Source organism: Poecile atricapillus, chromosome 26, assembly GCF_030490865.1.
Source record: "Poecile atricapillus isolate bPoeAtr1 chromosome 26, bPoeAtr1.hap1, whole genome shotgun sequence".
In the NCBI taxonomy this organism is placed as follows: Eukaryota; Metazoa; Chordata; class Aves; order Passeriformes; family Paridae; genus Poecile; species Poecile atricapillus.
In genome coordinates this window covers 6,346,159-6,490,337 of record NC_081274.1, presented here as the reverse complement: position 1 = coordinate 6,490,337, position 144,179 = coordinate 6,346,159, and the positions used below count along the sequence as shown (strand labels likewise).

Sequence of the window (144,179 nt, the reverse complement as noted above, 5' to 3'; positions counted from 1 at the left end):
AAGCAACAGCGGCCGCAGTGGCGCCTCAGCAGAACAGGGGAGCGGGGCCGGGCTGCCTGAGGTGCTGGGCCGCGACTGAGCGGGCAGAGCTTGGCAGGACCGCGCCCGGATTCAAAGGGCGGCTGTGATTGGCCAGAGCGGAGCAAGGTGGGCCGGGATTGGCGGAAGCTTTGAGGCTGCGGCCCATGGGAGCTCAGCACCCTCGGGACTCATCCTGCACCTTCGGGATGGTGCTGAGCACCCTCGGCACTCACCCTGCACCCTCGGCACTCACCCTGCACCCTCGGGATGATGCTCAGCACCCTCGCCACTCATCCTGAACCCTCAGTACTCATCCTGCACCCTCGGGATGGTGCTGAGCACCCTCGGGATAACGCTCACCACCCTCGGCACCCATCCTGCACCATCGGGATGGTGCTCAGCACCCGCAAAACTCATCCTGCACTTTCGGGACTCATCCTGCTCCCTCGAGATGATGCTGAACACCCTCAAGACTCATCGTGCACCCTCGGCACTCATCCTGCACCCTCGGGATGGTGCTCAGCACGCTCGGGACTCATCCTGCACCTTCGGGAAGGCGCTCAGCACCCTCGGGACGGATCCAGCAACCTCTAGAAGGCGCTCAGGACCCTCGGGACGGATCCAGCAACCTCTGGAAGGCGCTCAGGACCCTCGGGACGGATCCAGCACCTTCTGGAAGGCGCTCAGCACCCTCAAAATGAATCCAGCACCTTCTATAAGGCGCTCAGCACACTCGGGACAAATCCAGCACCTTCTATAAGGCGCTCAGCACACTCGGGACGGATCCAGCACCTTCTGGAAGGCGCTCAGCACCCTCGGGACGGATCCAGCACCTTCTAAAAGGCGCTCAGCACCCTCGGGATGGATCCAGCACCTCCTAAAAGGCGCTCAGCACCCTCGGGACGGATCCAGCAACCTCTGGAAGGTGCTCAGCACCCTCGGGATGGATCCAGCACCTTCTGGAAGGCGCTCAGCACCCCCGGACGTACCCGGCACTTTCTGGAGGGCGCTCAGCACCCTCGGAACGGACCCAGCACCTTCTAAAAGGCGCTCAGCACCCTCGGGACGGATCCAGCATTTTCGGGAAGGCGCTCAGCACCCTCGGGACGAATCCAGCACCTTCTGGAAGAGCCTCAGCACCCTCGGGACGAATCCAGCACCTTCTTAAAGGCGCTCAGCACCCTCGGGACGGATCCAGCAGCTTCTAAAAGGCACTCAGCACCCTCGGGACGGATCCAGCAACCTCTGGAAGGCGCTCAGCAGCCTCGGGACGGATCCAGCAGCTTCTAAAAGGCGCTCAGCACCCTCGGGACTCATCCTGCACCCTCGGGACGGTGCTCAGCGCCCTCGGCACTCATCCTGCACCCTCGGGATGGTGTTCAGCACCCTCGGGACCTGCACCGGGACCCGCAGCGCTCCCGCAGCCGGCACCGCCCTCCCGCGGCGATCCCGGTACCGATCCCGATCCCGGGCCCGATCCGGACACCGGCAGGACCGCTGCAGACCCTGTCCCGAGCCGCGGCCCCGCCGCAGCGCGCAGGGCTCGGAGCGGAGCCCGCCGGGAGCAGCCCCCCGGCCGGGGCTCGACCAGCGCCGAGCGAGAGTCGCGGGCCGGCGGCACGGGGGCGGGGCCGCATGAGGAGCGGGGCAACGGGGCACAGCCCAACCGCACCTGGGAACTGCCGGGGGTCCCGGGCGGCGCCGCCTCTCCCTCATCGGGCGGATCGAGGCGGTATCGGGCCCGGGATGGGTCTCGGGTCCGGGATGGGTCTCGGGTCCGGGATCGGTCTCGGGATCGGTACCGGGCCCGGGATGGTGGTGGCGGTTCCCGCCGCGGACTCGGCACCCCCGCGCAGCCCCGGGACAGCGGCACGAAGGGGGCGAGGCCAGGGAGGACCGGGGGCAGCGCGGGTATGAGGGGTGGGGGCACGGAGCGCGTGCAGAGCTCGGGACAAGAGAGCGCATGCGCGGCTCGGGGCGGCCCCAGGTGAGCGAGGCGGGGCCGGCACAGGAGCGAGGGGACTCATCCTGCACCCTCGTGATGGTGCTCAGCACCCTTGGGCCTCATCCTGCACCCTCGGCACTCATACTGCACCCTCGGGATGGTGCTGAGCACCGTCCCGAGGGTGCTGAGCACCGTCCCGAGGGTGCTGAGCACCGTCCCGAGGGTGCAGGATGAGTGCCGAGGGTGCAGGATGAGACCCAAGAGTGCTGAGCACCATCCTGAGGGTGCTGAGCGCCGTCCCGAGGGTGCTGAGCACCATCCCGAAGGTGCTCAGCACCATCCCGAGGGTGCAGGATGAGTGCCGAGGGTGCAGGATGAGGCCCAAGGGTGCTGAGCACCATCACGAGGGTGCTGAGCGCCGTCCCGAGGGTGCTCAGCACCATCCCCAGGGTGCTCAGCACCATCACGAGGGTGCAGGATGAGTCCCCTCTCTCCTGTGCCGGCCCCGCCTCGCTCACCTGGAACCGCCCCGAGCCGCGCATGCGCTCTCTTGTCCCGAGCTCTGCACGCGCTCTGTGCCCCCACCCCTCATACCCGCGCTGCCCCCGGTCCTCCCTGGCCTCGCCCCCTTTGTGCCGCTGTCCCGGGGCCGCGCGGGGGTGCTGAGTCCGCGGCGGGAGCCGCCACCACCATCCCGGGCCCGGTACCGATCCCGAGACCGATCCCGGACCCGAGACCCATCCCAGACCCGAGACCCATCCCGGACTCGAGACCGATCCCGGGCCCGGTGCCGCCTCGATCCGCCCGATGTGGGAGAGGCGGCGCCGCCCGGGACCCCCGGCAGTTCCCAGGTGCGGTCGGGCTGTGCCCCGTGGCCCCGCTCCTCATGCGGCCCCGCCCCCCGTGCCGCTGGCCCGCGACTCTCGCTCGGCGCTGGTCGAGCCCCGGCCCGGGGGCTGCTCCCGGCGGGCTCCGATCCGAGCCCTGCGCGCTGCGGCGGGGCCGCGGCTCGGGACGGGGTCTGCAGCGGGGCAGAGTCCTGCCGGTGTCCGCCAGCGGAGCGGTGCCGCCTCTCCCCCGGCCGGCCCTGGGTGGCGGGTCTCGGGGGTGGCGGAGCATGGCCGGATTGGGGTTGAGACAAGGCTGGGGACGGGGCACTCCCTCGCCGGGACTCGACTCCCGCTCCTGCCGCGATGCCGGGACGGGGCTGACCGAAAGCGGGTGACGGAGCCCGCAACCGGAGCTGGGATGGGGGGTTCGGGTCCTGCCGGTGTCCGCCCTGGGGTCCCGGGCGGTGCCGCCTCTCCCGCTTGGGGTGGATCGGGCCCGGGATCGGGATCGGTACCGGGATCGGTACCGGCATCGCCGCGGGAGGGCGGTTCCGGCTGCGGGAGCGCTGCGGGTCCCGATGCGGACGCGGCGCCCCGGCCTGGGCAGGGCCGCTCCCGCAGCCCCGGAGCGCTCCCGGCCCGGCCCCCCCCGCTCCGTCAGCCACGAGGCCGCGGCGGGGCCCGAGCCGCGCTGGGCGCCCTCGTCTCCGTCCTTCCCTGCCCCGGCCCAACAGCTCCGTGGGGCTCCGGCCCGCCGCGCCCCAGGGGAATGAGGGGGACCGGCGGGGCGGCGCAAGAAGGGACACCCCGATCACAGCGGGTGATTTTAGCTTTACTCTCTTCCGGAGGACAGGAAGAGGAACCCGGCTGCTCCTCGGCTGGCTCAGAGCTCCCACATGCCAGCAGTGGGAGCTGGCTTCCCCACCCAGCCCACTTAAGCCCGGGAGAGCTGGAGCAGCACGGAGGGAGGGCAGCGGTGCAGCCGCTAAGACGGGAGCAGGGGGAATTGACAGCTGCCCCTCCTCACCAGACTAAAAAAATACCCACGTGGCTTTTCAGTTTTGGATTATCTTTATTTTACAGTTTATAAAAAGCTTTACCCAATGCGTGTGCTCCATGAAACTTCCGTGCCGTCATGCAAATTGCCATGGACTTTGACTTCCATGTGCACCTGCTTCACTTTCCTGCCCTGGCCCTGGCAGAGGCCACCGCTGTCCCTCGGTGGATGAAGGTTCCTGACGGTGCAGCAGCGGCCGCCCGCCGCCTTCGGGGCGCCCTGGGGCAGCTCCACCTCGGGTGTTCAAGGGGAGCTCCACGGGAGCACGGACCACCCCGTGAGGTGTCCTGCCTTTGCAATGGCATTAATTCGTTCAGGAACACGAATAATGTGTTTTTAAAGAGCTTTCTCATGAGTGCCTCAGGGAAAAAAAAAAAATGAAATTACGGGACTAACATCCTAATCTTCGTTTCTTGTCTCAGAGGTGAATTCTGAAGGCCCAGAGTCTACAATTCACCAAGTGTTTGGGGAGGTCCTGGACAGAGAAGTCCATTTTGGGCTACCAAAAGCACTGGGTACTACATACCTTGGAGAGAGCGTCTACCTTGAGAGTAAATCCATCAACTCCGGGCATGCTGCTCACCGAGTGGAACTCGGACAGCTCGGAAGCAAAGTGGGCGTCAAAAAGGCACATCGTGGAAATACTTATCCCTCACTTCTGGCTGGTTTTGTTAGCATTCAGGAACACACATAATCACAAATGGTTATATGAAAGTGCTTTATTTAGAGAGCTCTGGGTGTCAGGGGTACACATACCCAAATCTGACCCCATTTGGTTTTCGAGTTGAACATATTTTATACTCTATCGTTATGCAACTTACATATTAATTATTAAACTTACATTGTTCTATTGTATGCATTGTTTTTACCCAAGCATGCATTTCTCGTGATCCCCCCTTAGCCCCCTAACATGGTTCCCCATGTTCTCTAAACAATAATTATATCTAATCACATCTAACAATTGTATCATTTATCATATACTGACTACACAGGTGCAGCTTGACCTGGTCTTTAGCAAGCAGAAGGCCTAACATTTCCCAGGGCCTGCTTTTCCCAGGGCTTTCCAAACCTAACTTTCTTCCTAAGTCCCCAAATTTTCTAAGACTTTAAGACCTTTTACTATCAGTTTCAGTCCTGGAAAGTCAGAGAAGTGTCGTGAGGGATGCTGTCTGCTTTCCCAAGGGAGGCTGGAAGCCAGAGCCCCACCAAACACCTGTGTCAGGGATCTAGTCCAAATGCCCCATCTCCACACCTGCACGTGGGCACCGATTCAGGAACACACTCAAAGGGTGGGGAAAAACTGATCTGGTGTTCACAGCTTGCAGCAGCAGCAGCACAAAACATCCCCCACGGGCTCCCTTCCTCATCCCTTTGCAGCCACCACCTGCAGGTTGGCAGAGCAAATCCCAAACGGGATCAGCTGGAAGGCGATCGGGATCAAAAACCTGCAATTGGGACAAATGAGTGCCGAGGGTGCAGGATGAGTGCCGAGGGTGCTGAACACCATCCCAAGGATGCTCAGCACCGTTCCGAGGGTGCTGAGCACCATCCCGAGGGTGCAGGATGAGTGCCGAGGGTGCTGAACACCATCCCAAGGGTGCTGAGCACCGTCCCGAGGGTGCTCAGCACCATCCCGAGGGTGCAGGATGAGTGCTGAGAATGCAGGATGAGTCCCGAGGGTGCTGAGCACCATCCCGAGGGTGCAGGATGAGTCCCGAGGGTGCTGAAGGCTGCTAAAATTGTCCCGGGGTTTTGGACTGTCCTGGGTGATCTGGAACCTCAGCGCCGGGCGGGGTCCAGCAGAATAGTCTAGAACCCCCGGACTGGTTCCAGAACCTTGGGACTCTCAGGATGGATTTTGGGGTGAAATTTGGGGGTTTTGGGTGGAAATCCCGGCAGGAATTTGGGCTGAGGTGCTGGATCCGTCCTGTGGGTGCTGAGCGCCTCCCACAAGGTGCTGGATACGTCCCGAAGGTGCTGAGCACCTCCCAGAAGGTGTTGACCACCTTCCCAAAGGTGCTGGATCTGTCCTGTGGATGCTGAGAGCCTCCCAAATGGTGCTGAGCTCCTTCCCGAAGGTGCTGGATCTGTCCCGAGGGAGCTGGATCCATCCCGAGGGTGCTGAGCGCCTTCCCGAAGGTGCTGGATCCGTCCCGAGGGTGTAGATGGGGATTATCTGCTCAGCAACCTCGGGACTCATCCTACACCCTCGGGATGGTGCTGAGCACCCTCGGGACGGATCCAGCACCTTCTGGAAGAGCCTCAGCTCCCTCGGGACGAATCCAGCACCTTCTGGAAGGCGCTCAGGATCCTCGGCATGGATTCAGCACCGTTGGAAAGAGCCTCAGCACCCTCGGGATGGATCCAGCACCTTCTGGAAGGCGCTCAGCACCCTCGGGACGGATCCAGCATTTTCGGGAAGGCGCTCAGCACCCTCGGGACGAATCCAGCACCTTCTGGAAGAGCCTCAGCACCCTCGGGACGAATACAGCACCTTCTTAAAGGCACTCAGCACCCTCGGGACGGATCCAGCAGCTTCTAAAAGGCGCTCAGCACCCTCGGGATGGATCCAGCACCTTCTGGAAGGCGCTCAGCACCCTCGGGACGGATCCAGCACCTTCTAAAAGGCGCTCAGCACCCTCGGGATGGACCCAGCACCTTCTAAAAGGGGCTCAGCACCCTCGGGACGGATTCAGCACCTTCTAAAAGGCGCTCACCAGCCTCGGGACGGATCCAGCACCTTCTGGAAGGCGCTCAACAGCCTCGGGACGGATCCAGCACCTTCTAAAAGGCGCTCAGCACCCTCGGGACGGACTCACCACCTTTTTGAAGAGCCTCAGCACTCTCGGGATGGATCCAGCACCTTCTGGAAAACCCTCAGAACCCTCAAAACGAATCTAGCACCTTCGGGATGGCACTCAGCACCCTCAGAACCGATCCAGCACCTTCTGGAAGGCGCTCAGCACCCTCGGAAGAGATCCAGCACTATCTAAAAGGCACTCAGCACCCTCGGGACGGATCCAGCACCTTCTAAAAGGCGCTCAGCACCCTCGGGACGGATCCAGCACCTTCGGGAAGGCGCTCAGCACCCTCGGGATGGTTCCAGCACCTTCTAAAAGGCGCTCAGCACACTTGGGACGGATCCAGCACCTTCTAAAAGGTGATCAGCAGCCTCAAAACGAATCCAGCACCCTCTGGAATGCGCTCAGCACCTTCGGGAAGGCGCTCAGCACCCTCGGGACGGATCCAGCAGCTTCTAAAAGGTGCTCAGCACACTTGGGACGGATCCAGCACCTTCGGGAAGGCGCTCAGCACCCTCCAGACAAATCCAGCACCTTCTGGAAGAGCCTCAGTACCCTCGGGATGGATCCAGCACCTTCTGGAAGAGCCTCAGCACCCTCGGGATGGATCCAGCACCTTCTGGAAAGCGCTCAGCACTCTCGGGACGGATCCAGCACTTTCTGGAAGGCGCTCAGCACCTTCTGGAAGAGCCTCAGCATCCTCGGGACGAATCCAGCACCCTCTGGAAGGCGCTCAGGACCCTCGGGATGGATCCAGCACCTTCGGGATGGCGCTCAGCACTCTCGGGACGGATCCAGCACCTTCGGGAAGGCGCTCAGCACTCTCGGGACGGATCCAGCACCTTCGGGATGGCGCTCAGCACCCTCGGGACAGATCCAGCACCTTCTAAAAGGCGCTCAGCACCCTCGGGACAGATCCAGCACCTTCGGGAAGGCGCTCAGCACCCTCGGGATGGATCCAGCACCTTCTAAAAGGCGCTCAGCACGCTTGGGATGGATCCAGCACCTTCTAAAAGGTGATCAGCAGCCTCAAAATGAATCCATCACCCTCTGGAATGCGCTCAGCACCTTCTAAAAGGCGCTCAGCACCCTCGGGACGGATCCAGCACCTTCTAAAAGGCGCTCAGCACCCTCGGGACGGATCCAGCACCTTCGGGAAGGCGCTCAGCACCCTCGGGACGGATCCAGCAGCTTCTAAAAGGCGCTCAGCACCCTCCGGACAAATCCAGCACCTTCTGGAAGAGCCTCAGTACCCTCGGGATGGATCCAGCACCTTCTGGAAGAGCCTCAGCACCCTCGGGACGGATCCAGCACCTTCGGGAAGGCGCCCAGCACCCTCGGGATGGATCCAGCACCTTCTGGAGGGCGCTCAGCACCCCCGGACGTACCTGGCACTTTCTGGAGGGCGCTCAGCACCCTCGGAACGGACCCAGCACCAACTAAAAGGCGCTCAGCACGCTTGGGATGGATCCAGCACCTTCTAAAAGGCGATCAGCAGCCTCAAAATGAATCCATCACCCTCTGGAATGCGCTCAGCACCTTCGGGAAGGCGCTCAGCACCCTCAGGACGAATCCAGCACCTTCTAAAAGGCGCTCAGCACCCTCGGGACGGATCCAGCACCTTCGGGAAGGCGCTCAGCACCCTCAGGACGGATCCAGCAGCTTCTAAAAGGCGCTCAGCACCCTCGGGACAAATCCAGCACCTTCTGGAAGAGCCTCAGTACCCTCGGGATGGATCCAGCACCTTCTGGAAGAGCCTCAGCACCCTCGGGACGGATCCAGCACCTTCGGGAAGGCGCCCAGCACCCTCGGGATGGATCCAGCACCTTCTGGAGGGCGCTCAGCACCCCCGGACGTACCTGGCACTTTCTGGAGGGCGCTCAGCACCCTCGGGATGGATCCAGCACCTTCTAAAAGGCGATCAGCAGCCTCAAAACGAATCCAGCACCCTCTGGAATGTGCTCAGCACCTTCGGGAAGGCGCTCAGCACCCTCAGGACGAATCCAGCACCTTCGGGAAGGCGCTCAGCACCCTCGGGACGGATCCAGCACCTTCTGGAAGAGCCTCAGCTCCCTCGGGACGAATCCAGCACCTTCTGGAAGGCGCTCAGGATCCTCGGCATGGATTCAGCACCGTTGGAAAGAGCCTCAGCACCCTCGGGATGGATCCAGCACCTTCTGGAAGGCGCTCAGCACCCTCGGGACGGATCCAGCATTTTCGGGAAGGCGCTCAGCACCCTCGGGACGAATCCAGCACCTTCTGGAAGAGCCTCAGCACCCTCGGGACGAATACAGCACCTTCTTAAAGGCACTCAGCACCCTCGGGACGGATCCAGCAGCTTCTAAAAGGCGCTCAGCACCCTCGGGATGGATCCAGCACCTTCTGGAAGGCGCTCAGCACCCTCGGGACGGATCCAGCACCTTCTAAAAGGCGCTCAGCACCCTCGGGATGGACCCAGCACCTTCTAAAAGGGGCTCAGCACCCTCGGGACGGATTCAGCACCTTCTAAAAGGCGCTCACCAGCCTCGGGACGGATCCAGCACCTTCTGGAAGGCGCTCAACAGCCTCGGGACGGATCCAGCACCTTCTAAAAGGCGCTCAGCACCCTCGGGACGGACTCACCACCTTTTTGAAGAGCCTCAGCACTCTCGGGATGGATCCAGCACCTTCTGGAAAACCCTCAGAACCCTCAAAACGAATCTAGCACCTTCGGGATGGCACTCAGCACCCTCAGAACCGATCCAGCACCTTCTGGAAGGCGCTCAGCACCCTCGGAAGAGATCCAGCACTATCTAAAAGGCACTCAGCACCCTCGGGACGGATCCAGCACCTTCTGGATGGCGCTCAGCACCCTCGGGACAGATCCAGCACCTCCTAAAAGGTGCTCAGCACCCTCGGGATGGATCCAGCACCTTCTAAAAGGCGCTCAGCACACTTGGGACGGATCCAGCACCTTCTAAAAGGTGATCAGCAGCCTCAAAACGAATCCAGCACCCTCTGGAATGCGCTCAGCACCTTCGGGAAGGCGCTCAGCACCCTCGGGACGGATCCAGCAGCTTCTAAAAGGTGCTCAGCACACTTGGGACGGATCCAGCACCTTCGGGAAGGCGCTCAGCACCCTCGGGACAAATCCAGCACCTTCTGGAAGAGCCTCAGTACCCTCGGGATGGATCCAGCACCTTCTGGAAGAGCCTCAGCACCCTCGGGATGGATCCAGCACCTTCTGGAAAGCGCTCAGCACTCTCGGGACGGATCCAGCACTTTCTGGAAGGCGCTCAGCACCTTCTGGAAGAGCCTCAGCATCCTCGGGACGAATCCAGCACCCTCTGGAAGGCGCTCAGGACCCTCGGGATGGATCCAGCACCTTCGGGATGGCGCTCAGCACTCTCGGGACGGATCCAGCACCTTCGGGAAGGCGCTCAGCACTCTCGGGACGGATCCAGCACCTTCGGGATGGCGCTCAGCACCCTCGGGACAGATCCAGCACCTTCTAAAAGGCGCTCAGCACCCTCGGGACAGATCCAGCACCTTCGGGAAGGCGCTCAGCACCCTCGGGATGGATCCAGCACCTTCTAAAAGGCGCTCAGCACGCTTGGGATGGATCCAGCACCTTCTAAAAGGCGATCAGCAGCCTCAAAATGAATCCATCACCCTCTGGAATGCGCTCAGCACCTTCTAAAAGGCGCTCAGCACCCTCGGGACGGATCCAGCACCTTCGGGAAGGCGCTCAGCACCCTCGGGACGGATCCAGCACCTTCTAAAAGGCGCTCAGCACCCTCGGGACGGATCCAGCACCTTCGGGAAGGCGCTCAGCACCCTCGGGACGGATCCAGCAGCTTCTAAAAGGCGCTCAGCACCCTCCGGACAAATCCAGCACCTTCTGGAAGAGCCTCAGTACCCTCGGGATGGATCCAGCACCTTCTGGAAGGCGCTCAGCACCCTCGGAAGAGATCCAGCACTATCTAAAAGGCACTCAGCACCCTCGGGACGGATCCAGCACCTTCTAAAAGGCGCTCAGCACCCTCGGGACGGATCCAGCACCTTCGGGAAGGCGCTCAGCACCCTCGGGATGGTTCCAGCACCTTCTAAAAGGCGCTCAGCACACTTGGGACGGATCCAGCACCTTCTAAAAGGTGATCAGCAGCCTCAAAACGAATCCAGCACCCTCTGGAATGCGCTCAGCACCTTCGGGAAGGCGCTCAGCACCCTCGGGACGGATCCAGCAGCTTCTAAAAGGTGCTCAGCACACTTGGGACGGATCCAGCACCTTCGGGAAGGCGCTCAGCACCCTCCAGACAAATCCAGCACCTTCTGGAAGAGCCTCAGTACCCTCGGGATGGATCCAGCACCTTCTGGAAGAGCCTCAGCACCCTCGGGATGGATCCAGCACCTTCTGGAAAGCGCTCAGCACTCTCGGGACGGATCCAGCACTTTCTGGAAGGCGCTCAGCACCTTCTGGAAGAGCCTCAGCATCCTCGGGACGAATCCAGCACCCTCTGGAAGGCGCTCAGGACCCTCGGGATGGATCCAGCACCTTCGGGATGGCGCTCAGCACTCTCGGGACGGATCCAGCACCTTCGGGAAGGCGCTCAGCACTCTCGGGACGGATCCAGCACCTTCGGGATGGCGCTCAGCACCCTCGGGACAGATCCAGCACCTTCTAAAAGGCGCTCAGCACCCTCGGGACAGATCCAGCACCTTCGGGAAGGCGCTCAGCACCCTCGGGATGGATCCAGCACCTTCTAAAAGGCGCTCAGCACGCTTGGGATGGATCCAGCACCTTCTAAAAGGTGATCAGCAGCCTCAAAATGAATCCATCACCCTCTGGAATGCGCTCAGCACCTTCTAAAAGGCGCTCAGCACCCTCGGGACGGATCCAGCACCTTCTAAAAGGCGCTCAGCACCCTCGGGACGGATCCAGCACCTTCGGGAAGGCGCTCAGCACCCTCGGGACGGATCCAGCAGCTTCTAAAAGGCGCTCAGCACCCTCCGGACAAATCCAGCACCTTCTGGAAGAGCCTCAGTACCCTCGGGATGGATCCAGCACCTTCTGGAAGAGCCTCAGCACCCTCGGGACGGATCCAGCACCTTCGGGAAGGCGCCCAGCACCCTCGGGATGGATCCAGCACCTTCTGGAGGGCGCTCAGCACCCCCGGACGTACCTGGCACTTTCTGGAGGGCGCTCAGCACCCTCGGAACGGACCCAGCACCAACTAAAAGGCGCTCAGCACGCTTGGGATGGATCCAGCACCTTCTAAAAGGCGATCAGCAGCCTCAAAATGAATCCATCACCCTCTGGAATGCGCTCAGCACCTTCGGGAAGGCGCTCAGCACCCTCAGGACGAATCCAGCACCTTCTAAAAGGCGCTCAGCACCCTCGGGACGGATCCAGCACCTTCGGGAAGGCGCTCAGCACCCTCAGGACGGATCCAGCAGCTTCTAAAAGGCGCTCAGCACCCTCGGGACAAATCCAGCACCTTCTGGAAGAGCCTCAGTACCCTCGGGATGGATCCAGCACCTTCTGGAAGAGCCTCAGCACCCTCGGGACGGATCCAGCACCTTCGGGAAGGCGCCCAGCACCCTCGGGATGGATCCAGCACCTTCTGGAGGGCGCTCAGCACCCCCGGACGTACCTGGCACTTTCTGGAGGGCGCTCAGCACCCTCGGGATGGATCCAGCACCTTCTAAAAGGCGATCAGCAGCCTCAAAACGAATCCAGCACCCTCTGGAATGTGCTCAGCACCTTCGGGAAGGCGCTCAGCACCCTCAGGACGAATCCAGCACCTTCGGGAAGGCGCTCAGCACCCTCGGGACGGATCCAGCACCTTCTGGAAGAGCCTCAGCTCCCTCGGGACGAATCCAGCACCTTCTGGAAGGCGCTCAGGATCCTCGGCATGGATTCAGCACCGTTGGAAAGAGCCTCAGCACCCTCGGGATGGATCCAGCACCTTCTGGAAGGCGCTCAGCACCCTCGGGACGGATCCAGCATTTTCGGGAAGGCGCTCAGCACCCTCGGGACGAATCCAGCACCTTCTGGAAGAGCCTCAGCACCCTCGGGACGAATACAGCACCTTCTTAAAGGCACTCAGCACCCTCGGGACGGATCCAGCAGCTTCTAAAAGGCGCTCAGCACCCTCGGGATGGATCCAGCACCTTCTGGAAGGCGCTCAGCACCCTCGGGACGGATCCAGCACCTTCTAAAAGGCGCTCAGCACCCTCGGGATGGACCCAGCACCTTCTAAAAGGGGCTCAGCACCCTCGGGACGGATTCAGCACCTTCTAAAAGGCGCTCACCAGCCTCGGGACGGATCCAGCACCTTCTGGAAGGCGCTCAACAGCCTCGGGACGGATCCAGCACCTTCTAAAAGGCGCTCAGCACCCTCGGGACGGACTCACCACCTTTTTGAAGAGCCTCAGCACTCTCGGGATGGATCCAGCACCTTCTGGAAAACCCTCAGAACCCTCAAAACGAATCTAGCACCTTCGGGATGGCACTCAGCACCCTCAGAACCGATCCAGCACCTTCTGGAAGGCGCTCAGCACCCTCGGAAGAGATCCAGCACTATCTAAAAGGCACTCAGCACCCTCGGGACGGATCCAGCACCTTCTGGATGGCGCTCAGCACCCTCGGGACAGATCCAGCACCTCCTAAAAGGTGCTCAGCACCCTCGGGATGGATCCAGCACCTTCTAAAAGGCGCTCAGCACACTTGGGACGGATCCAGCACCTTCTAAAAGGTGATCAGCAGCCTCAAAACGAATCCAGCACCCTCTGGAATGCGCTCAGCACCTTCGGGAAGGCGCTCAGCACCCTCGGGACGGATCCAGCAGCTTCTAAAAGGTGCTCAGCACACTTGGGACGGATCCAGCACCTTCGGGAAGGCGCTCAGCACCCTCGGGACAAATCCAGCACCTTCTGGAAGAGCCTCAGTACCCTCGGGATGGATCCAGCACCTTCTGGAAGAGCCTCAGCACCCTCGGGATGGATCCAGCACCTTCTGGAAAGCGCTCAGCACTCTCGGGACGGATCCAGCACTTTCTGGAAGGCGCTCAGCACCTTCTGGAAGAGCCTCAGCATCCTCGGGACGAATCCAGCACCCTCTGGAAGGCGCTCAGGACCCTCGGGATGGATCCAGCACCTTCGGGATGGCGCTCAGCACTCTCGGGACGGATCCAGCACCTTCGGGAAGGCGCTCAGCACTCTCGGGACGGATCCAGCACCTTCGGGATGGCGCTCAGCACCCTCGGGACAGATCCAGCACCTTCTAAAAGGCGCTCAGCACCCTCGGGACAGATCCAGCACCTTCGGGAAGGCGCTCAGCACCCTCGGGATGGATCCAGCACCTTCTAAAAGGCGCTCAGCACGCTTGGGATGGATCCAGCACCTTCTAAAAGGCGATCAGCAGCCTCAAAATGAATCCATCACCCTCTGGAATGCGCTCAGCACCTTCTAAAAGGCGCTCAGCACCCTCGGGACGGATCCAGCACCTTCGGGAAGGCGCTCAGCACCCTCGGGACGGATCCAGCACCTTCTAAAAGGCGCTCAGCACCCTCGGGACGGATCCAGCACCTTCGGGAAGGCGCTCAGCACCCTCGGGACGGATCCAGCAGCTTCTAAAAGGCGCTCAGCACCCTCCGGACAAATCCAGCACCTTCTGGAAGAGCCTCAGTACCCTCGGGATGGATCCAGCACCTTCTGGAAGAGCCTCAGCACCCTCGGGACGGATCCAGCACCTTCGGGAAGGCGCCCAGCACCCTCGGGATGGATCCAGCACCTTCTGGAGGGCGCTCAGCACCCCCGGACGTACCTGGCACTTTCTGGAGGGCGCTCAGCACCCTCGGAACGGACCCAGCACCTTCTAAAAGGCGCTCAGCACGCTTGGGACGGATCCAGCACCTTCTAAAAGGCGATCAGCAGCCTCAAAATGAATCCATCACCCTCTGGAATGCGCTCAGCACCTTCTAAAAGGCGCTCAGCACCCTCGGGACGGATCCAGCACCTTCTAAAAGGCGCTCAGCACCCTCGGGACGGATCCAGCACCTTCGGGAAGGCGCTCAGCACCCTCAGGACGGATCCAGCAGCTTCTAAAAGGCGCTCAGCACCCTCGGGACAAATCCAGCACCTTCTGGAAGAGCCTCAGTACCCTCGGGATGGATCCAGCACCTTCTGGAAGAGCCTCAGCACCCTCGGGACGGATCCAGCACCTTCGGGAAGGCGCCCAGCACCCTCGGGATGGATCCAGCACCTTCTGGAGGGCGCTCAGCACCCCCGGACGTACCTGGCACTTTCTGGAGGGCGCTCAGCACCCTCGGGATGGATCCAGCACCTTCTAAAAGGCGATCAGCAGCCTCAAAACGAATCCAGCACCCTCTGGAATGTGCTCAGCACCTTCGGGAAGGCGCTCAGCACCCTCAGGACGAATCCAGCACCTTCTAAAAGGCGCTCAGCACCCTCGGGACGGATCCAGCACCTTCTGGAAGAGCCTCAGCTCCCTCGGGACGAATCCAGCACCTTCTGGAAGGCGCTCAGGATCCTCGGCATGGATTCAGCACCGTTGGAAAGAGCCTCAGCACCCTCGGGATGGATCCAGCACCTTCTGGAAGGCGCTCAGCACCCTCGGGACGGATCCAGCATTTTCGGGAAGGCGCTCAGCACCCTCGGGACGAATCCAGCACCTTCTGGAAGAGCCTCAGCACCCTCGGGACGAATACAGCACCTTCTTAAAGGCACTCAGCACCCTCGGGACGGATCCAGCAGCTTCTAAAAGGCGCTCAGCACCCTCGGGATGGATCCAGCACCTTCTGGAAGGCGCTCAGCACCCTCGGGACGGATCCAGCACCTTCTAAAAGGCGCTCAGCACCCTCGGGATGGACCCAGCACCTTCTAAAAGGGGCTCAGCACCCTCGGGACGGATTCAGCACCTTCTAAAAGGCGCTCACCAGCCTCGGGACGGATCCAGCACCTTCTGGAAGGCGCTCAACAGCCTCGGGACGGATCCAGCACCTTCTAAAAGGCGCTCAGCACCCTCGGGACGGACTCACCACCTTTTTGAAGAGCCTCAGCACTCTCGGGATGGATCCAGCACCTTCTGGAAAACCCTCAGAACCCTCAAAACGAATCTAGCACCTTCGGGATGGCACTCAGCACCCTCAGAACCGATCCAGCACCTTCTGGAAGGCGCTCAGCACCCTCGGAAGAGATCCAGCACTATCTAAAAGGCACTCAGCACCCTCGGGATGGATCCAGCACCTTCTGGAAAGCGCTCAGCACTCTCGGGACGGATCCAGCACTTTCTGGAAGGCGCTCAGCACCTTCTGGAAGAGCCTCAGCATCCTCGGGACGAATCCAGCACCCTCTGGAAGGCGCTCAGGACCCTCGGGATGGATCCAGCACCTTCGGGATGGCGCTCAGCACTCTCGGGACGGATCCAGCACCTTCGGGATGGCGCTCAGCACTCTCGGGACGGATCCAGCACCTTCGGGAAGGCGCTCAGCACTCTCGGGACGGATCCAGCACCTTCGGGATGGCGCTCAGCACCCTCGGGACAGATCCAGCACCTTCTAAAAGGCGCTCAGCACCCTCGGGACAGATCCAGCACCTTCGGGAAGGCGCTCAGCACCCTCGGGATGGATCCAGCACCTTCTAAAAGGCGCTCAGCACGCTTGGGATGGATCCAGCACCTTCTAAAAGGCGATCAGCAGCCTCAAAATGAATCCATCACCCTCTGGAATGCGCTCAGCACCTTCTAAAAGGCGCTCAGCACCCTCGGGACGGATCCAGCACCTTCGGGAAGGCGCTCAGCACCCTCGGGACGGATCCAGCAGCTTCTAAAAGGCGCTCAGCACCCTCCGGACAAATCCAGCACCTTCTGGAAGAGCCTCAGTACCCTCGGGATGGATGCAGCACCTTCTGGAAGAGCCTCAGCACCCTCGGGACGGATCCAGCACCTTCGGGAAGGCGCCCAGCACCCTCGGGATGGATCCAGCACCTTCTGGAGGGCGCTCAGCACCCCCGGACGTACCTGGCACTTTCTGGAGGGCGCTCAGCACCCTCGGAACGGACCCAGCACCTTCTAAAAGGCGCTCAGCACGCTTGGGACGGATCCAGCACCTTCTAAAAGGTGATCAGCAGCCTCAAAACGAATCCAGCACCCTCTGGAATGCGCTCAGCACCTTCGGGAAGGCGCTCAGCACCCTCGGGACGAATCCAGCACCTTCTAAAAGGCGCTCAGCACCCTCGGGACGGATCCAGCACCTTCGGGAAGGCGCTCAGCACCCTCAGGACGGATCCAGCAGCTTCTAAAAGGCGCTCAGCACCCTCGGGACAAATCCAGCACCTTCTGGAAGAGCCTCAGTACCCTCGGGATGGATCCAGCACCTTCTGGAAGAGCCTCAGCACCCTCGGGACGGATCCAGCACCTTCGGGAAGGCGCCCAGCACCCTCGGGATGGATCCAGCACCTTCTGGAGGGCGCTCAGCACCCCCGGACGTACCTGGCACTTTCTGGAGGGCGCTCAGCACCCTCGGGATGGATCCAGCACCTTCTAAAAGGCGATCAGCAGCCTCAAAACGAATCCAGCACCCTCTGGAATGTGCTCAGCACCTTCGGGAAGGCGCTCAGCACCCTCAGGACGAATCCAGCACCTTCTAAAAGGCGCTCAGCACCCTCGGGACGGATCCAGCACCTTCTAAAAGGCGCTCAGCACCCTCGGGACGGATCCAGCACCTTCGGGAAGGCGCTCAGCACCCTCGGGACGGATCCAGCACCTTCGGGAAGGCGCTCAGCACCCTCGGGACGGATCCAGCAGCTTCTAAAAGGCGCTCAGCACACTCGGGACGGATCCAGCACCTTCGGGAAGGCGCTCAGCACCCTCGGGACAAATCCAGCACCTTCTGGAAGAGCCTCAGTACCTTCGGGATGGATCCAGCACCTTCTGGAAGAGCCTCAGCACCCTCGGGACGGATCCAGCACCTTCGGAAATGCGCTCAGCACCCTCGGGATGGATCCAGCAGCTTCTAAAAGGCGCTCAGCACTCTCAGGACGGATACAGCACTTTCTGGAAGGCGCTCAGCACCTTCGGGACGGAAACAGCACCTTCTGGAAGGCGCTCAGCACCCTCGGGACAGATCCAACACCTTCGGGAAGGCGCTCAGCACCCTCAGGGCAGATTCAGCACTTTCTAAAAGGTGATCACCAGCCTCAAAACGAATCCAGCACCTTTTGAATGCGCTGAGCACCTTCGGGAAGGCGCTCAGCACCCTCGGGACGGATCCAGCACCTACTGGAAAAGCTTCAGAACCCTCAAAACGAATCCAGCACCTTCTAAATGGCGCTCAGCGCCCTCGGGACGGATCCAGCACCTTCGGGAAGGCGCTCAGCACCCTCGGGACGGATCCAGCAGCTTCTGGAGGATGCTTAGCTGCCTCGGGATGGATCCAGCACCTTCTAAAAGGCGCTCAGCACACTTGGGACGGATCCAGCACCTTCTAAAAGGTGATCAGCAGCCTCAAAACGAATCCAGCACCCTCTGGAATGCGCTCAGCACCTTCGGGAAGGCGCTCAGCACCCTCGGGACGGATCCAGCAGCTTCTAAAAGGTGCTCAGCACACTTGGGACGGATCCAGCACCTTCGGGAAGGCGCTCAGCACCCTCGGGACAAATCCAGCACCTTCTGGAAGAGCCTCAGTACCCTCGGGATGGATCCAGCACCTTCTGGAAGAGCCTCAGCACCCTCGGGATGGATCCAGCACCTTCTGGAAAGCGCTCAGCACTCTCGGGACGGATCCAGCACTTTCTGGAAGGCGCTCAGCACCTTCTGGAAGAGCCTCAGCATCCTCGGGACGAATCCAGCACCCTCTGGAAGGCGCTCAGGACCCTCGGGATGGATCCAGCACCTTCGGGATGGCGCTCAGCACTCTCGGGACGGATCCAGCACCTTCGGGATGGCGCTCAGCACTCTCGGGACGGATCCAGCACCTTCGGGAAGGCGCTCAGCACTCTCGGGACGGATCCAGCACCTTCGGGATGGCGCTCAGCACCCTCGGGACAGATCCAGCACCTTCTAAAAGGCGCTCAGCACCCTCGGGACAGATCCAGCACCTTCGGGAAGGCGCTCAGCACCCTCGGGATGGATCCAGCACCTTCTAAAAGGCGCTCAGCACCCTCGGGACAGATCCAGCACCTTCGGGAAGGCGCTCAGCACCCTCGGGATGGATCCAGCACCTTCTAAAAGGCGCTCAGCACGCTTGGGATGGATCCAGCACCTTCTAAAAGGCGATCAGCAGCCTCAAAATGAATCCATCACCCTCTGGAATGCGCTCAGCACCTTCTAAAAGGCGCTCAGCACCCTCGGGACGGATTCAGCACCTTCTAAAAGGCGCTCAGCACCCTCGGGACGGATCCAGCACCTTCGGGAAGGCGCTCAGCACCCTCGGGACGGATCCAGCAGCTTCTAAAAGGCGCTCAGCACCCTCCGGACAAATCCAGCACCTTCTGGAAGAGCCTCAGTACCCTCGGGATGGATCCAGCACCTTCTGGAAGAGCCTCAGCACCCTCGGGACGGATCCAGCACCTTCGGGAAGGCGCCCAGCACCCTCGGGATGGATCCAGCACCTTCTGGAGGGCGCTCAGCACCCCCGGACGTACCTGGCACTTTCTGGAGGGCGCTCAGCACCCTCGGAACGGACCCAGCACCTTCTAAAAGGCGCTCAGCACGCTTGGGACGGATCCAGCACCTTCTAAAAGGCGATCAGCAGCCTCAAAATGAATCCATCACCCTCTGGAATGCACTCAGCACCTTCGGGAAGGCGCTCAGCACCCTCAGGACGAATCCAGCACCTTCTAAAAGGCGCTCAGCACCCTCGGGACGGATCCAGCACCTTCGGGAAGGCGCTCAGCACCCTCAGGACGGATCCAGCAGCTTCTAAAAGGCGCTCAGCACCCTCGGGACAAATCCAGCACCTTCTGGAAGAGCCTCAGTACCCTCGGGATGGATCCAGCACCTTCTGGAAGAGCCTCAGCACCCTCGGGACGGATCCAGCACCTTCGGGAAGGCGCCCAGCACCCTCGGGATGGATCCAGCACCTTCTGGAGGGCGCTCAGCACCCCCGGACGTACCTGGCACTTTCTGGAGGGCGCTCAGCACCCTCGGGATGGATCCAGCACCTTCTAAAAGGCGATCAGCAGCCTCAAAACGAATCCAGCACCCTCTGGAATGTGCTCAGCACCTTCGGGAAGGCGCTCAGCACCCTCAGGACGAATCCAGCACCTTCTAAAAGGCGCTCAGCACCCTCGGGACGGATCCAGCACCTTCTGGAAGGCGCTCAGCACCCTCGGGACGGATCCAGCACCTTCGGGAAGGCGCTCAGCACCCTCGGGACGGATCCAGCACCTTCGGGAAGGCGCTCAGCACCCTCGGGACGGATCCAGCAGCTTCTAAAAGGCGCTCAGCACACTCGGGACGGATCCAGCACCTTCGGGAAGGCGCTCAGCACCCTCGGGACAAATCCAGCACCTTCTGGAAGAGCCTCAGTACCCTCGGGATGGATCCAGCACCTTCTGGAAGAGCCTCAGCACCCTCGGGACGGATCCAGCACCTTCGGAAATGCGCTCAGCACCCTCGGGATGGATCCAGCAGCTTCTAAAAGGCGCTCAGCACTCTCAGGACGGATACAGCACTTTCTGGAAGGCGCTCAGCACCTTCGGGACGGAAACAGCACCTTCTGGAAGGCGCTCAGCACCCTTGGGACAGATCCAACACCTTCGGGAAGGCGCTCAGCACCCTCAGGGCAGATTCAGCACTTTCTAAAAGGTGATCACCAGCCTCAAAACGAATCCAGCACCTTTTGAATGCGCTGAGCACCTTCGGGAAGGCGCTCAGCACCCTCGGGACGGATCCAGCACCTACTGGAAAAGCTTCAGAACCCTCAAAACGAATCCAGCACCTTCTAAATGGCGCTCAGCGCCCTCGGGACGGATCCAGCACCTTCGGGAAGGCGCTCAGCACCCTCGGGACGGATCCAGCAGCTTCTGGAGGATGCTTAGCTGCCTCGGGATGGATCCAGCACCTTCTAAAAGGCGCTCAGCACACTTGGGACGGATCCAGCACCTTCTAAAAGGTGATCAGCAGCCTCAAAACGAATCCAGCACCCTCTGGAATGCGCTCAGCACCTTCGGGAAGGCGCTCAGCACCCTCGGGACGGATCCAGCAGCTTCTAAAAGGTGCTCAGCACACTTGGGACGGATCCAGCACCTTCGGGAAGGCGCTCAGCACCCTCGGGACAAATCCAGCACCTTCTGGAAGAGCCTCAGTACCCTCGGGATGGATCCAGCACCTTCTGGAAGAGCCTCAGCACCCTCGGGATGGATCCAGCACCTTCTGGAAAGCGCTCAGCACTCTCGGGACGGATCCAGCACTTTCTGGAAGGCGCTCAGCACCTTCTGGAAGAGCCTCAGCATCCTCGGGACGAATCCAGCACCCTCTGGAAGGCGCTCAGGACCCTCGGGATGGATCCAGCACCTTCGGGATGGCGCTCAGCACTCTCGGGACGGATCCAGCACCTTCGGGATGGCGCTCAGCACTCTCGGGACGGATCCAGCACCTTCGGGAAGGCGCTCAGCACTCTCGGGACGGATCCAGCACCTTCGGGATGGCGCTCAGCACCCTCGGGACAGATCCAGCACCTTCTAAAAGGCGCTCAGCACCCTCGGGACAGATCCAGCACCTTCGGGAAGGCGCTCAGCACCCTCGGGATGGATCCAGCACCTTCTAAAAGGCGCTCAGCACCCTCGGGACAGATCCAGCACCTTCGGGAAGGCGCTCAGCACCCTCGGGATGGATCCAGCACCTTCTAAAAGGCGCTCAGCACGCTTGGGATGGATCCAGCACCTTCTAAAAGGCGATCAGCAGCCTCAAAATGAATCCATCACCCTCTGGAATGCGCTCAGCACCTTCTAAAAGGCGCTCAGCACCCTCGGGACGGATCCAGCACCTTCTAAAAGGCGCTCAGCACCCTCGGGACGGATCCAGCACCTTCGGGAAGGCGCTCAGCACCCTCGGGACGGATCCAGCAGCTTCTAAAAGGCGCTCAGCACCCTCCGGACAAATCCAGCACCTTCTGGAAGAGCCTCAGTACCCTCGGGATGGATCCAGCACCTTCTGGAAGAGCCTCAGCACCCTCGGGACGGATCCAGCACCTTCGGGAAGGCGCCCAGCACCCTCGGGATGGATCCAGCACCTTCTGGAGGGCGCTCAGCACCCCCGGACGTACCTGGCACTTTCTGGAGGGCGCTCAGCACCCTCGGAACGGACCCAGCACCTTCTAAAAGGCGCTCAGCACGCTTGGGACGGATCCAGCACCTTCTAAAAGGCGATCAGCAGCCTCAAAATGAATCCATCACCCTCTGGAATGCACTCAGCACCTTCGGGAAGGCGCTCAGCACCCTCAGGACGAATCCAGCACCTTCTAAAAGGCACTCAGCACCCTCGGGACGGATCCAGCACCTTCGGGAAGGCGCTCAGCACCCTCAGGACGGATCCAGCAGCTTCTAAAAGGCGCTCAGCACCCTCGGGACAAATCCAGCACCTTCTGGAAGAGCCTCAGTACCCTCGGGATGGATCCAGCACCTTCTGGAAGAGCCTCAGCACCCTCGGGACGGATCCAGCACCTTCGGGAAGGCGCCCAGCACCCTCGGGATGGATCCAGCACCTTCTGGAGGGCGCTCAGCACCCCCGGACGTACCTGGCACTTTCTGGAGGGCGCTCAGCACCCTCGGGATGGATCCAGCACCTTCTAAAAGGCGATCAGCAGCCTCAAAACGAATCCAGCACCCTCTGGAATGTGCTCAGCACCTTCGGGAAGGCGCTCAGCACCCTCAGGACGAATCCAGCACCTTCTAAAAGGCGCTCAGCACCCTCGGGACGGATCCAGCACCTTCTGGAAGGCGCTCAGCACCCTCGGGACGGATCCAGCACCTTCGGGAAGGCGCTCAGCACCCTCGGGACGGATCCAGCACCTTCGGGAAGGCGCTCAGCACCCTCGGGACGGATCCAGCAGCTTCTAAAAGGCGCTCAGCACACTCGGGACGGATCCAGCACCTTCGGGAAGGCGCTCAGCACCCTCGGGACAAATCCAGCACCTTCTGGAAGAGCCTCAGTACCCTCGGGATGGATCCAGCACCTTCGGAAATGCGCTCAGCACCCTCGGGATGGATCCAGCAGCTTCTAAAAGGCGCTCAGCACTCTCAGGACGGATACAGCACTTTCTGGAAGGCGCTCAGCACCTTCGGGACGGAAACAGCACCTTCTGGAAGGCGCTCAGCACCCTTGGGACAGATCCAACACCTTCGGGAAGGCGCTCAGCACCCTCAGGGCAGATTCAGCACTTTCTAAAAGGTGATCACCAGCCTCAAAACGAATCCAGCACCTTCTGAATGCGCTGAGCACCTTCGGGAAGGCGCTCAGCACCCTCGGGACGGATCCAGCACCTACTGGAAAAGCTTCAGAACCCTCAAAACGAATCCAGCACCTTCTAAATGGCGCTCAGCGCCCTCGGGACGGATCCAGCACCTTCGGGAAGGCGCTCAGCACCCTCGGGACGGATCCAGCAGCTTCTGGAGGATGCTTAGCTGCCTCGGGATGGATCCAGCACATTCTGGAAGGCTCTCAGCAGCCTTGGAACTGATCCAGCACCTTCTGGAAGAGCCTCAGTACCCTCGGGATGGATCCAGCATTTTCGGGAAGGCGCTCAGCACCCTCGGAAGAGATCCAGCACTATCTAAAAGGCACTCAGCACCCTCGGGACGGATCCAGCATTTTCGAGAAGGCGCTCAGCACCCTCGGGACGGATTCGCCACGTTTTTGAAGAGCCTCAGCACCCTCGGGACGGTTCCAGCACCTTCTAAAAGGGGTTCAGCACCCTCGGAACGGATCCAGCAGCTTCTGGAAGGTGCTCAGCACCCTCGGGACGGATCCAGCACCTTCTAAAAGGCGCTCAGCACCCTCGGGATGGATTCATCATTTTCTGGAAGGCGCTCAGCACCCTCGGGACAGATCCAGCACCTTCGGGAAGGCGCTCACCAGCCTCAAAAGGAATCCAGCATCTTCAGGAAGGCGCTCAGCACCCTTGGGACAGATTCAGCACCTTCTAAAAGGCGCTCAGCACCCTCGGGACGGACTCACCACCTTTTTGAAGAGCCTCAGCACTCTCGGGACGAATCCAGCACCTTCTGGAAAACCCTCAGAACGCTCGAAACGAATCTAGCACCTTCGGGATGGCACTCAGCACCCTCAGAACCGATCCAGCACCTTCTGGAAGGCGCTCAGCACCCTCGGGACAGATCCAGCACCTCCTAAAAGGTGCTCAGCACCCTCGGGATGGATCCAGCACCTTCTAAAAGGCGCTCAGCACGCTTGGGACGGATCCAGCACCTTCTAAAAGGTGATCAGCAGCCTCAAAATGAATCCAGCACCCTCTGGAATGCGCTCAGCACCTTCGGGAAGGCGCTCAGCACCCTCGGGACGGATCCAGCACCTTCTAAAAGGCGCTCAGCACCTTCTGGAAGGCGCTCAGCACCTTCTAAAAGGCGCTCAGCACCCTCGGGACAGATCCAACACCCTCTGGAAGGCGCTCAGCACCCTCCGGACGGATCCAGCATCTTCTGGAAGAGCCTCAGGACCCACTGGGCGATCACGAACCTCAGCACTGCTCAGCACCTGGGGGGCGGGGCCACATGAGGAGGGGGGCTACGGGGCACAGCCCCAGAGCGCCTGGGAACTGCCGGGGGTCACGGGCGGTGCCGCCTGTCCCCCATCGGGTGGATCGAGGCGGCACCGGGCCCGGGATCGGTCTCGAGTCTGGGATGGGTCTCGGGTCCGGGATCGGTACCAGGCCCGGGATCGGTCTCGGGTCCGGCATCGGTCTCGGGCCCGGGATCGGTACCGGGCCCGGGATGGCGGCGGCGGTTCCCGTTGCGGACTCGGCACCCCCGCCTGGCCCCGGGACAGCGGCACGAGGGGGGCGAGGCCAGGGAGGGGGGGGCCCGGCACAGGTGTGAGGGGCGGGGGCACGGGGCGCGTGCGCAGCTCGGGACAGCAGAGCGCGTGCGCGGCGCGGGGCCGCCTCAGGTGTGCGGGACGGGGCCAGCACAGGTGTGAGGGGCTCCAGAGCGGCTGCGCGGGGCGGGACTGAGGGCATTTATACCCCGGACGGGCGGCGGCTGCCATTTTCTCCCCAAAGCCGGGTGGAGGCGGCTGCGGCCGCTCCGGTGAGGCGCTTCTCTCTCCTCTGCTTTTATCTGTCCTTTCTGCTTTTATCTCTCCTTTCTCTGCTTCTGTCCCATCTCTGCTTCTGTCCCCTCTCTGCTTTTATCTCCCCTCTGCTTTTCGCTCCTTTCTGCTTCTCTCTGCTTCTCTCTCCTCTCCGTTTCTCTCTCCCGTCTCCTTCTCTCCCGTCTCTGCTCTTGTCCCCCGTCTCCCCTTCACAGCGCCCGCTCCCTCTCTCCCCTCACCTCCCCGCCCGCCCCCTTCTCCCCAGCCTGACCCCCGCCTCTGTTCCTCCTCTGTCTCTTCCTCCCGCTCCCTCCTCACCCGGCGCAACCTGGCTCTGCCCTCCGTTCTCCTTCTGTCCCCGCTCCCTTCCCCTGCTCCTTCTTTCTCCCCTCCGCCATCCCTGCCCCAGCCGCCCCGGCTTCTCCCTGTGTGCCGTACGCCCCTGTTTGTCCGTGTCCCCCTTCTCCCCTCCTTGGCGGCGCTATCGCCCCTCTGTCTCTGCCGCCCCTTCCTTCTCTGTCCCTTGTCCCTTTCTGTCTTCCCCCGCAGCCGCGGGGCTCGGGGCGCCGGATAATAAAGCCCAGAGGGCCGGAGCCGGCACCCCCGGCGGGAATCCCCTCACGGGGCCGGAGCCCGCGGTGCGGGTCCCCCCACGCACAACACCGCCCCACACTGCCGGGTGTCCCCACATCACACTGGGGGCTGAGGGGGGGCCGGGGCTGGGAGGGGGGCTTAGGGTGGGCCCCCTCCTCCGGAGGGGTCCTGGGGTGGGTTAGCGAGGGTTGGGGGGCCGGGGGGGGGGTTTGGGATGGGGGGTTTGGGAAGGGCCCCCTCGTTAGGAGGGGGTCCCGGGTGGGGGGGTGGGTTAGGGGGTTTTAGGGTGGGCCCCCTCCTCTGGAGGGGGTCCTGGGGGGGAAAGGTTTGGGAAGGGCCCCCTCGTTAGGAGGGGGTCCCGGGTGGGGGGAGGGTTTGGGAAGGGCCCCCTCCGGAGGGGGGGTCCTGGGGAGGGAGGGGCTGGGGGGTCTGCCCCCCTAAGCCCCTCCCACTCTGGGCCTTCCCCTCCAGGCGGGGCCCGGCCCGGCCCCTCCCCAGGACCCCTCCTCCGGACAGGGGCCCCTGGGGGGGGCGGGGTGGGTGGGTTGGGGTTAGCAGGTGGGGTGATGTCACTCTGCACTGTAATCACACTTTTGTGTCAAACAACAGCACTCCCCCTCCTATTCCCCCCCACCCACCCTACCCCGCCCCCCACCCACATCACAAAAATGAGTGACTCAGTTTCACCTTCCAAAATCCTTCCAAACCCAAAAGCATTCCATGATTCTCTGGTTCTGTAAGCTACTGTGAAACCTTTCGCATCAGTGCGGAGAAGTCATGTCTGTCCTGCTTAGATAATATTTGATGTCTGTGTATGTCAGAATTTTGTCACGCATCTATTTGGCCATAGGACAGAAGGAGATTCCTTTAAAATGAAATATTGGGATCTTAAAATCTTTAAATGTAAGGATTTAATGCGTGGCGTCTACAAATGATGACTGTGTATGAGACTGTGTGTCACACTCTCCAGTATTAATTGCCCCTCCTGGGGTCCATGTTCCCCACCTGCTCCTCATTATCTTCTGATTGATAAGTCATCTCTGGCTCTTTTCCCATGTCCACACAGCTGGTCCCTTGTGTAAGTCTCCTTTTGTCACATACTTGCTTACGTGCTTTTGAAAGAATGTGTTCTGCAATTAAGTTATTGATGTTTTTGATTCCCCCTAACTGTACCTCCAGTTTAATCAGAAGCTGTTTCTCCTCTCTTGTCCACACACTTTTGTGGGCTCCTTGGGCAGAGATCTCTGAGGGGTGGGATGAAACAGTCATTTCCTGGCTCCTGATAACAGGATGAGCCAGAGAGAAGGGTTGAGAGAAGCTCCCTGTCCTGTCCCAGTGTACACAGCAGTGTCATGTTCTTGTCTCTGCCTTTTTCAATTGGAAGTGTTGGTGACACCCATGTCTTGTCCCTCTCCAGTGGCATGAAGATAAGACCATCCTTGGAGGACCCCCCAATGCCCTGGGAGCTCAGGGCCACTTCCCTTGAATGATCAATAAACCCCTTCAGCAAAGCTCCCTTCTGTGTATCTGTGTTTTCCTGTGTGTATTTGTCTGTCTGAATTTCCATTCTCCTGGAAAACGAGGCGCTTTGGGCCAGGTGCTGGTCACTTTATGGCTGGGCTCTGCTGCCTCCCAAGAAGTCCCCCACTATCCAGCTTGTTTGCTGCAGGTTATGTGGGGTCCGGTGGGGGCAGTTTGAGTGAGTGAGTGTACGCACAGGCAGAGCAAAGAGCAGATGCTGGCTGTGATCACGATGGAGGTTGGTGTGGGTCCAAAATGAAAAAAAAGGTTTCCAAAAATATTTGTTTTTCAAAAACATTTTTTCTTCAACTAAAAAATACTTTTTTTTTTCAAAAAAAATGTTTATTTTTGTCAGAAATATTTACTGATCCTGAAATTTGTTTCCCTGCTTGACAGGTCTATGTAGCTATGGGGAGTCATGTGGCTGTGGGGTTTCTCCATGTCTGGAGAGGAAGTAGGATGCTAGGTGAACCCGGCTCTGGGGGGTTCCTCAGCAGACAGGTCAGCCCTGCTCTGAGGCAGTGCTCAGTCGCCAGCAGTACCCTTCTCTATGGTGTCACGGGGCAGCCAGGTCTACCTGGGTCCAAGGTCGGGCTCAGCCACCAGCCCTGCCCAGAGCTGGTGGAGTGGCAACACCACAGCATCCGGGCACAGGGTGAATTGGTCTACTTGGCTCCAGCAGGACTTTGCTGAATTTTGGCATGGCCTGGGTAGACCATTTTTTCCTGGCTATCCTGGAAGTTCACCAAGGACTTGCTGGTTTTCTCTGCCACCAGTTACTCCATTGAGGGAGTCACTGCCACTGGCACTGCCCCGGGGAAGCCTCACAGCAGAACTGGCACAAGGCATTGCCCTGGCAGAGTGGCACAGAAAATGTCTTGGCTGTGAGCAGCAGAGCAGAGAGAAACTGGCCCAGGCAGCTGCTGCTGTGCAGGCACAACTCCGCTGTCCAGGAAAGTCCCAGAGTGACCACAGGGGTTTGCAGATGGACATGGAGTGGACATAGGACATGATGGAGAGAACAGAATATTCTGCTCCAAGGAAGAGGAAGAGGTAAATGACCTGTGTGGCACATTCCCCATAGGAGATGTCCCTGGTGCTCCAGAGGGATTTGGCCATGGCTTTAGGCACAGTGCTGCAGATGGAGTCGAGGTCAAGGAGGAAGAGGTTGAGGAGGAAGAAGTCCCTGGGGGTGTGCAAGTGGTGGTTGCAGACTGTAGCAGGGATGATGAGGCTGTTGCTCAGGAGAGCAGACAGGGAGATGCCCAGGAAGAGCCACAAGTACAGGAGCTGCAGGTCCCGAGGGTCTGTGAAGGCCAGGAAGAGGAACTGGGTACTGGATCTGCTGTTGAACATCTGGAGCCTCCTGTCACAAGGACATTTGCAAAAACAGTGAGACATGAGGCTGGACTTTTCAGAGGAAAACCTGCTTCATTCTTTCCAGAAATGCCCAACCTCTGTGCCCTCAGTCCTGCCTGTGTGCAGCTCCCTTTGCCTGGAGCTGTGCTTGGCACTGGCTGAGGCTGCCAGGACAGCTGGGTGTTTGCTGTGGGCTTTTCAGAAATCACTTCTGTCCTGTAACAACTGGGAAACAGCAGGACAGGGGGAATTTGAGTGAAATCTGCTCCTGACAGAACAAAGCTTTTCATCATTGTTGCTCCCAACTCCCCCGACACGCGCAGAGCTCCAGAGGGTTTGTGTTTTTCCTTTTGGTCAAGTTCCCCACCACAGCAGAGGGGTGGTTTGAAGGCAGATTTGTGTTGCATTCCTGCTATCCTGGCAGTGAAATACTGGGCAGAAGGCACAGAGGTGTCTTCTCCATGGGGCTCAAAGGAAACATCAAGATGCTTTGCAGGCGCTGTTCCCTGCCTGAGGGCAGACTCAGCCCAGCAGCACCCCCGGGCAAAGGAAGGAATGTCCCAAAGATGGGATGTTGTGTTCAATGCCAGCCCCACACCTCAGCAGTGCCCAGAGCCCACTGGCTGGGTGGGGACAAAGGAGCAGAGCATGATGGGGAAACATCTCCAAATGCCTCCATGTTTTTGCAGAGGGAAACACAGCACACACAGCACGGTCACTCAGCAGCTTCTCCTCTGCAGGATTCAGGGTGTGAATGAGGAGACTCTGGCAGAAAACTTCCAGTATGGAGGGCAACAGCTCTGCTGGGTGAGAAGAGACAAGGGAATTTGCTGAAATTTTCCACTTTAACTCCATTCCTGAATCAATTCCTGATGTCTTGAAGACAATTCTGGTAGAGGAGCGGCTCCTTCAGGCTTTCTGCACTTCCATGAGCCCCATGGGAGATTTGGTGCTGAGTCCATGAGTCTCAGATCCACAGAGGCAACTTCACAAATGTCCAAGGTGTGAAAGTCAGAATCAAAGGCCCAAGACACTTTTCAAGGCCTGAGATAATTTTCCACTCTCCATTGGATTTTTGCTGTGGTCAGATGGCACTGAGTGTGGTCAGAAGGCTGTGAATTTTCCTGAGCAATCCTTTGCTCTCCAGGTGCTGATGAGCTCTTGGAAGGGAAACAGAGACTGTGATGTTGTCATTGCTGCCCTGTCAGGCACCAATGGGCACCTGTTGTTCTTGGACCCAACAACAACCCTAACAGAGGAGGATTCTCTGAGGTCCTAGCAAAGCCAAACAGCTCTTGAATCTTCTCCACTCTCAAGGCATTGCTACCAAAAGCCCATGGGCTCCTGGATAGGTCTGTCCAGGACCCAGTCTGGAGGTGGTCCCTGCCAAGGATGAACAGAGCCCCTGGGCCAGTTCCACGAGGGGGCTTTATCCACTCCTTCCCAGTGAGACCTTCCTGGGCCTCCAGCACAGACAGTCTGTGGGATCCTGTCTTCCTTCCAGAAATATGGATGAGTTCTGCCCCTTTGGAATGGGGGTTTCTGAGCACATGCTGCACCAGTGTCAACCAGAGACACATCCTTGATGCTGCCATGGGGCTGCTGTGCCAGGCTACCAATCCCACCCGTGCCAGAAGCCCTGACTGTCCCTTTCAGATACCAGGAGGGACACAGGGCCCCTCCGTTCCTGCTCAGGGAAGGGATTTGTGGGGTTTGTTCTAGCCAAGCAGAAGTTCTTAGAGCAGGGTGGAAAGTCAGAGCAGCCCTTCTGCTCTGCCCCATAGATACTGGAGCAGGAGTTCACCTGCAGAAATGCTTGGGGGCCTGTCTCATTATGGACTTCGTGGTTAGGTTCTTTTTCCCTTTGAACTGAAGATTGACGAGAGGGGGGCAGTTTTCTCTCATTCGGTCTTGGTTGTTTATTCTTTTCTTATCAGCATTACAAGGTACAAGGAGGTACAAGGAAGTCTCCAGCTGCAGCACAATCTCTAGAGAAGACTTTCCGCAAGGAAGACAAAAGAAAAGAATTGTTTCTTCCCTTTCCCTCATCCCTCCCCTTATGCCGATATTCTCGTCAACTTGTAGCAAAACCAACCAAAACGCATCTGCAGTGAGGTAACCCTGAGGATCTGTTCCCAAACAGGGCCCTCAAAAAAGTTAGAAAATTGTGATTTGGTTGAATAGTTTAAAAAACAGACATTCAAATTTCAGATGCTACAACAACAAAGTTGGCAGTTTTAATGGTCCTTTATCCTCCCTCTTCCCACTGCTCATTTGACACATCCCAACTCCAGAGAAGCAGATTATGGAAAGCAGAACTGCAGGAAGAGCTGGAGGTTCATTCCAGAGAGAGGAAGAAAGATTGAAATAGGGAAATTATTTCAACTGTTTTCTGGATCATAATGGCCACAAACAGCTTTTCATTCAGTGTTCAGTATCCCAGTGCTGACATATGTTTCTCATTTTTTAAGCCAAATTGCAGTAATTTAGAAATTGTCCCTGGTTTATAACAGAACCACGGGCAAATAATTGACTCACTTTGGTTCCTAAATCAGAAATCATTAAGCCTCTCCCACAATGTGTTTCCTTGCAGTAGAGAAGCCAGTTTGAATCCTTTTGTCCTGAGTTTGTCCTGACTTAATGACTTCAGATGAACTGGAATGGTCCCGGCACTATCAAATGTGGCTGCAGTGACAAGGATCAGACCCCTGAGTCCCCATAAATTGTGGTGGATCCTTGCTTTCCACAGCCCCACCACGCTGAGCACAGGCACCTTCATCTTGCTCTTGCACTAGTCAGCACTGGCCAAGGCTGCACCAGGGGAAGAGCACCTTTATCCCTGCACCCTCCCCAACAGCCCCAGGCCAAAGTCCGGCCTGATGGGCATTGCTCTGGTGTGCAGGGCTGGCTCCTTCAGAACACAGCACCCAGAGCTGCTTTGTGTCCTGCAGCTTTGGCATCTCAGGCACTGCCCCACAGCTGCGATGCCTGTGCCACCAATGTGTCACCAGTATGCCACCATGTGTCACCAGTGTGCCACCATGTGTCACCAGTGTGCCATCAATGTTTCACCAGTCTGCCACAGCTACAGTGCCTGTTCCACCATTGTTCCACCGCTTTTCCACTGCTTTTCTCTGGCTGCTCCATCATTGCTCCTCCGTTGCTTCACTCCTGCTCCACAGCTGCTGCTCCTGTTCCAGCCCTGCTGCCAAACCTCCCCTGCTGCCACACTCACTCCAGTGCTTCTCATCTGTGACCATGCAGGGCCTTCAGGACGAGTGGGGCCATTGTGATACTGTGGGGACACATGGAACCAAAGGAAGTCTTTGTTGCTATGGAGTCTTGTACAGTCCAAAGGTTCCTTTGGCACAAAGGAGCCTCATGGAACCAAGGGGACAACTGTGATACTGTGCATCCTCATGGAACCCAGGATCCCTTGTGATCCCTCAGGGCCTCATGGCTAACAGGGGTCATTGTGACACTCTGTGGCATCATGAAACTGAGGAGGATTTATGGCACTGCTGAGCCTCATGGAACCATGGATCCATTGGGACACTGGCATCACAGAAAAAAGGTAGCCTGAGAATCTGTGCGGCCTCATGGAATCCAGAGGCACCTGTGACACAGCAGGACCTTCTGGAATGGAGGGACCATTGTGATACCTCAGGGCCTCATGGTGTCTAGGGATGATTGAGACATTGTGGGGTCTCATGGAACCAAGGATCCATTGTGACACTGTGAGACCTCATGGAACGAAAGTGTCCATGGAATACTGTGGGACCATGTGACACAAAGAGCACCCTGGGACATTGTAGGGCTTCATGGAACTGAAAGGAATCTGAGACACTGCAGGCCCTCCTGTCTCTCAGTCTCTTCAGATACTTGTGTTCATCTACAAAGGGACAAAACTGGGCAGCCTGAGCCTGTTGATCCAGAATATTCCCATGTCCATTGGAGGACATTCCTGCCAACTGTAGGTGCTGTGTGTTCTCTCTGCTCTCAGGGTATAAGAACTGACAGAGAGACAAGGACTTCGGATGGCTTTTCTTTATAATGCTGTTTATTCCATAGATTAGGTTACAGCAGGGGGTTGTGGATTGGCTTACAGCTGCTGGCTATAGGCAAGCCCATGTGTCCTTGGGAAGGGAAAGCCAAAGGGAAGGGGAAGACAAAGGGAAGCCCCTTTGGTTCTGGTTACAATGCATTATATCTTTATTTTTCTGCGCATATATAACATAACAACCAAGCAGCATCATACACAATATGTTCACAATTTCATATATCCTATCAAAACTGCTAGAATTACCATAGAATGTTAGTGGCTAACCAATCATCTGAGTTAGTAATTGCATGTTAAACTTTGAAACTTGTTTTGCAGTGGAAAATCCTTGTTGCTTTGGAAAAAAACATCTTTCTGTCTGTCTATGGTTTTTTACTTGGTAGCAAACATGCTTTGTTTGAAGACCACTTAACCTGTTGGACTTTAGCCATAAAACTTCCTTCTAACTGACTAAACCTTTGCTCTAAACCTTCCAACTTGACTAAACCTTTGTTCTTTCAGCTGTTTCAGCAACAACTATCCCTAAAAGCATCTTTTTATATATCAAAGCTTACTTTCATTTCTAGAGGATCTTCTGTTAAGCATTCATATCCATAAAACTTTTCTGTTAAATTCTCATCCCTCCCAACATCAGGGGGAATTGCATCCTACAGGAGACACCAACCACTCCAGTAGCTGACACCACAGAACCTCCTGTGAAGTGGGAGAAGAAATATCTTTCACTCCATCATGTTGCTCAGAGCCTGTCTAATTAGGCCAGGAATGTTTCCAGGGATGGGGCATCCACCGGATCTTTGGGAAACCTATGCCAGTGTTTCATCACCCTCAGCATCAGAAATTTCTTCTTTATCTCTAATATGAACTTCACCCTGTTTTAGTTGAAAACCATCTCCACTTCTCTAATTGTGACAGGCCCTACTAAAACGCCCACATTTCTCCCCACATTTCCTGTGACATGCCTTGAAATCCTGCAAGGTCACACTGGGGTCTCCCCACGGTCTTTTCTGTTCTAGGCTGAACCTCCTCAACTTTCCCAGCCTGTTGTTGTCACAGTGCTCTAACACTTGGAGCATCTTGGTCTCCACTGGAACGGCTACATGAAGTCTGAGTCTTTCCGGTGCTGAGGACTGTGTTGTAAATTCTTTTGCAGAAGTACCAGTCAATCAAAGAAGGGAGATCCCTCATTCCTGAAATGCTGGCACAAATGTAGGGACAGTTTCTGCATAGCTCACACACAACCCTGAGGGAACGGGGACTTAGCCATGGGATCCCTGAACCTGCAGGGTCACACTGGGAGCCTCAGTACATGTCCAGCTCATTAGCCCCAGGCTGTTGGCATGTGGTCAGTCCCCCAACAGTTCCCCTGACTGACACTGCTCTTCAAGAAAGCCTGGAGCTCTCCTCAGCCAATGTTCCCCAATTAGGACCCTGTGGACACTTCCTCAATTTCATTCCAAGACCACGTTAGCACACCAATGACATCACAGTACTTGTCCATCTGGTCAAGAATCGCTGATGGGGACACTCCAGTCTCTCATCCCTGGGACACTCCACAGGAAAATCTTCCTTTCCAAGGCCCTGCAGCTCATTGGACAAGTTCCAGAGTGAACAGTCCAGGCAGTTGCCTGAAATGTTTCCCAGCTGACCCACAACACATCTCTGATTAATCTGCAGCGTCCCTGTGTAAAGAGAGGTGCGGAAACCTTCAAAAATGCCCTGGAATGTCAAACAAAAATTGAAGCCATGGACATTTCTTGGGAACCACTTCTCAGTGGATTTTCATTTCTTGGATGCCCCTGAATGTTGAATGTCTTCCTGGTGCCTTGGGCCCTTGGTAAACAGGGCTTATCAGAGATGCTGGCAGGGGACCAACATGCCTCTACCTGACTGGGCACCTCTGTTAGCCCAATTAGCTCTGAGTGGCTGCCCGGGGACAAATGCCCACTTGCCCATATCCCTCAAGATAGGTACATCCTGCTCTGGATGACCACTGGCCTGGGCCCAGGGCCAGAGCATTGCAGACACAATGTGTGGAGACAAAGGCCTTTGGGAAGCTGTAGCCAAGTCCCATCGAGGGACAGCGCTGGAGTAAGAACTTTGTTGGAGATGAGGACCCTAGCAAGTCCAATGTAGAACAGCTGTGCAGAATGGGACCCTGGTGCTCTGGGAGGGTATAGCTGCTGTGACACAGGGTGATGTTGCAGTCAGCAACCTCAGGATCTCGTCCAGGGAAGCAGCAGGGTTCTGGGGACCAGCATGAAACACCAACGAGACGGGCTCCCGTTCACGAAACCATTTATTCAGCATGAGAACAAACTCAGGTCCAGAACAGAGAGCCCCGAACAAAGGCTGAGCACGGGTTTTTGAGGGACAGAACCGAGGGTTTACACCTTTGAGGGTGGAGTTCAGGGTCAGGGACCATTAGAAACACACCAAGGGAGAACCCCCCAGGGACTCAAACCCAATCAGAACTCCTGGGCCGCCCTTCACAAGGGGTTTGGGGTGGAACAATGTTAACTCTTTGTCTCCCTGAGGCCGCTGCCACATCTGCTCCTTTTTTATTTTTTTTTTTTTTTTTTTTTTCAATTTTTAATTAGGAGCTTAAAATGTTTCCAAACATACACCTTAAAATCTCACCTCTTCCACAGATCACCCACTTTGCTTTGTGGGACACCAAAAACTCAATCACAAAACACATTAGGCAAACAGAAAAAAAACAAAATTGAAAACAAACACTTAAATCTCGGACTACGCCGGGCAAATTAAACGGTGATGGTACTTAATGCAAACATAATTTTTTTTTTTTTTTTTGTTCAGTCTCTTCCACTTTAGGATTCTCTGTTAGGAAGGGTGCAGCTCTTAGATCTCCTCTTACGAGGGGCAGAATTCTTCGATCTCCAGCTTCGGCTCCGGCTCCCATGTGGGCACCGCCTCTTCAGATGATCTGGGTGTAACACCGGCTTTGGGACATCAGGTTACAGTTTCGATTTCCCCAGAGGAGGTGTTGCCCACCATGGAACAGGCACAGCCCCCAGGGGTGGAGCACCGAACAAAGGGGTGGGAGTGAAGCAGGAGTTACTGGGAGGTTCGGGAAGGGAAGGTTTGGGGCCGGAAAAGAAGGAGCAAGGCGGGAAACAAGGGATCCCAGACCGCATGGCCGGCGCCATCTTGGGATGGGGGGGGTCCGGGATGGACTTTCCCGGACAGGGAACAATATGGAAAGACAGGGGGTGAAGGAGGACACGGAACGGCGGGCAGACGGCAGCAGACCCGCATCACTCTGGATGTTCTCCGTCCCTTGCCTGCCTTCAGGAAAACGGGGGATGGGATGGCAGAAAAGAAACTGGGGTGACGGGGAGTCGGCAGCAACCCCGAGCCATCTTGGCTTTTTTCACCCTTTGTCCTGCCCTTAGGAACAGAGGAAAGGGGAAGGTACAGGGAGGTATACACCAAAAAGGAACTCCACAGAAGACAAAAACAGTCCACTGGAACAGCCATACCGTCCATAATCGTCCATAATGTTGATATCGTCCATAATCGTCCATAATGTTAATAGAATCGTCCATAATTTTGATGTCGTCCATAATACGTCTCGTTGGGTGATGTTAGGTGCTTGTCCCAGCGTCTGATCTCGGCTCCCACACCTCCGTAAGCCCTTTTCTTCCCCCATGCCCGAGGCACTCTCAACCCAGTCTCCCTGCCAGGTACTCTCGAGTCCTCCGTTCCAAGGCGGGGGTCTCGCCGGCTCTCAAGCCATCAGCCGGGGACTTACGAGGTGTCCATGGAGCCGGGTCCTGCTGTTCTCCTGGTGCTTCGCTGGATGCCACGCATTCTCTCACCATTTGTTGCAGTCAGCAACCTCAGGATCTCGTCCAGGGAAGCAGCAGGGTTCTGGGGACCAGCATGAAACACCAACGAGACGGGCTCCCGTTCACGAAACCATTTATTCAGCATGAGAACAAACTCAGGTCCAGAACAGAGAGCCCCGAACAAAGGCTGAGCACGGGTTTTTGAGGGACAGAACCGAGGGTTTACACCTTTGAGGGTGGAGTTCAGGGTCAGGGACCATTAGAAACACACCAAGGGAGAACCCCCCAGGGACTCAAACCCAATCAGAACTCCTGGGCCGCCCTTCACAAGGGGTTTGGGGTGGAACAATGTTAACTCTTTGTCTCCCTGAGGCCGCTGCCACAGGGTGAGGGTCAAGGAGGGCATATTCCTCTCTGGAATCTGCTGTGGTTCTGGTGATGCCTTGGATTGGCTACCTAGAACAGAGGTTAGAGTTAAGAGAATAAAGCAAGTGTAGTAAAACATTTTAACAGAGTAAAAGCGTGACATTTTAGTAAAGGCCTGTCTGCACAAGCCAACCTTTGGTATAAGCGACAATATTAAAGGTAGTGTCCTTGAAACTCTCCTGAAGCAGTGAGAATAAAGAAAAACAATAGCCTTGTGTACTGGGGAAAGAATGTAAACAATACGTATTAACCAATAGTAGCTTGCTAAGCCTACAGACCCTGTCGGACCCTATAAAAGTGTACTAAAGATAGAAATAAATTATATTCACCATACTTCTGTGAAGACTTGGTGAATAGTCTGAGTGGTTTTTCATTATCTGGCCCTCCGACCAGGAACCCCTTGTGGGCAGAGGGAATTCAGAAGTCCCAAAGACGTGGAAGCAGGCCAGGGCCGACGGAGTGGATCTGCGTGCGGATAGACACGGGAAAAGCCCGTGGGAAAGCCGAGGGCAGAGGAGCTGGGGCGCAGACCGAGGGCGTACCAGGAGGAAGGGTCACTCCCCTCCCCCCACCTGTGGCCGCAAAAAATGAAAGTGGGGTTTGCGGCAGCACGAAAACTGCTTCTAAACATTATCGTTAAACGAAGCGAATCAGTCAAGGATATGGACCTTTGAAAGCTTGTTTTTTGGGCTAGAGATAATAGGTGCGGGCACCTCCAGGTCCCGCTGCTGCCTTTTGCAGCAGAAGAATGGAAAGACATAGGAGATTTGTTGTGGAAGAAAACGATTACAGGGAAAAGCAAGGACACTGTCTCTCGGTCCAACTTGGCAGATTGTAATTAATACCTTATGTTGTGGTTTTAAAGCATTAGCTAAAAAAATCACTAGAAAACTTACTTATTTTTTGTTGTGAGATATGGGTTAGAATAAGAGTAAAACAGGTTTAGAATTTAAAAGGAACAAAGAAAGTTTATTAATAAAACTATAAGAATAAGAAACCAGAATAAAACTTAGAATTTTTTTTTTTTTTTACTACTTATTTTCTCGTTTACATGATAACATAGAGACAAAAAACTTTCATGGTTAAAACAGTCTTTGCTAAAGTTTCTTTTTTATTTTTTGTAGAGAAAAATAAGGTTTTTTTCTGTTAATTTATGGAGTTTTTTACAAGAAAACAATTTTTTTATGGTTTTCTATTTTTCTCATGTCAGCTGCCTGGAAAACTTCGTCATTAGTTCTCTCCTCTTATTTTACATCACTTTGAAGTGTGTTATAGGTCATGATGTCTAGGGGTGTCATTTTAAGGATGAGTTATTTAAAGGCAAAAGTTTTTTTCATCTGTTTTTGTGAGCTTTTTTGGAAACAGAAGTTTTCTTTTTGCATTCTAAAGGTTACAGATTTTTAACTATTACTTTTTTTTTTGTTCTAGCATCTCATAGGATTACAACTACTTTATTATTTGCTTAAATCTATACTTTGAAATATTCTATTCTCCTTAAAATACTTTTTTATGAATTAAAGGAGTTTTTTAGAACATTATTGTTTATTTCCATAGCTTTAACAAACTAGTATTTCAGCTTATTAAAACATCTTTTTATTTCTCTCCTCATTTAAAGTTTATTCTTTTTTCACTGTTTTTTAATAGTTTATGTTGTCTTTTTACTTGTTGATCACTTTTTCTTTTTTTCTTTCTTCTTAGAAAAAAGATTAAATCTGCAAGTTTTACCTAGGTAGTAAAAGATTAAAGTTTTATTTAAGCTGCAAGTGTTTATAGGATCAAGCTTCAGCTCAGTGGCGCTTAGAACTTGGGAGCTTTTCTCAGAAAGCTTCAGCCACCCCAGAAGCTTCTTAGAAAGCTGCAACAGAGCTCGGCCCGATCTGAGCTCAAAAGAAGCCCTGCAGACCCCTTCTCCTAACTCAAAAACTGCAGCTGGCCCAGCCCAGCCCCCCCACCCCGGGCTACATAGCCTGGGCAAGAACCAAAGGAAGCCGACTGAAGTTTTGCTGTTTTTTAGAGCTAGAAACAAAGAGACAAAGTCTCAAGTTTCAGTCTTAAAGTAGCGTTCACAAGTTAATCTTACTTTTTAATAGTCAGAACTACTATCAATTCTCAGAAATACCCAGTTATTGGCTAAGAGAAAAACTTTTATCAGCTTTCAACTGTTTTAACTTCTTTAGCTCTCAAAACCAGTCTTGAAAGTGCAGAACTTATATATATGGCATAAACAAGACAATTAAGAATACTAGTATCATAAAGTCACTCCAGAATAATAACATAAACCAAGCAATTGAAGATACCAGTATCATAAAATCACCCCAAGACACCTTAAAAAACAGGAAAGTGTGGTATGCTCAGGCTGCTAGCGCCATAATTCTACCTACATCACAGCAGCAGCCGTCTCTACCTCCCACTGCTGGGCAAGCATTCCTGTCTATATTGCCCTTGGAGAGAGGGAGGGAGAGTCAGAGAGAAGAAAATAAGGAGAAAGCAGCTCCACAGCAAATGCTGAAACAACAAACAGAATCTGTTCAGCACCAGCAGGATATGATACATCCTGAACTATCTACTCCACCTTTGGAGACACTTTTAACACCATAATCTTATTTAAGTCCCAACTTTACTACCCTGGAAGAAGAGAGGCCAGATTTAGATCAGTTTCCACCCAAACCAGGGGGACATGGGGAAGGACTGAAGTGTGTGCAGAGAGCAAAGGCACCCCCAGGGCAGAGGTACTGCAGAAAAAGCTCCAAGGCCATGCAGGACAAATATCAGCAATTACGGAAACAATTGAGCAGAAACAAGTGGCTCAGATAGCTTCAAGGAGAGACAAAAAATCGCTAACTACATGATATCTAGTTCAAAATTCATCACTGTAATTAAAAGTTAATAAGTTGCAATGATCACCATTATTACCACCTGGCCCTAAGAGGCTTTTCATGTAACACAGCCTGTTTTTGTAAAATCATGCCCTTTTCCCTCTATCTGTGAATAACGAGAGAAATACTGAGAGAAATAACTGCATTTGTTAAAGCTAACTTTGTGATTTTTTTTTCTTTCTCTCTGTTTTTCCCCTCTGTGAGAATATGTGGGGAATGACAAAGACTTCACTCAAACCTTTTAGAGGTAACAGCAGCAGAGCAGCAGCATCAAAGTGGGCAGTTCACCCCCCTGCTCCCTCTTCAAGAAAAAGCACTGGGATAGTACCCAGTTTGTTAAAAAGTCACGATTCATTGGGTTTTAAAAATGATTTTATATACCCTTTTAGAGTTAATTTTGTGTTTTAAGTAATTATGAGTTTATACAGTTGCAGTTTTTTAGAGTTTTACTAGAGAAATTGTGATTTTTTGAAAGTTCAAAAAGCCCCTTTTTTAAAAAGTGTTTAAGGTGAATATTAACAGAAGTAAATGTTACCTTGCTATAATTAGTTTTGAAACCTAATGTTAAAATATTGAATGATTTACAGCTACTAATAAAACAACCTTCCAATTAATGTTATCTACAGAAGATATTCATGGTTTTAAAAATAATTAGCTAGGAGAACTTTGCTGTACAAGACAAAAGTTAAGTATAGATTGCCCATTTGTTTGTTTTTTCCACAATTTTAATAAGGTAATTTTAATGTGAGTCCTTTTGTTATAAAAAACATATATAACAGCATATATGCCAATTTGGACTTTGGATTTTAATTAAAAGTTAGACTTGATGTTTTTGAAAAGTGTTATAAAAGCTGAATGGCAACTTGCCAAATCCTGTGTTGTTGTGGCTTTTCTCTAGTAAAACTGCACTTTAAAAATCCTAACCAACTTAAGGATGTACTAGGCAAATTCCTGTTATGAATAAGTATTTTTAGTAACATTTGCAGTTATTGTGAGTTATTCTCAAAGCCAGATGACATAGAATTGTGATGTATTTGTTACATTTTTATGATTTTTATAGTGAATCCATGTTACTGTTCTATCGTGTTTAAAAAGTATATATCAAACTTTCAGTCGTCTTTTTGTAATAATTGAATAAGATTAAGTTATGCTTTTATTTGATATAGATTAAGTGCTAATAGAATTAAGCAAAGTGAAGTTTTATTATGTTTAAGTTTGAATGTTTTTAAGTTTTATAACTTTGATATTCTTTTAAAGTTGTTTTGTTATTTCCTTTTGTCATAATTAATTTTTACCAGGTTTAAATATTTTTTAATTTAAATTGTTTTATGTTTTATTGGAGATACTTGTTTGAACTGCAAAGTATAGTTATTTTCCTAGAGACATGAAGATGACTACAACTGAAACAGCTGTGATAGAACACTGATGAACACCTGCTTGTGGATAAAAGTGAATGCAGTCTGTGACACCCTTGATTTCATTGGGAGTTCTATTGGTTGTTGCAATCTGTGCAGTTTTTGGGTTTTTTTATAGCTTTATTATTTTTCAGTGTTTTCAGAATTCCAAGAAAATGTATTATTGCTGAGGGTCAGCTGCCATGGGAGAGGCTTCAGATTAAAACAACTGCTGAATGGTTTAATTGGTCTGGTACCTAAGGCTTCTGATCATTTGCTTTGTACGAGTGCATTTTAACAGTTTGCTGTGCTGTAAGCATCTCATAGCTGCTACTATTGATAACCTTGTTTTAGAAATGAGTTAAGAGGCATCTTTCCAGTTTAAAGCCTAAGGCCCTGGCCAAGCCTTGACTTTACCTGGATGGAATGTTTGCCAACAGATCCAGATGTTTTTTGCACCAAATCAGTATTTGAGTCACTTTTTGACTTAGCAATTTGACCCAATTAATATGACAGCTGGATCAATTTTGAAGTGGGCTTGGAGAATCATTTCCAGAGGTGGTTATCCAATCCTTCACTGATTTTGTTGTGTGTTTGCAGACTATGGGATGCTGGTGCAGTGTTTTAGTAATTAATAGTAATTCTATATGACATATGTTATTAATAAATGTTTATTATTTGACTGATTTTTAACTACTATAGGTTTTTATTCATTGTGTATATGGTTTTGTGTTGATATTGATGTGCATGACAGAAGTACATCTCATTTTATTTAAAAAAAACAAACAGGGGAATTGATTCCCTAAAAGCATTTGATTAGTGTAATATGTGCATTTGTAATTTGGACCACAATAATGAAATATTTATATAGAAAATTTAGAAAGATCTTATAATCTAAATTTACAATTGGGTGTACCACAGCTAAGTCAAAATGATTCATTAACTTCAAGGGGAGAAATGCCTGTGTTTTGTTAACATGTTCAGAAAAGTCACCTGTTCATCTGACCGGACTGTCTATCTCTGAAAACATGAGATCCAGTGAACCACACAACCTTGGTACTCCGAACAAGATCAGAAGTGGAGCTGTGAGGACACAGCTGTGTCTGAAAACTACACAGACACAGTTTGCCAACAGATATTTTATATTCTTATCATGATGTTATGTCTCTACCAATTTTCTTCAGTTATTCTCTGTTTTAAGATTTAGAAGGATGTGAAGAACAAGCCAAACATCAATGCCTTCAGTCAGTCACTAATCAGCTGCCAGCAGATGTCACAAGAGCAGCAGACGTTCCAAAACTGGAACGCATTAAATCATAGTCTGTTTGTGAGAAGAATTTTGTAGAAGATCTAAAAGAGTAGAGATTCCATCTAACTGTATATAAAAGCAAATTGTAACTGTATTTTACCCTTTGAGCAAATTGCTTTCACTCTTAGATTGCATAAATACCAGAGGACGTATGTTAAAAGTAGTTAGGTAATAGTTTAAGATAAAGAGTTTTAGTTCGCGTGATAATTGTTATTTGTAAGTTATTGATAAGTTTAGAAAAGATATTTGTATAAAGTAGAAGTATTTCCCCCTTCAAGAGTTAAAGTGAGCATATTTGAAAGTTCATTTAACCTTAAAACCTAGCCATGATTCTGAAAGTATGGTGTCATTTGCATGGAACAAACTGCTCATAGTAATCGCAATGTGTATAGTCCCAACCACCTGCTAAGAAACATCCAAAAGTGACAGAACATATGGGTCACTCTGGCACACTTAACAGGCCAAAAATCAATGTGTCTAAGCCTAGCCACACCTGGAGATCCTTTTCGCACCTGTCTCATAGGAGTCCCTGAATGGGATCCTCAAGCCTTTAAAAGTTTAGTTAGCAATGAAACTCGATTGAATCAACTGGCAATGTTACGAGAGTGTAATCGCACTGTTGGCTTCACATCAAGACAACTTGAAGCCTGCTGGCAAGCAAAAATTATTGAAGTTCTCAACATTACCATAGGACCCCCAGAAGAATTGGACTTGTTAGGTTCCACCCATACCGCAGGTGGATGGATAATGTTTGAGCCCCCAACAAAAAGCCACTCCAACAAAGTGCTGCAACACTGAGCTACAATTAACCCTATAGTTGATCTTATCATTAAAACCAAAAGTAAAGCCTCTTATTCACGATGCAATCTCACAAGACGATTACTATAACAATTACCTAGTGTCATATTCTTCATCTGTAGAGACAGAGCATGGAATGAGATTCCTGCTAGCCCACACAGAGGACCCTATTACCTTGAGAAACTTACTTTGTTCCATCCAAATTTATGCCAATTGTGTTGCCTCAGAACGAGGTGTAGCGACCCAGTTCATGAGTGACTCGACGGCTAAACTTACAGGCCTGTCGGGCTAATCACGTGTGAGCACCAATGTGGTGGACGGTGAAGAGCGTTTATTTCCGGTGTGCAAGGTTTTATATCACCGAGATATGATGATGTAATCACCATAATATTATGGGTAATAGAACATTGGAGAAAGAGGGGCCCTATCTTCACGTACAACGCGAGATCTTCCGACCGGCTTTCCCTATCTATCCACATCATCTCCCCCCCTCTCCATGAACAGAACTTTACAACTGAATGACTTTAACAACAAACCATGAACTTGTTAGTAACGAACATTAAACGAAACCACGGTGTGTTAGTACAAACTGTCATGCAAACTCAGGTTAACTGTCTTTGTTCTAAATATAAAATGTCTATCTTATCTAAATGGGTTTTTATGAACTGGGCTAACTTATTAAGAAGGCAAGGACCAAAAATAAGTGCAAACACAACAACTATAACTGGTCCTGCTAACGTGGAAATAAGGGTAATAATCCATGGGGATTGATTGAACATTGAATCAAACCTGTTCTGTTGGGAACATTGTCGACTACACTGTTCGAGTCTCTGCTGTAGCTCTGTTGAAACTCGGGATCTAACCAGGGACCTTCAGATTCCCAATCCAACGCTCTCCCAACTGAGCTATTTTGGCTGCCTTCCGTTGGACCAGTCTGTCCTGCAGCCCAGCTACGACATCCTGCACAACTCTAGCGCGATTTGCACAGAAGCAGCACTCTTCCTTCAGGGCGGCACAGAGGTGTTTCCGTCGCGTGAGCCGAAGGCTGAGATTTCGCTCGCCCTGCAAAACAACCTCGGAGAAAGAGGAGACAGACCCCTCTAGAAGGGACATGGATCTCTTAATAAAGTCAGCGGAGGAATTAAAGCCTTGGGTGTAAATACAAGGGCTTAGTCTACTGCGGTTGCAAACCCGCGCTGTGGGCTCGTCATTTGACCGCCTGCTCTGACCGGTGTCTGGGTCAGTGCCAGAAGTCGACTGACTCGAGGTTTCCGGGCTGCGGTGCATTTTTGTTGGGCTTCGCCCTCTCCCTTTTCCAGGGACGGGTTTCTCCCCTCCCTTTCTCTGCCTTCCTTCCAGCGGGTTCTTTCCCTTACGAGGAGACACTCTAGAGCACGCTCTCTGATTGGACTGTGAGCTCTCCTCCCCTTCACCATCGTCGCTGTCCGCCCGCCTCCCCTTAGACTCCCGATCGCATATGTCCGCGCGTGTTAGGCACCGTTCACTCCGCCCCTTGCTCCTGTCCCCGGCGCCATTTCGCGGCACGTATGGTGGAGGCCTTTCCACGACATCTCCAGGGCCTGCGGTGTCGGGTGCGCCCCGCGGCTCAGTGGCATCGGTACCCCACAGCGGCAAATTATGTTCCGCGGCCAAATCCGCATTAGGATCAGGCAGGCGGGACGGCGACTCGGGTTGCCCGTCATCATTAGATGACCAGTTAGAATCGGTGGGGCAATCAGCAAAAGTGGTCTGCGTGGCAGCTCCAACCCCCACCCGCGGTGTAACCTTTAAACAGCTTTGAGCTGCCTTCCAAGCTTTCTGCTCGTGAAGCACTTTTCGCAGCGCTTGCGTAACTTTCGCCCAGCTTTTAAGGCACTTGCTGGACTTAAAGCACAACACGTCATTCGTGAGCGCCTCAGTACACCTAACCCAGCAATCTGGGTGTAATATATCCACCGGATCACCAATGATACATAATTCTAGCAATCTGACAACCACGCATTCAAAATCCCTTGATTTTTTACAGTCTATACCCCTCTGCTTATGCAGCTGCGAATCTACCGTGCCAAGCGACTGCATGGTACGGGAGCGTCCTCCCCGCTGAAGTCAGTCCCGCCGCTCCAGCCATCCCTCAGCGTCCGGCGAGACTCCCGAACTCCGGCCACTTGAACCCGTGTATCGGGGAGCGGTCCCGGGTTTCGGCACCACCAATTGTTAAATACAGCTGGTAAAATAAAAAACATCAAATGGTCAAAGAGAAACCTAAATGAAGGTGATGATGTTAGAGACCCAGATTTTTGGGGTCATGGTATAACATAGCTAGCCTCCTTTTTACTCCAGGAGCAGCTGCTGCTAAAGGCTTATCAACTCTAAAAAAGCTAGCTTATTAGACCAGGAAAGAACTGAATTTAACATCAACCATTTTAAGTGAACTTTCAACTGATGTGAGTAGTGCACGTCAAGCCGTGTTGAAAATTCAAACTGCAATTGATTTCTTGCTTTTAGCACAAGAACATAGTTGTGAAGTGTTTAAAGGTATGTGCTGTTTAAACCTTACTAATCATTCTGTTTCAATCCACAAACAACTAAGACAGCTACAGAATGGGTTACATGCCCTGAAATAAGATAGTGACCCCATTGGAAGTTGGTTAGCCAACTGAGGCATTACTGGATGGATGAAGTCTCTTGTGCTAAAAGGGGGATGAATTTCACTTATGGTATTAATAGAGATAGTGGTTTTAAGTTGTATGTTATCTTGTATCTATAGAAGTGTAAAATTAATCACGTCTAAAGCCTGGCTTGTGCAAAAAGAGAAAGCGGGAATTGTAGTAAAACATTTTAACAGAGTAAAAGCGTGACATTTTAGTAAAGGCCTGTTTGCACAAGCCAACCTTTGGTATAAGCGACAATATTAAAGGTAGTGTCCTTGAAACTCTCCTGAAGCAGTGAGAATAAAGAAAAACAATAGCCTTGTGTACTGGGGAAAGAATGTAAACAATATGTATTAACCAGTAGTAGCTTGCTAAGCCTGCAGAGCCTGTCGGACCCTATAAAAGTGTGTTAAAGATAGAAATAAACGACGTTCACCATACTTCTGTGAAGACTTGGTGAATAGTCTGAGCAGTTTTTCAATAAGTAAGTACTTATTAAAGGCCTTCAATAGACACACCTTGTGCCATCAAAATCCTTCCAGAGGCTACCCTCAAGATGGATGGTGATCATGAGTTTTTCAGACAGATATAAGTTTGCTCTGGTTGCATATCAGGGGTGAATTGTGCAATGACAGCTTCAGGTAATAAAGTCATATTCCCCAGGTTTGCCTCCCCTCCTCCAACCCACTTTTGCTTATACATTTCGGGGCCTGAGGCAGAGGGTGTCTTTGGTTCTCAGGCCCAGAAGGATTGTTTTGTCTGACCAAAATGTGAAGACAGCTTACTAACAGTCTATATGTGTGGATATGATTTTCTGAGCCTGAGACAGTTTTCAGCCTGTCAGTGGCTGATCTGTTTCCCAAGGGGAAGTCTTTTGGGAAACTTTTCTCTCTCAAGGACTGTTTTTTGTAAATAGGTTTTGGTTCTCAGAAGAATGTTGTACAGATGTCTGAGTGTGTTTTTCTCCTGTTTCACCAGTGGGACAAGAGAGGTGTTGTCATGGTTTTAAATTAGTAACTAAAAAATTATGTATTTCTTGCTGTGAGATATGGATTAGAACAAGAGCAAAACAGGTTTAAAACTTAAAAAAGAATAAAGAAAGTTTATTAACAAACTACAAGAACAAGAACACCAGAATAAACTTCCAGAAAACCCTTTTATCTCCCACTACTTGACCATTCCCTTGTACACGTGACGACATAGAGACCAAAAAACCCCAGAACCTTGGTGGTCAAAAACAGTCCCAATTCCTGCTACAGTCTTCTCATCAGTCTTTGCAGAGAAACAGAACTCTCCTTCTGCCAATCTATGGAGTTTCTCACAAGAAAACTATTTCTGTTATAGTTTTCTATTTCTCCAATGCCAGCTGCCTGGAAATCTGTCATCAGAGTTCACTCCTCCCATTTCACATCACTCTGAGGTGTGTATGGGCCATGAGTTTAGGGATGCCATTTTAAGGATGAGTTATTCAAAGGCAAAAGTTTTCTTCACCTGTCTCTGTGAGCTTCCCTGGAAACAGTTTTCTCATTGCCCCAAGCGGCCTCAAATCTTCGCTCAAGTGAGGTGTTCCAAGCACCTCACTGTATCACAATTACTCTCTCCCTCTTTTGCTTAAAATCCACACTTTGAACACTCTATTCTTCCCAATACTCTATTGTGAATTAAAGGAGTTTTTTAAACTACTATTGTCCATCTCCATAGCTTTAACAGAAAGATATTTCAACTGTAAAGCATCTCCTTATTCTCTCTTCCCTATTTAAAACTTAACTATTTTCTTCACTGTTTTTGGTGGTTTTATGATGTCTTCTTCATGTTGATTGTCTCTCTCATTCTCTGTCTTTCTGAGAAAAAAGAGTAATCTGTACGTTTTATCCAGGTAGTAAAAGAATTAAAAGCTTTAGAAAAGCTGCAAGAATTCATGGTGTCAGGTTTCAGTCCAACAGCAGAAACTGAAAACTAAACCAGGCTGGACGTCTTTTCCACCCCCTACCCCCCCCCCCCCCCCCCCCCCACTTCGTCCTCTGCAGCCTCGTCCAGCCTGGGTCGGGGGGGGAAGGAAGAGGCCAGGACAGAGCCTTGTTACCCTCTCAAAAGCCGGAAACAAAAGAGACCAAGAGAGCTCTGACTGTACATCTTAAGGGGGTGTTTACAAGTTGACTTAACTTTTTAATGGACAAAACTGCTGTCAATTCTTAGAAATGACCGAAAATTGGTCAGGAGAAAGACTCCCATCAGCCACCAGCAGTTTCAACTTCCTTAGCTCTCAAAGCTATCTTAAAGGTAAAGCTACCCCATGACAGGTGTTCTTCCTTGTACCAATCAGGTTAACCTGTATTGGAACACCTTATAGAAGGGGCTGAAAACCCTGAAATAAACGCTTCTACCTCCTCGGGATTGAAAACCTCTGCTGTTGTGACTGAATCTGTGCTTGTATTTCGTGTCCGCTAGCAACATATATGGAGTTCAGTTTTACACTAATGCAGTACAGGATCTGAAAAATATAAAAGCTAAAAACAAGGCATCACTGGAGACTGGACCAGCATGGGGCCTGCAGTGCTGAGAAATGGGATGGTGTGGATGTGGGAAGTGCCACACCTGAGTAATTCCCCAATCGTCAGCCTTGTCTTCAGGTGATCACAATCCCCCAGCACTCCGGGGGGCTGGTGGAAGATGGATTGTGTTGGACAAGGGACCCAGCTGCCTTCAGCTCCCTGCCCAACACCTTAGCCACCGCACATACCCGGAGGCTCCATTTTTGCAGGACCAAATGCCCCATGAAGGAAGCTGGATGGATGCCAGGCGAAAGGGGCTGGTTCTGTGCCACAAGTGGTAGGGACTCTGTGCCAAGGCTGGGCTTGTAGCCAGGGCTGGGTGCTGTGCTAAGCTGGCCTTTGGCCTGGGGGCTGTTGGGGAGGGTGCAGGGATAAAGGTGCTCTTCCCCTGGTGCAGCCTTGGCCAGTGCTGACTAGTGCAAGAGCAAGATGAAGGTGCCTGTGCTCAGCGTGGTGGGGCTGTGGAAAGCAAGGATCCACCACAATTTATGGGGACTCAGGGGTCTGATCCTTGTCACTGCAGCCACATTTGATAGTGCCGGGACCATTCCAGTTCATCTGAAGTCATTAAGTCAGGACAAACTCAGGACAAAAGGATTCAAACTGGCTTCTCTACTGCAAGGAAACACATTGTGGGAGAGGCTTAATGATTTCTGATTTAGGAACCAAAGTGAGTCAATTATTTGCCCGTGGTTCTGTTATAAACCAGGGACAATTTCTAAATTACTGCAATTTGGCTTAAAAAATGAGAAACATATGTCAGCACTGGGATACTGAACACTGAATGAAAAGCTGTTTGTGGCCATTATGATCCAGAAAACAGTTGAAATAATTTCCCTATTTCAATCTTTCTTCCTCTCTCTGGAATGAACCTCCAGCTCTTCCTGCAGCTCTGCTTTCCATAATCTGCTTCTCTGGAGTTGGGATGTGTCAAATGAGCAGTGGGAAGAGGGAGGATAAAGGACCATTAAAACTGCCAACTTTGTTGTTGTAGCATCTGAAATTTGAATGTCTGTTTTTTAAACTATTCAACCAAATCACGATTTTCTAACTTTTTTGAGGGCCCTGTTTGGGAACAGATCCTCAGAGTTACCTCACTGCAGATGCTTTTTGGTTGGTTTTGCTACAAGTTGACGAGAATATTGGCATAAGGGGAGGGATGAGGGAAAGGGAAGAAACAATTCTTTTCTTTTGTCTTCCTTGCGGAAAGTCTTCTCTAGAGATTGTGCTGCAGCTGGAGACTTCCCAAGCCCAGGGCTGAGAGAAGCAATGCAGCTGAGGCAGTTGAGGCATCTTCTCTGTGTTTTGTTGTCCTGGGGCTGGGAGGGGACACAGCTGCCCCCCTGCACCCCAAAACCCCATGGAATGGGGGATCCTTCCTGCCTCTGCCAGATGCTCGTTATCTGGCATCAGCCTGGGAGTACCTGGTCTGAGCTGCCACGGCGCTTCTGGTGGTGGGGAGCAGGAGGGAGGAGTTCAGGTGCAAACCTGGGAGGTGTCAGTGGGGTCAGACATGTGTGGAGGTGACAGTCACAGAGTGATGGGATGTTCAGATGGATGGACACAGGGACAAGACAACACCTCCAGGGGAAACTTCCTGGAGGTTTGGGGAAATTTCCTTTGGAATACACACACAGACACACAGACACAGAGCGTGGCTTTGCTGAATGCATTTATTTCTCGTTTGAGGAAAAAGGCCCAGGGCTCACAGGGGATCAGGCAATTCCTCCAGGAATGATCATCTCCTCATGCCACTGGAGGGGGACAGGACATGGTTTTCACCAACAGTTCCAATCCTAAAACACAGAGCTCAAAATGTGATCCCCTGTGTCCACTGGGACAGGAGAGGGGCTTTGTGCCCACCCCTGTTTCTGGAGAGAGAAAAGAATTGAGGTCCTGGGTAGACCTAGAACAGGATTTGGGTCCTCAGATCCACAGGGCCCCCAGACCCCCTAATCCCTGGGATGCCCCAAAACCTGCAAGAGAACCTGCCCCTTGGGGACTGTGGGGTTCCCCCGAGCTCCCCAAGTGCAAGAAAAGACTTGGGGGAAGCTCTGTCCAGCACCCTCAGGAAACAGATCAGTGAAATTCAAGTTTTGCATCCCTCTACTGGCCCCAAACTCTGCCCACCCAGAAAATACCACGGTTCCCCATGAATTTCACAGAATCATGTGGGGGTCTGGGGACCACCAAGTGCTGCTCACCTATCCATGGAGAGAGGCAGCCAGGCGCTTCTGCCGCAGAAGACCCTCCAGCTTTTCAGCCACAGGGGGCTGGGGACAAAGGCAGCATTAAAGACACACTGGAGGCACGGGGCTGGATTGGGAGGAAAGGGGAAAGCAGGGGGGACATTGGGGAGATGGCCTATGGGAGAAATGGGGTGTAGCAGCTGCTGTGCTCCTGCCCTGAAGTACTGGGGTCCTGGCCAAGAGGCACTGCGGGGACAGGGGCTGTGTCATGGACCATGCGGCGGTGCTGGGGAACAGAGATGGGAATGCAATGGGAGCACTGGGCAAAGGGTTCCCTGGAGAGGATCTATGCGGCAGGGGAGTTGTCTGGGGTGTCAGCAGAGGTGCACTGGGCTGTGCTGGGACAAACTGGGATGGCTTGGAGTGTGGTGGCCATGCAAGGGGAGGGTCTGACACCGGCAGAACTCTTGGTACCCACCAGAGGTGTCTTCAGGATCTCAACATTGTCTAAATCCAACTGCAGAGAGACCAGGAGACCTTGCTGGTCACTGGGATGTCCCTGGTGCCAGCAAGGAATTGGGGGACCAAACTGTCCCCAGGTTCCCCGAAGGGATGCCCTCCAATCCCAGGAGCCCACTCACCTCCTGGAGATCATCTTGGGTTCCTTCCAGGAGTGCCTGGGAAAGGAGAACAAAGGCTTGGTCTGGATTGGGCCTTGTGCGCCTGTGGGGGGACACAGGTGCAGGGAGCAGGGCGGAGGCAAAGGGATGGGAACTCAGGGTGTCCTGGGGGATCTGTTTGAGGTGGGGGGAGACCCAAAGACACTGAACTGGGGAAAACTGAGAGCCCAAGGCAGTGGGCCAGGGGTGTGGAAGGGGCATGGCGTAAGCTACAGGGCGGGAGGAAAGGAATTGCGGTGTAGGGACATGGGCGTGCAAGGGAGAGGCTTGGTGGGAACAGAAGAATGAGGACAGGTGGGGACAAAAACCAGCAAGACTGAGAGAGGATTTGTGAGAGGGGCTGAGTCAGGGAATTGTACAGGCGGACCGCGCTGCAGTGGCCAGGAAGAAAGGCGGAGGATTGAGGGGGCACGTGGAAGGAAAGACCTCACTTGGGAATGGTCAGTGGGAGGGTGTTTGGGCACCCTGCACAGGACACAGAGGACGGAGCAGGGAGGAAATGTGTGACGGGCCCAAAAGGGTGGGATGGGAAGTCAGAAAGGCCAGGATATGGGGACAGCGTTTGGCTCACCTTGGCCTGTGCTGGGGAACACAGCAGGATGGAGAAGAGCAGGGCCACGCTGAGCACAGCCACCTTCATCTTCCTCTTGCACTGAGCAGCACTGCCTGAGGCTGCTCCATGCCAGGAGAGCCTTTATCCCTGCTGGGACTCCTCCCTGTGCCCTCCCCAAGAGCCCCCAGGCCAAAGCCCAGCTTGGCACAGCCCCCAGCCCTGGCCACAAGCCCAGCCCTGGCACAGAGTCCATACCACCTGTGGCACGGATCCAGCCCCACTCCCCACATCCCTCTGGCTTCCTGCACGGGGCAGCTGCCCCTGGAAGGGCCCAGGCACCCGGGGGTGCCAAGGGAGGCAGGCAGGGAGCGAAAGGCAGCTGGGGACCCTGTGGGGACAACCCCCACTCCAGCACAATCTGTTCTCCAACAGCCCCCAGTGCCAGATGCCCCATCTCCTGCTGCCCCTTCCCTTCCAGAGCTTTTCCTGTGGGACGCCCCAGAGCTGAGCCCGGCCCCAAACCCAACATGTGGGAGAACAGGGGGAACAAGGGGCATGTGATCAGGCCACGGATTGGGATCTGCAGTCACTGGAGACACTGGGGAGCACTGGGCAATGTTGATCACTTGCAGACAAGGCTGAGGTTTGGGGAATGGCTCAGGTGTGGCAATTCCCACATCCAGACAACCCTGTATCCCTTCCCCTGCAGATCCCAAGCTGGTTCAATTTTCCTCCCCAGAGCAGAGTTCAGAGGGAAATGTTTCCTCCTCTGGGACTCACCCTGTCACACCTGCAGTCTCAGTGCCCACCCAGAGCACATGGGTTCTACTCTGCACAGCTGCCCCACATGCAGTGGGCCAGCAACCCCCTCCCTAACAAGGCCCAAACTCCAGCACTGTCCCTGCTTGGGACATGCCCAGAACTCCTCAGGGTCCTTGTCCCCACAGAGGGTCTCTGCAATACTCTGGCCCTGGGCCCGGGCCAGCGCTGGCCCTGAGCAGAATGTGCCCATCCTGAGGGACGTGGGCAAGGGAACATTTGTCCCCAGGCAGCCATTCAGAGCTAATTGGGCAAACAGAGGTGACCTCTGAGAAGGAGGAATGATTTTGGTCCCCTGCCAGCATCTCTGATAAGCCCTGTTTACCCAGGGCCTGAGGCACCAGGAAGACACTCAGGAATTCTGTTCCTCCCTGGAGTGCCTGATGTGGGGCAGTGTGGGCATGGGACAGGTTCAGGCAGCCTGGAGGCCCTTGCTCCCTGCAGGCCTGGCAGTGGGGAGAGCCTGCAGAGCAGGGCAGAGCTGGGGCCACTAGTGGGAGCAGGGGATCTCTGACCAAATCTCCAAGGGGTCGGAGGAAAGTCTTTTTTCCACCATTCCTTGTCACTGCTCTCCTGGGTCAGACATTCCTGAGGGCTGCTCTTGTGTTACAGAAAGGGCAACTCCACCACTCCCTTTTCTGTCCTGTTTTTCTAAAACCCCTGAAGCCATTCCCGGCAACTCTCCAAGCATGGAGCCATCCCTTCATCTCTCTGGACCATCCAAGTCTCACGACTGTACAATATCTCTCAGTCTCTGAGTGTCTGTATCCCTTCCCCTGCAGATTCCAAGCTGGTTCAATTTCCCTCCCCAGAGCAGAGTTCAGAGGGAAATGTCTCCTCCTCTGGGATTCACCCTGTCCCGCCCAGAGCCACTGAGCCCTCCCAGAGCACCTCGATCTTTTTCTGCATATCTGCCCCAGTCAGGGGGAAGCAGGGATCCCATTTCCAATAAGGCTCAAACTCCAGCACTGTCTGTGGCTGCATGTCCCCAAGGTCCTTGTCCCCACAGAGGGTCTCCACAATGCCCTGGCCTTAGGCCCAGGCCAGCATCAGCCCTGAGCAGGATGTGCCCATCCTGAGTGATGTGGGGAAGCAGGGCTTGGCCTCAGGCAGCTATTGGGAGCTAATTGGGGTAACAGAGTTGTCTTGTGAGGAGCGATGTTTGTCCCCTGACAGCATCTCTGATAAGCCCTGTTTAGCCAGGGTCTGTGGCACCATGAAAGCATTCAGCAATCTGGGGCTTCCCCAGTTCTGCAGTTCCTTGGGCAAGTTCCAGAGCAAGCAGTCAAGACAGTGACCTGAAATGTTTTCCCAGCTGGGCCACAACAAATTTGTGCTGGATTCACAGTGTCCCTGGGGAAAGAGAGAAGCAGAACCCTTCACTAACGCCCTGGAATGTCAAACAAGAGCGACAGCCAAAGACAGATCTCAGGAACCACTTCTCTGTACATTTTTCCTTTTTGGGAGCCGGGACAGGCATCTGGATCCACCTGGGAACAAAATCGGGGGCACCTGTGATACTCTGAGGCTTAGGAAAACCTCCCATAGGCTTCCGAACCCAAACAGAGTTTTCACCCTCAGCCTTTGGTCTCCAACTTGGATCTCCTCAAAAGACTTTTCTTCACATCCCTGTAGGCAGAGCACTAAACCAGAGCAGGATTTTCCTGTCCTCGAGGCTGCTGCATGGAGGGATGGCTCCATGCTTGGAGAGTTGTCAGGAATGGCTTCAGGGGTTTTAGGAAAACAGGACAGAAAAGGGAGTGGTGGAGTTGCCCTTTCTGTAACACAAGAGCAGCCCTCAGGAATGTCTGACCCAGGAGAGCAGTGACAAGGAATGGTGGAAAAAAGACTTTCCTCCGACCCCTTGGAGATTTGGTCAGAGATCCCCTGGACAAACTTGGCATCCCAAAGTCCAAGGGCCCTGACAGAGGCATTTGGGAGTGCTGAAGGAGCTGGAGGACACCCTAGCCAGGCCTCCCATGACAATCTTTGCCAGGCTGTGGCAGTCAGGAGCGGGGCCTGAGGGCTGGAAGGAAGCCAGTGTCATCCCACTCTTCCCAGAGGGCAGCAAGGAGCCAGGGAAGTGCAGGTGATGCTTTTTTGGGCTTACTTAAAAACAGAGGCCAGACAAAATTAAGAGAAAAGTATGGAGGCTAGCTTTGGAGCAAGCTGCAGGCCCCATGGCCTGCCAGCCCTGCCTGAGAAGCTAGCCTGGGAAATTCATGGGAGGATTCAAGACAATCCTCAAAGACACAAAACAGCCTGCAGGTGCTGTTTGTCTGTTCCCATGTTTTCCTTGCAGGAGAGGGTCAGGGGGGTGGTGAACCCCACGGACCAATGATGGTAATGTAGCACTTTACTAACCAATAAGAGTTTCCTTTCTGTACTTTCCACGAACTAGTCTATATAACATGACTGAAGCAATAAACTAGAGATTCTCTCCTGTTCTGACTCCCTTGAGAGTCCGTGTCGTTCTTCCTGCCGTTCCCAATTAGAACGACAGAAAAGGGGTAATATTTATTGAAGGACCTTCAGATACGTTTAGAGGAGATGAAACCTCTGCAGTGGCTACACCCAAAAATGGCCAACAGGTTATAAGTTTGGTCCATTTGCATATTGGGGGTTAATCTTCCAATTACAACTTCAGGTAATGAAGCAATTTACTCCAAGTCTTCTCCCCCCAACTCACTTTTTGTTTAGGTCTCTCGAGGCCTGAGACAGTGAGGTGTCCTTGATTCCCAGACCTAGAGAGGAATTGTTTTGTCTCACCAAAATGTGAAGACAGTAGCTAGCACTGTATACAGAGTTTAGAGTTATACACTAAAGAACTACAGGCTTACAAATACATGAAAAAAACCCCAAACTAAAATCCTAAGGCATGACAGGCCAGGCAGTGTCCCCTCCACCTCTGCACAGGGCATGGAACATCTCATCCTGAAGGCCATCTGACCATAGGGATGCCAGGGAGGTGACCAGGAGTGGTCAGCATGGATTGACCAAAGGGAATCATGCTTAGGTAACAGGAATTTCTTCTCCCATCAGACAGCACCCAGGATGGATGAAGAGAATGGATTTTCTGAGCCCAGAGTTCAGTAGGCTTTGGCCACTGTCCCCAGATTGGGGCTCCAGCCTTTGCTGACAGCAGCAAGGGAGCTACAAGGGTGTGTGGTACCCCAGGAGCTGCTCCCACTAGTGGCCCCAGCTCTGCCCTGCTCTGCAGGCTCTCCCCACTGCCAGGCCTGCAGGGAGCAAGGGCCTCCAGGCTGCCTGAACCTGTCCCATGCCCACACTGCCCCACATCAGGCACTCCAGGGAGGAACAGAATTCCTGAGTGTCTTCCTGGTGCCTCAGGCCCTGGGTAAACAGGGCTTATCAGAGATGCTGGCAGGGGACCAAAATCATTCCTCCTTCTCAGAGGTCACCTCTGTTTGCCCAATTAGCTCTGAATGGCTGCCTGGGGACAAATGTTCCCTTGCCCACGTCCCTCAGGATGGGCACATTCTGCTCAGGGCCAGCGCTGGCCCGGGCCCAGGGCCAGAGTATTGCAGAGACCCTCTGTGGGGACAAGGACCCTGAGGAGTTCTGGGCATGTCCCAAGCAGGGACAGTGCTGGAGTTTGGGCCTTGTTAGGGAGGGGGTTGCTGGCCCACTGCATGTGGGGCAGCTGTGCAGAGTAGAACCCATGTGCTCTGGGTGGGCACTGAGACTGCAGGTGTGACAGGGTGAGTCCCAGAGGAGGAAACATTTCCCTCTGAACTCTGCTCTGGGGAGGAAAATTGAACCAGCTTGGGATCTGCAGGGGAAGGGATACAGGGTTGTCTGGATGTGGGAATTGCCACACCTGAGCCATTCCCCAAACCTCAGCCTTGTCTGCAAGTGATCAACATTGCCCAGTGCTCCCCAGTGTCTCCAGTGACTGCAGATCCCAATCCGTGGCCTGATCACATGCCCCTTGTTCCCCCTGTTCTCCCACATGTTGGGTTTGGGGCCGGGCTCAGCTCTGGGGCGTCCCACAGGAAAAGCTCTGGAAGGGAAGGGGCAGCAGGAGATGGGGCATCTGGCACTGGGGGCTGTTGGAGAACAGATTGTGCTGGAGTGGGGGTTGTCCCCACAGGGTCCCCAGCTGCCTTTCGCTCCCTGCCTGCCTCCCTTGGCACCCCCGGGTGCCTGGGCCCTTCCAGGGGCAGCTGCCCCGTGCAGGAAGCCAGAGGGATGTGGGGAGTGGGGCTGGATCCGTGCCACAGGTGGTATGGACTCTGTGCCAGGGCTGGGCTTGTGGCCAGGGCTGGGGGCTGTGCCAAGCTGGGCTTTGGCCTGGGGGCTCTTGGGGAGGGCACAGGGAGGAGTCCCAGCAGGGATAAAGGCTCTCCTGGCATGGAGCAGCCTCAGGCAGTGCTGCTCAGTGCAAGAGGAAGATGAAGGTGGCTGTGCTCAGCGTGGCCCTGCTCTTCTCCATCCTGCTGTGTCCCCCAGCACAGGCCAAGGTGAGCCAAACGCTGTCCCCATATCCTGGCCTTTCTGACTTCCCATCCCACCCTTTTGGGCCCGTCACACATTTCCTCCCTGCTCCGTCCTCTGTGTCCTGTGCAGGGTGCCCAAACACCCTCCCACTGACCATTCCCAAGTGAGGTCTTTCCTTCCACGTGCCCCCTCAATCCTCCGCCTTTCTTCCTGGCCACTGCAGCGCGGTCCGCCTGTACAATTCCCTGACTCAGCCCCTCTCACAAATCCTCTCTCAGTCTTGCTGGTTTTTGTCCCCACCTGTCCTCATTCTTCTGTTCCCACCAAGCCTCTCCCTTGCACGCCCATGTCCCTACACCGCAATTCCTTTCCTCCCGCCCTGTAGCTTACGCCATGCCCCTTCCACACCCCTGGCCCACTGCCTTGGGCTCTCAGTTTTCCCCAGTTCAGTGTCTTTGGGTCTCCCCCCACCTCAAACAGATCCCCCAGGACACCCTGAGTTCCCATCCCTTTGCCTCCGCCCTGCTCCCTGCACCTGTGTCCCCCCACAGGCGCACAAGGCCCAATCCAGACCAAGCCTTTGTTCTCCTTTCCCAGGCACTCCTGGAAGGAACCCAAGATGATCTCCAGGAGGTGAGTGGGCTCCTGGGATTGGAGGGCATCCCTTCGGGGAACCTGGGGACAGTTTGGTCCCCCAATTCCTTGCTGGCACCAGGGACATCCCAGTGACCAGCAAGGTCTCCTGGTCTCTCTGCAGTTGGATTTAGACAATGTTGAGATCCTGAAGACACCTCTGGTGGGTACCAAGAGTTCTGCCGGTGTCAGACCCTCCCCTTGCATGGCCACCACACTCCAAGCCATCCCAGTTTGTCCCAGCACAGCCCAGTGCACCTCTGCTGACACCCCAGACAACTCCCCTGCCGCACAGATCCTCTCCAGGGAACCCTTTGCCCAGTGCTCCCATTGCATTCCCATCTCTGTTCCCCAGCACCCAGGTTTCTAGGGGGTGGGGGCCCCTATAGGGGATGGGGGTCCCTCTATGAGGTGGAAGGGTCTCTGTGGGGTGGGAGGTCCCTCTAAAGGTGGGGAAGGGTTCCTGTGGGTGTGGGGCCTCCTTGTGGGACAGTGGGGTCTGTATCCCTATTCAGATGGGAGGGTTTCTATGGGGTTGGGGTCCCTATTGGGGGTTCCTCTAGGGTGGAGTCTCTATGGGGTGGAGGGTCCTTAGAAGAGGTAGGGGGGTCCCTACAAAAGGTGAGGGTGCCTATGGGGTTGGGGGTCCCTATATGGCAGTTGGTCCCTGTAAGGAGTTCCTCTATGGGATAGAGGCATTCCTATAGGGGTGGGGAGTCCTTTCAAGGGGTGTGCAGGTCCTTATGGGAATTCCTATAAAGGGTGGGGGTCCCTATAGGGGTGGGAGCACCCCTATGGGGTTAAAGGTGGACTTTATGGGATGGGGGTGTCCCTATAGGGTCAGGGGATCCTTTGAAAGAGTGGGTGTCCCTATAGGGGGTGGGGGCTCCTAATAGGGGGTGGAGGCACCGCTGTAGGGTTGAGAGGGGTCCTTGTGAGGTGGGGAATTCTTATAGGGCAGGGGGCCCCTGGGGGGGGTCCTTATAAAGGATGGGGGTATCCCATTAGGGGTGGGGGTTCTTTATAAGGGGTTGGGGACTCCCTATAAGGGGTTGAGGGGGGCCTTTATGGGGTGTGGGTCTCCACAGGGCATCTCTACAACGGGTAGGGGATCCCTATAGGGCAGGGGGCCTCTGTGGGGGATCCTTATAAGGGGTGTGAGTCCCTACAATGGGACCTATGGATGGGGGGGTTCTTATGGGGTGGTCGTTCCTACAGTGGTGGGGGCCTCTATGGAGGGGTCCCAATGGGGTGGGAGGGCTGTCTATAAGGGGTAGAGGCTCCCTGTGGAGTTGAGAGGGTTCCTATAGGTGGGGATTCCTATATGGTTGAGTGGGCTCTCTATAAAAGTTGGGGGTCCCTATAGGGTGGGGGATCTCAGTGGGGGGGGTCCGATAGGGTGGAGGGATCCCTATAAAGGGTGAGGGGTTCTTATTAAGGGTGGGGGCTCCCTATGGTGCTGAGGGAGGTCCCTATGGGGTGGGTGTCCCTTTTGGGGTTTCCTATAAGGGCTAGGGGGTCCTATAGGGTGGGGGTCCCTTTTGGGGTTTCCTATAAGGGCTAGGGGGTCCTATAGGGTGGGGGTCTCTGTGGGGAGTCCTTATAAAGGGTCGGGGTCCCAATGGGGTTCTTATGGGATGGGGGATCACTGGTCCTGAGACCCCCCAAAATCCCCTCCAGAATCCCATGAATTCCCCCAAATTCCCCACCCCTCCCCCATGCCCGAGATTCCTCCCAAATCCCCGGAAATTCTCTCCAAATCCCCCCTACTTTTCCCCAAATTTCACCCAAAATCCCCAAAAATCCCCCACCCCTCCCCCACTTCCAAATCCCCCGAAATTTCCTCCAAATCCCCCAATTTTCCCCCCCAAATTCTTCCCCGGCTCCCACCCTTCCCCCTTACCCAAATGTCCCTGCTCCCACCCTTCCCCCACACCTAAATCCCCACCAGTCTCGCTATTAATTAATATTAATAAAGAAAATATAAATTAAAATAACCCCAAGGCATTATTAGTATTATTATTTCATTATTACTTTTATAATTTTAATTATTATTTTTAGTTTTAAGTTTTATTTTTAATTTTATATTCATTTTTATTACTATAATTATTTTAATTTTTTAAAATTTTTATTGATTGTTTTTATCATTTTGGGGTTTGTGAGAATTTCCCCTTTCCCACCAGATTTTTGGGATCGAATTACACCTGAATTCCTGCAGATTTAGGAAAACTGGATTTCGCAGGTTTTTTTCCTCATTTTTGATGTCCTGGTTTCATTCCCAATGCTCTGGTGTGTCTGGGAAAAAACCTGGATAAATCTGTGAGAAATTGGTGACAATTGGGATAAATCCTGAAAAATGGCAGAAAATTGGGAGAAATTCACAAGGAAATCAAGAAAAATCGAGATAAATCTGCCAGAAATCACAAAAAATTGTTATAAATGCAAGAAAAGTTAGAGAAAACTGGGATAAATCCGTGGAGAATTGCAAAAAAAAATGGGAAAAATGAGTGAGGGATCACAGAAAATTGGGATAAATCCACAAAAAAATTACAGAAAGGATAACTCCAGAAGGAATCACCAAAAAATCAGAATAAATGAGAAAAATTGAAGAAAATCAGAATAAAACGATGAAAAATCACAGAAAATTTGGATAAATCAGTGGAAAATGGCATAAAAATGGGATAAACCTACAAGAAACCACAAAAAATTCAGATAAATCCGTGAGAAATGGTAGAAAATCGAGAAAAATCCATGAGAAATAAAAAAAGAAAATTGGGATAAATCAATAAGAAATAGCGGAAAATCCAGATAAATCCAGGATAAGTTGCAGAAAATCAGGATGAATGTGTGAAAATTAGAGAGAATTGGAATAAATCCATGAGAAATCAGAGAAAATCAGGATATATCCAGGATAAGTTACAGAAATCTGGGAAAAACTGGGTAAAATAGCAGAAAAACAGGATAAATCCATGTGAAATCACAGAAAATTGGGGTAAATCCACAAGAAATCATAAAAAATGCTATAAACGTGAAAAAATGCAGAAAATCTGGATAAATCCTTAAAAATCTCAGAAAATTAGGATAAATCTGGGATAGGTTGCAGAAATTGGAATAAATCTGTGAGAAAGCATAGAAAATGGGATAAATCCCTGAAAAGTCAGAGAAAATGGGAAAATTCCACAAGAAATTACAGGAAATTGGGTAAATGCATGAGAAATCCCAAAAAAACCAGGATAAATCCATGGAAAATCAAAGAAAATGGGATAAACATGTGAAAAATCACTGAAAACTGGGATATGTCCATGAGCAATCAGAGAAAATCTGGATAAATCCATGAAAAATCAAATAAAAGTGGGATTAGTCCAGGATAAATGACAGAAAGTCAAAATAAATCTGTGAGAAATCACAGAAAATCACAATAAATCCATGAAATCACTGAAGTGGGATGAATCTGTGAAAAGTTGTAGAAACTTGTGAAGAATCCAGGAGAAATCAGAGAAAATTGGGGTGAATCCATGAGAAATCCCAGAAAATCTGCATAAATCCAGGATAAATTGTAGAAAATCAGGATAAATCCATGAGAAATCACAGAAAGTCGGGATAAAGCCATGGGAACTGACAGAATACCAGAAAACACCAGGAATTCCCCATTTCCTAGGATTCTCATGGGTTAGCAAAACATAAATCCATAAAAGGCCATAAATCCATAATGAAAGTTGGAATTTCTCTGCTCCGGGCAGTTCCCGGGGCAGGCCCCGCCCCCTGAATAAAAAGGGGAGAATTCTGGACTGTTCTGGGATTTCGGCCCAAACGGGGAGGGAAAGATCTGGCTCCAGGTGAGAAGGAATGGACTAGTACTACCAGTACTAGTACTACTACTATCCATTAAATCAATAATCAATTATTGCTGGGTTTCATTTTCTTTTCCTGTTTCACTTTATTTTTATTTAATTAATTTCACTTTTCCTTCTTAAATTTTCTCTTACATTTTCTGTTTTATTTATATTTTGTATTTTCTATTTCCTATTTTATTTTTCATTTCAGTTTTATTTTTATTTTGTATTCTAGTTTTATTCAATCTAACTTTGTTATTTCTATTTTGGTTAATTATATTTATATTTATATTTATATTTATTTTAATTTTTTACTCTTAATTTCAATTTTATTTTTTATTCTATTTAGTCTTGTTTTATTTCTCTAATTTCTCTTTCATTTCTTTCATTTGATTTTTATTTTCTAATTAAATTTTACTTTTACTTTGGTTTTACATTTTGGTTTATTTTATTTTATTTCATTTCATTTCATTTTATTTTACTTCAGTTTAACATTAATTTTTTAGCAATTTTATTTTGATTTTTTGCCTTCTATTGAGTTTTATTTTCATATTCTAATTTAATTTTATTTGTATTTTCTTATTTTGGTTTGTTTTCTTTCAGTTTTATTTAATTTAATTGTTGTATTTCTTTATTTTATTTTACTTTATTTTCAAAATTATTTTATTTTGGCTTCATTAGGTTTATTTTCTTTTGTGGTATTTCATTTGTTTTCTTTTGATTTACGTTGGTTGTTTCATGTTTATTTTTTTCTTTACTTGTATTTCTATTTTAAATTTATTTTATTTTCTATTTTTATTTTAATTTTCTTTAAATTTCATTTCATGTTCTTTATATATAAACATTTAGAAATAAACATATATAAGGAAATAAACTTATATATAGAAATATAGAAATAAATAGAATAAATAGAAATAAACATATATATAGAAATAAACATATATAAAGAACATTTCATGTTCTTTATATATTTTTACTTCATATATTTTTGCTTTGTTTTAATTTTTTGCTATATTTTATTTTACTATATATTTTTACTTTATGTTATTTTAATATTTTATTTTCCTTTAGTTTCTTTACCTTAATTTTGAACAATTTTAATTATTTGAGTTTCCTTTTATAATAATTTCCAATTTTCTCTTAATTTAATTTGAATTTCTTTTCTTTTTTCTTTTACTCATTATTTTAAACAATCTTGTTATTTAATTTTACAATTTTATTTCGTTTTTTAACTTTCATTTATTTTATTTTATTTTCATATTTTTATTTCTTTTTAATTTACCTGATTATTATCATGAATTATGGTTTATTTCTTTTCCCTTCCCTTCCCTTCCTTTCCCTTCTCTTCCCTTCCTGCACCTTCCTGCACCTTCCCGCACCTTCCCTTCCTGCACCTTCCCGCACCTTCCCTTTTTTTCTTTTCCTTTCCTTTTCCTTATTATAATCTTAGTTTACTTTAGTTTCCATCCCTGGGGATTTCTGTGTTTGGGGCTTCTAAAAAATTGACTTTTTCTGGTTTTGCACTTCAAATTTCCCCATTTTGGTTCCAGAATTTTCCCAAAATCTCACAAATCATAGGAAGGCGGGAATTCTGGGTTTGGGGTGGGAAAATTCCTTGGATTACCTGCAAAAATGGGAATTATCACCTGAGAATCCAAATTACCCCAGAAATTGGAATTATTGATTGAGGATCTGAAATATTCAAAAATGGGAATTATTGACCAAGACCCCAAAAATGGGAACTATTGACCAAGAATCTGAATTACCCAAAATTAGGGAAATTTTGATTAATAATCAAAAATATCCCAAAAATTGGCAATTATTGAGACCACAAAACTGAGAATTATTTATTGAGGATCTGAATTAGCCCAAAAATGGGCATTACTGATTAAGGAAATGAAATACTAAAAAAAATTGGGAATTACTGAGCCCAAAATGGGAATTTTGGAATGTAAATCTGAATTATCAGAAAAATATGAGAATTATTTAGAGCCAAGAATTGCAAATGTTTGATAAAGGCTCGGATTTATCCCAAAACTTGGGAATTGTTGAGACCCCCAAAATGGGAATTATTCCCCTAAAAATGCCAATAATTGATCAAGGCTCTGAATGATCCCAAAAAATGAGAATTGTTGATTGAAAATCTGAATTTTCCCCCAAACGGGAAATATTAATTGAGGATCTGACATATTCAAAAATTGGGAATTATTGACCAAAATCCCCAAAATGGGAATTAATCCCCCAAAATGCCAATTTTTGGTTAGGGCTCCGACATACCCCCAAATGGGAATTATTGACCGAGATCTCAAAAATAGAAAATATTGATGGAAAATCTGAATTACCCTAATAATGGGAAAGATTGATTAAGAATCTGAATTTCACAAAAATGAGAATTACTGATTGAGGAAATTGGGAATTATTGACCAAGACCCTAAAAATGGGAATTATTGATGAAAAATCTGAATTACCCTAAAACTTGAGAATTATCAAGACCCCCCAAAACCAGGAATTATTCGCCTAAAAACTCCAATTACTGATTGCAGCTCCAAATTCTGCCAACAAGAAAAATTCTCCCCATCACCAGGAGCGGGTGTGGAATTTTGGGGAATTGCCGGAATTCCCAAAATCCCGTTTTCCCTCCAATTCCTGGCAGATGGGGCAGTGGAGCCGCCTGGAGCTGGCGCTGGGGGCGCTGTTCCTGGTGGCCGTGGCCGTGGCCGGAGTCCTGCTGGGCATCCTGGGGACGTGGGACCCCAAATCCCGGGAAACCCGTGAGCGATTTTGGGGGAAAAATGGGGATTTGGGAAAAAAGGGGACTTTTTGGGAGGAAAGCCACGGATTTTTTTGGGGAGAAGTGGGGATTTGAGGGGAAAAATGGGAATTTTGGGGTGAAACAGGAATCCGGGGGGAAGACCTGGGGATTTTTGGAAAGATTTGGAGGTGCAGGAGGAAAGGGAGTGAATAAAAGTTAGTGGGGAAAAATTAACGTTCGTTTGCTTTCTGAAACATTTTTTAGGTTAAAATTTCAATGTAATGTGAAAGAAATATTAAATATTACAATAAATAGTTATTTTATAAGAATGTTTTATATATTGATATAATTTATATCTTTATATAAGTGTATTTTATTTTTATTACTATATTATTTCAAAATTGGTTGTAATTTTTGCACCTGTAGTTTAATTCCTTTAAATTAAAATTTAAAATTAAATTAATAATTTATTTTCTATTATTTTTATTTTTACAATTTTAGTTTAATTTTATTTTAATGTATTTTTTATTTCTATATTTTATTGTTATTTAAATTATTTTGACTTTTATTTCTCTTTTTTTTAACTTCAATTTTTTTGTTTCCGTTTCTCCTTAGTTTTAGGCAGTTTAATTTCTATTTCAAATTTATTTGAATTTTAATTGTTTTGATTTTCATTATTTTGATTTAATTATAATTTTTATTATTTTAATATTTATTTCTCATTTATTTGAATTTCAATTATTCTGATTTTTGTTTCGTGTTACTCAATTTTAGTTGAGTTTCACTTCATGTTAATTTTAATTTCAGTTATTCTTTCTTCTCATTAATTTTTTATTTTCATTATTTTAATTCCATTATTTTAATTTTCATTTTCTAGCCCCACTTTCAATTTAAATTTAATTTTTAATTAATTCTTTATTCCCACTCTAGGTTTTTCTCCTCGGTGCCCAAATGTATCCCTGGCCGAGCGCCTCGACTGCATCCCTGACCATGCAGCCACCAAGGTCTGGACAAAAATTCCCCATATTCCAGCCCAAAACCCTTTTTCCACCCCAAAATCTACATTTTCAACTCCAGAATCCCCCTTTCCCACCCCAAATTCTGATTTTCCACCAAAATCCTCATTTTTCTCTTCCAAATCCCACATTTTCAATCCCAAAATTCCTGATTTTCCACTCAAAATTCCATTTACAATCCCAAAATCCCCCATTCCCACCCAAAATTCCTCCTTTCCAACCCAAATCCCCAAATTATAACCTAAACCCCCCCTTTTCCTCCCCAAAACTGCCAATTTTCCACTCAAAATTCTCCTTTTAATCCCCAAAATTCCTGATTTTCCACCCCAATTTCCCCATTTGAGCCTAAATTAAAACAGGGAGTGATGAAAATTTCATAATTTCCCATCAAAAATTGTGTGAAAAATCCAAATTTTGTGCATTTTTTTCTGGATGAAGAACAGAAGACAAAAATTTTTAATTTTTAATTAATATAATTTCAATATTTCATTATATTATTTATTGACATTTGTTATTCAAATAAAGTATTTTAAATATTTGATTAATTTAAATGTATTTAATCAAGACATTTTAATATTTAATAAATACTTGTTAAATTATTAATTACTGTTATTCTATCATTTAATTGATACCATTCTAATATTTAAACAAGAAAAGAGTGATGTTTGATTAGAATAATTTGAATAATTAATCAACAGCATAAAAATCCTTAATTGCCCTTCCAGTATTTCAATTATGTCATTCTAATATTTAATTATAATTGTAATAACTTTAAAATGTTATTAAGCACAATTTTAATATTTAATTGTTCTCATTTTAATATTTGATTATTGGGGAATTGCGAGAAATTTTAGGGCTGGGATTTAGGGGATTTCAGGGAATTTTGGGGCTGGGAATTGGGGGATTTTAGGGCTGGGAATTGTAGGGATTTGGGGAAATATTAGAATGGGCATTTGTGGGATTTTGTGGAATTTTAGGGCTGGGAATTGGGGGAGTTTTAGGGCTGGGACCGGGCGGATTTCAGGGGGTTTTGGGGCTGGGAATTTGGAGGAATTTAGGGCTGGGAATTGGGGGATTTTGAAGAATTTCAGGAAATGGAGGGTGGGAATTGGGAGATTTGAGGAACTTTGGGGCCTGGAATTGGGGGATTTGGGGGATTTAGGGCTGGGAATTGCAGGGTTTGGGGGGAATTCTGGGGCCAGGAAATGGAGGATTTGGGGGAATTTTGGGGCTGGGAATTGGGGGGTTTAGGGGGATGGGAACTGGAGGAATTTGTGGGATTTGGGGGAAATTCAAGCAGTTTTGGGGCTGGGAATTGTGAGAATTTTCGAAGTGAGAATTTGGGGATTTAGAGCTGGAAATTTGGGGGATTTTGGGCAATTTTAGGGGTGGGACTTGAGGGGGTTGGAGGAATTTTAGGGCTTGAAATTTGTGTTCGAGATTTGGGGGATTTGGGGTTGAGGAATGGGGGATTTTGTAGAATCTTGGAATTTTGTAGAATTTGGGGCTGGGAATTGGGGAAATTTTAGGGAGCTCCAGGGCTGGGAATTGGGTTTTTGGGGGCTGGGAATTGGGGGAATTCCAGGGAATTCCAGGGGAATTTCAGGGCAGTTTAAGTCACGGCCAAGGTGGGTGGGGCTCGTTGATAAAAACATTAAATTTTATGGGAGAGGGTACAAATTCCTGGACTTTGCCTGGGAGGGGCCAGGAGCAGAAGAAGGAGCAGAGATAAAATTTATAAATCAATGTTTAAAGATAAAATTCACAAATTATGATTTACAAATCAAAGATCAAAGTATATGGATAAACGTATGTAAATACATAATTATGTTTGTATTTAAAGAATTTGTGTATATCGAGTATTTGGAGAGATTTGATTTTTAGTTTTATTTTTATTTATAAAATATTCTCTTTTATTTATTTTGAACAAATATAAAAATCAAATAAATAGAATTGATTTTGATTTATGGAGTAGTCAATTTTATATATTTGAATTGAATATAAAAATAAATAGAATTTATTTTTATTTTTATTTTTATTTTTATTTATAGAATATCCTACTTTATTTTTTTCAGTAAATATTAAAATAAATAGAATTTATTATTATTTTTATCTTTAATATTTATATTTTTATTTCTATTTCTATTTTTGGAATATTGGAGATTTCTTTTAAATAGATCTAAAAATAATTTCTTTTTATAGTGCAAATTGATTCATTTATTGAGATATTATGGGTAAATGTGGATGGATTTGAATTAATTTATTAACAATGCAATTATTAATGTAATTAATAAAGTATAATTTGTCATTAAATTAATTATAGATTTTTTAACACACAATTATGCCTTCCAAAATTTTTCTAATTCTTTCCAAGCTCTTTCCATCTATTTATAATTTTTTTCTAAATTGTTCCAGTTTTTTTTTTTTCTATATTTTAAAAAATTCTTCCCGAACTTTTTCTGGTTTTCTTTTTCCGATTCCGCCCAAAATCGGGGTTTTTGTCCCCAGAGTCTGTGCGAACGCCGCGGCTGCTGCTGGAGCCCGCTCAGCGAGCCCGGGGTGCCCTGGTGTTTCTTCTCCTCTGAGCACGGCTACCGGCTGGAGAGCGGGCCCCACACCACGACCCAGGGTAGGGCCAGCTTCGGCATCCCCCGTTCAACTCCTGCCATTCAATCCCTTCCAGCCGCCTTAATTTCATGTAATTTAATGTATTATTAAAAAATTAATTTAATTTAATTTAATTTTTAGTTTGTGTCGAAGTTAATTCATTTTTCTATTAATTTAATTTTTAACTTCATTTTAAATTTCATTATTAATTTCATTTCAAATTCCATTTCATTTGTTATTAATTGTCAGTTTAATTTAATTTATTGTAAATTTATTTTGATTTAAATTACTTTGCTTTTAATTTCTTATTTAATTTGTGTTATATTTGAACTGAATTGGATTGAATTTAATTTTAAATTTAATTTTAAATATAATTAGTACTAAATTTAGGTTTAAGCTAATTTTAATGTAATTTAATTTAATTTTAATTTAATTTTAATTTATTTTCAAATTAATTTTTCCTCATATAATTTTTCATTTTATTTTTAATTCTCTTTAATTTTTAATTAATTTAATTCAATTTAAATTTAATTGAATGTAAATTTATTTTAGTTTAATGTAGTTTAGTTGAATTTTAATTTAATTTCTTATTTAATTTTTGTTAAATTGTAATTCAAATAATTTTAACTCATTTAATTTAAAATTTAAATATTACTAAATTTTTGTTTAATCTAATTTTAATGTAATTTAATTTAAATTTATTTTGGTTTAATTAATTTTAGTTTAATTTTAATTTAATTTCTTATTTAATTTTAATTAAATTGTAATTTAACTTAATTTGACTCAATTTAACTTTTTATGTTACTATATTTTTCTATTTCATTTCGAATTCCATTTCATTTTTAATTAATTTAATGTATGTTTATTTTAAATTAATGTAAATTTATGTTACTTTAATTTATTCTAGTTTAATTTTAATTTCTTCTTTAATTTTATTAAATTGAAATTTAATCCAATTTAATTTGAAATGTAATTATTTTTAAAATTCAGTTTAGTTAAATTTTAACATAACATAATTTAATTTAAGTAATTTTGATTTAGTTAAGTTTAATTCTAATTTAAGTTAAATTTAACTTTAAGCCTTAATATAATTTTCAATTTAATTTTACTTTATCTTTAATTTATATTATTTTTTTTTAGTTTGGTTTAATTTTCTAGTTCATATTTATTAAATTGTAAGGAAATTAATTTAAATTAAATTGATTTTATTTTAGAATTTAGTTATTATTAAATTAAATAATTTAATTTAAATTATTTTAATTTGCTTTATTTTATGCTTTTATTTAATTTTAATTTTATATTTTTTGTTTTATTGAATTCAATTTTACTTCTTATTATATCGTCCTTTATTTAGCTGTTTTCTTTATTATTTTATTTTGCTGCATTTTACTGTTTTGACTTTATTTTGTTTAATTCAATTCAGTTTTTATTATATTTTATTTCACCTTATTTTATTTTTTTTTATTTTTTTCTGTTATATTTTGTTCTATTTTGTTTTATTGTACTGTGTTGTATTCTACTTTTTTCTACTTTATTTTTTCTTTCATTTTTCAGTATTTAAATTAACAACTTTGCTGTATGTTATTTTATTTCATTGTATTTCATTTTGATTCAATAAAATAAAATTAACATCATAATAAAATACAATAAAAATGAAATACAATAGTTTAAATAAAATAATTAAAATAAAATAAAATTTAAAAATAAAATAAAAATAAAATAGAATAGAATCAAATCAAACCAAATCTAAAGAAAATTCAAAAATTAAATTAAATAGAATAAACCATGAAATGAAATTTTAAAAAATTTAATTTAAAAAATGAGTTGAATATAATAAAATTAAAATAGAATAAGATATGAAATTAAATTGAGTTTAAAAATTGAAATAAAATAAAATTTAAAAATTAAAATAAAAATTAAATAAAAATAAAATAAAATTTTAAAAATAAAATAAGGTTTAAAAATAAAAATGGTAAATAATATAAAAAATACAATAAATAAGAAATAGAAAAAATAGAATAAAATAAAGACGAGATAGAGTAAAGAATGGAATGGAATGGAATGGAATGGAATGGAATGGAATGGAATGGAATGGAGTGGAATGGAATGGAATGGAATGGAATGGAATGGAATGGATTCCAATTCTCTGAAATTGCCGATTCCCGCAGGCCTCGAGGTCTTCCTGCGCCGGCTCCCCTCCCCGTCGCTCTTCGGGGCAGCCGCGGACCTCGTGCGGCTCCGGGCACAGTTCCAGAGCTCCGCGCGGCTCCGCCTGCAGGTGCAGCCCGGGGGAAAACTGCCTGGGAAAAGGGAAAATTCCGTGGAAATTCCCCAGTCTGGGCGTGTTTTCCGCGCAGCGCATTCCAATCACTTTGTGGTTTGTGGGAAATTCAGGGCTCGGGGCAGAGGGGTGGGGGAAAATACGGGAAAATCCCGGGATTTGGGGTGGCACAGATTGGGATTTGTTTGAATTTGGCTCTTCGCTGTCTTGGATTATAGCGTTTTGGGTTTTTTGGTGGGGTTTTCGTACTTTTTCCTTTTTTCTCTCTCAATTTTGTCTAACTATTTTTCCTCTTTATATTTTTTCTTTATTCCTTTTCCCCTCGTTTCCTTTATTTTTTCCCCCTTTCCCCCCTTTTTCTGTTTTTCCTATTCCCTTTTTCCCTGCTTTTTGCTTTTGCCCATTTAATTTTTCATTTTCAAATATTTTTATATCTTTTTAAAGCTTTCCTTTCCCCTTTTTTTTCACGCCCCCTTTCCCATTTTGATTTTGATTTCCCTTTCTATTTTGAGTTTTCCTGGGTTTCTTTTTTCCATTTTTCTTCTTCTTTCTTTCCTCCTCTTTTTTAAAAATTTAATTTTCCCTTTACCTCCCTTTCTTCTTTCCGTGGATATATAAAAATATTTTCCTACTTTTTTTTTTTCTTTTTTTTTTTTTTTTTTTTTAAGATCTTGTCACCTTTTAATCCATTTCTTGGATTTTTTTCCTGGTTTCTATTTCCTTTTGTTGAGTTTCCTTCTTTTCTTTTTTCTTTCCTTTTCTCCCCTTTCCCCCTCTTTTTTCCTCCTTTTAAAATTAACCCCTTTTACTCCCTCCGCCCTCTTTTTCCCTCTTTTCCATCCATTTTTCCTCTTCCTTCTTTTCCCTCCCTTTTTTCTTCTTTTTACCATTTTTCTCCCTTTCCCACTTATTTTTCTCCCTTTATTCTCTGCCTCCTTTTCCCCTCTTTCCTTCCTTTTTCCTCCTTCTTTTTTTTCCTTTCTACTTCTACCTTTTCTCAATTTTTTCCCTTTTAAAATTACTTCTTTTCCTTTTCTCCCCTTTCCTTTTGTTATTTTCCCTTTATTCTCCTTTCATTTATTTAATTTCTTTCCCGTTTTACCCTTTATTCATTTCTGTTTATTTTCCTTTTAATTTTTTTTTCTTTTTTTCCCTTTTCTTTTTTTCTGTCACCTTTATTTTCCTTTGAAAAGGAAATGGAGTTTCCTTTATTTATTTTGATTTTTCCTTTTTCTCCTTTTTCTTTTTTAATTTCCCAGTTTTTCATTTCTCCTCGTTTCTCCCTTTTCCATTTTTTATTTCCCTGTTATTTCCCCTTTCCAATTTTTTCCTTTTTCAATTTCCAATTTCCTCCCTTTTAAATTTTATTTTTTCCCTTTTCCTTTTCTTATTTCCTCTTTATTTCCCTTTTTCCACTTAAATTTCACTTATATTTCCTTATTTTAAATTTTCCCAAATTTCTTCTTCTCTTCTCTATTCATTTATTAATGTTCCCTTCCCCCTTTTTAAAATTTCTTTCCTTTTTCCTTTTTTATTTCCATTTTATTTTCCTTTTCCCGTTTTTATTTCCCCTTTTCCCCCTTTTCCTTTTATATTCTGCAATTATTTAATTTCCTTTTATCCCTTTTCCTTTTCTTCCTTTATATCCCTTTTTTCCCATTTCTTTTATCCCCACCCCTCTGAGCCCAAATTTCCAATCTCAAAACCTATCATTTCCACCCCCAAAAAATAATCCCCAAATTCCCGTTTTTTCCCTTTTTTTTGCAGTTCACCGACCCCGAAAAGCAGCAGTTTGAGGTCCCCCACGACCACATTGGGCCCTTTTCTGGCCCCGCAACCTCTGACCCCAAATATCAGCTGAAATTCCAGGAAAATCCCTTTGGGATCCAGGTTATTCGAGCCAGCACCAGCAAAGTCATGTGAGCAAATTTCCCAGGTTTTGCCTCAAAAAATTCCTGCTTTGGGCTGGATTTATAAGCTTTAATCGCTAAATTGTCCTTTTCCCTGCTTTTTGGGGGGGCTTTTTTGCTCCCTAAAAAGGCAAATTTGTCATCAGGAAGGGCTGAGCCAATGGGAAAATTCTGAATTAATCTGGGATAAATGCTGGGAAATTCCAAATTATTCTGTTATAAATATCAGGATTTCTTTGAAATACTAAAAAATTGATTGAATTCTCCTTTGTTTTTTAGTTAATTTGGGGGAAAGAATTTTCAGATTTCAAAATTCCTTTAATTTTCCTTAAGTTTTTATTTCATTTTCTTTGGAAACTGATTTAATTTTAATTTTAATTTTATTTAATTTGGAAAAATCCAATGCTGGGATCTACTTGAAACCCTGGAAATTTGTCTTAATTTTCCATTAATTAGACTTCAATTTAATTTGGGGAAAATTTTTTGGGGGATCTAAAAATTGATTAAATTTTCCTTCAATTTTTATTGAATTTGGAAAAATTAATTCTGGGATTTTTTTAAATGTTAGAAAATTACTTTAAATTTCATTTAAAAATATTTAATTTGGGGAAATAAAGTTGGAATATGAAAAATGAAGAATTTTTCATGAAGATTTTTGTTTAATTTAGGAAAAAAAAATCGGGATCACTTTTGGAAAAGTTTCTTAGAAAATTTCCTAATTTTTCTTCAGTTTTTATTTGACTTGGAAATTAATTTAATTTTCGTTTTTTTAATTTAGAAAACGAGAGTTTTTTAAAACACCGATGCATGCCTTAATTTTTCCTTTGTTTTTTTTAATTCAGGAAAAATTATTTTGGGATTTAAAAATTCCTTAAATTTTGCTTTGGTTTTATTTAATTTTGGGAAAATAATGTCGGGATCAGAAAATTGCTTCGATTTTGCATCATTTTTTTTATTTAATTTAGACAAAAATTATATTTGGAGCTGAAAATTGCATAAAGTACAGCAGTTTATATTTAATTTGGAAAAAAAATAAGTCTGGGATTGTTTTGAAAACTTCCCTAGAAAATTGATAAAGTTTTTCTTTCGTTTTTTTCAATTTGGGGAATATACTCCTGGGATCATTCAAAGAATTCCCAAAGTTGTTTTTCCAGATTAAATAAAAACTGGAGGAAAATTGCAACAATTTGCAGATTCCAATATTATTTTCCCCAAATTAAATGAAAGCTTAAGGAAAATTTGGACTGTGTTTGGAGGAAGACTTTTTAAATAAGTCCCAATTTTTTAAATGCAATAAAAACTAAAAGGAAATTTACGAAACTTTTTTTAAAAAATTATCCCAGAATTATTTTTCAAAATTAAATAAAAACTGAAAGAACATTTAGGGAACGTTTCAAGAGAAGTTTTTCCAATGGATCCCAAAAGTGTTTTCTGAAAATAAATAAAAACAGAATGAAAATTTGTGCATTTTTTCTGCTCCAAACAGTATTTTCTCCAATTATAACTTAATTTCCAATTTTAAATTAAAATTTTAAATTTTGAGTTTGAAGTTCTAGGTTTTAAATTTTTAAGTTTTAAATTTCTGATTTTAAGGTTAAACTTAAACTCGCATTACAAATTTCAATTTTTTTCACCCCAGATTCGACACCACCATCGGCCCCTTGGTGTTTTCCGAGCAATTCCTGCAGATTTCCACCCGAATTCCCAGCTCCAACCTCTATGGCCTGGGGGAGCATCTCCACCGGAGCTTCCGGCACGATCTGCAGTGGAAGACCTGGCCCCTCTTCAGCCGCCACGCCGCCCCCTCTGCTGTGAGGCTTTGGGCTCATCTCCCCGCTTTTGGGGCAAATTTGGCCTTTGGGATTTCAATTTCCATTAAAAATTTGAAAAAATTTAAGGTTTTGATGGGTGAAATTCTCATTGGAATGAGGTTTTTCTAGATTGTTTGGAATTTGTTTGTGGAGCCGGAAGGCATGTGAGAATTTTTAAACTGAAATTTGACATGAAATGGTGATTTTAAAGTTTAGAGTTCAAAGTTTAAAGATTGAACTTCAAATTTTAAAAGTTAAAGTTTAATGTTTGAAATTTAAAATTTATATTTGGTTTTTGAAATGTTAAATTTAAAATTTAAAGTTTAAGGTTTAAAATTTAGTTTAAAATTAAATTTAAAAAGTTAAATTTCATTTTAAATTTTTAATTAATTTAATTAAAAACTTACAATTGAAACTTAAAAGAATAAATTAAAATTTAAAAATCTAAGTTTTAGTTTAAAATTTAAGTTTAAATTTCGACATTAAATGATAGTGGCTTTGAAATTAAAAATGCAGTATTTAATTTTTAAAGTCATAGTTTAAAGTTTAAAGTTTAAAATTCAAATAAAAGTGTCAAAGATCAAGACAGAAGAATTTCATTTTTAAAATTTCATTTTAAAAATTAAAGTTTAAATTTGATGATTAGACAATTATGTTGCAAAAATCAAGAATTAAAAATAAAATGGGAGTGAGATAAAGGAAAAAATCAAATGGGAGTGAATAAAGGAAAAGACCAAGTGGAAGTGAAGCAAAGAAAATTCCAAGTATCAATAAAAAGGAAAGGTGGAGGGAAAATTGACATGACTAGACATAAAATGAATATACTGGGAAATAAAACAAAATTCATGAAAATTATTTAAAATTAAACTTAAATTATAATAAAAATAGAATTTAAATAAAAAATAAATATAAAATATAAATAAATAAAAAATAAATATATAAATGAAAACCAAACTTCATAAATTAAACTAATATTAAAATTGTAAAAATTAAAATTAAATTAATCAAATTAAAGTTTTGAAAATCAATTTCAAAAAGAAATAAAAATGCAAATAAAATTTAAGAATTGAAATAAAATTTGAGTTCATTAAATAAGAAGTAAATTGAAGATTGAAAATAAAAAACAACATGGAAATTAATTTAAAACTAAAGGTTAGGCTAAAATGTAAATCTGAATTCCAAATAAAAACCCCTAAAATCACCTTTTTCTGGCTGCTTTGACACAAATCTGTGACTTGTTTGGGCTGTTGTTTCGACTCTTTATCAACTTAGAAAATCTGACATTTTTAATCAGCCTTTGATGCTTCTCATTTCCCACCCCCCTTTTTTTTCCTGCATTCCCAAATCCAAATTTTTCTGGGGATTTTGTAGGAAGACTTGACATGATCCTAAAGAAAGGACTTTTAATACTTTTTATGCTAAATTTTGAAGCTTAATTATTTTTTAAGTAAAAAAAAATTAAGTAAATTTATTTTATTATTATTTTAGATAAAAATTAAGTGAAATTGGGAAGAATTTGGGGTTTTTTCTCCAAAATCCCCAATTTTTGGGGGAGATTTCCCCAACTTTTTGCTTTAAGCGGATTTGAAACACTTGAAAATATTTTAAATAAAAGCAGAAATTTAACAGATAATGCTAAAAGTGATAATTTTTATGTTTCCCCTATGGTGGTTGATTTTTGAAGTGTTTGTAATTATTACTTTTTTAAATTTTAATGATTTTCTCCATTTTTTTGTCAGAGTGTGGAGAACTTGGCCGGAGTACATACATTTTTCCTCTGTTTGGAAGACAATTCTGGAGCTTCCATGGGCGTTTTCCTGATGAACAGCAATGCCATGGGTGAGGAAATTCCAAATAATGCCAAAAATACTAAAAATATTATAAAATATTTATTTAAATATTATTTTTCTATAAAATATTAAATTTTTTAAATTCTTGCAAAATGTTTACTTTTTTTAAAATATTACCTTTCACAAAATTTTAATATTTGAATAAAATATATTTATTAAAGTTTAAATAATTTTATACATTTGTAAATTATTATTGTTTACATAATAAAAATATAAAAATCAATAAATTTATTGTTATGTTTATGAGAGTAAAATGACCTCCATATTTCTAAATATAAAAATAATATTAATTTTTAATATTTATTTCATTTTTATCAAATATTAAAACATAATTTGTTACTGTTCAAGACAATTTCGGGAGAAAAAATTCAAATTTCAGCCAAAATTGGAAATAAAATCCCTGAATTGGCCTAAAATCTCTGTGAATGTGTTTGGGTGTTATTAAATTAATTATCTGAATAATTAATTGAAATTATTTAATTCAAGTATTGCATTTATTGACTGAATGAATTAATTGAAGGAATTTAATTGAAATTAAAATTTAAAAACTTAATTTAAAAATTAAGACAAAGTTTTTTATTTAAATTATTTAACTCTGTTAAAATAAAATTAATAAAAACTTAAATTATTCAATTTAAATTATTTCCGTTGTATTAATTGGCTGAGTGGATTAAATTAATTTAATTTTATTTATTGAATTCAAATTGCAGATTTAGTTACTTGATAATTTGATTAAGTGGTTATTTATTAAATAATTTAAGTCAGTGATAATCTAATTCAGTGATAATTTAAGTGAATTTATTGAGTGATAATTTATTCATTGATATTTTAATCCTTTAATCACTAAATTCGAACCATCAATTTAATTAATTAATTATTAATTAAATAAAATCAATAAAATAAAATTATTGAGACCAAATCCTGCCTTCTTGTTCCCCTTGCCTTTTTGGGGCTATAAATGAGTGAAAATCAGCATTTCTTAGGAAAAAAAAAACCTGAAAAAAATCAAAATTTCAAATTCTGGGATACCTTTAAATTTCCATCAAAATTTGGGGGCATTTGGGCAAATGTCCTGATGCAACACTGCTAACTGGGTTCTTTTCCCCAGGACTGAAAGTGATGAGACAGAGGCTGTTTCTTGTGTTCGGACTTGGTTGTTTATTCTTCTTTTATCTGAATTACATGTATACAGGGTACAAGGAGCTACGTGCACCAAGATAGAAAGGTGCAAAATGGCTAACAAAGAACTTTCCCAAGGTCTTTTATATGTTCATTTATCCATTTAACAAATGCTAAGTAAATAATTTTTCTTAGTGGCCCAATGACCCAACACCTGTGTGCTGCACTGCACCATTCTCTATCCAGTCACTTATTACTACCCAAAAACCTCTAGAAGAAGATGAAGAAAGAAGGACAAGAGGCAACACCCTAAATCCTCCATCTTGTCTTTTGTTTTCTAAAAGGGCTTAAACCTTAAACTTCACCTTTTTCACCTAGTGACTTAAGAAAACTCTCTAACACGCTCACACTCCTAGTTTTTCTATTTAAAAGTTATTTCCATGGTGTTATATGAAATTCAGTGCTTTCTTGGAAGTCAGAGCCAGGTATTGGAGATAAGGGCACACTCTCTGTGCCTCTCTGACTGCAAAAGGCATATTCTTCTGTTTTTGTGCCGGTAGAGGTGGCACTGACTCCGGCTCCCGCCGTCACTTTCCGGACAATCGGAGGAATCTTGGATTTTTACATCTTTTTGGGGGACACACCCGAGCAGGTGGTGCAGGAATATGTCCAGGTGCAGATCTGGGGAGAATTTGGGGGATTTGAGGAATGTGGGGTGGTTTCAGGTTGAATTCTGTCTCATTAGGGACTTTTAGATTAGGTTCTTTTGCCCTTTGAACTGAAGGTTGATGAGAGGGAGGCTAGTTTTCTCTCATTCGGTCTCAGTTGTTTATTCTTTTCTTATCAGTATTACAAGGTACAAGGAGCTATGTGCACTATGATAGAAAAGGGGTAAAATGGCTAACAAAGATCCCCTTCAAGGTCTTTTATATGTCCGTTTACCCAATTAACAGATGCCAACTAAATTATTTTTCTTAGTGACCCAATGACCCAACACCTGTGTGCTGCACTGCAGCATTTTTTACCCAATCACTTACTACTACCCAAAAACCCCCAGGAGAAGAACATGAAGAAGAAAGAAGGACAAGAGACAACACCCTAAATCCTCCATCTTGTCTCCTGTTCTCTAAACTACTTTTTCACCCAGTGATTTAAAGAACTTTCTAATCTACACGCTTAGACTTTTCCTATCTAACTTTAACATTTGTTTTCATGTATCACCATGAAAACATGCTCATGAATTTCATGTTATATGAAATTCAGTGTTTCTTTGAATCCTAGAACTAAGTATTAGAAACAAGGGCACACACTCTGTATCTCAGACTCCAACAGAATTCCCAATTTTTCAGGCTGCCACCACCCAAATTTGAGGTGAAATCAGCAAAATTCAGGAGTGTGAGGAGTTTTTAGGTCAAATTCCCAGTTTATTTAAGCTGCTGGTGCCAGCGCCTCCTGGATTTGGGTCAGAATGTTGGGATTTTGGAAGTCTGAGGTGTTTTGGGATTGAATTCTCAGTTTATTAGGCTGTCACTTCTGAAATTCGAAGTGAAATAGGGAATTTTGGGAATGTGAGGTGTTTTGGGGTTGAATTAACAGTTTATCAGCCAGCAAATGCCCAGGTTTGGGTTGGAATGTTGGGATTTCAAGGATATGAGGAAATTTTGGGTCAAATTCCCAGTTTATTGGGCTGACACCTCCCAGACTTGGATTGAAATCAGGGAATTTCAGGGAAGTGAGTAATTTTGGTGTCTAATTCCCAGTTTATTGGGCTGCCCGCCCTCCCACCATATTGGGCACTGGGATTCCAGCTCAGCCACCGCAGTTACGGATCCCTGGATGAGGTGAAGGCTGTGGTTGAGCGGAACCGGGCAATTGGGCTGCCCTATGTGAGTCAAAACACTACTCAAATATTTATTAATAATATTTCATTTTTATTTTCATTATAATTTTTATTGTTATTTATTATTTTATTACTATTATTATTACTATTATTATTCCCCACTATTATCCATTATTATTATCCACTATTAAATTTTATTTTTACATTTGGTATTGCATTAATTATTTTTATATTTTGTATTTATATATCATATGTATTTGTCTATTTAAGAAATTGTGATTGGCATGTTCTATATACTTTATTCTATAATAACGCCATATCCCATATTTAGTCTTTATTCTGCATTATATATATATATTTTATTCTACATGGGTTTATTATTTATTCTATGCTCTATAGAATATCTAAATGTAATGTGCCAAATTTTTAACTTCTAAATCCTATATAATAAAGTCCATATTCCATATTTTATTTCACAAATACTATATAACATATATATGCCTGTAGTCTATGTCAATATTATACAATGATTTCATATTAAATCTATAGTCTACATTCTATATATTATTTCTTGTATAACATATATTCTCTGTTCTGAATTTTATGTTTCCTTTATAATCTGTATAATGTATATTATATAATATTCTGTATTCCATAGGATAGCTATAATATAGTCTATATTTATTCTCTATAATTTATTCTGTATTCCACATTATACACCTATATTCTATATCCTACATTTAATATAATTAAAATATAATTTATATTTTCTGTAATTAATACACATTTTATATTTAATACTATTATTAAATTCAAATTTATTAATAATATTAAATTTTATTAATTTTATATTTTATTATTTAATATAATATAACATTTATATTGATTATATAGTCCATATGCTACATAAAAGACTCCAAATTATTTTACATCTTCCCCCATTTTTCCAGTAGTGGTTTCCCCATTTTGATTTCTCCCCATTCATTTCTTAATTCCCAAATTATTCCCAAATAATTTCCCTTAATTTCCCCCAAAAATGAGCTCCATCCACCCCCATCCCCAAAATCCCGTTTCCAAAATCCTGCAAACTTCGGAAAGTCCTCTGCCTTCAACTCCAATTTTATGGTAGAAAAGAATTTTAAAAACTTAAATGTTCCCAAATCCAGTGTTGTTCAAGGAATTTCACTCCAAATCCATGTCCCCAGGATGTGCAGTACACTGACATCGATGCTATGGACGGGTGCAAGGATTTCACCTATGACAAAATCAAATTCCACGATCTTCCCAATTTCCGCGAATTCCTGAGTGCGGCTGAGCAGAAATTCGTCATTGTCCTGGTGAGGGATTTTTCCCATTTCCCATCATTTTTGGGGGAATGCTGAAATCAGAGGTTTTTCCCCATTTTTGGTGGGTTTAGGATGCTGCCATCGCCATGGAGCCAATGGCAGACGGGAGCCCCTACAGGACCTTCGAGAGAGGCCAGGAGAAACGGGTGTGGGTCAACGAGTCTGATGGCGTCACACCGCTAATTGGGGAGGTAATTAATTAATGGCTTGTGAAGTTAACTGGAGAGAGAATTAATATCCTCTGATATTAATTGTAATGGGAATTTAATAATTGATAGCCTCCAGCTTAATAATTAGTAGCTTCTCCGGGGAGAGTGAATTAATTAATAACCACGGACTCTAAGTTGAAAGGTAATTAATCACTTCTGGTGTTAATTGGAGAGGGAATTAATAGCCCTACATGTGAATTGCAGAGGAAATTAATCAATAGCCCCTGCCACTAATTGGGAAGGCAATTAATTAATAGCTCCTCATGCTAACTGGGAAGGTAATTCATTCATTAATAGCCCACAATGGCAATTGGAGAGGTAATTCATACATTAATGGCCCCAAATACTAATGGGAGAGGGAATTAATAGCCCCCAAAGTGAATTTGAGAGGGAATTAATTAATAGCCCCTGATGCTGATAGGAGAGGGAATTACTTAACAACCACTGATTCTAAAGGGAGAGGGAATTAATTAATTAATAGCCCCTGGTGGTAATCGAAGACTGAAGTAATTAACGGCCTCAGTGCTGATTGGAGAGAAAATTAATTAGTAGTCTCTGATTCTAATTGATGTAGGAATTAATTGCCCCTGATTTTAGTTGGAAAGGGAATTATAGCCCCTGGTGTTAATTGTAAAGGTAATTCATTACTTAATAGCCTCTGGTGCTGGTGGGAGATGGAATTATTAGCCCCAGCTACTACTTGGGGTGGTAAATAATTAATTACTAGCCCACACAACTAATTTGAGAGATAATCCATTAATTAATGGCCCCAAACACTGACAAGAGAAGGAATTAATAGCCCCCATAGCCAGTTGGAGAGGTAATTAATAATTAGCCCTGGTGTTAATTGGAAAGCGAATTAAGAGCCCCACCTCTGAATTGAAGAGGGAATGAATTAATTCCCCATATGCTAATTGGAGAGGTAATTCATTAACTGATGGCCAATGACACTGATGGGAGAGGTAATTACTTAGTTTGAATTTTTTAATTTTTAAAAATTAGTTTTGACATGTTCCAATTTCTTGATTTTTCAATATTTTGAGTTTCAATTTTATTTTTCAACATAATTTTGATTTATTTTGATTTTTCTTTTTTATTTTTTATTTTTTGTACTTTACTAAAATTTTTAGGTTTTTTTTAATTAGTTTTATTTATTTTGAATTTTTTATTTTATTTTCTATTTTTCATAAATATATTTCAATTTGTTTTTAATCTTTAATTTTTCAATATTTAAATTTGATTTTTCATTCTATTTTTTTAAACAAAATTTTGATTTATTTTGATTCATTTATTTTATATTTTAGATTTTATTTTTTGTTTATTTTTTTTTCTATCCCTCCAAGGCCCCAAATCCCCAAACCCACTGGAAGCATGAAAATTCATGTTTCTCCCCTGTGCCAAAATCCCAATTTTAACCAATTAGGTGTTTTTTTCCTCCAGGCACGGCCAGGCCAGGTGGTTTTCCCAGATTTCTCCAACCCCGTGTGTGTGGAGTGGTGGGAGCAGGAATTCCAAAGGTTCCATGAGCTCATCCCCTACGACGGCATCTGGATCGTGAGCCAACCCCAAAATTTATATATAATTTTTAATTGTTTTAATGGAAACAGATGCTGGATTCTGTCAGAAAAGGGGGATTTGAGGAAATTTAATCTTTCTGAAAAGTGCCTGCAAACACAATTACAAAAAAAATTAATATTTATATCAATACTTTTATAATTATGAGTATTAATTAATAAAACAACAATAATTAATATTACCATTAAACTATTGTTATAATTAATATTAGTTAATAAAATCAAAATAATTGTTATTAATATTAATTTTCATATTATAATGTATTTAATACTAATGTAAGCTATTAAATATTAAATAAAATTCTAATAATATTAATAAAATTATACATTAGGTAATGGATTTAATTATATTTAATAGTAGTATATTATTTTTACTATTTATACAGAATTTGTATTAATAAATTATATATAAATTTAAAATTTATTATTATAAACAGTATAACATCTAATAAAATATGGATTATAATGTAATAAGATAGACATTCTATTGGATTTTTTTTATTTATGCAGAGATTTTATTACCAAATGATACAGAAATTAATGATTTGGTTTTTTGATACTGCATAATAAATAACCTGATACCTAGGATTATAGTATCATAATACAGAAATATTAATATTAACATATCCATTAATATAATAGATATTGCATTATTCAATTTAATATTTCTTATAATTTGTGTTAATAATTTTTATGTCAATTTATCATTTATTATTAGATACAATATAATAAATAATATCGGTAATGTCTTTTACATTATTACAATATTATAATCATAAAATTATGTCTATTATATTATTATTAATTTTAATGTCAATACAAATATAATGTCTATTATATTACTATTTATATCGATACACTTTATATTAAGAAACAGTACATACATTTGTCATTTATTACCATATATGGTGTAAATAACAGGGTAATGCTTAATATAATTTCTGTTATACTAATATAATATGATGATAATATAATGATAATGTAGTTATAATAAGTCTAAAATATAATAATTTTATTAGTGATATTGAAATAATACCTGTTATATTAGTTATTACATTATTTATGCTTTTTTACTACATAAATTATATTAAAGTATAGGTAAACTATAATAATTATACACAATATAATTATACAATCACAACATTTATTAATATTTTATATTAATATTTATATTAATACTACTATTATTACTATTGTTACCATTATTTCTTCAATACTTCTTGCAAGCAGGGGAATTTTATCTCCTCATTAATTTTAATTAAACTCCATACTTCACCTCAAAATTCCAATTTAATTAGGCAAAAAGCCCATGAGGATTTGCCGTTAAATATTAAAATATTAAAATATTTCAATATTCCAGTTTTGGTTTTAAGTTGGATTCTGTGATTTCCCAGGACATGAACGAAGCTGCATGCTTCATCCCTGGCTCCACCAGAGGCTGCACTGACAGCACATGGAACTTTCCGCCCTACACCCCCCGTAAGAGAAAATCCCCCAAAATCAGTGGGAATATGGAAAATTCACTGGGAATATGGAATTTTTATTCTTATTTCAATCTTTACTTTTCTATTTTTAATTTTCATGTTTATTTTTATATTTATTTTTATGTTTATTTTTATGGTTTTTATGTTTAATTTTCGTTTTTATTTTCATTTTTATATATTGTTTACATTTACATTTATGTTTATGATTCAATGTTTATTTTTTTTTATTTTTATTTATTGATGCTCAATTTTAAGGTCCATTTATTTTCAATAATTATCACTCAGGGAGAGTTTATTTTTAAATTTATTTTTCATTAATTTTGATGTTCACTTTTTCATTTATATTTTATTTTTATTTTAATTTAATATATTGTCTACATTTCTGTTCATATTTACTTTTATCTTTCAATGTTTATTTTATTTATTTATGCCACATTTAAAAATAAAATGGTTATTTTCAGTAATTATCAGGGCCAAGAAGAAAATCTCATGTTTCCACTCCATAAATGTGGTAGTAATCTATTTGTTAATAAGTTATAGTGGCAAATACTTTATAAAGATAAACATCAAAATATTCCCCTTGTATTTATATTTATTCATATTAATATATTTATTTTATCTGATTTCATATTTATTGATTTTTTAGTTATTTTTAATATTTTATTTTGTTCTAATACATACAAATATTACAATTTTTTTATTTTATTCTTGCATATATTTTGTAAATTAGTATTTATAATATGTTAATATATTTGTATAACAATATCATTTTATTTTATAACTTATACAGCACATAAATCCTATAGAATTCTAATCTAATTCTATGCCTTTGTTTATATTCAAATACTTTAATTAACTGTGCAAATGTATGGATTTATACTTAAATTTTATAGATATAATTACATACACATTTTGCAAAATTGCAAAATTTTATCTATAATAAACATTTATATCTATTATATATATTAAATATAATAAATATAATTAATAATTTCAATATATAGAATCTATATCATTAATATGGAACATATATATGTGCAACATATATAATTAACATATGCAGCAATAGATAATAATAGAATATCATATATAAATATATTGTATGTCATAAATATGTATAACAATAGAAGAATAGCATATTACATATACAAACCCTATATAATTTAAATGTAATTCGACCATTTGTATACATTTAAATAATATTTTATTAATTAATATATAATAGAGAGTTATATATTGTTTTTATTAATATAATTATTATGTAATTCTTTCATTACATGACTGTCATTTTATCTATAAAGAATGAATATTGAATATAATTAATGTATCTAGTTTTTATATAACATAATTTATGCACAGAAGAATATGTAATAAGTTAATATAACAATGTGATAATAATTTATATGTTAGCATATATGAATAATGTACAATTAAAAAACAATTAATACCTTTATATAAATTAAAATAATACTTTTGTTATGTCATATAAATACATATACTTTTATACAGGTTGTATAGATATATTTTTTTTCTGAAATTATGGAATTTTATCTTTAAAAAATAAATATTGAATTAAGTAAATATTGAATATATTAAATGTATCTAATTTTCATAGACCATACATAACTTACTTATAGAATATGTAATAATCTATAATCTCTAATATGTATGAATAACAATAATTCTTTAACTTAAATAACACATATAAGTCCTATGTAATTAAAATATAAATGTATACATTTGTATACATTAAAATAATATTAATACATATAAATAAATACATATATACCATAAATAATATGTGTCTAATATAAATTTTATTAATATAATTATTCATTTATTTTGTGAAGTTATTTAATTATAAATAACTAGAGTGTAATAAAGATCGAATACATTTAGTGTATCTTTTTATATATTGTTTATAATTAATGCGTAATAGACATAATTTACATACATAAATTAATTAAGAATAATATATAATAAGTGATAATGATAATGATAGTAATAATAAAGATGATTATGATAATGAAAATGGTAATGTAATTATAATGATGATAATGAAAATAATTATAATAATGATAATAATTATTGTCATTATTATGATGTTGGAAATTATAATAATGATAATGACAATAAAAAATAATAAAAGAAGTAAAATTGTAAGCAAAAATAGAATTAGAAATAGTAGAAATAGAAGCAGAAAATGAAAGAGAAAAATAATAAAAAATTTTTAAAATTATATTTAAAATTAGTAGTAATAATGTTGTAACTTATATAACCCACATACATACACATACCAACAATACATAACATACAATTTTAATCCATTTCTCTCCAATTCCCATGTCCCCTCGTAGGCGTGGCTGACTGGCCGCTCTTCAGACGGTCACTCTGCCTGGATGCTGTCCAGTCCTGGGGCCGGCAGTATGATGTGCACAGCCTGTACGGCCACTCCATGGCACTGGCAACGCTCCGGTGAGAATTACGGGAATTCTGGGAATCTTCCTCAGAAGTGACCCCCAGTGACCAACTGACCACTCCAGGCCACCCCTTTCTTCCCTTTTCCCTTCCCATTCACCTTTGTCTTCCCTTCCCCTTCCCTCCCCCTTTCCCTTCCTTTTCCCCTTCCCTTCCTTTCTCCTTCCCCTTCCATTTCCCATTTCCTTTTCTTTCCCTTTCCCTTCCATTATTTTATTCTTATTATTATTCTTTGTTTTTTAATCTCATTTCATTATTCTGTTCTATCATTTTATTTTCTTCCTTTTTTAAGGTAATTTATTTTTTATTTTTGTTTTTAAGGTAAATTATTTTATTCCATTATTTTATTTTATTATATTATCTCCTTTTTATAAGCTAATTTTATTTCATTATTTTATTTTCTCAGCTTATTTTATCTATTTTTAAAGCTCATTTTATTTCATTAATTAATTTCATTATTTTATTCCACTGTTTTATTACGTCCTCTTTTAAGATAATTTTATTTTATTATCTCTTTTTTAAAGCCATCTTATTTCATTACTTTTATTCATTGATGTTCTTATTTTGTGTTGTTATCTTATTCCATTATCTTATTTCACTTTTTTAAAAATTTCATTTTATTTCATTATTTTATTATAATTTTTTTTTTCTATTTTTTAAACTCATTTTATCTCATTTTGACATTTTGTGATTTCAATTTCTTATTTTATCTCCTTCTCTAAACTCATTTCATTTCATTATTTTATTCCTTTATTTTATTCCATTTTTTGTTATTTTCTTTCATTACCTTATTCCATTATTTTATTCTATTATTTAATTTCAATGTCCTTTTCTAATCTCATTTTATTCCACTATTTTATTCCATTATATTTTTCCATTCTTTTATTTTGTTATGTTACTCCATTCTTTCTTTCCATTGTTTCATTTCAGTCTCCTTTTTAATCTCATTTTAATCCATTATTTTATTTAATTTCATTATTTTATTTCACTCCTTTATTTCATTGTTGTATTTTAATCTCATTTTAGTCCATTATTTTATCCCACTATTCCATTTCAATCTCTCTTGTTTTTTTAAGTCTCACTTTAGTTTTTTTCCCCCCATTTTCCCCCATTTTTCACTCCAGGGCTCTAGGCCGGTTGTCCCCAGGGCGCCGCAGCTTCCTGGTGTCCGGTTCAACCTTTGCGGGCTCCGGACGCCTCGGTGGCCACTGGCTTGGGGACAACGCAGCCACCTGGGACCATCTGCGATGGGCTACCCCTGCTCTGCTGGAATTTGGCCTCTTTGGGATCCCCTATGTGAGTTATCAGGGCAAAAACAGGAAAAAAATGTGCAAGGAAATGCCAGGAAAAATCTGGATTAAGTCATTAGAGAGAAGCGGGGAAAATCCACCCAGCAATCCCAAAAATACAAATTAAATAATTAGAGAGAAATAGAAAGTCTGCAAAAATCCCAGGAAAAGCTGCCCAGAAACCCCAGAAAAAATCTGAATTAAATAATACAAAAATGGAGGGAAATCCAGAAAAACTGGAATTTGATAATTATTAGAGAGAAATGGGGTAAATCCACCCAGAAATCCAAGGAAAAACCTGAATTAAATAATTATACAAAAATAGGGGGAAATCCAGAAAAAAACCATAAACAAATAATTCGAGAAAAATAGGGAAAAATCCATCTGGAAATCCCAGGAAAAAACCCAAATTCAATAATTAGAGAGAAACTGGGGAAATCCGCCTGGAAATCCCAAAAATATCTGCATGAATCTGGGAAAATATGTCCAGAAATGCCAAAAAACCCTGAATTTGATAATCATAGAGAAGCAGAGAGAATCCACACTGGAATCGCAGGAAAAAAGCAAATGAAGTAATTATGGAGAAACAGGGAAAATCTGCCCAGAGATCCCAGAAAAATCTGAAATCAATAATTATAGAAAAATGGGAAAAATCCATAAAAACCTGAACTAAATAATTGCAGAAAAGTCAGGAGGGACTGGGGAATTCTGAAAGTGCAGGTGGACAAGAAATAAAAAACTGATGTGAATATTTAAGAGGAAAATGGAACAGGAAAATTTTGGGTCCGAATCTCAGAGATTTGGGAAATTTAATTTGAGTTTTGGTGGCAATTTGGGCCATAACAAGCTGGGCAACAAAAATGTCCTGCTTTTCTTTTAAATTCTACTTAAAACTCAATTTTAACTTTAATTTCAATTTCCATTTTAACTGCAACTTCAATTTCAATCTCAGCTTCTATGTCTACTGTGATTACTTTCAATTTCAGTTTTAATTTCAATTTCCATTTCAACTCAAATATAATTTCAATTTATACCTCAATTTTAAGTCCAACTTCAATTTAATTTTAATTGCAACTTCACTTTCAATTTAAATTTCACTCTAATTTTAATTTCAATTTCAATTTTGATTTCTACTTTAATTTCATTTTCAACTTCAAGTTTAATTTCAGTTTAACATTCCACTTCAATTTCACTTTAAATTTCAGTTTTAATTTAAATTTCTATTTCAATTTTTCTCTCCATGGCAGGTGGGGGCGGCCATCTGTGGGTCCTTGGGGGCAGCTCCGGAGGAACTTTGCCGGCGCTGGATGCAGCTTGGAGCCTTTTACCCCTTAGCCAGGAACCACAACCACGAGAGCAGCACAGTGAGAGAATTCCCCAAAACTTCAGTTTTGGGAATTAAATTTCTATGCTGATGGGTCCAAAATTTGGGGAATTTGGGCTCCCAAGGGTGTTTATGGATGGCAGGGGAAGGTTTGGCATAGTTAAATTTTTAAATTGTTGTCAGCTGGCATAAAATAAATTAAATTAACTAAATTAAATTAAATTAAAAATGGCAAAAAACCTCAAACAAAATAAAATTTTTTAAAAATTAAAAATTAAATTAAATTAGATTTAAAATTTAAAAATAATATTAACAAAGAAATAAAATAAAATAAAAACAGTAAAAATAAAACAAAAAATATAGTAAAATTATTTTTTAAAAAAATTAAAATTAAAATAATTTTAAAAGCCCCAAACAAAGAAACAAACAGAAAAAAAAGTAAAATCCCTGTCTCGGCTGCAGCCGCAGGATCCAGCTGCATTCGGTGCCAACTCAGTGCTGGTGAACTCATCCCGACACTACCTGAACATCCGGTACCACCTGTTGCCCTACCTGTACTCACTGTTCTACCGTGCCCACACCCGCGGAGATACCGTGGCTCGACCACTGCTGCATGAGTGAGTCCAGCCAGGAATGCACCTGGGAATGCACCTTGAGCTTGACTTGAATCTTGATCTTGACCTTGTCTTGGATCTTGACTTGAATCTTGGTCTTGGATCTTGAGCGTGACTTAGATCTTAATCTTGGTCTTGACTTGGATCCTGATCTTGACTTGGATCTTGAGCTTGAACTTGATTTGGTCTTGATCTTGAGCTTACCTTAGATATTGACTTGGATCTTGGTCTTAATGTTGACTTGGATCTTGATCTTGACTTGGTCTTGATCTTGATCTTGATCTTGATCTCGATCTTGATCTTGACTTGGGTTAACCTTGATCTTCATTTAGATTCTGATTTTGACTGGGTTTTTGATTTTGAACTTGATCTTGACTTGGATTTTGAACTTGATCTCAACTTGGATCTTGATCCTCATCTTGACTTGGATCTTGATCTGGATCTTGATTTGGATCTTGACTTGGATCTGAATCCTGATCTTGACTTATATATTGATCTTGGTCTTGACTTGCGTCTTGACCTTGATCTTGTTTTGGATCCTGACCTTGACTTGGTTTGTGATTTCAAACTTGATCTTGAACTTGACTTGGATCTTGATCTTGACTAAGACCATGACCTTGACTTGGACCTTGATTTGGATCTCAACCTTGATTTGGTCTTGATCTTGATATTGGCTGGGTCTTGAACTTGGCCTTGATTTGGGTCCTTGTCCTGATGGGACACTTTTGGTTGAGTTCTGTTTCCCCCTCAGACTGAGACTGATGAGAGAGAGGCAGTTTTCTCTTGTTTGGATTTGGTTGTTTATTCTTCTTTTATCTGCATTACATGTATACAGGGTACAAGAAGCTACGTGCACCAAGATAGAAGGGTGCAAAATGGCTAACAAAGAACTTTCCCAAGGTCTTTTATATGTACATTTATCCAATTAACAAATGCTAAGTAAATTATTTTTCTTAGTGATCCAATGACCCAACACCTGTGTGCTGCACTGCAGCATTCTCTATGCAGTCACTTACTACTACCCAAAAACCTCTAGAAGAAGATGAAGAAGAAGGAAGTAGGAAGAAGAGACAACACCTTAAATCTTCCGTCATGTCTTTTGTTCTCTAAACTATCTTAAACTCTAAACTTTAACTTTTTCACTCAGTGACTTAAGAAAATTTTCTAATTTACACACTTGCACTCCTAGTTTTTCTATTTAACTTTAACACTTGTTTTCATGGTGTTATATGAAATTCAGTGCTTCCGTGGATGTCAGATCCAGGTATCAAACATAAGGGCACACACTCTGTACCTCTAATTCCAGCAGGCCCTAATCTTGAGTTGGATCTTGGTCTTGACTTGCATCTTGACTTCTGTCTTAATCTTGATTTTGATTTGGATTTTGATCTTGACTTTGACCTTGACTTTGACCTTGACATTCACCTAGTTCACCCTGGAGAAAATGAGGCCCATCCCTCCCCAGAACCCCCTGAGAGGAGAGTTTGGCCAGGTGAGGGTGATCCCTTCCCAGTGTAATGCATGCCAGCCCCAGACTCATTTGCATAATTAATGCATCATTAACAAGCTGAATTTGCTCCACATTGCCTCCATCTGAAACAATTCTGGGATACAGTGCATTTTAAACATCTGAGATCTTGAAGGGTTAAAACAACATGAATTAGCCTTAATTAACATGCAATTAATTAGCCACTTAGTTAATTAATGCCGCTAACAACTCTGCTTTGCTGCCGGCCCAGGTTTTACGCTGAGGAGGCCACATGGGACGTGAATGGGCAGTTCCTGTGGGGTCCAGGGCTCCTCATCACCCCTGTGCTCGAGCCCGTAGGTGGAATTCCCCCAATTTGCACTGGGAATTACTGCAAAAAGCCCAAAACTGAATTTCTTGGTCCTTTATTCTCTCGAATCTGGGGTTTCTCTCCAGTTTTAAATTGTAATTCCCTGACTTTGGGAGGATCAATTTCCCCCTCCTGGTCTGGATTTTAAAGCTGGAGAAGAGAGGAAAAAAAATTGTTTAAAAATCTTATTTAAATACAATTTTCTTTAATATAAATTTCTCCTTAAATTATTACTTCTTAAATTTCATTTTCTCCTAAAAATTCTTATTTTTAAAACCTGATTTTCTCCTTAATTTATTTTTTATATTTAGTCCCTTCCTAAATACTTTCAAAATTTCATTTTCTGCTTAATGTATTTCAAAAAATTATTTTTCTCCATAAATTATTTTCTCCTACATTTATTTTTTTCCTTAAATTATTTTTATTCCATTTTCTGCCCCACAATAATAATAAATTTTAATAGTTAGTAATTTTCTTTCTTTTTCCCTACTTAACATATTTTTAACATTTAATTTTTTTCTTAAATTGCTTTTTAATTTAAATTTTCCACTTCTGCATTCATTTGCTTCTCAATGTATTTTTCCTTAAATCAATTTTTCTTAAATTTTCTCCTTTTTCTCCATTTTCCCCTTAAATGTTGATTTTTAACCTACTTTTCTTGTGATTCATCGCAACAAAAAATTGCGATTTTTGTTTTTTCTGTTGCAAAACCTTTGCAAATCACTCTGGATTTCTTGGAGTGGAACCAAATATTCCATAAACACAGGAAATATCAGCAAGAAAAGGGAAATTTGGGTGATTTAATGATTTCCATTAATATTCTGTGACTTTGTGCTTGGAGCACTCCAATTTTGGGTTAAATACAGTGAATTTCCATTAATGGCTTTGATGATGTAGCACTCAGGCCCTTCCAACCCAAAGCATGGATGCCCGGGTTAAATTCTGGTATTTTAGACTTCTTTGATTTGATGATTCTCCACGTTTTGGGATACTTAAAATTAACCCTGAAAAAGCAAAATCCTGATGGAATTTTGGTGATTTTAGGCAATTTTGGGTGCTTGTTGCTGGAATAATCCATGTGTCCCCACCTGCAGGGTGTGGAGGTGATCTCGGCTTACATTCCCGACGCTGTCTGGTATGAGTATGAGTCGGTGAGTCCAGGGTGTCCAGAAGTTAAAATTCCTTAATTACTTTAATACATGGATAAAAACCTGAAATGCTGAATAAATAAATAGAGGAGTAACACTGTTCCCTTCTCTTCCCCTTCCCCTTCCTCCTTTTTTCCCCTCCTGCTCTTCTTCTTTCTTCCTCTTTCTCCTCTTCCACATGTTCCGCACATTCCTCCTTGCCGTCCTCCTCCTTCTTCCTTGTTTTCTTCCTCCACCACATCCTTCTCCTCTTCCTCTCCTTCCTCTTCTTCCTCTTCCCTGTTCTCCCCTTCTTCCTTCTCCTCCTCCTGCTGATCCTCCTACTCATCTTCATTTTCCTCCTTCTTTCTCTTCTTCCTTCTTTTCCCCTTTCCCCTCCTTGCCCTCCTCCTCCCCTTCTTTCTCCTTCTCCCTTTCCTCCTCCTCCTCCACTTTCCCCTCCTCTTCCTCTTTTCTCCTCCACCTCTTCTCCTTTTCTTCTTCCTTCTCTTCTTCCTCCTTCCCCTCCCCTTTTTTCTTCTTTTCTCCTTCCCCCTCTTCTTCCTGCTGCTTCTCCTGTTCTTCATCTTTTTCCTCCTCCTTTTTCCTTTTCATTTTCCTCCTTTCTTCTTCTCCTTCTCTTCTTCTTCCTCCTCTACATCCTCCTCCTCTTCCTCCTCCTCCTTCTTCTCTTCTTTCTCGTCTCCTTCCTTCTTACTCTTGCTCTTCCTCTTCTTCATCCTCCTCCTCTTCCTCTGCTTTTTCCCTCCATCTCTTCTTCTTTTTCTTCCTCTTCCTCCTCTTCCTGTTTCTCCCTTTCCTTTTGTTCCTCCTCCTCCTCCTCCTCCTCTACCTCCTCCCCCCCTGCTTTTCACCCATCCCTCCCCCCCGGTCATCCCTGGTGTTCCAGGGCTCCAGGCTGTGGATGCGGAAGCAGTGGACTCACCTTTACCTGCCTGCAGACAAGCTGGGGCTGCACCTGCGCGGGGGTCACATCTTCCCCGTGCAGCACCCAGCCACCACCACAGCTGCCAGGTAACACCAGCAGGGGTGGGGCCGACGGGTTGGACAGAGATGGGGATGAAGGTGGACAATGACGATAATGATGATGATTATTATTTCTCCATCTTTGTCTTTTTCATCAGCTTCTTCTTCATTTTCACATTGCCGTTCTTCTTCTTGTTCTGTTTTCTTCTTCTTCTTCTTAGTTTTCTTCTTTTCTTCTTGTCATTGGCAATCTTCACCATTTTTGTCTTCATCTTCCTCTTTTTTTTGTCTTCTTCTTCATCATCTTCCTGATCTTCATCTTCTTTATCTTTGTCTTCTTTCTTGCCTTCACCTTCCTTTTTATCTTTGCCCTTTTTGTGTTCCTCTTTTCTTTTGTCTTCTTCCTCTTCCACTTCCTCATCTTCTTCATGTTTTTCATCTTCATCTTCTGTGTCATCTTTTTCTTCAATGTCTTTGTCTTCTTCATTTTTTTCTTCTTCATTATCTTCTTGCTGTTCTTCTCTTCCTTCTCTTCCATCTTCATTTTTGTCTTTTTATCTTTAATTTTCATCTTCTTCATCTTCTTCATCTTTGTTGTCTTTGTCTTTTTTGTTGGCTTCTTCATCTTCTTTAGCTGTCATCCTCCTCTTCCTCTTCATTTTCATCTTTTTCATCTTTGTCATCTTCTTGTCTTCATCTTCATCTTTTTCATCTTCATCATTTTCGTCTTTGTCTTCATCTTCATCTTCTTAATCTTCTTCATTTTTCTTCTTTCTTTTTCTTTTTCCTTTTTAATCTTCTTCATTTTCTTCTTGATCTTCTTGACCATCTTTATCTCCGTTTTTGTCTTCATCTCCCTCTTCTTCCTCTTCATCTTCTTTTCCTTCCTTATCTTCCTCTTGCTCTTCTGCATCTATATCTTCTTCCTCTTCTTTTCCTTCATTGTCTTCTTCTTTCTCCTCTCCTTCTCCATCTTCTTTGTCTTTTTAGTTTTCATCGTTTTCATCAGCTTCTTTGTCTTCAACATCATGGTCATCATTATCTTCATCTCATTCCACAATATTTACTATTTCCATAGTGAAATTTGGGAATTTCCATCCCTGCCACAACCTCATCCATTTTTTACCAATTACCCAAATCTTGATTAATTTCTTCCACCTGCTTAGGGATTATCTAATTATCCTTGATAAAATAATTTAATCATTATTAGAAGGATTTTATCCTGATGGAAGAAAATTGTCCAACACCAAAAATTCAGACAACAAGGAAGTTTTGAATCCCTGATAAACAGAAATTAATAAAATTAATAATACTCATTAAAATTAATTGGCTTCTTAATTAATGAATTATATACAGTTGTGGCTTGTCCCCTGTTTTCCAGCCGCAGGAATCCCATGGGGCTCATCGTGGCACTGGATGAGAACCAGGAGGCAACGGGGGAGCTTTTTTGGGATGACGGAGAATCTGCAGGTGAGACGGCTACAGCAAAAATTCCCTGAATCTGCTCAGCTTTGGGTCACTGAACTGATTTCAAGGAAGGAGAATAAAAGAAAAGAATACAGAAATATTTTTTAAATTATGCAAATATAAGATATTTGAAATTTTCAAAATATTTAAATATTTATTTTAAAAAAATTAAAATTAAAAAAGTTTAGAAGTTAAAAACATTTTAAAATTAAAAATAATTGAGTTCTTAATATTTATTTTAGAAACATTTAAAATATTTTATTAATATTTTTTTTAATTTACTTTTTTACAGCTTTTAAAAATATTTAAAAATTTAAAAATAAAATAAATGTATTTTGAATTTTATACTTAATTTTAAATTTTATAAACTATTTATATTTTGATTCCTATTTCCTGTAGTAAAGAATGGATATTTTCTTTTAAGAAATAAAAATTCAAAATATCCAATTTAAGAATAATTTTTAACCTTTCAAATTTACATTTGAAATAATATATGAATAAAAAAATATATAATATAGTATTCAAAACAAAATTCAAAATATATTCATTTTTAAAAAACTTTTAATCTTTAAAATTGCATTTAAAATTTCAAATAGCCAATATATATTTTAAAAACATTAAAAATATAAAAAATTCTAATAAAAATCTCAGGTTGGGAAGTGGAAACTCAAGATTTTGAGTGTTTAAAATTAAAAAATTAAACATTTAGAATTTTTAGATTAAAAAAATTATTAAAAATAGTTTTTTAAAGTATTTAGGAACTATTTGGAAAAAATTAATTTTGGAAATGAAATACATTTCAAATTTTCTGAGGTTGCTCCAAAGGGTCTCTTTAGTGCATGTTTTCACTGGAATTAAATAATTTTGGACACTCAAATATTTCAACAACATTCATCCTTCAATGGCCATTTTCCCCCAAAAAATGGCAAAATATTTGAGTTTTATTGATTTTGAGTGAAATAAAATATTTTAAAAACTTGAAGTTCCTTCACCATGACAACCAGAATGAGAAATTATTCAAAAAGGCCAAAATTTTGAGATAAAATGGCAAGTATTTGGCATTAATATAGGAGGATTTAATTGGAGTTTATGGATTTGTGACAAGAGGAAAATATTTGGGAAAAAATTCTTGAATATGAGGGAAACTGCATCAAAATGAAAGAAGAATTGCATTGTTGGGGAAAAAAATTAGTTCTTTTGGTTCAGTTTTTAATTTAATTTTTAATTTTATCATTTTACTCTCATTCCTTTATATTTCATTTTTACTGATTTATAATTCACTTTTAAAATAAAAAGTGAAGTATATAATTTTCTTCCTAATTGAAATTGAATTTTCTGATTCAATAATTAAGGACAGGGCAATTATTTTCAGAATGGGGGGTAAAATGGGGTAAAAAGGGGCAGATTTAGGGGGCTTTGGGCTCGCATGGCTGGGATAGAGAAAAACGTGGGAGTTGAGGGAGACTCTCCCACAAAAGAAAGGTATTTAAGGAAGAACAGACATTTCAATGCCCCACATTGCTTCAGAATGGGAATTTTAATGAAAATTAAATCTATAATTACTTACTTAATCGAATTATATTTCTTTTTAATTAAAAGTAAAGACTTAATTGGAAGACTAATAGGTGTTAAATTTTAAATTGTAAATTGTTTATATATTTGTATATAAATGTATATTTCATATCTATTCTAACAGATATCTAGTATATAGACAATAATAATATTAATATTAATAAAGTATTAATTATATAACAATAAATATGTATGTTATGTTATATATTTTATAATTAGCAGGATTATAACTATAAAAATTTTATAATATGATGGCATATTGTAATCATTAATTACTGCTTATTATTTCTATTATTATTACTACTACTATTATTATTTTTCTCCCCATTTTAGATACTGTGGGCAGCAAATCATACATTTTCTACAACTTCTGGTTTTCCAAAGTGAGTCACAAACTTTAAAGCAGTGAATTTTAATTTCTGGTTTAATCAATAACATTTTCCATTAATGATTACAGATTAAATTTGAATCCATAACACTTCCCAGCCAAGTTCCCTTTTCCTCCCCCTTTTCCTTAAAGTATTTCCTAAAAAATTTAAATATTTGGTAATGTGAAATTTTAGAGAGCCATTGCTTGGCCAAGATGGCAGTCTGAGATTAATCTTTTTTAATATTATAATTATTAACATCTGATAGTAATGATTTTATTTTTATCTTAATACTTTTAAAATATTTTAAATAAAAATTAAATTTAATTAATTGTATATCACTGTTATTACTTTTTCCTTTCCTAAGTATATAATTATAATAATCATGTTTAATTATATTTTATAAAAATTTCATTTCAGTATTACTAATAGTATTTAATTGAACTATTTTATAACTAAATTAATAAATTTTATTACTATTTTATTAGTGAAATATATGAAGATATTATGACCATTAATATTAATATATATTGTTATGATGTATATTGATTATAATAATGCTAATATTGATAATGATGATAAAAACAATGTGTTATATATATGTGTGTATATATAAATAAAAAAAATAATTTATCATTTTAAAGATTATTGAGATACATAAGTATTTTCATTTTACACTTCCAGGGCATGTATTTCTAATATAATTTTTAAACGTATTTGTATTTATAGAATTGTTCAAAATTACTTCCAGAATTTTATTTTGATTTGCAAGGATAAAATATAATATATATATATATTATATATATTATATTATTATTAATATATAATTATTAATTACTATATAATAATATAATTACTATACTACATATAGTAATTATACTATAATTACTATATAATTATTAATTACTATATAATAATATAATTACTATATATTAATTATTATATTAATACAACATAATTATTAATAATATTATTGATATAAATATACAATATACAATACTGTAATGTCAAATATATTAGAATATATCAATATATGATATATGATATTGGTATATTATATATGATAAAATATAATAAAAATATATATTTTAAAATTTTCCTTTGAAATGGTATTTAAATAAATTATATATTTATAAATATTATTTATATAAACTAAATATATCTTTTTTTACACTTCCCATCTGAAATGAAACAAAATTCTCCTGTTTCACCCCAAACTGTCCCTGTTCCCCCCAAGACTGTGTTGGAGCTGTCAGTGGCCCACAACAACTTCTCAGAGCCTCATGGGCTGGAGTTCCAGGAACTGCGCGTGCTGGGGCTACGGCAGGCGCCACTGGCCATCACCGTGACATCCAGCAAAGCCACTGTCCCATCACACCACAATCTCACCTATGACGCTGCCACACAGGTGAGGGAGGGGCAGGGAAAGTTTGGGCTTGGAAAATGGAAATTCGGTTTGATGGGAATGGCAGAAATTGGGTTATGGGTAAGTGATTATACTTTGTAAATTTGTATTTGTTTAAATTAATAATTGCACCTAAATTTATTTCTTTTAGTTGAGTGGTGTCGATGTATTAATATTTAGCACTTGAATATTAATTATGTGCTATAAATATGTATTATATATTTATATATTACATAATAATATTAGTGTGTCCACATAGGCTTGTAATTACATTAATAATTCTATGTAATGTATAATGTTATATTATACCATATATTCTTAATGACATATATGATATATGAATGTAGTAATTATTTTTATACTACTGTATTTTGTATTGTATATTATATTTCAGTTGGTATAATCTATATTAAAATTGGATTGCCTATCAATAATAATAGTTAAATATATAAAAATATATTTTATATTCCTTATATGATGAATATATTATCTGTAATTTTATTACGTATGCATCAATATATATATGTATCTATATATTTATATATAAATGCATTTATAAATATAAAATACAGATTTTTATAGATTTGTATGTCATGTAGTCTTTTATATTATTGATTTCTCTCTATAAAATATAAAACATACATAATATATAGCACTATTCAATGAGTAATTATTAATATTATTAACGTTAATGTAGCATTATTATATTTATATTTATATTTTAATGTTATATATTATCTATTAATTGATATATGTAACAATTTGAATTATATATAATAGATATATCTTATATATATTAATTCAAATATAAATATATAATATATATTTTCATATATCTCTACATTATATAGCATATAATACATACATTGTATGTAGTATATAATACATAATATATAATTCATAAAATACCATAATATGGTTTAGATATCAATACGTAAATATAAGCACATTATTTATACACATATAGTTTAGAGAATACCTTATATTGTTTTTGTATATTTTTAGACATACGAAATATATAAATATATAATAATAATTTCCTATACATGTATTAACAGTATATTTTTAATAAATGATATATTAATATAGTAGTTATTATTCTATGATAAATTTTCTACTTGAAATTATATGTAAAATGATACATAAAATACTTTGCTTTACATTTTACATTGTATTTTACAATGACCCATTAATTGACAGCTCATAAATTAACATTTCATTTATAACAATTAATTTTCAGGTCGCCATAGTCCAGGGGCTGCGTCTGCGCCTCGGTCAGTCCTACAGCCTGCACTGGACACTGGGGACACGCGACAGTGACCGCTTTGATTGTCATCCTGCCGAGGGTGCCTCCCGTGAGAGTTGTGAGCACCTTGGCTGCATCTGGAATGTGAGTGATCACCCAGGATCTTTGAATATCTGGGGTTTGGGGAAAGAGAAAACTCCGGGAAAGCAGAAATTCACAAAAATCAAAAATTTCCCTGTAGGGAGGAGCAGAAAGTCTTAAAGGAAAGAAGTTGTGGGGAATGAAAATTCCTGGAAAATAGAACGTTGTGAAAATTGAGAATTTTTCTGCAGGGAAACAAGTGATGAACAAAAAGTTAAAATAAAAATATTTCAGAGAGGGGAAATTTCTGGAAAGCAGAAATTTGTGAAAATTTAGAATTTGTCCATAAAGGAATTAATGATGAGTGAAAAGTTGTTACAAGGAAAAAAAAAATTGTGGAAAGTGAGAACTTTTAAGGAGAAATAGCCACAAAAATTTCTGAGAATGAAAAATTGCTGAAATGCAAGAATGTTTGAGAAGCAAAAATTTGCAAAAAGGCAAGATTTTTGAAAAGCCAAAGATTTCTGAAGAGGAAAAATTCACGAAGAGATGATTGTGGAAAGCAGGCATTTGAGAAATTAAAAAAATTCTCAAATAAAAAAAACTCTTGGAAAAGGTAAATTTTTAATAGCAAAAACTTGTCAATAGCAAATATTTGTGAAAAGTAAAAAAATCTGCTGAAAACAAAAATTTGTCCAGTGGAAATGTTTGTGAAAAGTGGAAATTCCAAACAGGGAAAGAATTGTAGAGAGCAAATATTTGAGAAATGCAAGAATTTCTGAAAATGGTGTATTTTTGAAATGAAAGAGTTTGTAGAAAATGTAAGATTTTTAGGGAGCAAAATTTTCTGAAAACTTGTGGAAAGCTGAAATTTTAGAAAAAGTGAAAATTGTGAAAAGACAAAACTTTCAGAATGGACAAAGAACTTGTGAAATACCAAAATTTGAAAAGAGCAAAAAAATGTAAAAAGGAAAGATCTGGGAAAACAAAAAATCTGGGAAAAACTAACTGGGAAGAAGATTCCATAGGGGAATTTTAAGGTTAATTAGTCTGTTTAAAGGGGTCACGTGATTTTGCTCATTAATTTTGGGCAAATCCTCTGGAAAATGCCCAAACAGGAAAAAAAAATGGAGTTTTGAAGGTGTTTTGTTGTTAATTTAAGCGAAAATCATAGAAAAAGAGAATTTTGGATTATTGGCATATCTGCATTTCTGGACAGCTGGGAAAGCATTAATTAAGGCTAATTAATTCTATAATTAATCAATGATTTCTTTATAGGGATTGAGAGGTTCATTGGGGTTTTATTGATCAGTAATAGTGCCAAATTTGAGGCAAAACCACTCATTAACCAGTTTTCTAGTTAAAAAAAATTACTTTCTGGGATAAATTATTACAAAAATGTGCCATAAATTCAAGAATTCCTCATAATTCCCAGGAAAATACCTCAGGCGTCCGTGTCCCCTACTGCCACTACAACGGTTCCGATAACGGATACTCTGCCTCGGACATCAGGTACTCGCCCACCGGAGCCACGGCCACCGTGACCCTAGAGCGCCGTGGCCATGCCAGCACCACTGCGGCCACTATACCCATTGAGACCCTGGGCCTGGAGGTGACCTTCCACATGGACCACCTGCTGCAGTTCAAGGTGGGGCCTTGTTAGTTTGGTAAGTAATGAATGAATTAATTAGGAAGCTGGGTGGATTTTGGTTCAATTTGGCTTAATCTGGTGGTTGAAGTTTTATTTGTTATTTTTTGTTATTTGCTGTGTAACATGTTCTGTTTTGTGGACCAGGTTTTATAGTTATATAGGTGATAGCTTTCATTTTCATTTGTAATATTTTTATTTTATTTATTATATATTATATTATTTCTTATAGATTGATTTATATCCTGTATTAAATATTTTACACTACACTCTATTATTATATATTACATATTATATATTATTTTATTTATTTTTCTTCATTTATTTTTTTATATTACTGGTTATATATGATACAAAATAATAGATAATATTATTAGAAAATGTATATTAGGCATTATACATGATAAAGAAATAAAAATATGGAAATAGAAATGGAAATAGAAATAATATAACTATAATACATCATATTGTATTGTATCATATTACGGTATATTATGCATATTATACCATAACATATTTAATTTTATGGGTTATTATATTTATATTTACTTATATTATTGTGTAGTAATAATTCTAATCTACAATTGTAATATCATGCAGTTAGAAACTATTAATTAGTTATATTTGGGGATCAATTCCCATCAGCCAACAGGAAAACAGAGAAGTGTTGTCATCAATTTTTTTCCCCCTGGAAATGCAAGTGGCTCATTTAAATGTATAATGTTAAAATACTGAAATGTTGAAGTTTTGAGATTTTGAAGTTCTGATATTTTGAAATTTTATTTTGAAATTTTTGCAGTTTTAAATTTTACAGTTTGAATTTTTGAGGTTTTCATAAGCTGAATTTTCAAGTTAGAAATGTCAAAATGTTAAAAATTTGAAATGCTGAATTGCTGGCATTTCAAAATTTTGAATTTAAAAATTCTTTATTGAGAAATTTCTATATTTTACATAGTTAAATACTGAGATTTTGAGATGTTGAATTTTTGAAATTTAGAAATTTTAAAATTTTGAAGTGCGGAAATATTGACATTTTTAGTCTTGATTTTTAAAAAATGCTTTATTTAGGAATTTCTACATTTTAAAAGTTTTCAGTGCTGAAATTTTGAAATGTCCAAGTTTTGAAATGCTGATATTTTTAAAATGTGTAAAGGATGATATTTTGAAATTTTGGAATACTTAAAATATTTAAAACATCTACATTTTAATATTTATTTTTGTTTTTTAACATGTTTGGAATTTCAAAATTTTAACACTTTGAAATGGTAAGTAGATAATTTTGAAATTTTGAAATTTTGGATTTTTTTAATCTGTCAATTTTGATATTTTTTATTTTTCTGTCACAGATTTACGACCCTGCCACTCAGCGGTACGAGGTTCCAGTGCCACTCTCACTCCCGGGCACCCCCCAGGCCTCAGTCCAGCACCGCCTCTATGATGTCACCATCCAGGAGCGACCCTTTGGGGTCCAGGTGCGGCGCCGCAGCAGTGGCACCGTCATGTGAGTCCACTCTTTCACTTTCCCTTTCTTTTTTGATTTCATTTTACGGCTCCTCATTTAAATGTTAGCTTTTGGTTTTTTATCTTCTCATTAATTCTTCGTTTATTTTTTCACTGAAACTTAAATTACATTTTTTCTTTTCCTTTTTTCTCCCTTGCTATTGGTTTTTGTTTATTTTTTTTGTTTTCCCCTATTTTTTTAACTCTGTGTTATGTTATATTTATGAGGGCTTCTTTCCCTATGTTTTAATTATTTTCTATTATTTTTGCTATTTCTTCCTGGTTGTTTTTCAGTATTTCAAAAAATTTCTTCCCTATTTTTATACTATTCCACTATCTTTGTCCTATTATTGTGTTATTTTAGCCTAATTTTGTATTTTATCCTAGTTAAATTTTTTAACATATTGTTCCTATTTTTTCCATGTATTTGTCCATTCTTTGTAATTTAGTTCCAACATTTTTTTATCATTTTTTTTCACTTCCATTCAATTTTTGTAATTTCCCCCCATTTTACCTCTATATTTTTAGTATTTTGTCTCATTTTTGACTTCTTAATGCTATTTTTGTATTAGTGGTCCCACTTTTAAATGTTTGGTCCTACTTATGGGGGTGGTTTCCCTATTTTCGTAAATATTAATGGCCATATTTTGCCCAGTTTTTAATTTTTTTCCTACTTCCACATTTATTGTCCAAGTTTTTCAGTTTTTGACCTATTTTTTAAATGTTCTCCTATTTTTTAAAAAAAATTTTGTCTTTTTTTCATACTTTTGTGTTTTGGGCCATATTTATATTATATATTATATTATATATATTATTTATATTATATATTATAGTTTATATTCTTCATACTATTTTTATTCTTTTCAACTTTCACTTTCATCCTAATATTTGCATTTTAATCGGGTTTTAGTTTTTCTTTCTTATTTTGTGTCTTATTTTTACATTTTTATCCTGTTTTGATTTATTTTGTTCCATTTTTGTATTTTTTCATCCAGTATTTATTTCCCCCTACTTTTATTTTTGTCCTTTTTATTCCTTTTTCTATGTACATAACTCTTCTCTATTTTTTGCTTATTTTTGTAATTTTTCCATATTTCTATATTTTAACCTTATTTTTATCTTTTTTCCTTTTTTCTCTATTTCTCCATTTTTATCTTTTCTCCTTATTTTTGTACTTTTTACCATTATTTTAGCCTTTTTTCACCTATTTTTAGCTTTTCTCCCTATTTTTGCACTTCCCCCCATTTTAGCCTTTTTTCACCAAATTTATACTTCTACCTTATTTTTGGGTTTTTCCCTTTTTTTTTTTTTTTTGCCTTTTTTTTTCCTTATTTTTATCTTTTCTCCATAGTTTTGGGTTTTATCCCCTTTTAAATTTTTCCTTATTTTTTCACTTTTCCCCCCCATTTTTCCTTTTTCCCCTATTTTTATTTTTTCTCCCTATTTTTCATTCTCCCCCCCTTTTTTTTTTTGCATTTCCCTTATTCACGTTCTTATTCCCTCCCCTTATTTTCATGATTTTTCCCAATTTCACTCATTTTCACCCCGTTTTCATCCAATTTCCAGCTGGGACTCGCAGCTGCCGACATTCATGTTCAGTGACCAATTCCTGCAGATCTCCACACACCTCCCAGCACCGTTTGTGTTTGGCTTCGGCGAGACTGAGCATGACGCCTTCCGCCACAACCTGGACTGGCACACCTGGGGCATGTTCACTCGTGACCAGCCCCCCGGCGTGAGTCTGGAATTCTATGGCTTTTAGAAGGAAAAACATAAAGGAAATGAGGAAATGGCTTTTGAGTGGGTTCTTCTGTGAAGGAGAGGTTGTTCCATGCTGGGGGATAAAAAAAATTATATGTATATTTACATTTACATTTATATTTATATTTATGTTTAAATGTATATTTATATTTAAGTTTTAATTTTGGTTTTAATTTTAAATTATACTTATTTTTTAATTTTAATTTTTGTTTTTACATTATACATATTTATTTCTATTAATACTTTTATTCTTATATATTTATATAATTATATTTTAAATATTTATATTTGCTCTTACTTTTTCATATTGTTTATATTTACATTCATATGCATACTTATATATTAAAATTATCAGAAATTTATTATTAAATTAAGTTGATTATAATAAACAGATTTGATTGTGATATAATTAGATATTAGAATCTAGATATAAGATCCATCCCAACTCAACTCAACCCAATCCAACCCAACTGAACCCAACCCATTCTTTACCCAATAGCTCCTCCACTGTATCTACAATGATCAATAATTTACTGCTAATTGGTACAAATATTGATAAATGCTCTAAATATTAATAAACCCTATAAAAATTGGTAATCCATTGATAAATAATGGGATGTTTTCCATGTCTTCCCAATCCATCATGTCAATTTTTGGGACAGTACAAGCTGAATTCCTATGGTTTCCAACCTTTCTACATGGGGCTGGAAAAGGATGGCAATGCTCACGGTGTCCTGCTGCTCAACAGTAACGCCATGGGTAAAAAACACCTCAATTCCTCTTTTTCTCCATGGATTTTTCCAAAATCCTCCATTTTTCAGCTCTAATTTGGGGGGTTGTCACCTTCTTTTCCCTTTACTATTTTTCCAGATGTCACTTTCCAGCCAACCCCAGCCCTCACCTACCGCACTGTTGGTGGCATCCTGGATTTCTATCTGGTCCTAGGGCCAACTCCTGAGGAAGTGGTGCAGGAATACACAGAGGTGACAATCGGGGGGAAGCCAAAGGGAATTTGGGCAGGCTTTGAGGGATTTGTGGGGCCTCAATTATTTAGGCAGATTGGGGGGTTTCAGGAGGTTTTTGGATGTTTAGGGGGGATTTTTTCAAGGGGTTGGGTTTTTCAGGTTTCTTTTTGAGGCTATTTTATTTTATTGGAGTTTTCCTTGTGGTTGCTATATTTTTTAATGTTTGCCCTGGGTTACCCTTTTTTATTTCTGATTTTGGGAGGATTGTCAGTTTGTCTTGGTTTGGGGGGTTTTTTTGTGTTTTTTTTTAATGCAATTTTCAATGTTATTTTTGATTTGGGGTTTGAGGTTTTTCCAGGGGGTTTTCTTCATGGTGTTTTTGCTGGGGTTATTTTTAGGATTTTTTGTGTTGTGTTTATTTCTAAAATTTTGGGAGGTTTGGTGTTTTTTACATGGGTGGTTATTGGGTTGGTTTGATTTATGGGGTGGGTTTAGAGGAATTTTTAGGGGATTTTGGAGACCATTTTGATATTTTTAAGGTTTTTTATGTTTTTTGCCTTTTTGGAAGAGAGTTGGTTCTTCTTGTGGTGTTTTAGGGGTGTTTATTTTAGGGAGTTCCTCATTTTTGAGGGGTTTTGAAGATTATTTGCTATTCTGAAGTATTTTCATTTTGTTTTTTTGGGGGCAGTTTATTGTTTTGGATTTTTGGAAGGCTTGCAATTTTCCTTGTTATTTTAAAAGGAGTTTTTTTGTTTAGGTGTTTTGGGAGGGTGGTTTTTACTGGGGTGGTTTTGCAGATTTTTTTTTTTTTTTCTAGGGGCTTGAATTTTATTGGCTTTGATTTTTTGGGGAAGTTTTAGTTTGGGGATTTTGGGCTTTTGTTTAATTTGGATTCCTTTGAGAGATTTGAGTTTTTCTGGGTTTTGCCATTTTCTCTGGTTCCTTTCTGTCTGTTTTCCTTCTTCCCCTAGTTCCTTTTTTGCAGGGCTTTTATTTCTTTATTTTAAAATTTATTTCTAGTTCACCTTAAATCACTTTTTATTTCTTCAGTGGGGATCTTTTTGTTGCTTGGGGCAGTGTGATTTTGTTTTTCCTTTTTTTTTTGTTCATTTGCTTGGGTTTTTTGTTTGATTTCTTGTTTGGTTTTTAGAGTTTTTTTCTCTATTTCCCTAAATCATGCTGTTTTCCCCCATGCCAGCTGGTGGGACGCCCAGTAATGCCTGCCTATTGGGCCCTGGGCTTCCAACTCTGCCGCTATGGCTATGAAAACGATGCCGAAATTGCCCAATTGGTCAATGACATGAACCGAGCCCAGATCCCTCTGGTGAGTTCAGCCCCCAGCCTTGGGGGATTTTCAGTGAAATTCAAGAAAATCCGGAGGGAGGTTAGGATCACCTTTCCCTGGGATTTTTTGAGGAAAAAATGTGGCATGTGAAAAAACAGGTTTTCGCTGGATTATTCTGGAATGCCATATTAAAAATATATTTATATATTAAAAATATAATTATAATAATATAAAATAATGTCATATATAGATGTTACATACTATATCTATCTATATTTGTATATTTTAATACTCCCCAATTATACAAATATAACATATTTAGAGAAAACTGACTTTTATAAAAAACACTGCAGACCATAAACAATGTCTATTGTTATAACTCTTATTGTATTATAATTATTGCTCTTATTTTGTCATAATGTAATTAATATGCATTCATTTCTTTTTTATTATTTGTTATGTATAATGCAGATCTTTTGATTCGCTATATAAAATATTATATACAATATTGACTATCATAGTAGGAAATAAATTAGTTAATATCTTATTCTGGGATTTCTATGATGGATGGTGACAAGATCACCATAAATGATCAATGCCTTTTAAATTTCTTCAACTTTCATTTAATTTTTTTTTTCTTTCTTCCTGTTTTTTTCATTTTGGCTGTTTTCCTTTTTTTTATGTCACCATTTTTTCATTACCTTTTTATGCTTTTTTCTTTTTTCTTTTTTTTTCTTTTTCCCGTTTTTATATCTATTCTCTTTCTGCTTTTTTGATTTTGATTTTTTTTCCATATTTCCATTTATCCTTTACTTTAAATTTCCCTCTTTCTTCTTTCTTCCTTTTCACCAATTTTCTATTTTGCTTTTTTCTTTCTTTTACCCATTTTTTCTTTATCGCACTTTTCCCCATTTTTTTTGCTTCCCCCTTTCTTTCATTTTTCTCTTTTTTCCATTATTTTCTCCTTTTTTTCATTCTTCTCCCTTTCCCCCATTTCTTCTTTCCCCCTTTTTCCACTTTTTTTTCCATTTTTTACTTTTTCCATTTCATCTTTCACTTTTTTCCCATTTATTTTTTCCTTTGCCCCCTATTTTCTCTTTTCCTCACTACCCCACATATTTTATTTCGCCCCTCTCCGGTGACATTCCTGGTATCCCACAGGATGTGCAGTATGCTGACATCGATTACATGGAGCGCCAGCTGGACTTCACGCTTAGCCCACACTTCCAGGGGCTCCCAGAGCTCGTGCGGCGCATCCAGAGCAACGGGATGCGCTTCATCCTCATTCTGGTGATGACGTCATCACTGAAAGGGGCTGGGATAAGGAGGACAGAGTGGGGCTAAAGGACAGGATGCACTTCATCCTCATCCTGGTGGTGACATCATACCCAAAAGGGGGTGGGGTTAGCTGAGAGGGGCAGGGCTAAAGGAGGGGATACACGTCATTCCCATCCAGGTGATGATGTCATCACTGAAAGGGGAAGAATAAGGAAAGGGGGAAAAAGTACGGGATGAGCTTCATCCCTGTCCTGGTGATGATGTCATACCCAAAAGGGAGTGAGGTTCACAGAGGGGGTGGGGCCAAAGGACAGGATACACTTTGTCTTCATCCTGGTGGTGATGTCATCATTGAATATGGGTAGGCCTAAGGAGGGGGTGTGGCTAAAGGATGGCATGTACTTCATCCTCATCCTGGTGGTGATATCATCACTGAAATAGGAGGTGCTAAGGAGGGGGTGGGGCTAAAGGGTAGGATGCACCTCTTTGGCATCCTGGTGAAGATGTCATCCCTTAAAGGGGTGGGTCTAAGGGAGGGCCCAATGAAATTATTTAATTACAGTCAGAACCTAATTAAAAACTGAACTGCAGCTTATGTTAAGATAACTGGAAATTGAAATGAAGCTTAATGTTTAAGCATTAAACCCCTATATTTAGGCCAAAAAAAGTTTAAACTCAGGATTAAAAGTCAATTAATATTTGAATTTCAGGACCCAGCCATCTCAGCCAACGAGACTAATTACCCGGCCTATGATCGTGGGGTGCAGCAGGACGTCTTCATCAAGTGGCCCGACAGTGATGACCTTGTCTACGCCAAGGTCAAAATCCCAATTACTTCACCCAAAATTTCCCCAATATCCTGTTGTAATTGCTAATATCATCCAAATTGACAGATTTTGTTGATAGATTGGTTTGGGTCCGACCATACTGTTTTATCCAATTCATTATCTTAGCAAGTCCGATCTTGTCTGATAAAAGTAAAATGAGATTAAATGACAAAATAAAAATAATGTAAAGAAAAAAAATTAAGATTTGTTTGAAAAAAATACAAAAATTTTAAAGGATAAATTTAAAATTTTAAAGTAAAGGTAAAAAAAGCAAAAAAATAAAGTAAAATGTAAAATAAAAATCTTAAAAGATAGGATAAAAAAATATAAAAGAAGTATAAAATATAAAAGATAAACAGTAAAAAAATACACCAAAAATAAAGCAATGGTAAGATTTAATATAAAATAAAAAATAAATCAATTTACAACTGAAAATGTGATTATGATCAAATGAAGAAAAAGTATAAAGATTGAATTAAAAAGAAATGAAAATGACCTAAAAATTAAAATAAGATTGAGAGTAAATAAATTTTTTAAAATCCATAAGGAAAAAGATAAAAAGTCAATTTAAGATGAAATAGAATAAAAACATTTAAAAATGAAACAATAAAAACTAAACAATAAACTAAAAAATAAGATTAAGTAAACAAAAACATTTTAAAATCAATAAATTTTAAAAAATTCAGGTTACATTTAAATATTATAAAATTTAAAGATCTAAAATAAGGCAAGAATAAAACTAAATAAAAATATAGAAAATAACTAGATAAAATAAAATTAATTTTATTTTACAATACTTTTCTGAAATACTAAAAGTTTCAAGCTAATTGTAATTTTAAAGTTTTAATCCAATTTCATTCTATTTGATTTTTTTTCAATCCTGTTTGAAATCAAGTCAGCTTAATTTTAATATGTTATTACTTTAATATCGCAATTATTTAATTTATTTTGCCCTCTCCTCCTCCAGGTGTGGCCGGACCTGCCCAACGTGGTGGTCAACGATTCCTTGGATTGGGACACCCAAGTGGAGGTGAGCATTGGCATTCTGGGGAGGAAAAGTGGGAATGGGAAATTCCTCATGTTTATACCGTGACTGGCTGAGGAAATCGAGGTCAGTGCAGGAATTGCCCCAGTTTTGTACCAGGACAGAAAAAAAAAATTAAGTAAAAATACTCGAAAAGTGCCGCAGTGTCTCTGCCAGGAAAAATGTGGCGAATCAGGAATTTTCAAAGAAAAAATAAATTTCTGTTTTAAAAGCTATTAAAAAAATAAGCTTCTACTTCTAATATTTTCTGTGACAAAAATTCTATTAAAAATTTAGACTCCAATTGAAAAACTATTTTTAAAAAAAGTTAAATTTCTACTTTAAGAGGTTTTATATTTTAAAAAATTATGTTTCTGTAAAAACACCTATGATTCATTAAAAAATATTTTAAAATATTTCATAATTTATGAACATAATTTGTATTTGTAAATAATCAAGTTTCTAACAAATATTTATTTTCATAATTTCCTGTTGAAAAGTTAAATTTGTATTTTAAGACTCTTGTTTCTTTAAAAATTCAATCTCCATTTTGAAAAAAATTGCTTTAGTGATATTAAATTTGTTTTATAAGAAGTACAATTTCCTATCAAAAATGAAACTTCTGTAAAAAATTAAATGTATTTTTAAATATTAGTAATATTTTTAAATTTCATTTATATCAGAAACCCAATATTTTTCTGAAAAATACACTCCTAAAAAATTCAATTACATATTTTTTAATCCCTTTTTAAAAATAAAGCTACATTTAAGTTTTTAATTTATTTCAAAAAAATTCTATTAGTATTATTCAAAAGAATATATTTTTAAAGATATGTATTTTGATAGAACTTTAATTCTATTTTTAAAAAATGTAATTTTTATTCTAAAGGAATTAAAGGCATTTTTAAAAAAATTCTAATTAAATAAAATTGCAACCATATTAAAAATCTAAATTCTGGTTTTATAAATATTTTTATTTACTTTATATTATTAAATTTTAATATGGTATAATTAATTTATTTATTTTAATTTATAATTGTGTTTAGAACTTATTTATAATCACTAGTGCTTATTATAATAAGCATTACAATAAATTATAATTACTTACAATTAATTACAATTCGTTATAGTTCACATTTATAATTACTATTTATTTTAACTAATAAAAATTAATTGTATTTACAAATTATTTAATTATAATTTTTGGTTAATAATTATATATGTAAATATAAAAGGTAAAATAATATAGGTATTAGGTATGATACAGAATATAAGAAATAATAATATAATATAATATAAATATTATTTATATATTACTTTTATATATTCATCTTTTAAAAAATTCTTTTAACTAAAAAATATTCTATTTAAAACCCAACAAATTCTTTTTTTAATTAATTTTATATTTATTTAACCCAAATTAACGCCACTTTCCCCCTCTCTCCCAGCTGTATCGGGCCTTTGCTGCCATGCCAGATTTTTTCCGGAACTCCACCAAGGACTGGTGGGCACAGGAAATTGCTGAAATCTACGAGAACCCCCGGAACTCCTCCCTCAGCATCAAATTCGATGGACTCTGGATCGTCAGTGGGAAACTTCTTTTTTTGAGGGATTCAGCCCAAAATCGTGGCTCCACCCCTTCCCAAAAAACCCCAGCAGTGTCACAGAGTTTAATCCCAAAAATTCACCCTAAAAGTCTTTATCCAATCATTGTTGTGTTTATTTATTTTTAATTTTTTAAAAATAATTTCTGAAATTATTTGCATATGTTTATGGGTTTATTTTGATTTATTTGTTCAAAAATATCTTCCCACAATATTAATTTTTAATGTCTTCCTATTGTTTTAATTTTGTGGGTTTTTGGTTAATTGGGGTTTTTATTACTTCAATAAGTTCTCCAAATTGTTTTTTATATTTATTTATTATTTACTGATTGTTTTCTTTTTGGCTATATATGTAAGGAAATAAAGATTAATTGAAAACTAATATAGGGAAAAAATATAGGGAAAAAAAGGAAAATAGAGAAATAAATATAAAAACAATAGAAAAGAGAGAAAAAGGGAAAAATAGAGGAAAGAAATAGAAAAATGTACAAAATAAATATGGAAAATATAGGGAAAATACAGAGAAAATAGAGGAAATAAGTAGAGAAAAATGTAGAAAATAAATTTAGAAAAATATAATAAAATGGAAAAAAAAGAAAAGAAATAGAAATACAGCAAAATTGAGGAAATCAGTGTGGGGAAATATAGAAAAAAGAGAGAAAATAAAAAAAAGAATTAGAAACAGAGAAATAAATAGAGAAATACAGAGACAGTAAATACAGAAAAATATAGAAAAGCCAGAAATAAATATAAATAAATCTTCTGAATCCAGAAACACACAAAAATTTTAAAAATCCTGGGAAATACTTGGCATTTTCCCATTATTTTCCCTATATAATCACCAAATTAGGGAATTAGGGATTTTCCTAATTTCTATATACTTAATGATACTTCTCAACTTAATTTCCCTTTCCAGAGATGAAAACAGGGGTTTTCCCAGAAATTTGGCAAATCCAGAAACAATCCTGCAATCCATAGGCTCTTACCCTGAGGAACCTATTTAATTAATTAATGATTCATTAATTCCCTCATTTTCTTAATAAATTTGATTTTGATTTGATCCATGGGAAGTGAAATATTGCTAATATTCAGGATTTGGCCATGAAGGGAATTTCCATCAGGAAAATTTCCTACTGATTAAATTAAAAAATCTAGTTGGCCAAAAAATACAAATTTTCCTCTATTTCATTAAATAATGTCATTAATTTTGATAAATAAAAATAATTAACTTTTTGTGAAAATGAGGAATTAAACCAACTGGAATTACACCAATTTAAGAAGAATTACTTAAATTTAAGAGGAATTTCCCCAATATAATAGGAATTCCCCCAGTTTAAGAGAAATTCTCCCAATTTAAGCATAATTCCCCTAATTTAAGAGGAATTTTGCTGTTTTTCCTGCCCTCAGGACATGAATGAGCCCTCAAGCTTTGTCCATGGCACCATCGGCGGCTGCCGGGACCGGAACCTCAACTTCCCACCCTACATGCCCCGTACGTCTTGGAACATCCCAAAATTCCAACATTTTGGGTCACTATGCATGAGATAAATATGGATTTAATATGGATTAAACCCCAAGTGAGCCCAAAATGGAAATTCAGCACTTCTAGCTCCATCTTTGTTGGTGAAAACAGTGCCTCGAACTGCTGAGAATTCAGATTATTTTTTTCTGTGGGGTTCGAGTGTTTTTCTCTTGGGATTTTGTTTTGTCAGCGCTGTGGATTTTAAGACAATTTATGTTAAAACAGACAAACCCCCCAATTTTCAAAGTTAAGAGACACTTGCAAACTCACCTCACAGATCCAGATCCTCACACAGGATTGTTTGGACTCAAAGATTTTCCTGAATTAGTGAAATAAAATTTCAGCATTTCTTAATCTATGAAACCAAATTTCAGCCTTTAAAAATTCTAAAAATAATAAAATATTCCATTTACATTATTTTCTGAATTTCTGAAATTAAATTTCAGTCTTTCCTCATCTATGAAATCAAATTTCAGCTTTTCTTCTTTTTTTAAAACTTCATTTTCTTCATTCCCAGAATTTCTGAAATCCAGCTTCAGCATTTCCTGTTTTTTTCTAAAACTTCATTCTCTTTTTATTCCCTGAATTTCTAAAATCCAATTACAGCATTTCCTAATTGTCCTAAAAATCCATTTTAATCATTTCCTGTACTTCCGAAATCCAGTCTCAGCATTTCCAACTTTTCCTAAAACTGAATTATAACCCCCTGATTTTCCTAAAATCCCATTTCCATCACACTCCAAACTTTCAAAACCAAATTCCAGCAAGCCTCGAATTCCCTATAAAAAATTCTTGTGTAAAACCCCAAATACGTTCTTCATTAATGATTTTAACCAAGAACACCCAGTCCTTAAAAAAATAAAAGAAAGTTTTTATTACTCCTGGGTGCTGTTTGAGGCAATTTGAGTGGATTTTTTTTTTCCCCCTTTTCTGGCAGAATTGGGATCCCGATCTGAGGGCCTGAGCTTCAAAACCATCTGCATGGAGGGGCAGCAGCAGCTGCCAGACGGGTCCCCCGTACGCCACTATGACGTCCACAACCTCTACGGGTGGGCGCAGACCAAACCCACCTTGGAGTGAGTTGCTTTTCCACTTTTGTCCCAGTTATTTGCATTTATTTCTCATCTTTCCAGCCTGGGATTCCTCAAAAATCAACACCCATTTTCAATCTTCTTATACCAAAATGTTCCTCCCTTTCTTTTGCTGGAAATCTTCTATTTTCTCCCACTTTTTTTCTGGCTATCTGAGTCCCTTCTGGTATTTGAGTCAGTTAAACAAGAATAATTTCACTGATTTCACCTTAAAATGCCCAAAAACATCCTTTAAACTCACAAGGACATTTCTAGAAACTTGGATTCATTAATCAAAAGGAGTTATTTACACAAGAGCAATTAACTAATTAAAAGAAATAAAAATCAAATCAAAGAAAAAGCAATTAATCAATTACACATAAATAATCAATCAAAACCAATTAATCAATTAAATTGCGTAAATCAATCACATGCAGTTGATCTGTTAAAGAGGAATAATTTAAAAAGCAATCAATCAATTTAAAGCAATTAATCATTCACATGCTGTTATTTAGTTAAAGGGAGTTAATCAAAAGCAATTAATCAATTAAAAGGAATTAATCAAAACCAAGGAGTTTATCAGTTAAAGGAGATTAATAAAAAAATAATCAATTAAAAAAGCAATTAATTACAGTTGATCAGTTAAAGGGGAATAATAGAAAAATCAATCAATTAAAAGCAATTAATCACACATTCAGTTAAAAAGAATTAATCAATAAAAACAATTAATCAATAAAATAATCATAATCAATTAATCAGTTAAAGAGGATTAATTTTAAAAAGCAGTAAGTCAGTTCAAAGTAAGTGGTTACAAGCAGTTTATCAGCTAAAAGGGAATAATCAAAAACAATCGATTAAAAGGAATTAATTAATCACAAGTAGTTTATTACTTAAGGAGGATTAATCAATCAAGAGTGGTTAATAAATTAAAATCAGTTAATGAGAATCAATTACCTAATCAAAAGCAATTAATTACTTGGAAAGGAAAATGGGGATGGGAGTGGGAATGGGATGGAAAGGGAAACAGAAACAGGAATGGGAATGGGAATGGGAATGGGAATGGGAATGGGAATGGGAATGGGAATGGAAAAGGAAATGGGAATGGGAGTGGGATCGGGAATGGGATCGGGAATAGGAATGGGAAAAGAAAAGGAAATGGAAATTTCCAAACCAAGACAAAAATACCAACTTAAATATGACTCTTTTTAGACCAACCCCTGCCAGTTTCATATTTAATATATAAATATATACTTTTAAAAAACTAAAACTCTGTTTTTATCCTCTCCCTGAATCACCAAATTCTGGGATTTCCCCCCAGCATCCTGCGGAACCTCACAGGGGAGCGTGGGATAGTCGTCACACGCTCAACCTTCCCCAGCAGCGGGAGGTGGGCGGGGCACTGGCTGGGGGACAACACAGCTGCCTGGAACCAGCTGGACAAATCCATCATTGGTGAGCACCCAAAATCCTGCTTTTCCACCCAAAATTCTGTGTTTCTCAGTTTTGTTCAAAAAATCCTCTATTTTTGAGCCAAAATTCTGCTCTAAAAATTCCATATATTTTTTGTTTTCCTACATAAAAAATATTTTTGAGCCCAGATTCCATATTTCTTCTTACTTTCCTTCCAAATATTTGCATTTTGTGAGCCAAAATGCCATGTTCTTTCTTAGTTTCTTTCCGAATGATCACAATTTTTTGAGCTTGAATTTCATATTTCTTGATTTCCTCTGCACTAATGAGCTTTTTTGACCCAAAATCCTTTATTTCTTGATTCCTTCCTCATAATCACATTTGTGACCGGAAATTCAATTTTTCTTCTTGATTCCCTTCTGATTATCTCATTTTTCATGCCAAAATGAACCGAACTCAGAGGAGTTTCTTCTCCAATAATCACATTTTCTTGACCCAGAATTCCATGATCTTTCTAGGTTTCTTTCCAAATAATCACATTTTTTGGAGCCAAAATTTCATTTCTCCTTGTTTTCCTACATAATATTAATATTTTTGAGCCAAAATTCCGTATTTCTTTGTTTTCTTCCTCATAATCAGATTTTTGAGCAAAATTGAAGAAAAAATCAATTTTCTTCCTTGATTACCTTCCAATTATCCCATTTTTTGACCTGAAAATGATTCATACTCAGCCAAGCCAAAAGAATTTTTGTCCCTATGGTTGATTTTTTGACCAATTCCAACAATTTCCAAATTAATCCACAGGAATGATGGAATTCAGCCTCTTTGGGATCTCTTATGTAAGTCCTTAGTGCATCCCTGACTCTCCAGTTCTCCTGTTAACTGTAATGGTGGATTTTGTGCACGGCCTGCTTGGGATTTTTTTTTTGCAGAGTGGGGCCGATATTTGTGGATTTTTCGGGGAGCCCTCATATGAACTCTGCGCCCGCTGGATGGAGCTCGGTGCCTTCTATCCCTATTCCCGCAATCACAATGGGAACAAGGCCAAGGTAGGTGAATTCCACCTTGATTTTCACTAAAAGTGGCTAATTCCCATATTTTCTATACTTTTTTTTATATATATTTTATATTTTACTTCATATATTTTTCATATTTCCTATCTTTTCCCCAAGTTTTCCCAGTATTTCCCATATTTTCTCTGCATTTCTGTATTTGCCCCAGTTTTTCCCAGTAGTTCCTACATTTCCAACATATTTGCAGTATTTTCCCCATAGTTCCCATATTTTGCCCATATTTCTTCCATATTTTGCCCATATTTCCCCAAAACTTTTCCCATATTCCCCAAACCTTTTCCTATATGTTCCCTGTATTTCCCTTATTTTGCCCATATTTTCACCATCATTCCCTGATATTTCCCTTAGTTTCCCCATTTTCCTGTACTTCCCGTATTTCCCTATATTTCTTTTGTATTTCCTCAATGTTTCCCATATTGTCCCCGTAATTCACATTTTTCCTTCATTTTCTTCATATTTTCCAGATATTTCCCATATTTTCTCCATATTTTCCCCTGTATTTTTCGTGTTTCCCTATCTTTTCCCTATTTTTTTAAAGTAGCTCCCATATTTTCCCCATATTTCCTGTATTTGCCCCATAGTTCCTAATTTTTTCCTATAGTTTCAGTCTATGCCCCATATTTTCTCAGTAGAACCCATTTTCCCCTTATATACCCACATTTCCCCTTTATTTCCCACGTTTTACTCATATTTTCCCAAATATTCTTCATCTTTTCCCTATCTTTCCCCAATATGTCCCATATTTTCCTCATACTTCCTCATATTTCCCATAATTCCCAGTTTCCCCATAATTCCTGTGTTTTTCCTGTATTTCTGATATTTTCCCTGTATTTATCCTATTTTCCTCCTATTTTCCAACATTTTCTCCATGTTTCCCATATTTTCCTTGTATTTACTCTATATTTTCCATATATTTCCTGTATTATTTTCCCCCATGTTTTCCCTGTATTTCTCATACTTTCCCTTTATTTCTCATGTTCTCCCCTATTTCCAGTATTCCCCCATATTTCCCGTATTTTCCCCATATTTAGTATTTTTTTCCATATTTTTTCTTACAGTTTTCCCCATATTTTCCCTATAATTTCCACATTTGCTCTGTATTTCCCCCATATCTTTCCCATATTTTCCCTGTATTTTCCCATACTCAAAATCACCACTTTTTTCCCTCATTACCCAAAATCTCCATTTTTCACTCCTTGACTCAAAATCACCATTTTCCACCCTGTGACCAAAAATCATTGTTTTTCACTCCATGACCCAAAATCTCCATTTTTCATCCCTTAGCCCAAAATCTCCATCTTTCACCCAATTACCCAAAATCACTGTTTTTCCCCCATAACCCAAAGCCTCAGATTTTTGTCCCATTTCAGCGCCAGGACCCCGTGGCCTGGAATTCCACTTTCGCGGATCTGTCCCGGGCCGTGCTCCAGCTCCGGTACCGGCTCCTGCCCCACCTGTACACACTGATGCTCCACGCCCATGTCCGTGGCAGCACTGTGGTGCGGCCCCTCCTGCATGAGTGAGTTTGCCCAAAACCACCCTTTTTCTCCCCAAAATCCATGGGGTTCCCAAATCTGACCAAAAAGCCTGTGGAATCGCATAAAAAATAATGGGTACATTGTATTTTTAATTTTTTTTTAGGTATAAATGTGTGTAAAAGTATGCATAAAAATGTATTTGGGCTTGTATTTTTGTGTCATATATAAAATAAAAAAGATAAAAAAATAAATTACAATGTATAAAATTAAATACAATATAAAATTATATACAATATATACAATATCTAAAATATTTACAATGTTTACAACATCTAAAATAAAACAATATAAAAATTATACAATATATACAGTACATAAAATACAAGCATAAAAATGAAATGTAGATATAAAATATATAGGATGAAGTGTATATAAAATATTAAAATTAAAATAATTAAAAATTAAAAATAGAATAATAACAATAAATTTGAAATACATAAATATTATATAAATATACGGCATAAAGGAGTATGTAATATAGTAATTTTTGATCTTCATATATTTTATACTTCTATTTATCAATATATAAAATATATAAAGTTATAATATTCTATATTTCTATTTCTATTTCTACTTATATTTCTTTTTAATAATATTTTATATATTATAAAATATATATATTTACACTTGGAGAATGTTTATGTGGTTTTTATAAATATAAAATAACTTATAATGTAGTATTATATTATATAATTGTATTTGTTTTGGTTTAGGGCAAATTTAGGAGAAAACTTTCAGTGGGGCTTCCCCCCCCTTGAGTTTAGCAAGTTGACTTGATTTACTTTTTTTTTTAGTGGCTTTTGCGACTTGTCGTGTGGGGCTCTATACGGCTGCTTTTTATTTTTGGTTCATCTTTACGATGCGATAGGAACTATTAGTGAAAAGAGCATAGCGTGTTTTTTTTGTTGGAAGTTGGTTATATGGTGGAGCTTTTTCAGCTCTTGTTATTTTTTCTTGTTTTTTATTTGTGAGATGAAAATTTTCACTTTTAGGCTAGTTTGTAATTATTTTTAAAATTTTAGGGCGGTTTAGTTTACTAATACGGGCGCGCTGTGTGATAAGAGCAATTCACTTGCTTCATGTGGCACTGGTTGCATGATGGGTGGAAGGAACTTTTTTCTTGAACATTTATCTTAGTATTGGTAGTCGGGGTGCCAGGAGGAGTTGTGCTTTAGTGTTAATTACTTTTGAGGCAGCTTGGACTCTTTCATAGGCTGCTAAAATTTTTTTTTTTGTTGGGGTGTAATGGGTTTTGAATTTTTTATAGTTTTTACTCTAAAATTTTAATGGTCGACTTTGAGTCTCACTAGACACTTTTTGCCAGAGGCTCTAGGACAGACTATGGTTCTCGGCTGCAGAGTAGAGCACGTTTTTTATATTGGGTCTTGTTTTGATTGGGCTAAGGGTTACTGCATGGGCGATTTTTTGCTTGATTTGAGTAAAGGCTTGTTGCTGCTCAGGGCTCTAATGGAAATTATTTTTTTTTCGAGTGACTAGGTAAAGAGGGCTCACAATTTGACTGTATTCAGGAATATGCATTTTTTAGAACTTTATGGCACTTAAGAAAGTTTGTGTTTTTTTCTTATTAGTTGGTGGAGACATTGCTGTGATTTTGTTGATGACAGTAGGAATCTGGCGCTGTTTATTTTGCTACTTTACTTCTAGGAACTGAATTTTACGAGTTGGTTTTTTAACTTTGCTTTTTTTGATGGCAAAACTAGATTTAAGGAGGATTTGGATGATTTTTTCTTTTTTTTTAAACACTTTTGCCGCTGTGTTCTTCTAGACAATGATGTCATCTATGTACTGTAGATGTTTTGGAGCTTCATTTTTTTCTAGGGCAGTTTGGATCAGTTTATGGCAGATGGTGGGGCTGTGTTTTTACTTTTGGGGCAGTCGGTTTTAGGTGTATTGTACTCTCTTTTACGTGAAAGCAAACTGAGGCTTGCATTCTGCTGCCAGGGGAATGGAGAAAAATGTATTAGTAATGTCGATAGTGGTATACTACTTTGCTGCTTTGGACTTTAGCTTGTATTGGAGCTTTAGCATGTCTGGCACGGTAGCGTTCAGTGGTGGAGTCACTTCATTTAATGCACGATAGTTTACAGTCAATTTCTATTTTCTTTTAGATTTATGCACAGGCTAGATAGGGTTGTTGATAGGTGAGTGGGTTTTGCTGATTACTTTTTGGCTTTTTAGTTTTTTGATTATTTTGTGGATGGAGATTACAGCATTTCGAGTTGTTTTATATTGTCAACGGTGTACCGTCGAGGTGGTAATTGGTACTTGTTGTTTTTTTACTTTTAGAAGTCTTACTGTGTCTGTTTAGGGACTTTTTGATTTGGGTTCTTTTTCCCTTTGAACTGAAGATTGATGAGAGGGAGGCAGTTTTTTCTCTCGTTCGGTCTCAGTTGTTTATTTTTTCTTATCAGCATTACAAGGTACAAGGAGCTATGTGCACTATGATAGAAAAGGGGTAAAATGGCCAACAAAGATCTTCTTCAAGGTCTTTTATACGTCCACTTACCCAATTAACAGATGCCAACTAAGCTATTTTTCTTAGTGACCCAATGACCCAACACCTGTGTGCTGCACTGTGACATTTTCTACCCAATCACCTACTACTACCCAAACACCCCTAGGAGAAGAACATGAAGAAGAAAGAAGAAGGACAAGAGACAACACCCTAAATCCTCCATCTTGTCTCCTGTTCTCTAAACTACTTTTTCACCCAGTGATTCAAGAAACTTTCTAATCTACACATTTACACATTTCCTATCTAACACTTGTTTTCATGTATCACCATGAAAACATGCACATGAATTTCATATTATATGAAATTCAGTGTTTCTTTGAATCTTGGAACTAAATATTAAAAGCAAGGGCACACAGTCTGTATCTCAGACTCCAACATTACTGTAGATGGTTTTTCGGACAGTTCAGGCAAGGTGTTCAGTTGTTGGACACTTTTTGTCTTTACAGCTGTTATTTTAAATGTTTACTTGAATTTTTTTGGGTTTTTGAAATACTCACTTTGGAGGTAGTCTATGCTCAAAATGCATGGGGCTTTTGGGCTTGTTACAACAGGGTGTTTTTTTTATTCTTTTTTAGTCAGGCTCACATTTGTTTTTACTAAGGTAAAATCTTGTGATTTTTTTGTTACGTTAGCAATAGAAACAGATTCTGCCCCTATATGTTTTGATGGGATTATTGTGCACTGTGCACCAGTGTTAATTAAGGTTTTATATCGTTGTGGTTCTGATGTGCCAGGCCAACGAATCTACACAGTTTAAAAAACACGATTTTTTCTAGCTTTTATTTGGTTAGAGGTAGGGTTCTTTTAAGCTTGGTTATTTTTTTTTCTTTTGGTATATGTTTTGGATGTTCTTTCAAGGGGATCGGACATGTCATTATTATCATACTTGGCAGTTTGGCTATGGGTAATTGGAGCTGGTTTTTTTTTGGTGGAACTTCTTTTGTGATTTTTTTCTTCTTTTAATTTACGCACTCGTTGTGCTAGAGCTGCAGTAGATTTCTTATCTCATCTTTTTATGTTTTTTCTGTAATTACGTAGGTAGAACTACAGCTTAGTTCGTGGGGTATATTTTTTTTTTCGATTTGGGGAACGCTTGCGTTGAGTGCTAGGATTTTTGATCTGTATTGTTGAGATTTGGAGAAGGTCTTTTTTAATCTCATCTTTAAGTTTTTTGTGATTTTCTTCTATTTTATTTTTTAATTTCAGTAGACGTGTTTCTACAGTTGTGATTCTTGCATGGGTGGGCCCATGCACGGTATCTGTGTATGCTCGAAGCTTTTTCTCTATATCTAGCACGGTCTCTTCTCTTTCATCTTGTTTCATCATTGCTAAAGCAGATGCATATTTTTGCGGCTCAAGTCGTACTAATTTTCGTTACATTACGGATGTACATGGTATTAAGTTAGGATTCTTAGTTGGTATGTTATTTGAAAAAACTATTTCTGCTACTGCTATTTTTTTCAGGCGTTGGATTTTTTGTTTGATGGTTTTTCACTGTGTTTGTTGTATGTAGAGGTCATCTACACACAGATATTTTCGGGTTATACTTTTAAGGACTCATGTTTAGAGACTGCGAGGGTTAGCTTCTTTTATTATTTTTTGGTTGATAATTGGATTATGTGATAGGGATTTCAGATGCCTCGCTTCAGTGCTATCTAGAATTGTAGCTTTACTTGCAGCATTTTACAGACGGACTAACTAACTAATTATAGATTTATTAGGTCGTTGAGTGTAATCTTTTTTCAGGTTACGAAGATTTTTTTAGGGAAAAGGACTCAATATTAGTTTCTGATTTTGTTTCAGTTGTTTTGACTTTTGGTTTTGTGTTAGTAGGCGTTGAGGGTCTTTTTTTTGCGTCTTTATTATCATTATTTACTGGTCGATTGGTTTTGTTTGTGCACTTTTCACTTTTTGTGCTAGTAGCAACAGCTATTGGTTGAGGTTTGTTGTTTGGTTTAGCTACTAGCTTTGTAATTGGGAGGCTGGTTGCAGTTTGAGTAATTGGGGTAGCTGTTGATTTATTTTTTTGTTTCTTTCTTCTTGTTTGCTGCCTTACAGTATCTAGCAATGCACGGTACGCATATGCTAGGGCTTAGCTTATTGCAATGATCTTTTTTTTTTTGGAATTAACTTGACACTTTTTTTTTAGGTATTTTTCTATTTCAATTGGATTTAGAATTTGTTCATGTGGGAAGTCTCAAACTACAGGGTCAGAGAATTTTTTTAGGATTTGGCTTATATCTTCTCATTCTTTACTCTACTTAGGATTTTTTATGCTCGATTTAGGGGTTTCATCAGTCTCTCTAGAAATCTCAGCTTTCATTTTAGAGAGGCTGAAGACTGTATAGAGGAAATTTACTAGATTAAATGTCAGGAAGGTGGTTTTTCTAACATTTAGGGGAAACTGAACACTTGCTAATAGTGATGTAACTGATTTAGAGGAGAAGAAGGAAAGGAAAGGTTGAAAAGTTTCGTTCTTTGCTTTTCTTTTAACAAACTGGGTGCATAACTATACTTATGAATTTTTTATATTTGGAACAGATTTTAGCACTTGAATAACTTTTTTAAAAATTATAATTACTAGGCTCAGCTTAATAGTTATTTTAATTCGTGCTTTTCTACTGTAAAAGCAATGTGTTAGGGACAACACTGTTGCTAGTTGTGGATAAGAAAATAAACTAAGGGACTACAAAGGTATTAAAACTTAAAAAAAGTTTAGCGATTAGAAACACATGAAGGCCTGTACTTTAAAAGACATTATTAATTCAAGTAGCATGGCTGGATGGTTAGGGACTGTTTTATTTTATCTCAATACAAAGTAATTGCTACTTTAATACAATTAGTACAGGGTTTTTTCACTCTTTCGTGCCCCACGTTGAGCGCCAATGAATGTATTTGTCTTGGTTTAGGGCAAATTTAGGAGAAAACTTTCAGTGGGGCTTCCCCCCCCACCCCGGGAAGCAAACTCACGTGGCTCTTTTCCCCCACCCCCCAACCGGTTCGGGAAGAGATTTCTCTGAGAGAAGTGGAAAAAACCTGTTTATTTCACAAGCACAGCACTACCCAGCACAAAAATGAATGATATCAAATTACAAAACCTCTCGCCGTTCAGAAGAGATGACAAAATTCAGAGGGTCTCTTTCCTGTGGGTGTTTGCTCTGTTATCAGTCCCTCTGGTGCTGGAAGATGCCGCTGCCCAGGCTGGGCTCCCGGTAGTCCACGGGTGCAAGCTCCCGGTGCTCCCCCAAGTCCCCAGTCCAAAGCAGGTTCGATTCGTTTCAGAAAAGGCAAAGAAAACAGTCCAGGAAGACCTCTCTGCTCCGGCTAGTTGGAAAGCCAAGGCGATCTGTGTCTTGTTGTCTGTCTGTGCTGTAGTCAAAACTCCCGATGCGGGGGGAGCAAGTACAGTCTCTGATAACAGACTCGGTGCTTCTTTTCCACTCACTTTTACTCTTAGATGGAATTTTAAGAATATAAAACCTGTCTCTGGGTTAGGTGGACGAATAGGGATACAATTTAACATCATAATCAACCCAGGACAATAATATATACACATAATAATACTACAGTATTATATTTTATATTATTTATAAGCATGGTTTCTAAACATAGAAAATAATGTAAAATTATAGATACAAAAATAATGTAAAATAATGTAAAATACATAATAATATGAAATACGAAAACACAATAAAATAATGTAAAATATATAAAATACAATATATAGCTATATAAAATATAATATATACTGTATGAAATGTAAATACATTTGGTTATTTTAAATATAATATTGTAATATATTAACTTATAATAAATGTAGTTACATATATAGTTATATATAACATGATACAAGAATATAAATCTGTAATTTTTAATATAATACATTAAAATATACAATATATGATAATAAATATGACAAAAATAATAGAAAAAAACCTATAAATAAATTTTATTTTCAAACTTAACTGGAATAATTAAATAGCAAATGGCAATGACTTATTTTAGCTTACATGAAAAGGCAAAGTTATTTTAATAATTATTTTCAATGAGATTCATTAATTGGAAAATTTCCCCAAAATTCTCCTTTTCCTCTTCAGGTTTGTGGAGGACAGAACTACGTGGGACATTTACAGGCAGTTCATGTGGGGGGCGGGTCTGCTCATCAGCCCTGTCCTGGAGCCGGTGAGGAAACTGGGACAAAATGGGCAAAATGAGGGAAATCCCCAAAAAACACCCAAATACCCGAAAATTGGGATTTCGGCATGAAAAGCCCCAAAATGTTTCATTCCAGGGTGTGTCCGAGGTGCGTGCATATCTGCCTGATGCCCGCTGGTTCAATTTCCACACTGTGAGTTCCTCAAAAATCTCCTTTTTCCTGATAAGAAAATGGAATTGGAATTGGATAATTGATTATTTGGACCACATGTATGTGAAAAACATAATTAATATCATTTAACTGAGAGAATTAGTGAATTTTTCCCCCAGATGTTGAGCAGGGGGAGGAGCAATAGTGATGGAAAAAAATTACCTTATAAATATATTTTATTTTATTTAACTTTATTGTCTTTTATTTAATTTCATTGTATTTCTTCCTTTTGTTGTCTTTATTTAATTTGATCTTATTTTAACCCCATTTTAAAATTTATTTTAATTTTTCATCATTTGATAGTTCATTTTTCTCAATTATATCTCAATTTAAAATTTTAATTTTATTCATTCTATTGAATATATTTTTTCACAGATTTTATTTTATTGCATTTAATTTCATGACACCTTATTTTATTTTCAGCTTTATTTATTTTATTGTATGTATTTCATTTAACCTTATCTCATGTTATTTTAGCATTAATATTTTCTGTTACTTTATTTTGTCTCACTTTGCTTTACTTTATCTCATTTTATAAATGCACAATAAATTACCTATGTTATATAAAAAAAATGAAATTTATACTACACAAATTTTGAAAAACAGCCCGAGAATAAAAAAAATTTTTGAAATGTAAAGATTTTATTCAGTTCAATGACTTCAGTTGAAAAAATAAATTCACTAAGTTTAAACAGTCAATAGCATTCAATGAAATCCAATCAAATTTAACAAAATTCAATTAAATGCAATAAATTTAAAAAATTTCAACCTCAATAAATGTTAAAAAACAAAAAAATTCAATAAATTTTTAAAAATCTAGACGAAAAAATGTTGATAAAGTTCAATGTACCAAAAAAATAAACACCTAGCAATTTTTTAAAAAATCCAATACATTGGATCATTAAGAAATTTAATTAATTTTTAAACAGCAATAACATTCAATAAATTTAAGAGTGTAAAACCCAATTCATTTTTAAAATTTACCAAAATTTGAGGTATCTGAAAGTTTTTTTAAAAATCAAGAAAACACAAAAATTTCAAAATCAATAAAACTAAAAAAAAATTCAGTAACTTCAAATAAATTAAATAAAGAGGCTCATTTTGGGTATTTTGTCATAAACTTTTCATTAATTTTTGGTAAATTTCTCACACTTTTCGTAAATTTCTATATGTTTATATAAAATTTTGTCAGTTTCTGTCTCCTTTTAGTAAACTAGTTTTTTAGTAAATTTTTGTCATTTTTTTGTAAGCTTTCACAAATTTCTTAAATTTCTAGCAACTTTTGTAAATTTCTGCTTGCTATTGTAAATTTTTTGTCAGTTCTTAGTAAAGTTTTGTCAACTTCTGTGAATTTCTGTCGATTTTAAGTAAATTTTTTGTACTTTATAATTTCTTGTCCATTTTTTGTCTTTTTTTTTTTTTTTTTTTTTTTGTGATTTTTTCTCAATTTTTTGGTCAATTTTTTGGAAAACTCTGTGATTATTTATGAATTTAACCATTTTTCGACATTCCCCAGGATGAGGAGGTTGGATTCCGTCGCCAGTTCCAGAACTTTCCAGCACCCCTGGGCCACATCAACCTCCATGTGCGGGGAGGCCACATCCTCCCCCAGCAGCTCCCGGCCAACAACACTTGGTTCAGGTGAAAAACGGGGACAATTTCCTTGCGTTTGGGGTTTTTAACTCGATAAAGAAACATAATGTGAATTACTATGTATTTTAAACTACTATTATTAGTGTATATTTAATATTTAATAAGTATATATTAATGTATAGTTATATATTGAATATATAATACATTATATTATATATGTTATATATAATGTATAACTTAATATATTAATATTTGTATTTTATTTTATAATTTGTCTTTGAATTTTCTGTATTTTCTTATATTTAATATATTTTATATATTTCAATAGATAGAAAATAATATTTGTAATGGTAGTGAAAATAATGTTTAATATAGTATTATAATATTATCATCTTATAATATTATAATACTATATTAAACATATACACACATATATAACATTAAAAATGTTATATATAATTTTATAATATGTAATAGTATTTGTATAATAAGTAATTAAAATACTCCATTATTATATGTAACTAATAAAATATAATTTAAAATATTAAATTATTAAATATTAATTTATATTTTATAAATATAATATTTTAATATAATGTTATAATATATTAAACATTATTATTACTACATTACTATTATGATTTTTATTTATCAAATATATGAAATATATAAAAAATACAGAAAATTTAAAGATAGAATATGAAAGAGAAAATATTAAAGATAAAAGATAAAATACTAAATATAGAATATATGGTATGGTAAGAAGCACCAACCAAATAAAATATGGCAAATTAAAATTGAACTGCAATTTATTCTGTTGGTTCTTGGGATTGTAAATTAATAGGATATAAAATAAAATGTAATTCCTAGTTCCTAGTGTTAATAATTTTTATCATATAAGTAATTGCATTGCTGTATACTCCTTTGCATGATATTTTATATTGTATATGATCTTAAATATTAAATGTAAAAACATACTTTATGCATAAAAGATAATTTCCATATTTATAAATATGTATATATAAAACATATAGAAATATATAGAAACATTATACAATACATAACATGCAAAACATAATACGTTTTATATTGCATATATAAAATAAAATTTAATATAATTATATAAATAATATAAATTATATACATAAAACATAATGTATAAAATATTTATTCTTATAATTATGTATTGTCTATTATAGATATATTATATGTTGTGTTTCATCTTTAATAACCCGCTTTTAATTTTGTATTAAATTAAATAATTAAAAGTTAAATTATAAAATTAAAATTTAAATATAAGTAGTGTTTTCCATACATAAAGGTATACTCATTCATACTTAATATGCATAAATATTAATACATGTAATAAGTAGCATAGTTATTTTAAATGTCTCATATAATTTTAACATAAGTACACCTTAGATAATATATATTATGTATTATTTGCATATTAATTAAAATATAGAAATATGTGAAAGGCATCATTTATTAATATTTTATATCTGGTATAGAAACTTTATTATATATAATTACATATTCCAGAATATATGTAAAATAAGAGATATTTCTATTTTGTATGATATATTGTTTATAATCATTATATATAACATAAACAACAATTATATATTATTACATAATTTCAGAAACTAGAAACAGACTATAAAAACACATTAGATTAAAACTTTAAAATAAATATGTAAACATATGTAAACATACAAATATACATAAATAAATATACGAATATGTAAATATGTAAATATATACAAATCCACAGCATTATAGATATTTAAATACCAAAATACTTAAATATGTAAATATGTAAGTATGTAAATAATACGAGTGTATCAATTTCTACAAATATAAACAAAGATAAATATATAATTTACATGTGAAATATAAATTATAATTTTATCTACTGCAAATAAACCCTGCAAATCAAAATCAAAATTTTAAAAATCAATTCCAAACCCAAAACTCAAACACATTCCCTCAATCCCACTAAAATCCCAACACCAACATAAGGAACCCTCCCAATTTCCTCTCAGCTGGATCTCTTTCCCCCTCATTACATTTTCCCAATTTCCCACCTGTGTAATCGCAAATTCCCTGGATTTAGGTGCCAAATCCTAAAAGTTTGGTTTTTCCAGCCGCCAGAACCCGCTGCTCCTGACTGTTGCTCTGGACGACGCCCAGGAGGCCTCGGGGAACTTCTACTGGGATGATGGCGTGGGCATCGGTCAGCCTCATTTGCAAAATTAATTAATACATTCATTAATCAACTCATGGCCTGCTGGCACAAATTTCCTACCTTTTTTTTGGTCCTTAATTTGAATTTTTGGGGATTTCTGGTTGTTTTGTGAAGCGACAAAACCAAATAAAATATGAAGGTGTTGAGGTTCATTAACGAAGATAAAATGCAAATGAAGTGAAATTTGGAGGAATAAAAAGACACATTAATGGCTAAATTAAGGTTAAGTTCATTAATTAAAGTTTCTAAAATTAAGTTAATAAAAGCTTCTCACAGTTAAAAGGATAAAACTTAACTAATGTAAATTTTTATTATATTCATAAAAATATTCTGCAGTAAAAGGATGAAGTATTTTATTTTGGTTTAATTTTTGTTTAATTTTGTTATTTTTGTTTATTTTCCTTTTCTTGTGGTTCTTCTATTCGTTGTTATTTTATTTGCAGGGGTTTTTTTATGGTATTGGTAAGTTTATAGGTTAATTTTTCTTTTATTCTTCACTTTTGTATTTGTTTTACTTTTGATTTTTTTGTTTTATTTTTATTTTATTAATTTTCATTTAAATTTTTGTTTTTATTTTATTGAGTTAATTTTTATTCATATTTATTTCTTTTTATTGGTGCTTTGAATTTATTTTTATTATTTTCTTCATTTTTCTCTTTATTTTGCTCATTTTTGGTTTTGGTTTATTTATTTTATTGTCTTTATTTTGTAAAATTATGTTTTATTATTTGTTTCATTTTAATTTTTAAAAATTATTTATTATTTCTATTTTTGATTTTATGCATTTAATTTCTTTTTCTTATTAAATTTTAATTTTACATTTATATTTCACCTTATTTTTTATTTTATTCTTTTTTTTTATTTTATTTTTAATTCCTTATTTTTGTTGGCTGGTCCAGAGGTCTGTCTGACCCCCAGCACTGCCACCGACTACACCGGACAGGGTTCACGCGAAGAATGGCTGTCCAAGGGGTCTTGGGCGGCTCCTAGTGAGGAGTAACTCCTATGAGCAGTCTGAGGCTTCAAGTGATCAGCTCTTTAAGAAGTGATTTCAGCTCTTGCAGTGATCAGCTCAGATCAGCCCAGTTCTGCTCATGGGTTACCCCAGCCGATGCATAGACGAGAGATAGGAGGCCGTGTAGAGTTCAACAGAGTCCTTTATTGGCAGTCTTCAGCGAAGGGAGCCAGTGACGGTCACATCCACTGAACTGGGCAAAAGCTGGGTTTTTTATAGCCAAGGGGAGAATTGGGAAAATGACCAATAGTTTAGGACCAGGGTAAAATGACCAATGGTTTACAAGGAGATAACATGGGGTCCCAAAGCAGGAAGGGGTCCACAGCTTGGTCACCATGACTAAGTACTCTTATCTTAGGGGGCAGATCACCAAGGAGGAAGCCTGTCACAGGACTGGCTTTCCTCCAACCATATTTTGTCTGTATTTTTTTATTTTATCAATTTTAATTTTTTTTCCATTTTAAATTTTATTTTTATTGTTCCTTATCCTATAATTTTATCTTTTTGTTTTTCTTTGTTTTTAATTTTTCTTTTCTATTTTAATTTTAATTTCCATTTCAATTTTAATTTAAATTTAATTCTCATTTCAACTTAATTTTTCTTTTCTTTGCTCACTCCAGACACTTTTGAGAAGGGCGAGTACCTAATGATGTCGTTCACTGCCAGCTCTGTGAGTCCCAAACCAAATTTTTAACCAAAATTTCCTTTTCAACCACTTCTTTATTATTTGTCCTCTTGTTCTAACCATTTTAATCCTTTTTTAGCCCTTTTCCTCTCTAATATTTTTAATAGGTTTTTTCCTTTTTTAATATTTGTAATAGTCATTAACCCACTTTTCCTCATTTTTTTCTCCTGTTTTTATCCTTCTAATCCCATTTTCGTCTTTTTCATCATCTTTTAGTCCCTTAAAACCTCTTTGTGCCCTTTTTAGTCCCATTTTAATCCTTTTAACCTCTTTGAGTCCATTTGCTTCTATTTGAACCTTTCCATTCAATTTTAGCAATTTTCCATCCTGCTTGAATCCTTTTTAATCCTATTTCAATCCTCAAATCCTCTTTTTGTTCTTTTTGATCCTTTTAAATAATTTTAATCCACTTTTAATAATTTTTCGACAATTTTAATCCTATTTTAGTCTTTTTCATCATCTTTTAGTCCATTAAAACCTCTTTTGACCCGTTTCTGTCCCATTTTAGTGCCTTTAATTCTGGTTTAGTCATTTCTCATCTCATTTTAGTCAGTTTCATCCTGTTTTAATCCATTTCATCCAATTCAAGTCATCTTCATTCAGCTTTTTAATTTTTAATCCTATTTAAGTCCTTTTCATCCTGCTTTAATATTTTTTCCAGTTTCTCCTTTTTCATTCTGTTCTAATCTTTTTTTTATCCAGTTTTATTTTTTTAACAAAGTTTTTGTCTTTTTCCTCCTGTTTTTGTCCCTTTAATCTGGTTTTCATATATTTCATCCCATTTTAGTCTTTTTGAAATACTTTTTAATCCAATTTTCATTCTTTTAATCTGTTTTAATCCTTTTAATAACATTATAATTATTTTTAACACCATTTTAAATTATTAAAGACTCTTTAATCCTGTTTTATTCCATGTACATCCAGTTTTAATGTTTTTACACCGCTTTATTTAAACGTATATTTCGTATGTATATTTTGTATACTGTATTTTTATTTTATTTTTAATACTTAAAAATATTTAACCTTTTTTTAATCCTCTTCTTGTTCTTCCTAATCCAGTTTTAAACCTTTAAAATCCCATTTAAATCCCTTTTATCCTCTTTTAAACCCTTCCTAATAATTTTTTAATCAATTCCAATATTTTTTCCCACCAAAAAATTCTCACCAGGCAGGTATTTTTAGTATTTTTAACTTTCTTTTTTTACAATTATTCAATGTCTTTTTTTTTTTCTTGGTAGCAGAAATTCCATGGGAAAAGGTGGAAAACTGATAAAACCCAAACTATCAGAATTTTGGGGGAAATGAGTAAACCCAAAAAGAATTTATTGATTAAAAAAGAGGATTAATGGGATTTAAACAGGATTTTAAATTAAATTCAAATTAAAAGGTTTAAAATTGGATTAGGAAAGATGAGAAGAGGATTAAAAAACATAAAATCTGGGTTAAAATAAAACAGTGTAAAAAGGATTGAAAGACATGAAAACAGGATGAAAATGGAATAAAGCAGGATTAAAGAGTCTTTTAAATACTAATTTAAAATGGGGTCAACAATAATTATAATGGTATTAAAAGGATTAAAACTGATTAAAAGGTTGCAAATGGGATTTAAAAATATTTTGAAAAGACTAAAATGAGGTGAAATGGATGAAAAAAAAGAAAAAAATCACACCCATCAAACAGGTGTGGAAAGAAGGGGAATTCTGAGCAATCTGAGAAAATCCCTGATTTTTTTTCTCCTTCTCCCCAGAACATTCTGGAGCTGCGGGTGCTGCATGGGGGGTACATGGACCCAAATTCCCTGAAATTCACAGAAATTAAGGTGCTGGGGGTCCCTGGGAGCGTCCAGGAAGTGACAGTGACGCGCGATGGGCTTGATGTCCCGTCCCCTCATGCCGTGGCCCATGACCCCCAAAAACAGGTAAATTCCAGGCAGTTTGGGGTTTCTAAAACTCTGGGGTTTTGGGGCAAAAAAGCGGCACTGGAGGAGCCCAAACTTGGTGTGGTTTGGGCAAAATTTGTTTTTTTGGAGAGAATTAATGGGAATTAATGAGTGGAAAGTTGATTTATGTTAATGTATGGATCCAAAATGGCTGTTATGAGGCAATATGTTAAATAATGTGTATATACTATATGCTATATACGATATACTATATATAAATAAATTATATATCAAGAAATTTTATATATATATTTCTAAAAGTTATATAATATATATTAATAACTATAAAATCCACATAATGTGATATAAAGTGCTATTTTCTATATTACATAGTGATATAGATGATATATTACATAATATATAAAATTATTATGTAAAAGAACAGAAATAAATGATGTAAAATCCACAGCAGAAAGTACCAAAAGCTCCTGTAATTAACCAAAAATTTCACAATTGTGGTAAAATCCCACAGGAACTGCCTGGGAGTCATTTTTTGCTGCTTTTTTTTTTCCCAAAGGTGCTGAAAATCACCCAACTGGAGCTGGAGCTGGGTCAGAACTACACCCTGAAATGGGCCTAAAGACCCAAAAGTGGCGCTGCACTGGAAATTGGAACTTTCTCACATCCATAAATTATTTCTCACTTTTTCTGCCTCTCCAGATCCTTAAAATAACTTTATTATTGTACTAAAAAATGTGTAAAAAGTTCTTGTTTTGTTAATTTACTCAGAGCTAATTTATTCCTCATTATTTTACTCTGCCTTAATCTACTCCGCATTAATTTATTCTGTGTTAATTTATTCAGGAAGCTGCTGTTCTGCTCTTGTTATGTGGAATTTTCCCATTTTTAATAATTTTGGCTCTCCCTACAGCTCCATATTTGGAGCTGTGAATTTTCCGTGGGAAACGAGTTTTTTTGGCGATTTTTGAACATTAAAAATTGACGAATTCAGTAAATTTGATGGAAGTATTGTGAATGGCGGGAAAGGGAGGGTGACAAATCCATACAAATTCTTCTTCCAGCCTCATTTGCACATCGTGAGTGGGGAGAAGGACTTAATTACGGTGTTAATTAATGTGGATGTTAAATGCAAAAAAAGGAAGGAGGGAGCACAGTGTCAGTGGGAAACCAAGTCACAGAACTTTCTCAGACTGGCCTGAGAAGTGTGGCCTGGGAAATCATAAGGAGGAATCAAATCAATCCTTAGAGATAGAAGACAACCTTGCAGGTGTTGTTTGTCACCTTGTTGTTTTCTTACAAGAGAAGGTCAAGGGGTGGTGTACACAACAGACCAGTGATGGTGATGCGTTCGTTTAATGGCCAATGAGAATTTTACCTTTCTGGACCTTCTCAGACCTGTCTATAAAACAAGATCTGGAATAATAAAACTTACTCTCTTGTGCAACTCAGAAGAGAGTCCGTGTCGTTACTTTTGCTGTTCCCAATACAGAGCGACATGTGGTGGACCCCAACGTTTGTTGCAGCTGAGACTGAAAGCGTGCCTCCCGTTTCTCCTCTGAAGAGAGGTAAGTAAAAAAATTCTCCTGTGCTTTCCTGGAGGGAAATGGTCTCTTCAACCACAGGACAGAGGACCCAACTGGTGACCGGGCCTGGAGTGGTAAATCTCAACAAAGCTAGAGTTTAGATTCCCAGGATAAGCCACTGCATTTGCATATTGCATTTGCGAGCCATTGGGATAAAAGGTTCCTACAATGGGGAACCAAAGTTCCACTGAGGAACAACTCGTCCTCTTTGCATGAAAGGACACTTTTCCATGCTTTGGGCTTACTGTCTCAGAAGATTCCATGTGGGCAAAAGCCCAGGGTTTTACAATAACCACCGACAATGCCTTTAATCTCAATATCTGGCAGTTGATGGGAGACCATATATGGTCCGAGTTAACTAATGGAGATACCAGCGTGTGTACGCTGGCAACCACCTGGGGCATGCTCTCTAAAGCATTACAACAGTGCCCATCTGGGGATGGTGATGAGGGGATGGAGGATTTGGATGCCAGGGATGCCTCTTCTATACACACTGAGAAGCTGGAGGACGGGACCGGGAACAATTTAAGTAGTGTTTCCTCAGCTCTGCCCAGACTCTCAAGGGACATTGGACTTGGGTGAAAAAAGTCTCTCTCTACGAGACTATGTTCCTCCAAAATATCCTTCCCCCGGGATATTGTAAGGCCAAAGTATCCATCACCCACAGAATTGCTTGAAAGGGCTTCATCAACAGATGGGTGGCGGGAAAGTGGCAAATGTCTGCTTCCATTTGTGCCCTCCACAGCACCATTCTCAGCACCGCAAGCGGCCATGGGAGAGCCTGCACTACCAATGGTTCCCTTCGCCCCCACCCCCGACACCCCCTGCACCCCTTTCTCCTGCTGTACTGCTGACAGTACAGCAGTCCCCGCAGCAGACCCCCAGCACGGTGGGAGGGGTCTTTCCGTCAGCGCACCCCCCCCCCCACTTCCATCTGTGGGGCCTGCACATGCATCAGAATTGCTGGGGCAACCACTGCTGCAGACCGTGGTGTGGTGGGAAAAGCTGCCCCTTCAGCCCTTTGGCTTCCAGCTATGGGGCCCATGCCTGAGCCTGCACGGCTTCCTCCCCCTGCCCAAAGCAGATGCTCTGCCACCATGCCTCCTGCTGTTTCAGAGCAACCATCTGTGGTGCCCGCAGCTGCTGCTCCCCTCGACTCTGCATCTCTGGCCAGCCTGCCCTCCTCTGCTCCCTGTGCATCACCTGACACACCACTTCCCCGGGACACAGACAGTGATCCAGCTGGCGACCAGCACTCCACCCCACAGTGGGGCAGCACTGAAACTGCCAAGCTGCGAGATCACCCCAGAGCCATCTCTGGACACTGCCACCGTGTCAGGTCATCATGCATCCGAAGCACCTGGGACACTTTCAGGAGGCAGAAAAAAGCAAACTTTGGAAATGGGAGATTAGGATTTACTAGAGAGGATATGGGTGCTCTATTGTATAGTTGGTACTTCTTTATCATCCCAGGTTTTGTCTCTGCATGGTCAGTTGGGAAAACAAAAAGTTGAGCAGGGGGAGGAAAGATTTCTAGAGGTTTTATTCTGATGTTTCTTATCCTTGTAGTCCTGTTAATAAAGTTCATGTATTTCTTTTAAGTTTTAAGCCTGTTTTTCCCTTCTCCTAATCCATATCTGGTGATTTTAGCCAGCACTAAAGGGATGAGGGGGGACCCAGGATGAATTTGGGGAGCCTGGGTGGGTCATGAAGGGACCCTCAGGAGTCTCATAGGGGGTGAGGAGGGCAAAGAACAGGGCAACCCCAAGGATGGGTTTGGGGAGTTGGAGCTTCCATGGCAGTGGCATGGGGAGATCTGCCCATGGAATTTCATGGGAATGGCATGGCAGAGAGATCCATCTAGAGAATTCCCACAGGAATGGTACCACAGTGGGATCCATCCATGGAAGTGCCATGGGAATGGGATGCCTGAGATCCACCCATGGAATTCCCATGGGAATTCCCATGTTCCCAAAATTTGCCCTCCCAAATCCTACATTCTCATTCCCATATTGTCATAGGAATTCTGCCCTCCCCAACTTTATACTCCAGTGCCTCCCACCCATATCTGACATAATTCGGGAAACATTCCCGCAGCTGTGACCCAGGGAATTTGTTAATTCCTTGGCCTGGATCTCATGGGTCCTCATGGTGGTGCCACATTTTCCATCGCAGCCCCACAGATCCCCCAGCCCCAGCTCCCCCCACTCAGCCCTGCTCTGGCTGTGCCACTGCTGCAGCATCTACAGCTCCTGGGTGGCCCTGTGCTGGTGCCGCTCCTTGTGCCAGCTCTAGCTATCCCAAGATCCCAGTTCAGCTTCGGCCTCCATGCCCAGCAGCTGTGGCTCCACCCAGCCCCACTTGCTGCAGTGGCACTGGAAGGGGATCCCAGCCAGGGACCCCATGGACATGGACTGCGGGAAGCCCAGGCCAGGCTCTGACAGCGCTGTGTGCAGGTAACAGGGAGAGGAGAACTGGGGGGAAACGGAGATTCGGGATCAGGGAGGTCACATCTGAAGGAAGGGCGGAACAGGGTGTTGGGGGTTAGGTGTCTTTTTTTTTTGTTCTGGCTTGCCTGTGGAACTTTTACCCATTAGTTTCGGGGACAACCTAACTGTGGGTATTTAGTGGGTGCTTGACAAAAGACAAAGAGTGTCTGGGCCCAGGGGGAGAAGTGGGGCAGGAAAAAGGAGGGTGGGGACAGTTTGGTGGGCTTCTCTTCAGCTTTGGAGAAAGATATTTTTGGGCGCGGAGCTGTTGAGGTGGGGAGAAGGGAATTTCGCCATCACCCAGACGGAGCTGCTGCTTCTTCTCCTTCTTCCCTCTTCGTTGGTTGGCCTCACACGCCCTGTACTGCTGGGACGTGTGGCAGTGCCAGCCACCGCCGCGGAGCTGCTGATACACCTCATCCACCGGCCCAGGATCTCAGCTCATCCCTGCTGTTCCAGCAGACTGTTCCTCAGAGCCCCTGCAGGAGCACCGGGACTGCCCGCCCTTGGGGGTTTGTGAAGCAAAGCCTCTCCTCCATCCCGTCTCAGCCAAGAAAGTTGTCACAGGGTCCCTGGTTCTGTTTTCTTGCTAATGCTGTAGTTATTGTTGTTTGTTTGCCTGGTTATACTGGTAAAGAACTGTTATTCCTATCCCCAGATCTCTGCCTAAAAGCCCTTTGATTTCAAAATTATAATAATTTGGAAGGAGGGGGTCCACATTCTTTCATTCCAAGGGAGGCTCCTGCCCTCCCTAGCAGACACCTGTCTTCTAGAACCGAGACACAGGGAGAGCCGGGAATGGCATTTGGGGATGCCAGGACTGACAAGAGTAAAGGCTAGGGCTGGCTAGATGTGGGATGGCTGGAGTTCAGGGGGCTCCTGTAACGAGGAAAGGGAACTCCAAGGATCCCAGGTATCCCCATTGCCAGGACAGGGCAGGGAAAGCCAGGATGGCTAAGAATACAGGTCCCGGGTGTCCTCAGTGCTGAGAAAAGGAGGGGCTGGGTGCTGGGAGAGGCAGGAATAGGGGTCCAGGGGATAAATGGGTCAAGGAGAAGGGGGCACTGGGGACTGCAAGAGGCGCAATGGCAAGGAAAGAGGTGCAGGTGTTTTTGGTGACAGATAAGGGCTTGCAGGGTGGAACCTACACCTGGGAATGGGGTTTCAGTGTGTTATAAATGCAAAGGCAAATTTGGGATAAAATCAAAAAGAGAAATTTATTAATAAACAGCAAAGAATAACAATGAGAGAAAAAAACCACAATAAAAATGGTCAGCGCAGCGCTGGGTGGACAGGGTCTACACCGGAGGTGTAGGGTTCCCAAATCCACCTCTGAGCGCTCTCAGGCTTGGGGTTTTATAGGGATTTTAAGTCCTCAGGCTAAAATTCCAAGCAGGCTCCATTCACCAAGTGTTCTTGATTGTCTGGTGAATGGATTTCCTGGCTTGGAAAAATAGACCTAACCAGTGTCCGGACAGAGTCTCCTCATATGTAAAGAGACTCTGTATGTATTTTAATTTGGGTTATCAAGGCAGCAGTGGTGTGATCCGGAATTGGTGCCGATGGAAATCTCGGCAGAGTCTTCCCTTTTGTTCCCAGTGATTGCATCTCCAACACTGGTCTGACAGGTGGGGCTTTTCAGGACTAGCGACGGATACTTTTTCTGAGGCTTGTCTTTGTCGACCTTGATTGTTTCCCGACAGAGATCTGCAGGGACGTTGGTCAGGTCCGGGGGTGGGTTCCTCCTCCAAGCTAGTCCTTTTGTTTTCTTGATGGCTCTCGTCCTGTCTATTTTCCGAGCTAATGTTCGTTATCTGGGTGTTGGCTGCAATCCTTTGCCTTTGGAGAAAAACTCCCGGCCAGGCTTGGAAAAAGGGTTTATGTACATTTTTGGATTTTTATTATTTTAACACATATACATCTTATTTATACCTTTACGAATTTTTATTTACAAATAATTTATTACAAGTGGGATTGCAGTGCCCAGGAATGGGAGTTTATAGGGGCCCCTCGGTGCTCCAGTGTCGTCGTGACAAATGAGGAATGGGACCACCTTGCTTCAAAATGATTTATTGCTCAAGTAGCCAGATATGATATCAGTCTCAAGGTATGAGATTTAGAGGAGCAACAAGTCAGCCATAGTTCAAGGAAGACACGAGTTTCTTCTTTGCACAGCAGTATGTAACATTTTAGCCCAATAGACGGTTGGCTTTGAGAGGAATGACAGGTTTGTCTTTACAAACAAGCTGTGGGTCTGCTGATAAGATGCAGCTATCAGTGAGAGACAACAGAAACAATGGGATGGATTCCACTAAAAGATCAAAGAGGCACCGAAAGACCACCATGAATTCCACAAAAGTTAAGAATTAAGAAGGGATTATGCATTGGGAGGGGGGGAAGGTATCCCAGGTATCAGGCGTTCCGGGAAGCCTGTAACTCTCAAGTACCTCAGCCTATGGGGAAAGAGAGAAGGGACAAGCGGACGGGAATTAGGATAAAAACGAGGCTGCGCCCTCCAAAAATTTGAGAGACCCCAGGGGAATGCCCCATGGCCTCTCCCTTTATTCAAATAAAGTAAAAGGACTCCTCTGTCTCCTTTTTGGACATAAACCTCTGGTGTTTGTGGATTAATTTTCCTGACAATTTTTGGGGGCTCGGTCCGGGATATTTCCACCATCCGGGGCGGCGGGCAGCGAGCGGAGCTGAAGGCGTGCCTCACCCAGTTTCGGTGATCAGCTCCCCTTGGTGGCGGCCGGCACCGGGTGATCGATTGGGTTCCCGAGACTGTCCAGGAGACAGACGAGTGGCGGACCAGGGGGGTCCGTGAAGAGTCCACAGGGAAGGACCACTGAAAATCTCACCGGTGAGTAAAATGGGATCGTCGGGGAGCAAGTCTGGGAGGGCACCCAGGGAGGGTAGCACAGGCTAAACAGGGCACCCAGGGAGGGTTGCAAGGGTACAGCCGGGAAGGGGTCCTGGCAAAAGGGATGACGATCCCATAATACCCCCGGAGAGTCCCTTGGGGAGAATGCTGAGATCTTGGGACATATTGTGCATTCACCCAGAAGTAAGTATGGAGATGATGGTAAAATATTGTTATTATGTATGGCCAGAGTATAAGTCGCCGAATGGACTCATATGGCCATCTTATGGAACAGATAGAATTCATTTGTGTCGAATTCTGTGGAGGTATCTAGAGGAGAATTGGAAAGGATGGATTAAAAGAGAATGTGGATTAATATGGTTTAAACAAGCAACAGGAGAAATCTATGTGTTAAGAAAAAAAAAAAAAAAAGAGAAGAGGAAAAAGGGGGGGAAGAGGAAAATGGTGAAGACTGGGATGTTTTTCAGCACCTTCCCCCATCTTGTCCTCCGGTGTTACCAGCTGACCCAGGGCCAGCTGAAGATGCCCTGTATCCTCACCTTCCAGGGCAAAGGGATCAGGGAAATGCTGTTCCTACAGCTCCACCTGAAAATAACAGTGGTGTAGGGGGAAGGGAGCAGCGTATCATATCACCCCCTAGAACTAGAAGGGATCTCGAGAATCCACGCCTGGGGTGGGGGGAACAATAAGGGAAGTCAAGAAAGAGTCTTTGACAACAGGAGATGGATGGATTGTGTTGGTGTGCTGGAACGGAATTGGTTAATGAGGAGTGTGGAGAGATATGGTTGAAGCAGGGACCAGGAGTAGAGTTGCAGGACCAGGAGCACTGGCTGGGGGCCTGTGAGGCTGCTGGGACTCAGCACTGGGCAGTGCCTGACCCCACCGGCCCCGGGCAGGGGCAGCAGCAGCTGCCGGCCCTTTGAGGCTGCGGGACGCCCTGGCCGCCTGTGGTGCTGCCAGCCGTGCCCACCGGGAGCACTGGAGCAGGGAGGAGCTGTTTGGACAATGTGGCAGGACAGGGACTGGCTCTGGTATTCGGCGTGTGGTAAATAGAGTGAGCACAAGGAGGAAAGGCGAAGGTGATGGCCTTTTTCAGGCCAAAGAGGGAAAAGCCGCAAGGTCCAAGGGGTCCCCCGGGACAGAGGGGACGGGATAGGGCACAAGGAAGTGGCAGAGGTATTGCTCCACAGCAGGTGAGATCCAACCCAAACAGTGGCTGGGAAAAGATCAGTGTGCTGCCTTCAGAGTGTAGGACACTGAAAACAGCAATGTCTGCAAAAAAGCCAAAAACAGCTGGATTGTTGAGAAAGTCCAGAAGATAAGAGAAATGGATTGTTAAGAGTGCCAAAGGCTCTCATTGTATCCACCAACCTAGAGCCGTTGTCAACTTTTAAAGTGAGTCTGGACCGAGGAGAGGTGTGTGTCTTAGTAAAACAAAGACCTCTCGATTCACCTTAATTTTTATCCCCGAGGGGGAAAATTGTCTAAAGATTTTTTTGTTCAAAGGAGTTGTGAAAATTGTGGTTTCTTCTGTAGGCTCAGAAGTTTGAACACATCTTTCTCTGAAAGAATTGTAAAAATTGTAGTAAATTAATCTGGAGATTTAATTAATTTGTCTACATGAAGTTTTGTGCAGAATGGCTCCAGATTGGAGGGGATCACACCCCTCTGCTTTTTGTATGTTTTGTTGTAAAAAGCCAGAACTGGCAAATTTCAGTTATGAAGCCAATGCTGCAAGTCATACCTTGTGGGGAACACCCCCACCAGTCTGTAGTTTGTTGTAGCCTTAAAGCAAATTCTGTAACTGCAACCTTGTAAAAATAGTGTCCTGTGGAAGGCCTGAGTATTTGTCATGCACTTCCTCTGTGGAAGTTATGAGAAAACTTTAAACGAAAGTATTTTGTTTCTTTCCTTAACCCAGCCTCCTGTTTGAATGGCCCTGAAGAGGGGAGCCAAGGCAAAGTCCATGATTGTATTCAAGTAATAGATCTGCAGACTCGGGCAAGGAATGATTTGTGAGACATTCCATGGCCTGAAGGGGAAAACGTGTTTATTGATGGGTCTTCAAGGGTGATAGAAGGAAGACGATTTACAGGGTACTCTGTCGTGAATGGAAAGCAATTAAAGGAAGGGGGGAGGTTACCACCCACCTGGTCAGATCAGATGGCAGAGCTGTATGCTCTTGTGAGTGCCTGTAAATTATACCGAGACAAGACAGTAAATGTTTTTACTGATTCTAAATATGCATATGGTGTGATACATGCATTTAAGAAACTGTGGGGAGAGGTTTATTAACCTGCAGAAGAAAAACGTTAGCTCATGAGAATTTAATCTCCCGCCTGTTGGAGGTGGTGAATTTGCCAAAAGTAGCAGTGATGCACATTAAAAGGCACCAGGCAAGGTGCTCAAAAGAGGCAAGGAGAAGCAGACTGGTTGATGAAGAAGTGAAAAGCTGCATTGTTGCCAGAAGTTTCTAAGATATTTCCCTTGCTCCCAGTGGCTGCCCCCTTGCCAGAAAAGTTGTCTTTTTCACTGAAGAACCTTGAGATAGTTGCGGAGAGTGGGGCAGAGGGAAAGGGAGGTGGTTAGTTTGCAAGGGATGGTAAGCAGATGCCGAGAGTTCCGACATCTCAGTTGTTAAAGCAGCTTCATGGGGGAAGTGCCGAGGCTCCCGAGAGATGGCAAAGACCTTCCTCAAAATGTATACTGCTGTGGGTCTTTTTGTTCTGGCAAAACGAGCTGTTGATGGTTGTTTGATTTGTGCTAAGACAAATAACAAAGTTACAAAGAAACTGGCCAGGGTGGGGAGGCCTTGGGCTGTACATCCCTTCCAAAGATGCCAAGTGGATTTTACGGAGATGCCCCAGGTGGGGAAATTTAAATATCTTTTGGTAATAGTATGTCAGATAACCGGATGGCCAGAAACCTTCCCAGCTGTTTCAGCAACCACAGGGTCAGTTATTAAAGTATTTTTGGAACAAATAATTCCAAGGTACGGGATGGTGGAAGCAATAGACTCAGATAGACGAACTCATTTTACTAGAAAAATTCTTAAAAGAGTAATGACTGCTTTAGGGATACAATGGAACCTCCACACTCCCTGGCATCCCCAAAGCTCAGGCCAGGTTCAAAAGATGAATGGAGAGATAAAAAACATCTGAAGCTAGTGATAGAAACCAAAATGCCATGGCTTCGGCTCTTACCACTGGCTTTAGCAAGAATAAGGGCCAGAACAAGGGAAGATATTCAACTATCTCCTTTTGAATTGATGTTTGGAATTCCTTATCCTTGTAATTCTCAGCCTGGGGCGGGGGCAGAGGTAAGTGATGTATATCTAAAACAGTATGTGGCTCGGATGCTGTCTCTTGTGAAATCTCTTCGACAGGAAGCTCAGCTGACACAGACCCTGCCTTTGGACTTTGCTGTGCATAATATCCAACCAGGAGACTGGATCCTAGTTAAGGAGTGGAAAGAAGCACCCCTAGTGGCTAAGTGGCGTGGACCTTTCCAGGTGTTGCTGACCACAGAAACAGCCGTCAAGACAGCTGAACAGGGGTAGACACATCACACTCGAGTCAAGGTCTCTAAAGCTCCAGAGATTTGGACATCTCAGCTGGAGGAGAAGGATGGGAAGCCGCGACTGACACTACGCAGGAGTGAACTGGAACAGTAGCTGGTGCGTCGACATCGGGGGAAGCCCTGAGTGCCCACCCACAGACTGACCGCTGAAATAGTCTGTATGGGCATCCCTGCTCTCAAATCTCCAGACACTGGGAGCCAATCCATGCTGTCATTGCTTTCTTCATGCTAAGCTGTTTCTGTGCTTTCACTTGCCACAGGTGGTGTAAAAGACAACGTGAAATTGAAAATTAGAAATTAGATTATAACACTATTAGAATGTTTCTCTTAATAATTTTACCTTTATATTTTCAGTTAAGTTGGAGTCTAAAGTGGGAAAATAAATTTTTACTTTAGGAGAACAAGTAGCAAAGACCTTTAACCTTAGGAACTGTTGGGTCTGCAGGGGGCCAGGGGGATCTGAAAGCTGGCCATGGGTGGCCAGCCCGGTCGAGCCTAAATGATGGGTTAACACCCTGAGTGAAGTCCATAATGGAACAGGATTTTGGGACAAAGAAGGAAGTCCATGGCAGCTTCATTCTTCTGAAAGACGCATTTATTGCCTAAACAGAACAGGAAGCACATATGTGAGAAAGAGCATTTCTGACTGGACTTTATCTTTGGGTTTAGATTGTTAGACCCCCAACTGCCCTCCTTATGACTGTTCCAGATATCAAGGCAGATGGAATCAAACGCATGTTAAGCTCACTAATGGTAGCTGGGTAAGGTGTTCCTTCCATAATTACCAAAAAGATTTTGAAGGCTGTAAAGCAGTGGGGAAGGATAAATTTTTTGACCCTTTATTTTTAAGCTGCCCCCGGGATAATTCCACAAGTCCGACACATGTTGTCCGAGACTATCAGTGGAAATGGCAACACCGGAATGGAACTCGAACCCTTTTCAGTAAGTTCTGGTCCAGATCCAATAAAACAGATCTGGGATGTGATTGCAAGTGGAAACCTCATGTAGGAGCTTGGAAATGTAAATATTGTGATTCTTATGGCGAGGCAACTATTGTTGGTGGACCACTAGGCCCTGGAAGCAAGCTGTATTTTGACCCACCAGTTGATGATGAAAATTGGAAAAGTCCCTTCGCTAATGGGACCTGGGCTCTAAAGGGGCATTACTGGACTTGTGACCAAAATGCTTACCACAGGCTACGCCCAAACTGGTCAGGGATATGTTATGTGGGGTATATTAGACCATTGTTCTTTCTGCTACCACAAGTTCAAGGAAATCAGTTAGGAATCAAAGTATATGATGATCTAATTAGAGAAAAGCAGTCCATTAATACCTCCCTGGTTGGAAAGAGCACCCAAAAGTGGGGAAAAGATGAATGGCCACCTGAACGAATCATACAACACTATGGACCAGCTACCTGGAACCCAAATGAATTAATATCAGGTGCCAGAGAACCCATTTATAATCTAAATTGGATAATTAGGTTGCAAGCTGTCTTTGAAATAATAATCAACCAGACAGCTACAGCTCTTGACCTTCTTGCTGACTAGTCTACTCAGACGAGAAATGCAATATTTCAACATCGGATGGTATTAGACTATTTATTAGCAGAAGAGGGGGTGTGTGGGAAATTTAATGACTGAAACTGCTGTTTGCAAATAGATGACAATGGAAAAGTGGTAAAACAAATAACAAAAGGAATAAGAAAGTTAGCCCATGTACCATTCCAAACATGGAAAGGATGGGAATGGGACATGTTTTC

The 144,179-nt window shown here is 41.6% G+C and overlaps 1 protein-coding gene across 1 annotated transcript; it reads left to right on the top strand.

Moving 5' to 3' along the window:
- Positions 1-64,092: 64,092 nt before the first annotated feature.
- Positions 64,093-133,249, top strand: LOC131588470 (maltase-glucoamylase-like). Its single transcript, XM_058857340.1, has 47 exons — positions 64,093-64,210; positions 65,122-65,195; positions 67,716-67,836; positions 69,983-70,092; positions 71,863-72,014; positions 73,645-73,816; positions 75,556-75,655; positions 77,346-77,458; positions 78,546-78,671; positions 79,831-79,962; positions 80,043-80,162; positions 81,621-81,734; positions 83,149-83,233; positions 85,596-85,713; positions 86,841-87,012; positions 88,253-88,369; positions 88,792-88,946; positions 90,683-90,767; positions 91,876-91,932; positions 92,819-92,943; positions 94,277-94,365; positions 96,268-96,317; positions 97,540-97,710; positions 98,948-99,097; positions 100,470-100,682; positions 102,029-102,183; positions 103,749-103,917; positions 104,606-104,702; positions 104,814-104,926; positions 106,107-106,232; positions 107,355-107,483; positions 108,182-108,289; positions 109,266-109,328; positions 110,771-110,905; positions 112,334-112,418; positions 113,386-113,524; positions 114,837-114,970; positions 115,733-115,767; positions 115,861-115,977; positions 117,372-117,520; positions 124,173-124,257; positions 124,367-124,423; positions 125,958-126,082; positions 128,182-128,270; positions 129,918-129,967; positions 131,730-131,900; positions 132,439-133,249. Exons 1-47 carry the CDS (start codon positions 64,093-64,095, stop codon positions 132,499-132,501), a joined length of 5,433 nt encoding a protein of 1,810 aa, XP_058713323.1. The 3' UTR covers positions 132,502-133,249.
- Positions 133,250-144,179: the final 10,930 nt, after the last annotated feature.

Bases quoted from the DNA above. Each gene is read 5' to 3' on its own strand.
- LOC131588470 (XM_058857340.1), top strand. From the start codon at position 64,093: ATGGGGCAGTGGAGCCGCCTGGAGCTGGCGCTGGGGGCGCTGTTCCTG. The intron at 88,370-88,791 runs GTGAGAGAATTC...TCTCGGCTGCAG, and splicing joins ACAACCACGAGAGCAGCACA to CCGCAGGATCCAGCTGCATT. The intron at 112,419-113,385 runs GTACGTCTTGGA...CTTTTCTGGCAG, and splicing joins CTTCCCACCCTACATGCCCC to AATTGGGATCCCGATCTGAG.